Source organism: Mustela lutreola, chromosome 14 (genome assembly GCF_030435805.1).
Source record: "Mustela lutreola isolate mMusLut2 chromosome 14, mMusLut2.pri, whole genome shotgun sequence".
NCBI lineage: Eukaryota > Metazoa > Chordata > Mammalia > Carnivora > Mustelidae > Mustela > Mustela lutreola.
The window spans coordinates 38,237,023-38,379,037 of record NC_081303.1 but is presented as its reverse complement, the minus strand read 5'-3'; the positions used below and the strand labels follow the sequence as shown (position 1 = coordinate 38,379,037).

Sequence of the window (142,015 nt, the reverse complement as noted above, 5' to 3'; positions counted from 1 at the left end):
TCTCTCAGAGGCTGCGTGGGATTGTAAGGGGAACAGCCTCTCCGGAAACCAGTTTGGCAGTTTCTTCAGATACTAGACATGTCACCACCACGTGGCCTGGTGTTGGCACTCCTGGCATCTCTTCCAGAGAAATGAAGGCTTAGTTCATAGAGAAACCTATTCCTGGATGTTCCCAACAGCTGTGTTCACACTGGCCCTGAGCTGGGCTAACCCAGATGTCCTTTGATAGCTCAGCAGATAAACAAACCTCCCCCACCAGTCACCCCTCAGCAATGAAAAGGAACCAGCTATGGACACACACAACTCGGACGAACATCCAGAGAAGTGCTCTGAGGGATGGTTACATACATGGTGTGTGATTCCATCTAGAACGTGATGGAAAGGATGGAATTGCAGACAGGGTGGGCAGAGTAGGGTCCAGACGGAGCAGAGTACACGTGCCCATGAAAGGCAGCCCGAAAGGGCCTTCTGTGATGAAAACATACTGTCTTTTGACCAACTTGGTGTAGTGTTCTGGGGCAGAGATGGGGGACACGGGACAATATACCATAGTTTGTGAGATGTCGTCATCAGGAGACTCTGAGCAAAGAGACCCAGGATATCTCTGCATGCATTCTTAAAACTGAACATGAATCTACAATGATCTCAAAAGGTTTCTCAAAGCAAAGTAAAACTCACATTGTTTATCGCTGGAAAAAGTAGCATTTTTGTTAGTAACAATGGAACTTCAAAAATTGACCTCAGGATAACAAGATTTAGTAGAAATTAACACGAAGTGAGCTCAACAGTGCCTCAAACTGCAAATAGAAACAGCTATCAAGACAAAAATTAAATGATAGAACCAGATTTTCTTTACAATGCTTAGATCTGTAGGATTTGGCCTACAGAAATTGAACCTGGCAGAAATAATTCCCATAAGGGGAAGCCCACAGGAGCAGAGAGGCTGACATTGGTCACATCTGATACTGTCAAAAACATACCAAAAGATAAATGCAAATAGTCTGAATGCAAAGAATGTCTTAAAATTGAAAAAAAATACAAAAATGTGGAAACAAAGACGGTACAATTTAGAAAACTGACCACAGAATTGAATTGGCTTAAAGGAGTTTCAGTTGGAAATTTCTCTCAGTGAAAGCATACTAGCCTTGGTATTCTGATTTCCACAGTTTTTACAAACAGGTGGCTCTTGACTTATGGCAGTTCAACAGGAGTTGTCCGTTCTACAATAGTGTGAAGGTAAAATGCATTCAATAGAAAAAACTTCGAATCTTGAATTTTGATCTTTCCCTGCCTTCGCAGTGGGCACAGCCAATATGAGCCACGTGATCACGAGTCTCAGCAGTCCACTCACTGACAACCATTCTGTCTTCACTCTCAGTACACTATATTCAGTGAATTACATGACACATTTGAACATTAAATTCAACATTTATTATCAAACGGGCTTTTGTATTAGATGATTTTGCCCAACTGTGGGCCAAGCTAAGCATTCCAGGCTGTTTAAGGTAGGTGAGGCTAACCAAGGACCTATGATAGGTTAACTGTGTTACACGCATTTTTGACTTACGATATACTCAACGAGTGATGGGTTTGTCGGGACATAACGCCACTGTAACTCAAAGAAGATCTGTAGCTATCAGATCAAAACTGGGATCAAGACATCCTATCTTCTAGCAGCCAAACCTTGATCCAATGCCTACTTCAAGCCAGGCACCTGATGTACACTCGACTTTAAAATTTGATTACATTCTTAAATTGTATAACCACTGTGATATAAGTATTATGGTATCTCACAAATGAGAACCCGAGGTGCAGTGAGGCTGAGCACAATCTCTGAGTGCTGGTTCTGGATTTGAACCCAGTTCTCAGTTGGCCCCCTTGCCATGAATGCACCACATGGCCTCTCAGTGGTAGTGGGGAGGACACAGACTCTGAAACCAGACTGCCATGTGCAAACCCATGCCGTGTCACGTATCTGACGTGTGACCTTGGACAAGGTCATCACCCTTCCATGCGTCTGTGTCTTGATCCCTATAAAGGAAGTAGAGTGTATAATCCATAGAGTTGTGAAAATTAAATGGTTTAACATGTATAAGGAGTCGAGAACAGTGGCTAACATACAATACGAATGCTATGTTCGCTTTTATTATATAATATTTTCTTAAGTCTCATGCCGGACAGATTTTCATTAAAAGGAAAACCTGACTTACAAGTATGCTCAGAATTTTGGAGGAATTAATGCCAATGTAATCTAACTCCTGTCAATCTTAGCACACCTGTTGTCTTTTATCGCAGAACTTAAAGACTGACAATGATATTAGTTGCATTTGAACTGAAAGATATCAGGAATTTTGAAGAAATTGCCTTTGGCTCTAGGGAACCTAAGTATTCCTCCACTGACTGTGTAATTGAATTAATTCCACATCGGACCAGCTTTCATTAATGCCCTCCCTCCATCCTGATCATGTAGCGAATCTGTGTGTGGGGAAGTGGCAGAAAATGCTGACTCAGGTGAGTGTTCTCGTCATTAACCCCTCCTGTGCTTGGACAGACACTGAGATGTTCTGGAACAGTCTTCTTCTTTCTATATGCTGGATACTCAAGAGTCAATGATGGGTTTTTTTAAAGATTATTTTTTGAGACACCAAACATTTGTCATTGTTTTGCCTTCTTCAAAACCCAGAAAGCTCTGAGTATTTTCCAGTTCCACATCTAGTTACAGTGAGACCCAGTTCCCTTTCTCATAGCACTTGAAACCAGAATAGTTCTATTTCCAATTGAGTTATCTGTGCTTCAAAAGGGGCCATTGTTTCTCTTTGATGTTGCAGATGTTTTAACTCAAAGAAACTAGGTGGTCAGATTTACTAGCAAGCTTACATTTTTGAGGTTAAGCAGAGGTGAGCTAATCCTTGAAAACAAAGGAAGGACCCCTCCAGAAGGTTCTGAATCTTACTTTCTCCACTAACCTAGCTATCTGTTGTGCTGGGTGGACAAGGATGATGGCTCAAAGCCATGACCCTTGCGTGGGCTTCAAGATGGCAAGGGGCAGAAGGTCAATGTTGCAGTTATGCCACAGCTGGGGTATCCTCCCACAACAGGCTGAATTTATACACTGGCAGAAACTACCCATTGCTTTAGGATCAGTTTGTAAGTATCTTCCTTAGGCTCAGCTAAGAACCATGTGTTGACCAAGGCTATAGATTGACTCCTTCTCCACATGCCATGGGAGATGGCCATCGAAAGCCTCAGGCTTGTGTGTTTCCTATCTGCAATCTGAGAGGAGAGACGTCTCTGCCTCCAACATGGGAAGCACCACGTTCAAACATAAGGACTTATCTCTGTGTCCATGACAGCATTATAGCATAAAGCATTATACTTGGTCCAACTGTACACTGGGCCTTTCCGGGTGGTTATGGGATGGGGGTTACTGGAGTGGGTAAGCGTGTTCTTGAGCTGCTCGGTAGAAGAAGGACACTGAACTCTTGGTGCTCAGAAAACAAAATTCAACCCATGAGGTAGCCAGAGACCAACAACAAGATGAGATGTGGGCAGTACATGCTGTGAGCAACAACCAGCAATTAGTTAGGCTCACTTTAATGACGATGAAATATTCCCACCTTTCCCTGAATTCCCACACCCCCTCTCCCTTCTATTAAAAAAACGGGCTCCAACTTCCACTTCCCACAGCTTCAGAATAGCTATATCCTTCATAAAATATAATGTCTTTGCACTGCTGGGGTTACAGAAGTAGGGAAAACCTTCGTGGAGACTCAGACACACTCACAAGCACATACATAGTCAGAGACCTGAGCAGAGTTACTCTAAAAACATTCCAAAGCATGTCAGAAAGAGAAGCATGACAAAAAGAGAAGCCGACTCTTGAGATTCCCAGTTTAGACCAGGAACTGGAAAGCAATGACCTTGGTCCAGCTCAGCAGTATCCTTAGCTCCTGGCAAAAGCAAACACAACCCATGCCAGAGTGCTCGCACTTCAAACTCCCGAGGTTTCCGCAGATCAAGGCCAGCACAGCACGAGTTCACAGAGATCATCACACATGGATACAAATCCTCGTGAGTGATAATTAGCAGGAATAAGACAGATTAGGACCCATACATATGTGAAATACTGGAATTCTCAGGGCCAGAATAGAGAATAACCACACATGAAATGTTTAAAAGAAAGCACTGGAAACCTGAAATGAATAAGCAGGGAGCACTAGCAAATATGACTAGGAAGATCTGAAAAAGACACAGAAGTTTTAGAACTGAAAAATATAGTTTTTGCTATTAAAAACATAACTCGGAGGGTGAGATAAGTAGCATATTAGACACAAATGAAAAGAGTGTCAGTGAAATGGAAGATAGATCTGCAGAAATTTCCCAGAAAGCAACACCCAGAAAAAGATGTAAAGGGCAAAAAGGAGGTTAAAAGACAAGAAAGTAAGAGTAAAAAGTTGCAATATAATCACAGTCCAGAGAGGAGAGAGACAATGGGGGAATGGCCAGATTTAAAGGTATTTTTTCTAGAATTCATGAAGGACATGAATGTAAAAACAACAGTTACCAAACAAGATGAAGAAAAATTAAATCCAAACCTCCACACATTGAAAGTCACATGCCAAAGACAAGCCATAGATTTTAAAAGCATTAAAAAATAACACATCAGGGGCACCTGGGTGGCTCAGTGGGTTAAGCCACTGCCTTCCGCTCAGGTCATGATCTCAGGGTCCTGGGATCAAGTCCCGCAACAGGCTCTCTGCTTAGCAGGGAGCCTGGTTCCCTCTCTCTCTCTCTGCCTGCCTCTCTGCCTACTTGTGATCTCTCTCTGTCAAATAAATAAATAAAATCTTTAAAACACACACACACACACACACACACATCACCTTCAAAAGAGTAAGACTTATGGCAATTTTCTCAACAGCCAAAACAAAAGCCACGAGACAGCATAATTAATATCTCCTGAATGCCAAGAGAAAAATCACACCTACAAATGCCCTACAATTGTCTACCCAGCAAAAATATCTTTGCTCATGAGAGTGAGATAAAACATTTTCAGAGAAAATGAAACAGAGTTTTCTACCTAAGCCAATGGAACTTTTAAAAGACGCACTCCAGGAAGAAAATCATCCTGGAAGAAAGGTCTAAAATGCAAAAAAAAAAAAGTAAATAAGTGGGCAAACATTAACATTGCCTGTGACAGATAATATTAACATCTAAATCCCATGACTAACTTATGGAAATAAAAAGGCTTAAAAGGAGAAAATTAAAATCCTGCTGGCCAATCATGCAAAGGCTAAGAAAGGAAGTGGTTGTGTGGTTTATGGGAGGGTTGAGGCACTAATGGTAGAGTTCAGCAGTTTTGCATGGCAAAATTTCAAATGTCACCAAGGAAGAATAGAACTAAAATCTTAAATATATGTGTAAAGCAAAATTGATAGAACACATAGGGAAAGTAAACTCATCATCAGAGTGGGAAATGTTCAAGGTACCTCTTTTATTTGACAGGACAAAAAACTAGTGAAATTTTTAAAATGGGATTAGCAATTCAGTTTATCAGAAATATGCAGACTCAATATAACAAAAAGATATTTACAGAAGTTGACCAAAGAATACCGAATAAAGGGTCCATCATCATATAGACTAAGTTCTCAAACCACAGTGCAATTAAATTAGAACTCAAAACTGTATGCTTAGAATTTTTAGATCCCACTTTTATAAACTTTGTAGATTAAAAAAAAAAGAGAGAGAGAGAAACATTTTAAGATTTCTTTACTTGAAAGAGAGAGGGAGAGAGTGCTCATGTGGGGGGAGGGGCAGAGGGAGAAGGGAAGTAGACTCCCTGCTGAGCACCAAGCCAAACAAGGAGGGCACAGGTGACAACAGAATTCCCATCTCACAACCAGGAGATCATGACCTGAGCTGAAACCAAGAGTCAGACGCTTAAGGGACTAAGCCACCCAGCAGCCCACACTCCCAGAAATTTTTAAATGTTGGAACTAAACAATCATGAAAATACCATAGTCCAAGGCTTATGGCTTATGACATCATTAACTTTAAAAATAAAAACCCCAGTTATGTTACCAGCAAAAAATGCATTTCTTTTTGGGAATAGCCAAAAATTGCAAACTCCACTAAGTAAACTATGCAGAACCACAGGCAAGAGAGCAGAACAAGTTAAGAACAGACTCTCTCGCATTGAGGAAAGAAGGGGCTGTTGTAAACTAAAAGTCCAATGGAGGAAACTGGGAGCTGGAAGTGTAGTAGCTTCTCGTTGGCTGAGCAGTCACTGTCTCTCATCGGTGGGTTGCTGCTGATGCAGGAGGAGACCTTACTTCCTGGGTTCCAGGTAGTAAAGCGAGATCACCTGCAAGGTGGGTCTCCCAGGATTGGGTCTGTAATTCACAAGGAGGGTCCTGCTGCCTCCCAAATCAGTTCTGAGGACTTGGAAAATGTAAAGTTATACAAGCTTCTAGCAGAATTGTTCAAGAAAGAAAGAGAAGCACAAATAATCGGAAAAATAAAAAGGGTATAATGAGGCTCTAACAGGGATGAAAAAGAAAAAAGTGTACTGTAGAGAAACTATACCCAAAGAATGCATAAAAAGGCGCAAACTTAGGGACGCCTGGGTGGCTCAGTTGGTTAAGCAGCTGCCTTCGGCTCAGGTCATGATCCCAGCGTCCCGGGATCGAGTCCCGCATCGGGCTCCTTGCTCAGCGGGGAGCCTGCTTCTCCCTCTGCCTCTGCCTGCCATTCTGTCCGCCTGTGCTCGCTCTCTCCCTCTCTCTCTGACAAATAAATAAATAAAATCTTTAAAAAAAAAAAAAGGCGCAAACTTAGAAGAAATGAACACATTCCTTTAAAATCACCAACTCAAGGTTTGCCTGGGTGGCTCAGTTGATTAAGCATCTGCCTTCAGCTTAGGTCATGATCCTGGGGTCCTGGGATCCAGCCCTGCATCGGGCTCCCGCCCTTTGGGAATCCTGCTTCTCCCTCTGCCTGCTGCTCCCCCTGCTTGTGCTCTGTTGCTCTCTCTCTGACAAATACATAAATAAAATCTAAAAAAAAAAAAAAAAGGAAAAATAAAATAACAAACTCAAGAAGAAATAGAAAGTCCAAATAGCTCAAAATCCTTAAAATGTGTGAATCAATTGTTTGATTTTCCTACAAAGAATCACCAGGCACAGATGATTTTAGGTTAAGTTTTACCAAACATTCATGGAACTTGTCAGTCTAATCTTATGCAAATCATTTGGGTAAAAAAGAAAAATAACACTCAACAATTCATTCTGAGTCCACTATGCCTTTAATACTAAAATCCAAAAAATATAGTGAAGAAAAATCATAGCCTCATTCACGAACATAAAGGCAATTATCCTTCATAAATGGCAAAATGAATTCTGTGCCTCGTGAAAAAAGACAGCACATCATGACCAGTCTGGGTTTATTCCAGGAATAGAAGGCTTAACTTCAGGAAATCTGTAATTATCATTCACTAAATTAGCATATTAGAGAACAGAACAATATGGTTATTTCAATAGACAGAGAAAACACATTTGATGAAATTCAAAATACCTATTTATGATTTTGTTAAAAATTTACAAATAATTAAATAGAAAGGGATTTCCTTAATCTGATAAGGGGAGTTTACCAAAACCTACCGCAAACATGATTTTTAATGCGGAAGGCTTTTTAAACTGGGAGGGGTTGGGGAGGGAAGAGAAGAAAACGTAGAAGGTTTGGAAAGGGGGGTTCTCAGCTCTCATCATTCACAGAGGATGTGGTTGTGCACGTAGACCACTGTATCTCCAACTATAAATTTTAAGTATTCTGAGTAACGCTATCTGTAATAGGCAAGAACTGGAAACAGCTGAGTGGAGTCAGCCGCACTGGGTGTAAACTCGGGCTTCGCCCCCCACAGGCTCACGGACAATCCTGGGTCCCGGTGACCGTGAGCTCAGTTTCCTTCACTGGAAAATGGGCATGATGACAGTGCTCATCTTGCTGGGTGGCCTTGAGGCCAGAGGGACAAGGGGTGGCAAGCCTGTGGCTCAGGAGGTCCTGCAAGAGGTGGCTTGCTTGTCATAGGGCTTCGCAGCCTGCATTGCCAGAAGCCTTGCAGGCCTTGGGGCAAAAGACCAGAAACAGATCTTTTCCTCGGACCCTCACCCCCTAGATATGGCCTGTGGGGCGCAGACCGGGGTTGTCTTCTCATGGAAGCCCCTGCCAAGGTCACAGGCACCATTGTTGGATGCTAGGTTCCCTGAGGGGAGGCACGACTCACTGACTTAACCCCTGACTCCCAACGTGTCCACCAGGTCTCAGAACCTGGGAAGCAGTCCTCCTTCCTACCTCTGGGGTTAGAGCTGCTCCAGTCCAAGGGCATGGTGGTTTGGAGGCCCAGGGCTGGAAAGCCTGTCCCTGCATTCTCCCAGGGTGGGCCCAGCAGCGGCCACCTGTGCCCACCCCACAGCACACAGGCACTGATGAAGGCGAGAACACAGCCCCTGCTTCCTCCACCCTCACAGCAACTGCTCTTTGTACAACCTTCCGGAAGGGCTTTGAATCGTACAGTCTTCATACATGTTTGAATAATTATTTGTGTTTAGTGTTTGAAAAATAACCTTGGTCAAAGAGAAGGGATATAGCATGAATGTTTAATAGAAGCTCTGTTAATGGGACCTCCACCCACCCTAAGCCATGCCAAAGGAGGTGGTCGGGGCTACCAGGGAGTGCGGCGCTCCAGGAGGGAGCTGGGGACAGAACTGTCAGACCACCGCAAGATTTCCTCATGAGTGTCCCTGAGCCTCCTGTGCTAGACAGGGCACCTGGGGACACAGCAGGAGGACAGGAGGACAGGAGAACCAGCGGTCAGCCCAAGCATCATTACCCATGGGCCTTCTGCTGAACCCCAAGATGGGTCTGGGGCTTTTAAAAGAGTGATGAAGGCAGGAACCACCTGCCCAGTCCATGGTTTGCAGCATGAGGGGGCTGGGTGAGTGAGAGCGCCCAGTGTGCCTGTAGCCCCAGACACAGCCGCTGTTCTTGGGGTGCTGATTAGACGCAGAGGCATGCTGGGTGCTCTGTGTCCAGTCCCCCACTCATCTTCACGGGGACCATGGGGGGCGCTGCTACTCTCCATTTGCAATGAAGACACGGAAGCTGCTGGAAGGCTCTGAGAGGTCAAGCAGTACCCCCAGACCCCCGAGCCCCCAAGCGACAGGATTGGGGGCCAAATGCAATCCCGGTGAGTCCAGCCCCAGACTCTGTTCATGAGCTCCTTTCTCTTCAGTCGACACTGGTTGGGTTCTAACTAAGCTGTCCGTGTTTCGAAGGCGGGACTGCCTGCCTTTCCTGAGCTCTCCTCCCCATCTGTTCTAGTATTGACTGCCAAGAAATATTTACTGAAATTGAATTGTAACAGCTCTGCGGGAAGGTCCCTGTTGGCCAGGTCAAGACCCGGACAGTTGTTCAGTGAGCAGCACGTGAAGCTCTGACCCAGGCGGATGACATCTGTACCACTGGGGGCCAGGATATGGGGGGTGGGGGGCCATCGTGCACACAGCATCCCAGGGCAGCACACCAGCCCACGGCGTCTGTGGGACTGTGGAGAGGGGCTCAGGTCAGGCTCCCTCCAGGTGTCTCAGCAGGTTTCTGAGCCCCGGGGGCATAGTCCATCCCCAGTGCAGGAGCGGGGTTTGGTTTGTCTCAAAGCTTCCAGAAAATCACTTGAAACATTGGAGAGAGCGTGGCCGCCCTGCTTGTGAGTCTCGGCATGTTTTCAGAAGCCTGACGTGCACCGTCTTGTAGAAAACACTGTACACATGAAAACTGAAGCACACACGGTGGGAATGCCCCAGCATTTCAGAGCAAGGCTTCCTGACAGCTGCTTCCTTCCACAGACAACCCTGCAGGCTTCGATGTGACAGGGTGGCCCAGACACACTCAAGCGGCCATTCAGGAGCTCATATTATCCTTGACTCACCGATAAATTAATACCACCCTCGATTTTCCTGAGAATGCCGTCCTCACATGCCAGAGACAACGGCATCCTGGTCTTACTTGCTGGGTCACTCTGCCGATCTGAAGGAGGACCCCCAGCCGGGCTGACAGCATGGGGGGGTGCAGAAGGACCAGCTCCCTGTGGGGCACCTGTCCCAGCCCAAGAAGGCCCAGCTAGCGGGATTTTCCGGGGGCTGCTGTGTGGAAGGGACTGTGTGTCCCGTGGGGCTCCCAGCTCCAGCACAAGGTACCCTCCATTTCAATGGCTTTTGTCTAGACCTCCTCATGTAAGATCTTAGACACCTGCACGGTGGCTCCCAGACACACCAAGGGACCCCCTACAGCACTTGTGGCCGCACTCTACCTCTGTCCTGCTCCCGTACCCCTGAAGGCACTACCCAAAGGAGGGGGAACCCGGTATCCCGGCCCCCTCTGGATCACCAGGGGCTCTGAGATGCCACAGCTCAGGGTGCATGTGGAGGGTGTGTCCTGACTCATCACAGGGACACACCCTGGCTGCTGGTCATCTCAGACCCGTAGCCTTTCATAGGAGACAGTTCCTTCAGCCTTGTCTGCTGCCCTGTCCTGCTCAGAAGCCCCGCGAACCCCAGCCCTCACCGTCCTCGTGCAGTTCAGCTCCTACAGATGGACGGTCTCGCTGTTGGCGGGGCTCAAGGACAGACGCCCATGGGAATCCCTCAGGGCCTCAGTCAGTGGGATTTACGCGATGCTGACAGTTTGTTTGTAAAAACAGAATCGAAACCCACAGAGACAGACTAGAAAGTTCCTCCTCTTGGAAGAAAGCCAACCCATAAATGTAAAGGGAACGTGAAGTTTGCGATTTATTTATAATCTCACAGCATCTCTGCAGAAGACACTTGCTAATTACGAAGTAACTTTACAGAAGGGGAGAAATCCCGGCTGCACCCTCTAGCCCGGAGACGGAGCGCCTCCCGACAGGTGCACAGCCAGCCAGCCCAGCCCATAGCACACGGGGAAGCAAGGGGAGTGCAGGACACGGGTCAGGAGGTGCTCCACGGAATCAGACACATCTTATTGGGAACACAGAGAGATGCTCGGTACCTGAGATTCCAGGAGGGGAATGAGACCATGGGATCCAGAGTCGGGTTTCTTCTGCTGCAGAGGACATTCTCGGGAGAAGGTGTGTGGATGAGCAGCTGCGTCCGTCTTACTGTTCTGGGCCCCTGAGCAGACAGAGGAGGCCAAACACGATAAAAGACCAACATTTGTTTGAAAATTTTTAAATATCTATTTATTTTAGGGGGATTCAGGGAGAGGGAGAGGGAGAGAGAGAATCTCCAGCAGACTCCCCGTTGAGCATGAAGCCCAACACGGGGCTCGATCTCATGACCCTGAGATCGAGTCCTCAGCCGAGATCAGGAGTCGGACGCTCCACTGACTGAGCCACCCAGGTGCCCTCCTTACTTGAATTTGAGTGAAATTCTTGGTCTTGTAACTTCCCTGTGGGAATGGGAAACGACATCAAAATTAAATTAAACAAACAAATGAACAAACAAACCCAAGCCATCCTTTGAGGTGGGTGAAGACGTTTCTAGGGTGCCAAGCCAGGGTGGTGGGGACAGTGGTGGATTGGGGAGGTGACACCTCTGTGAGTAGAGACTCTTCCCTGGAACAGGTTCCAAACTGTTCCACAGCTGTGGAAATAGCTTAGGAAACACGGTGCACATGGAGGACGGGGTGGGGGGGAGCAGGACGGGAGGGGTGCGGGTCCTGTGTGCTCCGTGGGATCCTGCTCAGTGACTCCAGCTCAGGAGCTAGTGTCTCATGGTCCTAAAAATACTCCCAGCCATGCAGATGCTCACACACAGACAGCCTGAGGACACCTTTGCAGGCCAACGGAGCCTCAGACCTACCTAATTCAAGTCTTCACGTTCCCCGCGTGGGAGCACAGGAGTGTGGAGGGCAAGCAGCAGCGGTGGGGTCAATGTGGGCCCCTCCCAAGGGGCGGGATGGCCTTAGATCCCAGCCGAGGAACGAGGAAGGTGGGGAGACCACGGGATGCCGGGCTGCCCGAGGCTGGTTTCCAGTAAAGACGAGGGCCGGCCTCTCCCCTTGTGCGCCAGGCCTGCTGGTGGGGCAGCTCTGCTGGAGACGGAGAGCTGGTTGACTGCACTGGGGGGCTTCGAGCAGTATGTGGGCTGCAGCAACCAGAAAACCCTATATTCAGCTGAGTCTGTGACAATCCACCATCCCCTCCGATGTCAGAGTGACAGATAAACTCCAAGGAAGGGGCTCTTCTCCCAAGACTAGTCAGGACAGGGCCTCAGGTTAAACGCGTGGGAGGGATAAGAAGACTCACACATGTATACCCCCGTCACACACACACACCCATTGCACACACATGCACACGCATACCCCCATCACATCCACACATATGCACATGAACACCCCCGTCGCACACACACACACCCCTGTTGCGTGTACACACACCCTGTCCCATGCACACACATGCACAAACAGGCACACGTGCACACACCCCCATCGCACACACCCACACACCTGTCGTGCACACACACACCCATTGTGCACACACCGTACACACACACACATCTGATGCGTGCTTACACATCTGGCAGGTAGGAAACATCACTTCTTGGTTTAGGATGCAGACCATACTGGACAGTTAGTGACACCTGCTGGAGGGTCAGCACTGTGCTGGGCACTCAGCAGCCTGAGAGGTACATATCCTTATGGAGGAAGGGGACGAGCAGTGACATCTGGAATCAAACGGGGAAGCCAGACAGCCACATGGAAGAGGAAGCAGCTATGAGGAGAGGGCTCCAGCGAACGTTGTCACCGGACTCTGTGCCTGACCTCGACGTCCTCCAGGCCTCGGTGCCTCCACGCAGGCCCCCTGAACCTCTGCTCTAGGCCCAGCCTCTCTCCTGAGCGGCACAAACTCCCCGAGCTCTGGCTTCTGCCTGATGTTGTCGCCCCCACCGCCCACCAGCTCACACTCAGCCCGGCCAAAACCAGGCTCACCACCACCACCATCATCACCATCGCTCCCAACCTCATCCCAAGTCAGCTGCACCTCGGACGGCTCTATTCCTGCTCGGAGCCAACATTCTCCCGCGGATGGAGGTTTGAATCCTGGGTGTTCCCACCTCTGCTCTCACATGCTGCCCGAAGTACCCTTCTCCTCATTTTCTGTCCTCTCCATGCCCTCCTCCACATATCCTCCCCCAGGCCCTCTCCCCCACACCCCCTCCCCCACACCACCCCACACCCCCTCCCCCACACCACCTCCCCCACACCTCTCCAAGGAAATCTGAGCCCTCTTAGCAGAAAAACTCGTATAGTGCCTCCCTTATCCACCTTCCAGCACCCAAGAATAAATTTTTGGAGGTTTATCAATCAGCGTCAGTTTGCCTAGATTTGGTTTTAATGGTTTACATAAATACCTCCATTTCCTAATAAAATTGGACAAGGACACTCCGAGGAAAGAAAATAACACTTTCTGAGAATCTACCAAGCCTCATGCCAGCTGCTTTCACATATGTTATTGAACTTAATTCCTGGAACGCCTCTGCCTGATAGAGATTACAAACCACACTTCACAGACAAGTGTGCATCAAGCTCGGGAAAGCAGAACAGCACCCCCAAATCGCACATCTAGCCTCATCTGCCTTCTAAAACCTCTCCCAGGTGATCTCATCCAGACTCACAACATCGCCCCAAAGCTGATGATGCCTGGGTGCAGAGCGACACCTTGGTGCTCTGGGTCCCACAGAAGAGCCTGGGGACAGAGCTGGGGACAAACAGAACAGAATGAGGCTCACACACCGGTGGACAGAAGCACCCTGCCAGGAAGTGCACTGAAAGCATCCAGAACTTCAGGATCCTCGCTGTGGAGGGCACAGCAGCAATGAAGCCAGAGCTGGTCAGAACAAAAGCGCGGAAGGCAAACATGGTGCAGAGGGGAGGCACCCTGGGCAACACCCTGGCTGGTGGGCTGAGCCACCTGAGGCCCCGACAGCAGGGCACTCCAGGCAGACAGGCTCTCAGGTGCAAAGGCCCAGGGGTGGGAGCTAAGCACGTGCAGAGCAGCAGAGGAACGAAGATGGTGGAGTGGAGCCAGCAAGGGGCACGTGCAGGGGGTCGGCTGCATGATGGCTTCCTGTGGCTGTCACGCTGCATGCCACAGGAGGGAGGGATGCCACCCAGCTGTGGGGTCGCGCCTGAGACTCAGTTTCACTGAGTAACTGAGCCGTGTGTCCCATGCCATCCTGCATGTGTCTATGCTCCACAGGCTCAGGAGAACGCGGCCACATCTCAGTCTACTCTCTGAACACTGTGTCACTGGCACTGGTGGAGCTGGCCCCCTCCCACCTCCTGCTGACCTAGGAGGGGACACATGCTGTCCTGGACTTTCCTCCCAGACCACACACAAAGATGCGCTGTGAGGGGAGCCTCACTAAAGTCCTGCTGGGTCAGGATGGTGATGCGGGGCTCTGGCTGGCCAGAGCGTGAGGACATGCTGTTCTTAGGAAGAAGCTGCTCCCCCACACCTGTGTCTTGACACCTGTCGTGATACTTGCCATGACCTGTCCCAACGCACACTCTCACTGGTGGGAGTGAGACACCCCCAAAGTGACAGCAGGCATCATGCAGTCAAGACAGAAGTTTAAATTTTTGCCTCACAGAACAAAGCGGAGGTTGTGAGTCTCCTGTGACCCCAGGGCTCTGCACGTGTGGCCTCCGTTCCAACAGTCTCCAAAGCGTACAGCTGGAAAGATGGGTTGAGAGCCCACTCCTCCCTGGGGAGGAATTTCCCAATGGTGGTCGGATGTGGGGGATGCTCACAGCCAGGCACAAAAGGGCTGGGATTTGCAGACTGTCTTCTGGGATGTCATGTGCCCAGTGAACACTGAAGTTTTCTTCAAACTAGAACAGGGGAACTGGGTCCTGGCTGACCTCGCCTCCCAGGGTCCCCCCTTCCAGGCTTCCCATCCTTACCCAGAGGCTGGCTTCCCAGCCAGAGGTGCCCTCTGCGTTGAATTCCTAACACAACACTGTTTTCTCCCTGAGAAGGCGTCTGTCTACCTCAAAGGCAGGCTTTTCTTCCCAGCCCACAGAAGAACAGACATTGGATGGAAAACATGCCAGACCCGGTGACAAGGAAGGGAGGAAACTTAGCTCCCGTCTTTAAGGCCTCTTGGAAACAAGGTCCTAGGGAAGGTAGTAGGGGGTAAATAAGTGTAGGGGTGAGAAGAACATCCTATAGGAGAGGAATTGGGCACTCGCGGTTTGAAGGAAAAAGGGGAGGCAGGATGGGCACAAGGTAAAATGTGTTCCAAGCTGTGTTGGCTGTGTTGGCTGAGGTCAGATATAATCTCTGTGTCCTCGGTTGTCCCATCTGTAATCTGGGGGCAATGACAAGACCATGAAGTGCTGCAGAGCAGGTGGGAGGGTGTGGGGAGCAGCACCCCTGGAGCCAGCAGGCAGGTGGCCAGCCCACTCTGAGAAGGAGCCTTGCTGAAATGCAGTGCCCATGGCCAAGACCTCAGGGGACGAGGAGGCCGTGCTGGGGACAGTGAGGGCAAGAGCTGTGCCAAGCCCGTGTGGCCCCTGGGACACAGGGGCACAGTTGGCGGGAGCCGCGGGGAAGGGGGCTTTCCGCCCGCGTGGCGCCCCCGACCCGGACCCTTCATCAGAATTGTGGCAGCGCGGCCTGGCCAGGGACGCCCATCATTTCCCTCCCTTTCTGGTGATCTGTGTGGGATGAAGAAGAATCTGCCACATTATTTACAACCAAGTACCATGCATGCTCTCCCGCTGACATTCAAGTCTCAACTTAAACACCACAGAGTGCACATGGCCTCTTTAAAGGGTCGCTCCCTGCAAGCCTGTAACTCACCTGTGACCAGGTGTAATTTGCAGGACCAGGAGACACATCTGCCCATTTGACGTGGTGGCTGGGGTGCAGTGGCTGCGTACGGCCTGCTGGGTCTAGATGTTCCTCGGGAAAGCGTGGCCTGGAGACACTGGACCCATCTAGCACAAGGTCTGCAGCACATCTCATGGCTGCCAGGCAGAGGGAACTCTCACATGGATGCTGCTGGCTTGGAGTGCTCCAGATATCTGGTCTACCTACAAACGCTGAGCCAGTCTGATTCTGGCTAGAGCTCTGTCCCGCATACTGCTGGGGCTCCACAGGGCTTCCTACAGTGATACAAGGCATGCGAGGAATACTAGCAGTGCTGCGAACAACCTGCTGCCCCATGGAGAACACTCGGGCCTCCCGTGAAGGCCTGTGGGACGTCCTCCCCAGGCAGCAGCCAAGCTGGCGGTGGGCGTGCTCCCCTTCCTCTCCACATGGTTTTCCAGACATGGTGACTGCTGGTCAAGAAGCCTCCCCATGAGAGGAGCGGACAGCTCAGCACAAGGAAAGGGACTGGCAGGCCAGGGGGCACACAGGAGACCACGGGCTGGAGGCGCCCACGGCACAGTGGCCTTGGACCCAGGAACTTTATGTGTGCTCACTATCTGCATTCCTCACCACAGTCTGCGAGATGCATCATTTTTATTTGGGAAACCTGGCTCGGCTAAGAGCTGAGATCGGGCCCAGGTATGCCTCTCTCCAAACCCCCCATTCCATGCTCCGTATCCTCTGGAAAGATTGGAAGCAGCTTCTGAGTAACCCACGCTGTCATCTCTGGACATGAGAACCGAACTCTGTAACCTGCCGTCCAAGGCCTCCATGACCCAGCTGACCTTGCTCCCCTGTACCTTTCAAAGAAGACAAAGCTGAAGGCATCATGTTTCTTGATCTCAAAGTATATTACCAGCCATAGTCATGAAAACAGTGTGGTGCTGTCTTCAAAACACATAGACCAATGGAACAGAATGGAGAGCCCAGAATAAAGCCATGCATCCTTGGCAGGGGCTCCAAGAACACACACCAGGGAAAGAACCATCCCTTCAATAAAGGGTGCTGCAAAAACTGGGTATCTACATGTAAAAGAATGAAATTGGACCCCTGTCTTAAGCCACTTCCAAAAATTAACTTAAGATGGACTAATTACTTAAATGTAAAACCTTAGGGGTGCCTGGGGGGCTTGGCCAGCTAAGCCTCTGACTGTTGACTTCAGCTCAGGCCACGATCTCAGAATCATGAGATAGAGCCCCGCGTTGGGGCTCACGCTCAGCGGGCATCTGCTTCTCCCACCTTCCCTCCACCTCCCCTGCCTCCCCCAACATAAATAAATAAATCTTTAAAAAATAAAATAAAACCAGAAGCCATAAATCCTAGAAGAAAACAAAGGGGAAGAGCTCTCTGACATTGGCTTTGGTAATGATTTTTTGGGTATGATACCAAAACACAAACTAAAAACCTCGTGCCCAGCCAAGAAAACAATCAGAAAAAGGAAAGATATCTTGCAGAATGGGGTGTCTTTGCAAACCACATGTGTGATACAGGTCTAACATCTAAAGCATGTAGGGAACTCATGCAACACCATAGCCAAGCAAAACAAAACCCGAGCAATCCAATTTAAAAATGGGCAAAGAACCGAACAGACGTTTTTTCCAAAGAAGACACACAAATGGCCAACAGACACATGAGAAGATGCTCAGCATCACTGATTACCAGGGAAAACAAATCAAAACCACAAGGAGATCTCTCCTCCCACCCGTCAGAATGGCTAAAATCAGTAGCACAAGGAACAATGGGCGTTGGCGAGGATGCGGAGAAAGGGGAGTCCTCATGCACTGTTGGTGGGAATGCAAACTGGGAGCAGCCGCTGTGGGAAACAGGATGGAGGGCCCCAGAAAAATTAAAAATAGAGTTCCCCTATGATCCTGCAATCCTACTTCTGGGAAAATATCTGGGAAGTGAAATCAGTAACTTAAAGAAATATCTGTACTCCCATGTTCACTGCAGCATTACCTATAATGGCCGAGATATGGAAACAACCTCTAGGTCCACTGGTGAATGGATAGAGAGAATGAGTGTACATAATGGAATATTAGTCAGCCATTAAAAAAGAAAGAAATCCTGTCATTTTTGACAACATAGATGGAACAGGAGGGCATTGTATTATGTGAAATAAATCAGCCAGAGAACGTCAAATAGTGTTCGGTATCACTTAAATGCGGAACCCTAAAAAAAAAAAGTCAAAGTCCTAGAAAGACAGAGTAGAATGGAGGTCGCCAGGAGCAGGGGCACTCAGAGATATGGGGAGATGTCATTTAAAGGGTATAAACTTGGGCCACCTGGGTGGCCCAGCCATTAAGCATCTGCCTTCGGTTTAGGTCATAATCCCCGGGTCCTGGGATTGAGCCCCGCATCAGGCTCCCAGATCAGCAGGGAATCTGCTTCTCCTTCTCCCTCACCTATTTCCCCTCCTTATGTTCTCTCTCTCTCGCTGTGTCTCTCTCTGTCAAATAAATAATTAAAAACGTAAAACACAATTGTATAAGGTAACAGTTGTAAATTATCATACTGTGTTCTCATTTCACAGTGGATGTATATATGTTAACACATGGTTACTACAAGTTTATATGATTGTTTTTGTTCATTGTACCGCAATAGTAAATAATAAACAGGTAAAAAGAAAGCGGGTGATCGGTTATTGTTAAAGATACAAACCTGAAGACCCTCATTCAGGAATTTGGAAAATTTGTGCTTTTAACTGAAGGAATTACAGAGCTAGGAGCTTCACAGATGTTATTTAGTAAAACTTAGCTTGCTTTCATTACTTGTGTTTTTCTTCAGAACTTGAACTGTGACTTCCATATACTAAAGAATATGAAATGCACCTGTATTTCCTTGTGTCCTTAATCTTGCCAGTAAATAGCTCTTGGCGGACGGAAGGAAGGAAGGAAGGTGTGGTTAAGATGGTGAGATTTATGTTATGTGTGTTTTGTCACAGTTAAACATGAGAAAGGAAGAAAGGAAGGGAGGGAGAGAGGAAGAGAGAGAAGGAAGAAAGGGGGGGGCGGGGGAAGAAGGAAAAAAAGGAAGGAAGGAAAGGAAGGAAGGAATAAACCCCAGGAAACTATGAAAGCATGTTATAGCAGAACATCCACCTGAACCAGAGAAAAACAAACTAATGCTCTCCGTATCTCCAAGAATCAAATCAAAGATCAGCTATATCGTGATCAGATCAAACCAGAGGAGCAAGCGTGAAGTCAGGCCATTAGTACCTAAAAGCCCAGACGCTTCTCATGTTTGCAGAACGGCTCATTTGACCCGGCGGCTGGGACGCACACGCCCCATGTTTGGAACAGGGAACATTTTTTAATAACACGGTCGAGTTCAGTCACCAATCCCGTTAGAATCCCCGAAGATGGGGCTCGGAAGAACGTTCTCTGCTGTGCAAACAGGGACCGGAACAACCCCAGGCAAGGAAAGACTACAAGAGTCAGTGTGTGCGCTGCTGAGACAGGAAGGGGGAGATTGTGACTCACGCGCTTACCCTGAGGCGCAGGAGACGCCTTACCAGGTAAGGCCCCCTTACCAGGAGGCGCAAGGAACACCTGTTTCCTTCCCAGGGAAGCCCTCATTTGGGCAAGTTTACCTATAGATCGGAATTATTTGTGGAGTGAGACCATAAAAATCAAAAACAAAATCTAAGCTGCCTGGTCCCATCCGTTTATCAAAACAAATGGTGTCATGATACCCATTTCTGGGGCTCACAGTGAAGTCCATCAGATTGTATAGGAATTTATGAAAAAGGGAAGAACTAAAAATTAATTTATGAGGAGTGCCCAAGTGGTTCGGTCGGTTAAGCGTCCAACTCTTGATTCCGGCTCAGGTCATAATCTTGGGGTCCTGGGATCAAGCCCTGCAGAGCCTGCTTCTCCCTCTTTTTAAAACTTTTTAAATCCTTTTAAAAACCAATTTGTGAATCATTTACATGATGCAGTATATAGCAAAAAATAGTTAATGGCTTTTTAAATCATTTCACAGTTTTTGAGACTCCAATAGAAATTAGTTAAAAAGTACAAGAATTGTGTGAAGACATACAAATGTGTATGACCCAACTTTATGAACTCAGAGCAACAATTTAACTTTAGATAATTGGGGTTTGTGTGATGTGCCAGTGATATTAATCAGGACCTACAGTCGAATCCTAAAAACAACTGAAGACCGGTAGAGAAATACCTGTGCAGGCTGTTGGCTTTTGTTTAGACCCAACATGATCAAGTTGGACGGCATTCCAAATCCAGTCATATTATCATAATACCCTATCTGTTGATGGAGAAAAGGAAAAGCTGCTGGATTTGAATCCTTTTACCATGAAAGCATGATTTAAAGAGATCAAATTCTGTGAATCTTGGCTGGTATTGAGGGCGTTTCGGCCAGACGAGGAGTAAGAGACACGGTCATACCGTTCGCAGCCACGCAAGTGATCCCAGGCTAACCATGAAAATCTCAAATAAGATTTCTGCCCAGCCATTGTAATTAGAAAGCTGATGTTGGGAAGTAAGCCTGCAAACATAGGCTCAAGCTTCTCCTTAGAGATTGCTTTTGAAAAGGAAGAACTTATGTTTCATCTTCCCACCGCAAGAATACAACCTATCAAACGTCACCCCCCTGCTGCTGTCCCAGTGAGCTGTGGAAATAGTGTCATCTTCCCCACGTGTGCAGCGAGGTCAAACGTGGCAGGAGGCAGGTCAGTGCATCACATGCACAGCATGTGGACCCACGAGGGGACCACAGCATGCTGTGGTTCCAAAACCTCCACCCCAGAATGGCATGGGGTGACCAGAGTCCTGGGGGCACTGGTGTCTCAGGGACCCACCCAAACCTCTTGCTTCTGCGCCCGGGGAGGGAATGGCCCCCTGTCAGGAGCAAGCAGGTCTCCGTTTCCCAAACTCCTGCCCTTTTGAATGGAAGCTGAGCAGGACTTGATGACCCTCCCACTCCCACACCCCCAGCTTCATGCTGTTCTGTCTTGCTGTTGGTCTCCTGTCCATCCGTGTCAGCTCCGTGGGACCTGGGCTGCATTTATTCTGCGGTTTCCTGCCACACGTTCAGAATGGCGAACCTCATTTTCTATCATTAATTCCTAGAACTGCATATTGTAAGGGCCTATCCAGACAGAGTGGCCCCACCCCGGTTGAACTGCCATTTTGTTGTTTTGCAGTAAAACTTAAGTTGACCCTGCACCCACCCCCAGGGGAACCTAATTAAAAGCAAGCCCGGGAAACCAGTCCCAGGTAACAAACCTCAAATACAAGGGTGGGTCAGGCCAGGTGGAGACATTCAAACAGTGGGGGTGCATACTGTCTCCTACCTACCAAGGAGTATGGGACCTGTCCTTGGGGTGCCTTTGGGCACCCATTCTGACTAAGGTGATAGGCTAATTCAAATAGCTACTATGGGGTGAATTGTAGTTCAATTGGCCACCCATGTGTGACCTAGCATGACTGGGCAGCTTTCTCTGCATGTTGCAATCTCATTCGCCACCTGTGTGTGGCCAGGCCCAACCACATGGCCTTTGCGCTACAAAAGTCAGTCTGTGAGGCAGGGAGGGGTCGCGCTCTCTGTAAGAGGCGTGGCCCCGGCCGGTCGGTTTGATTCTCGATGCTTGGCCTGAAATCAAGCTTTGCTTGACCTTCGCTTTGTCTCAGTCTTGCTCCTTTAATCATGGACCCTTTATTGGGGGACCCAACATTGGGGACCCAACAATATTTCCTCATTTTTTCAAGCAATTGGCGAATGTGACTCATCAGAGAGTATTCTTCAAAGCTCATACTCCCCTAGTCATGGAGAAACTGGAAATGCAGATGGTCATCCCAGAGCTCCGGAGCCAGGAGCCCCACGACCTGACACATGTGGGAATGGGGGCAGGACCGGAACCTTCTAGACTCAAGCCTCCCACCCTCATCCTTAACTCCCTTCTTAGACTCCCCAGAAGGATTGAAAGAGAGCCCAATATTCCAGTCTCGGCCCCTGTCACATGCTGGGTGTTAAGAGTGGCCTTGGGGACAGAGAAGCTCCCTGAAGGGCTCAGTTGTGCTCATGGAGGGGGACGGCAGCTACAGCAAAGGCCCACCAGGAGTCTGGAGGCAAGTGACCCCCCCAGAGTCATCCCCAGTGGGGCCAGAGTCCCAGGCCCCGTCTCCCTCCTTGGTATCTCCAGGAGCCCTATGCTGTCTGACCTGTGTTTGGGAGATGGTCCCAGCCCTTTCCTGGGAGGACGCTGTATTCACCAGTCACCGCGGCGGCCCTTGCCGCATCCCAGAGCCCGATGCAGCAGGCCAGTGCAGCCGCGGTGCGCTGCCCCCGCTGCATGAACCCGGGGCGTCCTCCCGCCCTCCTTCGGTGTCTCAGATACTAGAGCAGCCTCCCCCCTCCCGAGTCCACAAAACGCTCAATGAAACAAGCTTCAGTGCATACCTGCAGCTCTCCTGGCACCGTCTTTGCACCCGGGATTGTGTGTTCGGCGAGCTGGCCGGGAGATGATGCCACACGGTGCTGCCTGGTCATTAGCAGCACGTGGCCCGGGGCTGACGCCTCCCTCTGCCACTCACCATGGCTCCTGCTCCAATTCCTGAAGCTCTCAGGGTCTCAGTTTTCGGGTCTGATCCATGGAGATTTGAAACTTTGTCCCTCGGAGGGTTGGTGGGAAAGTTTGTAACATTAATACAGGTTACCTGCTTCCAACAGCATGGGGCACTCCAAGCCAGGCTCACAGACTCTCCTCCCGCAGGATTTCCCTCCACAAAGTCCTCACTCAGTTGAGCGGGTCCCACCCCAGGGGCCGCCCCTCAGGGCTCCGACCCGTGGACTTCAAAAACTTGTCCACAGTGTGTTCCCCTGGGAAGAAAGCCAGGCGCCTCCTCCCTGCGGAGCCCGAGGTCCAGACCATCAGGGACCTGCCAGGACTCCCAGTCTGCGGTCTAGTCCCACTTGCCCCAACAGGTGCGAGCCCTTCCCTGGGCCCCGAGGTATGCGTACCCAGCTGCCGTCCTGTGCCACGTGGGGAAGAGGAAAATAAAAGAATTCATCTCCCGTGATGCAGATGCCATCCCTCCCCGGCGGAGCGGTAATCACTCCAGCCGCCACAAAACCACTTCAGCAAAAGAGCGTGCCAATTAATTTTCCCTTATCTGAGGCCAGAGTGGATTCCTCGGGGAAACACAAGCCCCGGGTTTGGGGGGGGCGGATTTCAGGACTCCATGGTCGTCCCTAGTCCGCCTCCTCCAATGAGCCTGGCTTTCTCATCGCTCCAACAGCATTTCCCGGGAGGCAGTCAGCCCCAGGGCCTCGGGCAGAATCACGGTGGTGTGACTACTCGGCTGCAACACCCCCCCATCCTCCCCCCACCGCCGCCTTGTGGTCAGGGCTCCTGGCCACCGCTGCGGGCAGACAGGCCCAGAATGCAAATGATATGATTGCTTTCACTAAATCATCTTTTTGTGACTGTATAATTTCAGCAGTTAAAACCTGTACTAATATATGCTGTGAAGCAGGCAGAATGTTACACTAATGTATGGCTCTTATTAATTTTTGAAAAACAGGGGTGAAATTTGGATGACCTGCTCTGGCACAGTTAAAAGCTCTGGGAAGAAGAAGAAAAAAAAGAAGCCTGGTAACAGTTTTGATGAATGTAAACTAATTAGCATTCATTGTTTCCTACTGCCTCTTCCCCGCCAGAAAAGTCACCGTGGAGGATGCTAGCCAAGCTTTGAGCCTGTCGAAAGTCCTCTCTTACTTCCGGCTTCTTGGGCTCATGACCAAGAGAGAAAGAGGGAGTTATCACAATTACAGTGAGAAATGTACCTGTCCATTACTCCCACCAAAAAGGTCATGGTGTTTTAGCTGCCCCGACGGCCTGAGGGCCCTGGGGGGCAGGGAAGCCTCCGGTCTGTTCCCCCCTCCCAGGACCTCGCCACCCCCCAGGGAACGCTGCTGTGCACAATCCTTTCTTGTGCCACAGGGCAAGGCTCTAAACCGGTAGCTCCTACTTGGTGCTGATACTGAAGGTTGGATACTAAATCTGATACTAAAATCTGGATAACAGGTGGTTTCACTTAGATCCCGAAGCGAGTTTCACGCCTGTGCTCATCATCAGAGAGGTCAGACGTCCGTGCCTTAGAGAGGGACAGCTTCCCCATGCACACTGGGATGGCCATGGCTGAATCCGGGTCTTAGTTTGAAAAACAGCTCCTCTGTGTGCGGTGCATGAACCCTGTCCCTCTGAACGGAACCACCTCGAACACGGAGCGCAGACCCTGTGACGGGGAACCCCAGAGGGACTGTCCCTTGTTTCTGTGAAAGAGTGAAGGAAGCAAGTCGTGAGCTGGGGTTTTTTGTACTCGTGTGTGCCCTCATGGATGGCCACCCCCCTCGTCTCAGCCTTTCTCAACCCTGTTCTTGAACTTCTAATAGGTGCCACTCTCCATTCTGAGCTCAGGATAAAAAGCCATCAGTGGCTCCCCGTCTGCTAAAAATAAAAGGGTCTATTCTTCTAGGTCTTCCCTGATATGGCTCCAGACCCAGCTATCCTGACACGGTCTCTGCCATCCTCCGGCATTCACCTTTGGGTCTGCACGACATTTTCGACCCACCGGATTCTGCTGTGCACAGCCCCGCCACCCTGCCCAAAGGCACAACACGCCTGCCATCTCCTCTTGAAGGCCTCCCCACAGGCAGGGGAACCGTGTTGTCCATGGGTCCACATCTGTGTCCCACCGGTTGCAGGGGGCAGTACATGCTGTCTCCTCAGGGAAGGTGACCAAGGACCTGAGGTTTGCTGTTACCTGCCCCCACCAGCCCTCTGTCTCTTATGGACGGGAGCTGCTGTGGACATCCTCCCCCTCACACACACTGTAAGGGCCTATTCAGCCAGAGCGGCCCCACCTCGGTTGAACTGCCATTTTTTTGTTTATGCAGTAAAACTTAAATTGACCCTGCACCCACCCCCCTGGGGAACTTACTTAAAAACAAGTCCCTGAAACCAGTCCCAGGTAACAAAGCCCAAAAACAAGGGTGGGTCAGGCCAGGTGGAGACATCTGATCAGTGTTGGGGGGAGCATACTATCTCCCTAGTTACCAAAAAGGATGGTCCCCGCCCTTTGGGCACCTTTTGGATGCCCGTTCTGACCAAGGCGATAGGCTGGTTCAAATGTCTATTAGGGTAAATTGTAATTCAATTGGTCACTTATGTGTGACCTAACAAGACTGTGCAGCTTTCTCTGTGTGTTACAATTTCACTGGCCACCTGTGCGTGGCCAGCCCAACCACATGGACTTTGCCCTTAAAAGCCAGTCTGTGAAACAGAGAGGGGTCGCCCCTAACGTTCGGTTTGATTCTCGATGCTTGGCGCGAAATAAAGCTTTGCTTGACTTTCGCTTTGTATCAATCTTGCTTCTTTAATCACGGACCCATTACTGGGGGACCCAACATTGGGGACCCAAGAACACATGTCCAGTGGGTCCCAGATTTAACATGAGAAGCCTGGGGGCAGGTGTGCCTCTCAAGGTCAACAAAGGTGACAGTCAGAACGTCGGGTCTCCTGGTGTCACTGACACAGAGCGTCAAGGAGGATGACAAGGCCCAAGGGGGTTAGAGCCCAGGACTGGACTCCTAACAATTAGGAGAGGGCTTCAGAAGAGTGATAATGCCCACAAGCATTGGGGGGGAAAGACTCCCGTGTTGATTAGTCCCTGAAAGTTCCAAGTGGAGAGAGGAAGCCTGCCTTATGGCATCGCACAGTTTTGTCTAACAATTATGCCCAAAACTCACTCTCCCCAGAGCTGTGTAGGAGGCAGAAACCCAGGTGCGCGAGGCTAAGAGCAACCTACAGTGAGATGGCTCCTTGCCCTATAGGCCACGTGACCTTTCTGCACCTCCATTCCTCATCAGGAAAATGGGGACCACAAGAGCATCCACCCCATGAGACTAGATCACATGACAGGCACAGAGGAGCCTCAGCTGCCACCCGGCATGTGTGGGCTGACGGGTGCTGACTGTTTTCAATGTCACTGTTTCTGGAACATGGAGGACAATTCCACCCACTTCAGACAGGTGGAGGTGTGCGGCCCTGCTCCTTGCCAGCAGGAGAGGAGACTGTATCTGGTTAGAGCTTTGGGATGCAGCTCAGTGGGCTTGATTCACTGTGTCTTTGTCTCCTTGGGAGCTGGGGGGGGCTACTGATCACGGCATCAGCCCTGCCCCATGGGGAGTGGGACAGGGGGTCCTGGGGGCATACAGCACCCCTGGGATGGGGTCACTTTACCTAATTTTGAAGGTTCAGTTCACAAGCCAGTTTGCCCTTCCTCCAAACTACACCTTTCAACCACCCAGTACTCATCGCCGTATTTTGGCCTCATTCTGCTTTATGTTTGTCTTATTTTCCAGTCACTTGAGAAGTTGATGGGAGGAGTAACTACTCTTAGTGGAGAAAGGCGCCCCGCTGGGATCCCTGGACAGAAATTCAGGTCAGGTTGCTAGATGACACACACACTCTAGGATCTGGAGACAAGGCGTCTGGCCGAGGACTGGGGGAGAGCCGGCAAAGCCCTACTGTGGCCAGGTCCAAGGGATCTGGCTCCACAACTTGGCAGATTATGAGCTATGCTTCTGTGTGCAGCCGGGGGTCACTCGGGGTGGGGGGAACGGGGGCTGAGGGGGATGGGGGGGATGATATTGAACATACAGGGGCAGCTCCCAAAATCCCTCCTCCAGCTGCCACTCGCAACTCAGATGTTTGTCACCTGTTGCTCCAAAGATCCCAGCTCCAAGCCACTCACTTTCTCTGACAGAGATTTGCTCCGTGCATTAAGAGGCTGGAGAAGCAGTTTGCTAGTCATTGATGTGCGGTTTCTGCTCCGTGGGACTTTGTTTCCCCTGAATGAGCTGAGCTCCTCCTCCTGGCTGACCCTGTGCACGGTCCCTCCCCAGCCCGCCACTACTCCTCACCAAAAGCTGGGAGCCTGATACTTCCAGCGCCCCCACCCTGTGTTGCCAGGGTACCTGCTCCTGGCCGCTGGCAGCCACAGCAAGCCCACTTCCCCCAGCTCCCCATCTCTGGCAGCATGATCTGTACTTTCGACACAGGCCCTCGACCCACTGACCCACCTGACATTTGAACTCTGTGACCGACCTGCCTGGCCCACTGTTGACCCCAGGGACCAGACTCCGGACACCTGAGCTTGCCCTGGTTTGTCTGTCCTCTCTGGCGCCACATTGCCCCAGGGGCCTGAGGAGCTCCTGCCCTGCCCCGGTGCCCCTTCCTGCCCTGTGTTACCCCCGTGTCCACCGCAGCTTTCTTCCCAAACCCCAGCAGTGCCACTCAGTGGATCGTCCAGTCCTTCCCATCATCACATCACCTCTGCGTCCTCTTCATCCATAGGCCTTTGAGAGGACACCCTGTGTCGCCCCCTCCTTGGGACAGAATTCGAGGGGCATGCGCTCTGATCCAGAACCTAGTCAGATGGTGACAAGGGCCTACACGGTTCATTCACACCAGAGGTGGCCGCTCGGGGTTCTCAGCTCATGGACCTCACTCCCAGAGCAGCACTGGCCTGGCCCCCAGGGACGTGGGAGGAAGGTCTCCAGCTACACTCGCCTCCACAGTGCAGTCCTTCACCTCCAGCCCCGGGAGCCCCTGACCCGGGGGTGCTGGGAGGCAGGCTCCGCACGGCCGTCTCTGGAACTGAATTTTCACAAACAGCCCCCGCCTGCACAGCCCAGCAAATGGTTGGGGAGCAAACCCCCTTCTGCCCACCCTCACGGGCAGCTCAGTCCTCCCACACGGGGTGTGACAAATGACGTGCAGAATGGCTTCACCTGCAGGAGAGTCGCCAAGGCGGTGGCCATAGAGGAGAGCAGCCGTGCCCCAAACTTCGCTTGTGAAGGAGACCTTCCCACACCCTCTGCCTCACCCCCTGCTCCTGCTTCCCGCCCGGCCCTGGGGTCATTCCTCCCTCTCAGAGACCGCCTTCCTGTGCTCTGTGCTCACCGTGGCTCCCTCCATAACCTCCTCCCAAGGGACTGTCCAGGCATGAGGCGCCCTCTTTGCTAGGGAGACCCCCCATCACTAGTCCTGCCCCTGGGATCTTGCCCCTGGCCAGAGCTGAGAGTCCCCTTAGTAGATGCTGACCCAAGTCATGCTGGCCAGTTTTTCCTGCAAATTTGAACTTTAGAAAAGAGAGGAACGGGGTGATTGGAGCGGAGTCTCACTGGGGCAGTGCAGTCCGGCCTCCCACTGCATCTCCTCATTCCCGTGCCGGCCAGAATCACCGTGGCTGCTAACTCTTGGCTTACATGAGCTGGGGTTCGTCTACCCCATGCACCAAGAGAAACCTAAGGCTGCCAGAGCCCTCGTCTGTATGCTTCCACTCTAGAGTCCAGAGAAGAGAACCTGGTGTGCCCTTGCCTCCCAAAGGGGTTTTTCTGGGCCTGGTCGGCTAGTCGGCTGTGGCCAGGGAGGGCCGGCCCTTCCTTGGATGTCCTGGGGGCACTTTTGCCGGTGGACTGTCCCACGACGAGCTCTGGCAGAGGAGGGGTCCTGGGTGGACGAGGGTGGAAGGGAATCTGGTCCGACTGAGGGAAAGGGCTTTGGGTGAAGGCAGCGGGAGATACAGGGTCTCTCTGAGGCAGGAGGGGCTGTGTCTCCCTCCTGTCGCCTCCGCAAACCTAACGGTGGGGGCTCGTAGTCTGCAGGACCCAGAGACAGACGTGTGATGCCAGGTGAAGCACAGTATGGCCGGCTGACAGGCTTCCAGAAGAGATCACTTATTGGCTGTTCAGGGATCGGTCGAAGCCACCACTCTAATCAGTGTGAACATCCTCACCATGGCAAACACTGACGTGAGCACACAGACACACACAGGGATGGCACATGCAGTTAATTAGCCTCGTGAAAACAGTGTTCCTTGCAGGGGAGGACGCCAGCAGCTTCCAGGTCTCCCACCAAAGCGCCTGTGTCTGGGCCCGCAGCCTCACGGATGGACGGACACAAGTCGGCCGCTCCTCTCATCTTCCCCAGACTCACCCGGTGCCGCTGGTGTAGTGGTGTCATGCAAGATTCCCCAGACTCACCCGTCCGAGCTGAACCGGGCTGCAGAGATGGCCTGCCAGGAAGGCCCCCTCATTTTATCCTCTCACTTTGTTGCTTCGTGGTAAAATACACGTAAACGTGGACTCTGCCATTTTCACCTTCGGCAAGTGTACAATTCAGTCGGCTGCTGAGCGGCCGTCCCCACCATTCCCCTCAAGGACGGCACCTGCCCAACAACAACCCCGTTCCCACCAAACAACTCATCCAGCCGTCCGTCCCCATGAGTTCGCTCACTGCAGGTCCTGCAGGCAGAACTGTCCTATGCGTCTGGTTCCTGTGGTTGAGCACACGTCTTTGAGCTCCATCCACGTGGCGGCAAGGCCTAGACCTTCCGTCTTCAGGCTGAACCGCATTCCGGGCTTTTTCGACACCAACCACACTGCTTTCCATGCATCTGCGGATGGACCTTCGAGTTGTTTCCAGATTTGCTACTGTGAACAGTGCTGCTGTGAACGTTGGTTTGCATTATACAGTTTCTTAATCTTAATGCTTTGTTACACAAGTAACCTGTGCCGTTGTAGAAAAATCAGAAAACACAGATAAACGAAACACAAATGCGCAGAAACCTTGACCTCCACCCCGAGAGTCGGCCTCTCAATCATTCGCCCTTCACCCTCCCAGACGCTCTCTGTGTCACGCCCGCGGGCACCTTCTCCTTCTGGACACCCACGTGACTGCACTTGCATCGGCAAACCAGATGGACGACACTGTACATCCAGTTTATATCCCCCAAAGCTGAGTCTATCCTGTGTCCATGACTCCCTCCCTGGACAGACCACAGACACACGCAGACACATGGTTGGACACTCAGATTATTTTCAATATTTTGCTATTTAGAAGCATTGCTGTGTAGCCTCCCAGTAGCCCAGTCTATGTGTACAGTCTTTATCCTCCACGAGAAATCCTTGGGCCGCATATCGGAGGACTTTCCCACTCAGAGAACTGGGGCCCTCAGAGGCCGAGCGTTTCCGTGCACTTGCATGGGCGTGTATGGTCCTTGGCCAGGTGGCTCTTAGCCACCCTGGAAAGGGTGCGATGTGTATTTTCAGAGCCCCTTTCTGGTCTCCTGGAAACCAAAAGCCTGCATTCCTTCCTGATCAGAGCCCCGCCTGCGTCGACTCTCCAGGGCTAAGCCTCCCCAGGGTCACCCATGCCCCCCCAACCCTGGCACCAGCCTCCACTGTGTGTCAAGGTTCATGGGATCGGCTGGTCTTCCCGGCTAATGGGGGCTGACACACTCTGCTGACAGAGCGTTGACTAATGACGCAGGTGGCAGACACATACAAACACGTACAAGCCCCGTGTCTGAAGCCTGAATTCCAAGGTGAGCTGCAGGCGCCGTGTAGCTTGTGCTCTGCAATTAATTATTAACAGCAAAAGAAGGACAGATGGAGGAAATCCAAGATTTTGCCCCCCCAGCCCTGTCCCCCCGCCCCAACCCTCCTCCCAAGTTTGGTGGAAGTGAGACTTCCTTTTTTTTTTTTTTTTTTTTATTAAAGATTTTTTTTTTATTTATTTGACAGACAGAGAGCACAAGCAGGCAGAGAGGCAGGGAGAGAGAGAGAGGAGCAAGCAGGCTCCCTGATGATCAGAGAGCCCGATGCGGGGCTCGATCCCAGGACCCTGAGATCACGACCTGAGCCGAAGGCAGAGGCTTTAACCCACTGAGCCACCCAGGCGCCCCGGAAGTGAGACTTCCTGAGGAAGAGAACCCCGAGGGAAGAGAAACAGGGAACCCGCTCGCTCGGTCTCTTCCAAGCACCATATTCACAAGCTATGAGCTGGGATGTGCGGGGCTTACTGGGCTCGGCTGCCATCATCTAGAGCAGCGTAATGAATTAGGGCACTGATGTATGGAAGGCACAGCTCTAACGCACTGTGATGCTCCAGCTTGGAAAATTTATGGAGATAAAATGGTGAATGTGGAAAGAAATAGGGGAATCAATCTGCATGCGGGAGAAGCCAGGGAGGGAGGACCAGCTCTCAGGACGGGCCCTACACCCACAAGCTCCCGCAGAGGTCTTTGCAGCCCGGATCCACGGCTGCCTGGCATCTCTGGGCTGGGAAGGCATGGTTCTACATGAGCTCCATCCCGTGGCAGGAGTCTGCCTCAGCCTGTATGGCTCCTGAAATCCACCTGCTGCTGAACTTGTCCTCAGGCCACGAGGCAGACCTTCCAGGACGAGGCGGTCCAGAGATACAGGAGCAAACAGGGAGCTACCCACCTGCTTCCAGCCAGATCCCGTCCATGCTCCTGTGAGGACAGGCCACCCTGCAGCTGTAGGAACGAGGGGCAGTGACCTGGGCTCCTGTGATCCTGTCCTGTTGGCCAGCCAGAGACCAGGACAGGGGCTGCAGCCCCCCAGCACTCATCTAGAGCCCCCACCCTGGCCAAGCACACCAGCCTTCCCCCAACCAGGAAAGTATGATGGGGAATGGAGGCAGGGTCCCGCTGGGAGAAGGGCCCCAGCCACCTGCCCCGGAAGCTCCTCCTTCTCTGTCTCCAAGCCCATGGGGGGCTCTGGGAACTCAGGTTTCACTCCCGACTCACACAGAACATCCGTGTGCATGGCATGTATATGGCATGTGCACACATGTGCATGTGTTGTGTGTGTGTGCAGTGTAGGGAGAGGCCAGGATACGTGCGGTGGTCCCACAGGGAGGCCACACCAGCTCTGTGACACACAGTTGTCTGTAAATATGGGCAGGCTGTCAGTCAGATGCTACAGGAAAAGGGAATCAATGGAGAAGCCAGCTTGTAGGACTTAGTCTTGTGGGTTTGCAGGTTATTCTGGCCCGCAGAGCTCTGGAACAGAGCGTCTGGGTGATCTTCGCCTTAATGGGCCTTGGAGATGCCCTCGGGGACCTCAGGAGCCTGACATGTCTTCTCGAAAGATATGTGTTGGAGCCATGGGTCCCTGCTGCCCAGCACCTCAGAACAAAATGCCAAGTCCTGGCTGGCCCAAGAGGACCCACCCACCTCCCTAGTAGGACATGTGCCCAGGCAACTCACCCCAGACTTCCACGTGGCTCATGCCCCCTGCCCCGAGCCCAGGGCCTCCCTGACTGCTGCGTTTCCCACAGCCCCCCTGCTTTCCTGGTCTTTGAGCCTCCTCCTCCCAGAGTCCCCGGGGCAAGCTAGCTCTTTACCCGCCTTCGGAGAGCAAGCCCCGGGAGGGCAGGAGCTCTCCTGCTTTATCTTTAACTCCAGGCTTGGATTTGGAACCTGACACAGAAGAACGTCTCCCCATGTACGTGCCATGAATACGCGAGCGAGGAAACGAGCTGAGGAGTGATGTAAAAACATGATTCAACAGATGAAGGGCTTGTCCAAGGGCACTTCTCTTGGCCCGAGAGGACGGCATTGGGCCTCCAGGGTTCGTGGATTGGGAGGGTCCCACCCTCCTGCCCGGGGGCCGCCAGCCCCACAGGGTGGCAGCGAGGGCCCAGGCTCTATGCAAGTGTCTGTAGACGGCGAGGATTGTGGAAGACATGGATGCTGCTTTTGCTGCCTTTCCCTCGGGCCATTCGCCAGCACAGCCTCCCCATACCCATCTCCCTTCGCTGACCACAAAGTGCACAGAAGCTTCTCTCAGCCCCACGGGCGCGGAGGCAAGGCCACATCCTAGGCAGAGTCCTCGGAGGGCCCATGTCCTCAGGAAGAGCAGGACACACACCATCTGGGCTCCAGGAGCCACAGCGCCGACGGCTGACATGGCACGGAGGCCCTCTGTCCTTCTCAGAGGCACATGGTCAGTCCAGGGCTGTGAGGCCCCGTCGGGTCTGCTGTCGGGCTTAGCTCGCCCTGTGTGGTCACTCGCAGCCCCCAGGTCCCCGTCCTGCAGAGGATCCCAGCTGTGGTAGTGGGCAGGCTGCCCTAACCACGTACAGACTCAGCAGAGATGCGTTCTCTGGCCAGAGACTGGACACCAAGCACAGGGGCTGCAGAGGGCTCCCTCTCAGGCCAGGGGCACCCTGTGTCATGCTCTCCCGGCTTCCAGCGGTTTACGGTGTCCCTGGTACTCCCTGGGGCACAGACACCGTGCCCTGACTGCTGGCTGCAGCTGCGCACGCCGTTCCCTATGGAGCATCAGCGTCCAGAGTCCTCCTCGCAGGGACACCAGCCCAGCCCCGCACCTGCCCAGCTCCGCCGCCATCCTTTTCCGGCATAACAGGTTCTGTCTGCAGCAGCCCTACTTCCAAGCAAGGTGGCATTCGGACCTGCTGGGGTGCCATGAACATCATGGGCACTCACTCAGGTCGTAACCAGCTCTCTGCACGACGGAGTCTGAGTCCTGCTACGGCCCCAAGGGTGTTTCCTCACCTGGTCCGACCCATGTCCCACAGTTGCTCCCCTATGTCTCCCCCATGTCAATCTGCATGGAGCTGGGGATTCTGAGATTGAGGAGACAGGAGTCTCACCTGTGTCATCCCAAGCCATGCCCCGGCACCCTTGTGCAGCGGGCATCCTGTCCATCCCACTGATGAGGGCATGGGGTCACACCTATGGTGCAAAGGGAACCCAGGGACTGCCTCCAGCGGGGATGGTCCAGAAAACAGGGGAGTGCCGAGAGGGAGTGAGCAGAGACTGAGAGCAGGACGAGGTGTGGGTGTTGGGCTGCGATGCCCATGTGGAGGGACATCTCATCAGAGGGGGAAGCCTGAGGGAGGGGGCATCCAGGCGGACTTTGGAGGCCAAGGACCCACAGAAGGACTGCGGAGGTGGGGGGGGGGGTACTGAGGGACCCCTGTCACAGGGCTGTACCCGTGGCAGGCTGGAGCTGCCTTCTGAAGGCACATGTGATTAACCCCCTCTGTGCAGGGACTGCTACTCCCAGGCGTGTCCTTGGCTCCATCCCCAGCAGCGTGGCCTTCGTGGGAGCAGGAACCTCATTCAGTAGGAACGGATGGCGAGTCCCAGAATCAGGTGCTGCTAGGGACCCAGGGAGCGGGGGGAGGGGGTGGGGGGTCCTGCAGGTGGGGTGGGGTGTCCTCCGTGGCCTCAGGGAGGGGGAGGCCATGAGCAGGGCTCTATCTCGCCATACCACTCAGCAGCTCTGCTCTCTGTGTCTACCACGGACTGCATGCAAGATTTTACCCCAGGAAAGGGTCCCGGTGCTAAAGGGAAGTATAAGGACCACTGAAACGGCCCTTTCCCTTTACAGGCTAGGAAATGGCCTCCTAGGACATGACAGCTTCCTCTCAGGGCCGCAGAGAAAGGAGAAGCAGACGAGCCTGCACCACGGGTCCAACTCCCTGCCCAGGGCTATGTTGTTACCCACCGTTTATGACAGCAAGGGGGACACGGCCACCCCACAAGCTCTGGGGGGAAGAAGCCAGGCTGACTCGGGATGGCGGTGGCTCAAGGGGAAGGGGACAGGAATGGCCAGGCTCCATCCCCAAGCACCACCTCCTTTCCCAGCCCACATCTGCGGGGACACTTGGCCAGCTCATTTTCCCTCTCATAACATCTTTAAAGACATCAATAACTTGATTCTGCCCTGGAGGGCCTGGCAGTCGGGCTCCGGAAGCCCATGCACTGGGCATTTTGCCCTTGAACATCTGGAAGGCTGTGCACTGGGCAGTTTGTCCCCGTGGCTCCTGGACCCATGCACTGGGCAGTTTGCTCCCATGAGGGCCTCCACCTCGGCCGCACACCAGACCCACTGGCATCTGTGAGAGCCCTGTGGGCCCAGCAGAGTCTGACACAGAAGGGCCAGAAGGACAGACACCATGTGATTGCCTGCAGACAAGGTACCCCGGGGTACCCGGGGTACTCTGTCTCACAGAGACAGAAAGTGGGGAGGTACACACCAGGCGCTAGGGAAAGCGGTCACAGACTGGGAGCTAGCGTGGCAGCGTTACCACCAGGGAGGCTGAGAAGGTTCTAGAGATGTTGGTGGCTTCCCTGCAAGCAGGGAGAACATGTGCAATGCCACCCAGCGTGCAGCTCACGATGGTTCTGCTGCAGTATTACCTCCAGCACACAAGGGGCCCTGCATCCCCCTGTAGGCTTTCCCTGCCAGCCTCACTGGGTGCCCTAGAGAACCCCATCCTCCGGGCAAGTCCAGCGTGCTGCCGGTCCCTTGGGTAACTGTCTTCACTCTGGGTTGGGGAGAACCTTCCGTTTCCATCAGCTAGTGGAGAGAGCGCCCACCCTCAAGGGCCTGGGAAGGAACTGACAGGTGCAATCCCGCCAACCCAAGCCGGGGCTCTGGAGGGCTTTCACAGGACTGCGGGCAGGGACTCCCTTCTCCATGACACCACAGGGCCCCTCGGAGTACCTGCCTGAATGTGGCTTCGGCCCCGGGGGTGGGCTCCAGGCCATGCGTGGGTCAGTGGGCTGAAGCCCCTCCCCTTCTGGCCCAGGTGTGGGGGGCCCACAGCTTCAAACAGGACGGCAGATTCGGCTGGGAGGCCTCTGGGTGGGTGGAGGCTGTTGGTGGGCACTCCTTCTGTCCTGCTGACCTTGCAACTTTCTGTCCCAAGGGCCCTATTGAGCAGCTGGGTTTGAAAGAGGCAGGGGACAGGGAGCACCCTCAGGGACAGGAAGGGGTCGGGAATGTCAAGCATCCAGGAGTACTGAGAATATTAGCAGTTTGAGTAAAGATTGGCGAAGGCCAGTCCAGCCCTCAGACTGTCTCCATATGACCAACAAGCCAACAGTGGTCTTTAAATAGTTGTAACACAAAGAATATGCAGCAGATGAACATGGCCCCATCACCTAAAGGGTTTACTTTGTGGCCCTAGGAGAGTCAGCATGCCAGGCCCAGCCGAGTGCTGTAGATCATGAAATACCCACAGTCACGTGAGAAGGAGGAAGACCCTTTGGGGCTGACATCGTCTCCAGGTGGGGACAGCTATACCTTAGCAGGTGCCTGGTTTCTCTCTCACCTGATGCCACCTGCCTGCTCTCCTGTGGTCCATGGGTGTGGTCCGTGGGCATGGTCCTTGGACATCTTCCAGGAAGATGGTGGAAGCCATGTCCCCTTGCCTGAAATGAACAGAGGTGATGTCCCATGGTGGGGTGATCGGGGGGTGATGGCCGGATTTACATCTGCTTGGCTGCGCCACGGTGCCAAGACCCCCCAGTCAAGCACATCAGAGTGACTCTGGGATGGTGTACTTTACATGAGATTAACATGGAAACCAGTAAACCTGCCCTCCATGCACTGGGTGTATCTAGTACATCATTCAAAGGCCCCAAGAAATAAAAGACTGACATCCTGAGGAAGAGGGGATAACAGGGGATAAGGCCATCATGTCCCCGGGTCCCCAACTTGCTGGTGCCTGTGGGTGTTAGAGCCAGCAGACTCTGCCATGGTCAGTCAGTGTCTTACAATAAATACCTTTAACCCCCCCCCCACACACACACACATACACACAAGTGTGTGCACGGTTTCTCTAGAGAACCCGACTCCAAGGGGCCTGGCCCATATACGGATCTTTGCTCTCTGGCTAGAAGCAAGGTCTAGTGTGGCCTGTTCCTGTGATGCTCGTGGGTCTGGGTCAACGAGGAGTCCCAGACATCTGCAAGTCTCTCCTCCCTCTGTTTCTCCAAGACTGGCCATGGAGCCGAGGGCACAGGACACAGGCGCCTGGAGAGTGCAGCAGCCTCTCTTGGGTCTCCTTGCACTTCTGAGTGCATCTACAAGGCTTTGGAAAACTGCTCAGGGCAGAGCTCTCACTTAAGGGTCCCAAGGCAGCAGGCAGGTCCCTAGCCTCTGTCACCATCCTTCCTCCCACTCAGGAGGCAGTACAGGGATGGAAAGACTGCAGGGCTGCAGCTGTCGTCACATGGGCTCCCAGAAGCAGGTGGAGGCAGAGTTCATCAGGCAGTAGGTTTATTGGGACTGACATCTTTGCCAGGCAAGCGAGGGGAGTGGGAGGGCGATCCCCAGGGAGGACTCAGCCAAGAGCCAGGTGGGCGAGGAGAAAGCAAGTCTGGAGTGGAGCGAGGCCTTTGAAGGGCGCACCCCACACTCAAGACAGTGACCTGCAGCCAGGAACTTCCCAGATGGGGCCGCCTCCCCCACTGCATCTGCACCTGCTCTGGGTTCCGTGGGCCCACACCGCCGGGCGAGGTCCCTTCCACGGACAAAGCCCGAGGTGCAGCCGCTCCTGCTCACAATGAACGTGACACCAACATGTGCCAGGTAGGACCTATCATGTCTGTAGTGTCGACGCCATGTGACACCTGGGTGTCCATGAGTGTCATGTTTGTGTTCTTCCAGTGTTTTCCGGGAGAATCTGTTTCCTGGGGAGCCCCAGGTAAGGGGCCAGGGGAGCAGGTCTCACAGTCAAGCTGCCACTGCTGTCTCCTGTCCCCCGAGGCTCTCACTCAGCTGCCGGGAGGTTTCAGCAACACCGCCTCACGCCCAGGGCCCAGGCCACTCTGTCCACCGGCCCCTCGCCCACCTGCACATGGCATCGTCTGCTTCTCCTGAGCAGCTCCTGCCTGCAGGCCATCAGCACATGGGTCGGGAGACAGCCTCTGTCTAGTTGGGCCTCAGCCACATCTGGAATGTGTACACCCTGCTGTCCCCAACACCCAGACCTGGCTGTCCCGCGGCTACCCTAACCCAGCTTTGGGCCCTCACTGGGACTTCTCACTGTGGTTCTGAGCCAGAGGCAGGCCTTGTGACGATCACCCCCATCAAGATCCTCAGACACCCTGGGGATGTGGGGCTGGGAGGGATGTGAAATGAAATGGAAAATCCCCCAAAATAGTGCGACCATGAACCCCCACCTCCCCAGGGAAGCCCCCAGGCTCTACTCCTCCAAGCACCCACTAAGAACCAAGGGCCCAGAGATCTCCAACGCCTGCAGGGGTCCAGAGTCCACACCAGCCAACATTCCCCCAGCTGTCCTGGGCCATGGATGTCACTAGGCTCCATACATCCCTCTTTCCGAGGCTCCATGACCTACCGTCCCTGTGCTCCTGTTCCCAGGCAGCTACCCTTGCCACCAAGAGATGTCACAGCTGGTTGGGCCTGTGCCACAGCAAATGGCTTCTGAAGGTCCCTTCCAGCTCCGGAATGAGATGAAATGTGTCCTTTCTAGAGTCACTGTACAAAGCAGCTTCCAGTGGGAGCTAGAGAACCCTTCTGCCCCCCAGGAGGCCATTCACCTTCTGCATCTGATGAGATGCTAGGTGAGCAGTTTGAGAGGAGGCCAGAGCCCAGGGGGATTGCTGTGGGCTGAGCACCTTGGCCTCACGGCCCCCACAGACCCCTGCCTGGGACTGGGAGGGACCCCCAGAGGTGGCCGGGCAGGCACTGCCTTCAGGCCAGGCGCTCAGGGAGCCCCACTTCTTGCAACCTCACAGCAGCCCAGGAAGAGGCATACTTCGCTCACCAAGTCACAGACGAGGGGTTCGAGGCCCAGAGAGGGTGGCTGAGGCCAAGCAAAAGCACATGTTAGGACAAACTGTCCAACTTTAGGCTTAGTGTGCCCAGGGCCGGCGGTGTGTGAACGAGCCGGGGAACACGGACAGCACCTTCCCTGGCAAGCAGCCCTGCACTCCAGCTAGACCTGCCAGGTGGGCAAGTCCTTGAGGCTATTCCTGGGGTCCCTGGCCTCCTTCTCCTCTGCTCCCCAACTTTCCCTTAGGCGTAGCCTGGCCTGCCACCCAGTTCGGGGCCCAGCAGAGCTGGTCCTCTCTGGTGTTGGCGTGCCATCATGTCTGCCTTTCTATGGATCCAAGAAGGAGGACCTCAGTTTACCTGAAAGCACCTGGGTACCAAGGCTCTTGGGAGCCACCTATAGGCCAGGATCTGGAGGCTTTAACCCACAGTTTGAAGAGTGAGAAAGGCGAGTCCGAGAAGACCTGCTCAGGACAAGCTGGAGCTTTCCAGATACTTTTCCTTTCCTCTTTTCCTTAAACACTTATGTTCTATAATAACCAGTATCCCTCCTGTTTGCTCTCATCATTATAAAGCCCTTATTCCTTAAATGTTTGCTTAACATTTTTTTGCAAAGCAAAGGAGAAAGCTCTACAGGCCTCTGCAAACAGCTGCTTCCCAGAGGCAAGGGAAGAATACACCTAAGGACTTGTTGTGTCCGCAGGCTCTGTGGTCCCGGAGCTCCTGGCTGAGCTCTAGAAGGTTCTCCAGGCAGCCACAGTGGCCCATTGCTACATCTGCCTTGAGAACCTCCTAATCATGGAGTGTCTGGGGACCAGGAAGGCCACAGAGGCCAACAGAGAGAAGGTCTTCCTTCCTCCCAGTTCATGGGAGGTGTTTGGAAGCAGGTTGAGGTCATGACGGGGGGCACACATGACAGCATTAGCACCCGTACAAGAAAAAATGCTGGAGACCTTGTGCTCTTTCATACCCAGGCTCGAACTAGTGCAAAGGAGGCCATGAGACCACATAGCAAGATGACCGCAGTTTACCGCCCCACCCGTGGGGCGAACCCGCCCCGGAAACAGAACTCAGCCGCCAGAGCTAAGTGTCTGTTGTTCAAGCCCCTGGCTGATGGTGGCCCAGCCAGCTAACGCATGTCCCAGAATGAGAAGCCAGAGCCTAGGTGGTTTTCCACCACATCACACACCTCTGCCTGGGGGAGCACTGGGACCGACAGCCTCGGCCTCTCTTGGTGACCAGTTTCAGTCTCCAGCCTCCAACCCTAGGCACCCTGACACCCCGACTCCTCTTGCCATGCTACCTGAAATCCCTCTGCGGCCCAGCCCTTCCGCTCTGGCCCCGCTGCTGGAGCCCAGAGCCCACTGCCCGTGCGGAGGATGCCGCGCCCTCCTCCCCTTCTCCAACAGGCTCAGAGCACGGATCCCACTGCCATTCTTCCTGACTCACCCCCCCCCCAGGGATCCCCACGCCCTCAGGGGATAGCCCAAGCCCCTGCGGGACCTCAGGGCTTTCCATGGGCTGCACCCCTGCCCTTACCCTACCCTCATATCCACCCCTGCAGGGGTGAAAACGGTGCATGAAGGCAGGACCGCCCAAGAAACAGTCCTGAAGGGGCGTCTCAGGAAACTGCTAGGAAAGGCGTTTAGCCTAAGAGAGAGGAGAGGGACAGAACAGCAGGTCAGCCCTCACCGGGGCCCAGAGAGTGCCACATTGGGCCACATCAGAGGCCATGACCCATGTACTCTATGGGGTTAAGGCTGGGAGCAGCCCGGGCATGGACTCCAGAGCCCCATCCTCCTCACACCTTGGAGGGGCCTGTGCTGGGTTCTGATCTATGGAAAGTGGTCTCGTGGTTCACAGTCCAGCCCCTTACAGCCTGCAGGGAATCCTGGGGACTTCGGGGGGCAGGGGCGGGGGCAGGGAGCAGGTCAGATTACAGCACCTCCGTCAGCTGGCCCGGAATGGGCCTCTGACTCCCCCGTTGAACCCCTGGTGGATCTTGATAGCTCCAAAACAGGGGACAGCAAGGCCTCACACACCTCACCCTCAGTCTCCCCTGGTGGCGGGCAAGCCCCCTCTGGCTCTTCACAGAGCTCAGGAGAGTGGAGGGACTGCCCCATGCCCTTCAGGAAGGGTCAGGTCCCAGGCGCGCCGCCAAAAGACCAGACGTGGGACTGCAGCAGACGACAGACCACCACTCGAGCCAGAGGCCATGAGGGCTTGAGTGTCCCGCCGTCGGGGTGGGACGTGGAGCCAGCCTGAGGGCCATGGGAGGGCCCCAGCACACAAGTGCACGACAGCTTGCAGGGGCGCCCGGGGCACCTGACCGCGGGAGGCTAGCAAACAGCACGACAGGTGGATGGGAGAGGGTCAGGAGGGCGGGAGAGGGGGCCCTATCTTGTAGGCTAGAGCCAGAACTGGAGAGCCTCGTGCCCCGGGAGACATGAGGTCAGTAAAATACACACAGCTTCGCATCCCGCTTCTGGCACCTGCTTCAAGAGCAGAGGTCTCACCTTCCCCCCAGACCAGATCCTCACCAGAAAGCCCCAGACAGCACTGCCTGTTTGCTTCCGGCTCAGAAAATCTGTAAATGAGTAACAACACTGTCTGAGCAGCTTCTGTAAAACACTGTTATTGTTCAAAAACAGCGTGTCTCCAGAAATCAGTAGTAGTAATGATAATAATGATAATCCGCCTCCAGTCACTTATCCATGGGGGTGGCTGCTGACAAGGTGATTAATGGGAACTGCTTTTCTCAGACCTTTTAATTTAGATGTTAATAAATTCAATAACTTCATCTATTTATTGGACCGGATAAGATCATTTGGGAGTAACTTCTCATTTACCAGAGTGACCGGGGCAAGAAGGCTCATTGATTGTATTATGAACGCCTCGGACAGGAAACAATGAAATCACACTCTGAACTCAGTGCCCACACGGGCCTCTGAGCAGCCAGAGCCACTGCCCAGTCTGTGCACTGCCGTAGCCCCGAATTAATATTCCGTACAAACCGAACACTCGCATAGTCTGACTTCCCGTCTCAACCCAACTGCATAGACTTCTTCGTTTAATTGACTAAGCCACAGTTTGGACGCAAAGGAGAGAAGAGGCAGAAGCAGAGGGAGTCCACTGCCCACACCGCCCAGCCCGAGAGGCAGACCCTCCCGTGTGGCCGGGAACATTTCCTCTGGGACAGAGGAGCCTGGAGAGGAGGCCCCAGCCCAAGGTTGGGGTGTCCTTCTGCCATCCAGGGGGCTGGCTCAGCCTCAGTGCCCACAGGGTCACAGAGAGCAGCCATGAGGATGTACGCAGGTCCAGGCCTGGGTGGGGATCTAAGCCCCAGGGCAGAGGATCCCACTCTGGGTCCTGTACCCCCTGACTCCACTGGGAGGAGAATGGAGACTCCCCTCTTGGTGCCTTCTGGGCTCTGCACCCGCACGTCCTCCCTTGGCTGGTTTTCACCTGAATCCTGTTCTGGTAATTAACCATAATTGTGAATATAAGAGCTTGAGTGAGTTCGGTGAGTCCTTCCGGTGAATCATCAAACCCAGAGGCCATGTTGGGAACCTCCGAGCTTGGAACCAGTGTTGGAAGTGGGGTCTCTGTGAGCTGTCTCCTCTAAATTCCCAGTTGTTTACCTTCCATAGGAATCAGGCCTTGGTCAAATGCTCAGAAGGGCTGGAGGACAGAGGGTCAGGAGGCCCACACTAACTCACCAGATCTCAGGTCTCTCCCCATGAAAATCAGGGTTTTGTCACACTGCCTGGAGTCTGAAAACTCCAGAAACAACAGCTGGCATTCCCAGCTGCCCAGCAGTCCCCGGGGTCAGGTGAGTGGCCTGCAGACAGAACACACTAGAAGAACTCATGCAGGCCAGAGCGAGTACACCTGCCCCCACACTGGAGAAGGATGTAGAATTAAACCACACCCAGCACTCTGCAAACAGATGGGTTTACAAACCAGCTTCTGGACCTCCTGATGAGGAGAGAGACAAAGTGGGGTGAACAGTGGCTCCCAGAGCTCCCTGCCCTGGAGATCTCTCTGGAAACACACTTCCTAATTGCCCATCACTAATCTGTGATGCCTTCCCTGGGGAGGAGGGGTTTGAGACTCTCAAGACTGCGTTTGGAGAGCCCTGCATCTCCCTCCTCCTGGGAAGGTTGTGTGCACTGTCCACAAGCCTCGGTCCATGAGCCTCAGTCCATTCAGCCACAGACACCACCCTGACATCCCATCATACCCGTAACAGCCTGGACACAACCAATATGTTCAGGGACAAAGGCTCATGGGTCACCTAGTCTGCTCATTGGGAGTAAGAGACACGACCATACAGCCTGACACACAGGTGGGGCCAGAGGTGGGTGCCTCATTAGGAACCCCATTTCCAAAATCTGAAATTAAGGGAGAAGAGTTAAAGGCTGAGTGCTCATCTGGTCACAACGCACTGTTTCCTTCACTCGACTTTTGAGCAAGATAGCAAAGGAGTAGGAGACCTAAATATTGTTGGGTCCAGATAGATAGTTCAGCTAGATAGTTATTAAACCGTTTGGAACAGCGACAAACTCAAGAGGAAAGAGAAGAAAAGAAGAGCTGCAATTCTAGGAACAGAAAAGCGACTACTCTCCAGGAGGTAGGACGTGCAGAGAAGTGAATCCGAGGTGATAAATAGGAAGAGACACCGTGGGGGAAGGGGCCAGCTCTCAGCAAGTGGTAGAGCAGCAGAGCACAAAATCGGAACTTTTAGAAGTCTGCTCCACTGGGGGACGTGGCTCCAGGGGCTAAGCAGGGGTGGAGCCCTCCTAGGCACAGTGTGGTCTCAGGACCCTCCAGGTGACAGGAAGACCTGGGGTTCCTGAGTGTGGCAGAACTGCCAGGTATCAGAGTAGGGAAGCCGGTGGCAGAGATGGAGCTGAGGAGGGGCTCTCAGCTCAGGGTTACCTTAAGCCATAATTCAAGGCACAGTCAGGGCAATGCTCTTCAAGCAGGGACCCCACAGTGGCAGATTCAGGGACCCCACAGTGGCAGATTCAGGGAGATCCCGTGCCACTCCTTCTGGAAATCCAGAAGGAGTGGCACGGGAGCGCACAGCAGAAATCTGCTGGGTTTGGAGACTCCAAACAGGACTGTGTGCCAGAGATAGAAATGCTTGGTCACAGGCCAGGTGAGCTTGGAGTGCAGCTGGAGACCAGGGAGACAGGAGGGACTAACTGCCTTTCTCTGAGGGCACACTGAGGAGGTGACCCCCAGCTCTCAGCTCCTCCAGGACCGGAGATTGGGAGGCTGCCATTTTCATTCCTGTCCTTCAAAGCTGCATGGAAAGCGTTCAGGGAACAAAAGCCCCCAAGAGCAAACCCGAGTAGATTACTTAGCCCAGCGCCTGGCAAGGGCAGTGCAATTCCTTTTGGGGCAAAGACATTTGAGAATCACTACAGCAGACCCCTCCCACAGAAAATCAGCAAGAACATCCAGCCAAAACAAAGTTCACTGATCAATGAACTGCAAACTCCAGAGCTAGGGGAAAGCAAAACATAGAACTCATGGCTTTTTTTCTCATGATTCTTTAGTCTTTCAAAGTTAAATTTTGTAAACTTTATTTTTTTCTTATTCAATTTTTTTATTTTTCCTCTTTCCTATTTTAACCTTTTAAAACTATTTTATCAGTACTTTTTAGAAAATCTTTTTAAATTTTCATTGTTATAGTCATATTCTATCCCTTCATTGCATTTAACCATATTTTTTGTATATATACAGGTTATCCTTTCTTTAAGATTTTGGAATACAATGTCTTCTAACAGATCAAAATATACTCTAAATCTAATGCATAGCTTTGTTCTAGTCTCCAGCCTGATCATGCTCTTTCCTCTTTTTTTTTTTCTTTTTCAACCAACTTCTTATTTTATCAATTCCTTTTTTAGAATCTTTTTTAAATTTTTCATCTTTATACTCATATTCCATCCCTTCATTGTGTTTACCCTTATAAATATATAAATATATAAATTTTTTTCTTTAAAAAATTTGGGGAATCAGTTCCTTCTAACAGACCAAGATACACCCAAAATCAAAACCAAGTGTGTGACTCTATTCTAGTCACCAGTGTGTGTGTGTGTGTGTGTGTGTTGGTACTACCTCTTGTGCTTTTTTTAAAAGGGGAGGTTTTGTTGTTGTTGATCTTGTTGTTTTATCCACATAAGAATAGATGAATGACAGAACAAAATACTAAAAGGGTAGCGATGACCCCAGAAAAACATACACTAAGCAAATCAGAAGAGACCAGAAATGGGGGGAGTTTTTCTTCTTCTGTCCAATGCCCACGGTCCCCATCCAGCCTCAGGGACATCACTGCCATGTGGAGAACAGGACGCCTGGCCACAGGGGGCTTGTCCGCAGGAGGGAAGCTATGGGCGCCGGGCGCCGGGCACGAGGGAGGCCTCCCTGCAGATGGTCCATGGGTCCCCCTGCAGGACTGGCCTGCCTCACTCCTTCACCCCAAGGTGGCAAACAACAAATAGGTTTGTCTTTCGGGGAGATAACATTAGCCTCAATGTTACCATTTTACTAAATAAATCATTTTAAATTAATGACGCTGTACTCTGGAAAGAACTGGCTCTGGTTGACTTTCCCTTTCCCACTGATTCTCTCACTGGCAGACATCATCAGTCCTGCAGATCAAGCATCGTGGGTACACTGGTTGCAGACACGCCAGTGTCCCTGGCCAAGGCAGGTACTGGGAGCCTGAGGGCATCAGAGACGGAGGACACCACGGCTGTGCAGCTCAGCCTCCATCCCTTTGATGTCTCACAGGATGTGGCTGAGAAGGGCCTCCTCCCTGGGGGCTTCATCCTCTGCCCTTTGGCTCCCTGGGAAATCCATTCATTAACACGTCAACTGCTTTCCTCACAACTCAAGAGTCTCAAAGAACCTCCAGAAACCCCCTCAGGGAAGGGGACAGGGGAGCAGACCTCTGGGGCCAGGACCGTGCATGGGGGACCAGACTAGCGAGAACCATCCCAGGAGTGTGGGGCATGGACCACGCACACGAGCAAACAGACACGGGTTCGCGTTCTGCCTTGGCCACTTGTGATGGCCTGAACGTCTGTGTCCAAATCCCTACGTGAAAGCCTGAGCCCAGTGCGATGGTCTCAGGAGGGGGCTTCAGTGGGAAGTGACCAGGCCCCACGTGAACGTGCACCTCCTGTGGTGGGATCAGTGCCCTTGCAAAGGGTCCCCAGAGCCCCCTCTCTTTTTTCTACACCAGGAGGGCACACGGGGAGGCTGTCTGCCTCCAGGAAGGGTCTTAGCCCAGGACCAGCCCCTCTGCACCGGACCTCGGACTTCCAGCCCCTAGATCTGGGAGAAATCAGTGTCTGTTGTTTACAAGCTCATCCACTCCGGCTGGTGCTCAGTGCAGCAGCCGGAGCTGAGACTGCCCTCCCGCCTCTGAACCTCACTGTCCTCAGCAGCGGCGCGTGCAGTGTGAACAGCCAGACGGCGACGGAGCCTTTGCTGCGCGCTATCTGAACACGTGGGTCAACTCATTTCATGCCGATCACAACCCTATGAGGTCAGTCCGATAATTATCCCCATTTTCAAGTGAGAACATTTAGGGACAGAAAGGTAAGTGATGACCAGGTGGCCCAAGGTCACAAGCACGCGTGGCAGAGCGGGAAGGATTGATGAAGTGACACATGACACATTTCACAGAAATCCTGGCATTTAGAAAAACTCAGCACAAGGAGCTGTTATTGCTGTTAATTTTGTGCCTTCGTGGGCTGGAGAGGGAAGGCCGAATGGGGTAAGGACTTGAAAACCTCCCCCTGCCCCCGGAAGGGACCCAAGCATGCGTGCTCTGAGACTGGCCTGCCCACGTGGCCCAGGGTGACCACCCACGTAATCTGGGAGCTGCTTCCAGGCACTTTCATTCCCCAAACACAGACCGCTGGGGTCGGAGAGCTGGAAAAAAAGCACCCCCTCACCTGCTCCCTCCAACAAGGAAGCTGAGGCCTGGGGAAGTCACTGACTGGGCAGAGGGGCCTTTCCACCTGAACAGAGCCCTCCCCGCCCCGGGTGGCTCCCACAGATTCTCCCCTCCCCTTGCTTTATTTCTCTTCGCCAACGCACCATCTCACTCACTCGTTTGCTTCCGCTTCTTGTCTGCTTCCCTCAACCAGACGGCAAGCCCACGAAGACTGATATCCATGGCGGTGTTGGCCTCTGGGCCTCCAAGGCGAGGAAGTGCCTGACACTTTGCTGTAGCTTGGAAGTCAGCGTTGACTGAGGGAGTCTCCAGCCTACAGGGTGAGCCCCTCATGAGTCCGTCCCCGGGTCCACACTGGGCTCTGTGGACAAAGCACTGGCAACAGCAGACCCCACCTGGCAGCTATTCCTGCACTTATGGACGTCCCCAGAGCCTGGCCACCTGCACCGGGATCTCAGCCGCCTGGCATCTGGGTCTGTGGGAATAATCCCCCCTCTGTGGCATCTGCCCCAGTAGGCAGAGCACCTCATCCCCCCCAACCCAAGGCTGCCTGGGAGAGCCAGGTCTGCCCCACCAGCCCATTAGGACACTGGCTTGGGGTCTACTTTCTCACCAGCCACAAGGATCCTCATGTCCCATGGGGAAGGAAACCAGCCTGAACAGCAGTTTCCCTATTTGTGGGGCAAGAATCCCCACAGCAAGGATCTGCCGTCCACTCAGCAGACGCTGACTTCTTGGGCCACAAGTGCTGAAGAGAGGCCCAGTCTTCCTTCCTCAAAAGGGCAGAAAGCAGCCCACCCACGTCCCTCCTTGGAGGGCTGGAGCTGCTCCGTCCCGGAGGACCCCAGAGGTCCCCCCCAAGGAGCTCTCTTGGAGCTCCTCCTCCAAGAGATCCCCCCCACCTTCGACCTCAGCAGCTCCAGCCCGTCTTTTCCCAAAACTTCTCTCCTAAAGCATGAGAAGCAGGGCCCTCCCCAATGTTGCACATCATCAGAGAAAAGCAAGAACCATTGGGACCAGACTTTATTTGACTTCAGTCCCTCCACTGGGCTCCAGGGTCAGCTTACACGTGACTGCGGGTGGGACAGGCCAGGACCTCCAGGGACACAGATAGGCGGGGAGGATGGGAACAACCAATGACTGACATCCGGGGCTCCTTGCTTGCGGAATTGTGCAGAAGGGGAAAAAGACAGGAGGGCTGGTGTGGACTGTCGCCGATGTCCACACACCCGGGTCAGACCAACACGCAACATAGCCCCTGCAAAAGGACCCCAGTGTGAGCTCCGTGCTCCTCTGGGAGCTGGCATGACTGTACCAGAGACACTCTCCCGCCTGGTGGTGTGACCTGTGATGACTCCATGCTCCCCTGAGCACCTTGGAGCCCTTAACTCAGTCCCAACTCCATGAGCCCTCTCAACAGGTGGCTTAGGAAAGGCTCAGACTCAAGAGGGGCTTCCCACCAACAGGTATGTGCGTGTGCATCAGTGTGCGAGCATGTGTGTGTATACACACAATGTCAGGGTCGACACCGAGGTCTGGGTACCTGCCAGTACACCTTCAGGAAGATTTCCCCCACATCATTGGAAAGAGGTCACCGACATTTCTGCTGGGTTTGGATCACCTTCTCTCCGTTCACCTAAGACATCCGTTCCTGGAAGTCAGGCGTTGAATTGCACCCACCACCCATATTTCCATTCCGATCAGCGAGGAATGGAATCCCAGCGTGATCTAAAATGAAAGTGTAGCTTTATCTTCAAGATAATAAGGGATGTATGTGTTGGGAAGACCATGGGACAATCCCATTTCTTCCCACAGTTGCCACCCGAGAAGGCACGCTAGAGCCACGTGGAAATAACACAGGTCACTGAGCGAGCCACACTCGGCACCTATGACAATCCAGAATCCAAGTCTCATCAGCAAGTCGTTCCCCAGATCCCCAGCCACCTATCTCAGCCAGGGAGAGCCAGACTGCACTGCTCTGGTCCTCATCCAGCAGCCTGAATAGTTCTAGAACTCCAGAGAAGGAAGGAAATTAGTCTTCAGGACTACAGAGAGCTGCCTCTGTCCAGCATCCCGCCGCAAGCCCCCTTCCCTGACCCCACAACCCCCACGTGGCTGCAGAGACTCTGGAAAGTTCCATGTGGCATCCCTCTGCCCCAGGGGACAAGCTCACCGTCTCCACCCTCCGAGGCTCCAGAACTTCATTCTTTCCATGGGGCCGGGGGAGGCAGGAGCGGTGGACAGATTGCTGTCACCACTTGGTGGGCAAGCTACTCCCTCCCCTTACTCTCTAGCGGCCCTGCCTTTTCCCGCTAGGACCACCCCCACCCCCAGTGAGGAGACTCCCTCCCTGAACAGGACGCCTTCACGTGCACCCACGGCCCGAGGTGGCAGAAGCCCAGACAGCCCTCCTGGGAGCTGACATGGGCTCTGCACGTGACCTCCAAACAGATACAAAGACATTCTCCCTCTGGCCCTTTGCTTTTGCTGTTCCTTCCACCTAGAATGTTCTAGCCTCCCCCAGCCCTTCCAAACACTCTCACACATCCTTCAGTGTAAATCAGAGTTGAACTGGGCCGGAGAAGACAAATGGGTTTATCACCTGTGGTAAGTCTAAACTGGTGGTGGTAGCTGTAGGGGGGACCGTGTTGCTGCAGGGGACAGACCAGAGGTGGAGGGGGAGGGCAGGGCTGGAAGAGGGGAGGGGCAGCCCCCTCACCTGTGAAATGGGGATAACCAGTTCCTTACTGCGAGGGCAGCACTTGCAGCCACCAGCTCCACTAGCGCAGGGGGCCCTCTCGTCCTCTCCCTCCCCTCTTGCGGGAAAAGTCCAGGAGTCATTAAATCAGGGAAAGGAAAAAGACTGCAACATGCAAAGGATACATCCATCAAGCTGATGGGATAATGTGACTTCTGAGCACAGCACTTGGTACCGGGTACGTTCCTAGAGGACCGCTAATTCTGTAGGGGTGAGCCCCCACACCTCGTCCTCAGAATGCTCTCACGTGGTCAGGACTACCAGCATCCCCATTTTGTACACGAGGACACGGAGGCCCAGACAGGCTGAATAATTTGCGAGCAGCAGGGGCAGAGCCGGGGTCTAAAGGCAGGCCGTCCGAGGACAGCGCTGACACACTCCTCGCTCACCCCAGTTGGAGCTGGCCTCCATCTCACCCGGCCCACACCTGGGAGCCAAAGACCCTGCAGCCATCCCCTCTTCTCTCACCCCTTCTCAGCAGAAGCCAGGGCTGGAGCAGAGAGCAGAGACCAGCGGGCCAGGGCCCACGCTGTGCTCAGCCCCAGCCTGACGACTCTCCAGGCCCCGAGCTGCCTCCTTCTCCACATCCTGCATCTCAACCCAGTCCCGGCCCTCCTTCCACCAGTGGGAAGCCTCCAGCAGCCCGTGCTCACCCATGTCCCCGTCCCCACCCTTACCCCAGTCCCTGTCCCCATCCCCATCCCCATCCTAGTCCCCACCCTCGTCCCCATCCCCATCCTGGGCCACACAAGAAGCCAGGCCCTGGGAGTCAGAGCTAGGGCTCCAATGTGCACTGTCCCACAGCATCAACCTGGTACTTTCGTGGGGCGATGCCACTGGTCGAGTGACCCTCTGCCCGGCTTTTCCTCCAAAGACTCCCCAACACCTTCCTGCAGCGTCAGCCCCACACTCCGCATCCCTGCTGGACACCTCCAGGGCCAGGGTTCACAGGCCCCTTCTCCTCCACATCTGCACCCACTGAGCTCCTGACTCCCTCACCCCCCTTGCCCCTACTTGGCATGACTCAGGCTCCCACGAACTTTCTGGAAAGCGCCAAGGAAGAACTTACCTTTGGAAAAGGCCTCATTCAGAGGCATCCTGAGCTCATGGACACCGATCTCAGAATCCTAGAAAGAGGAACCCAAACGCAAGTCATGCCAGGTCCTGGCAAATTTCCACGGTGTGAGGCTGATGTGGACCAGACAGCATGTGCAAGGGCCCTGGGGAATCTTTAGAAACTCTAGTTCTTAGCTTCCCTGGGCTTCCCCATGGCCCGGTGAGAATGTGGTGATGGGCGGGACCAGGAGCCACATGCCTGCTGCCGAGGGTCATCACATCCTCAGAATCACGTGGCCTCCTTCATGGAGCAAGGACCTGTAGTTTTGTAAACTTGTGAACACCATACACATGCACAGTGGAACATGTCTTCCCATGTGATGTGATTCCTGTGGGTTCACAGCCACCAAGCTAACGCGGTCTTGCCCAAAACACCCGCTCCTCCCCTCGGCATTTCACGTGGGAGCCCCCCAAACTGGGTGTGGAGGTGTTGGGGAAGATTTCTCAAGTGTGCCAGAAGGAAGGTTTGCCATTTAACCCTCAGATGGGGACACACCTCGGGCAAGACACACAAGGCGCAGAGAAGGGCACGGGGGCTGGTGTCTGGTTCCAAGTGACCGTGTGATGTCAACCGTGTCTCTTCCCCTGTGACCTGTGTTTTCATCCTTTGTACCAGTGGCCTCACCACCTGAGCCCTGGCAAGCCACCAGGAGCAACAAGGGGAGGGTTCTGCAGAGCCCCCCGGGCACCCACATGAAGACCTCAGGACCCTCTGCACAGCATCCGGACCAAGCAAGCTGCCCCCCTTGCCTGTGGGAAAGAGCCTGTGTTCAGACCTTGGCCTGACCTTCTGGAGGCCGCGTGTGGCCGTCTGCTAAACCACAGTGAGGACCCCGCAGGGCAGGGGAGGGGGGACAGGTGCCTGATGGCGGACGCGGAGACAGGCTCTTTGTTCATTGTACTTGATGTTCTCAATAAAACATGACCCTCGGCAGCCAAGGCAACAGGCTCGTTAGTAAAAACACTGGTTTGAGCATCAAATAAGACAGAAACTGACTCATTTTTGCAGGAGCTCCTTCAATAGGAAAGAACTGGGTGTGCAGTTTCATTTCCTGCAAAAGGATCCTGACATGCTTTCTTCGATTCCATTTTCTACCCCGAACTTCACCAGGGTGGACAGTATTGTTTTTCCTCTTCTGTTAAGGACCAAACGATTGTGCCCCCAAATCCCTGTGTGGGAGCCTAAGGCCAGTGCGATGGTCTCAGGAAGGGGGGTCAGCGGGAGGTGACCAAGCCCCAAGTGAGAGTGGAACTCCCATGGTGGGATCAGTACCCTTGCAAAGGGGCCTCAGAGCCCCCTTACCCGTCTCTGCATCAGGAGGGCACACGGGAAGGCTGTCTGCTGCCAGGAAGGGGCTCAGCCCAGAACCAGACCACTTGCACCAGAGCTGGGATGTCCAGGCCTGCTGTTTAGAGGTCCGTCCACAGTGCTCGGTGCAGCAGCCAGAGCTGAGACACAAGCCAAGGCCCTGGGGTACAACCCAGTACCCTCCAGAGAGCAGTGCACACGCTCTACTTACGTGTGACCCCCACAGACCTGGAATTGTGATAAACCCAAGTCCTCACACAGCATGGGGCTGACAGGGGCAGGGGTACCGTGTGCCCAAGCACTGCTGGCACCGGACCTGCCCTGAAGCCTGCAGCTGAGGGCAGGTGAGTGGCAGCTGGCATAAGGGAGCTGCCTTCTCCCACCTCAGAAGCATATTGATTTAGGGATGTCTGGCCACCCTGCTTCTGGATTTCCTGCTTTCCCGAGAGTCCGTCAATGCAGCAAGAGACGCGACCTTGGGACCATCGCTGTCCCCACAGGGCAGAGAGAGACCAGAGCTAAGACAGGAGGAGGCCCCTCGCCCTTCATGCCCAAGGGGATGCCAGGGGACAGAGGTTGAAGCGGCCTGAGGTCTTCGCCACCTCCTGCCTGTGGGGGAGGGTGTGGTGGCCCCATTCATCTTCCCCGCAAGCTTCCCCAGAAGGCTCCCAAGCTGGCCGTCCTCCTGGTGCACCTTGCTGGGGTGCAGCTGGCGGGAAGCACAGAGCAGAGTTAGCAGGGGATCACTGGGAAAATGAGGATCTCTCGTCCACCACTCCCTGTTCGTATCGCACACACCCACTCCTGCCGGCGTTGGCTCCCTGGGGCGGGGAGGGGGGGGTGGCCTTCCCTCTCTGGTGTGGGGAGGCAATCCCACCAGCCCTGAGTTTCCAGCTTCAACCTGGAATTGCTTCAGAGAAGGACAGAACTGACAGCAGAGAATCACTGTCCTGGCCTGGGGGCCACTTCAGAGACACCCCAGAGACCCTCCGGGAGTCTGTGAACCCTAGACTGTGAACCCTAGAAACCACATGAACATGCTGAGTAGTGCTGATGCATGTTTTCTTAGTGTTCTTCAGACTCTCAAATAGCCACAGGATTTGAAAGTAATTGGGTCACAGCCTAGCGGATGCAGCAGAAGTCAGAGCCAGAAGACGGAGGTTGGACACTGGAGGAACCACACAGCAGATGCTGCCCAGGCTCCGGGGACCCTCCCTCAGTCTGTGGTTAAATAAGGGGTCTGCTCCGTGGCGTCTCTTCCAGAAGCAAACGCCAGCTGATAGGGGTCAAAGTCCCAAAGGCCTGGTATACCACAGTGCCAGAACGTCTGTTCTGAGAGATCTCGTACCTGATGTGGTTTTCCAGGCACCACATCCCCCATCTCCCTGGAGCACAAAGAAAGGAGAAAAACAAATACGGTAAATAAACAGTACAGATGATCAAGTTCTTCCAGGAAGCATTTCACTTTTCCGAAGCACTGGCTTCCCACCCAAGACCCTCAGCCACTACTAGCACCAAACCACACAGACTGAATCCTGACCCTTATCCCTCCCTTCCCTCCCAACCCCCAGCCCCACCCCCCACCAGGGATTTGTCACCAGTCAAGAGCTGCCCCCTTCATGGAACCTGAAATGTTTGCCTTGGTGGCCCCACTCTGAGGGATTCTCTCTCACCACTGGAGGACCCAGTTCTGGGAATCCCTATAGACACGGCCTCTGGACAATGAGCCAGCAAGCTCCCAGGTCATGCGTGCAAACACGCACAGGGTGTGTGGTATGATGCACATGTATATGTAGGTGTGCGGTGGGGGAGTATACATGGGTGTGGCATGTGCACTCGTGTGTGCACAGGTTTATCATGTGTGCAGAAGAAGCGGCGCCCCTCTCTGGACCCCACTCACTAGGCCCAGGGGCCGTCCCTACTAGAGGGAGACCCTCTGCCCAGCATTGAACAGTTGGAAGCAAACAGCCTGGGATCCCACAGACCCGCGGGGGGCAGGAAGGGGACACTGAGCAGAAGACCCGTGGGAGCCGGGAGTTTACAGTTCCTGTCTGGGATGCGGCAGCTCTGACCCAGGCCGTGAACCTGCCAGGCCGTGCCGGCACCACGGAGGGACAGGACGCGCACAGGGCCGTGGCCTTCTGTGAGAACACCTTCAGGCAGAAGTCTCCGTCCTGTACTCCCCCGGGGGCAGCTGAAGCCGGCCAGACACCTCCCACGGGCTGGCATGGGTGCTGTAGCACACAGAGGGCTGGCAGCCCAGGAAGAAGTTCTGGCCCAGGGGTGCGTCATACGGTTCTGAAGCTGAGCAAAGCAGAGCAGGGTCAGTGTCCCTCGGAATCATGGACAGTGTCCCCATGGAATCATGGGGGTGGCTGATTTTTAATGCTGGGTGAAGCCCCAGGAGGCTCCGGGTTCTGCTGAGAACGTGCCTGTATCTGGCAGCAGGGGTATTTGGGCACTTCTGGTGTCAGGGCCCATGTGAGGCACCTACCTCCTGATGCCACAGTGGCCGCCCCTTTGCCCCCTCCCAGGTTAAGCAAAGGGAGCGCGGAGCAAGGTCTTGGGAGCTCACAGCGCTCCCCACCGGGAATCTGCCCTCACCAGCCCTCCACTATCAATCGCACAGACCCTTCTCTGCAGAGCAGCCCTGAGCCCCCAGCTCAGACCTGGGGCTGAAGTCCTGCTCCTCAGGCAAGAGCACAGAAGGGCCTGCTCGCCTCTGCCTCTGGGGAACCATTTTGCCCCCTGGCAGGCAGGGGCAGCCCCCAGCTCCGGGCTCTCAGAGGAGGAAGGACGCCCCCTGTGACCTTTGTGTTTGGTAGGGGGAGGGGCTGGTGTGTGACATGGGCTAATTAGTGACCACAGGGCTCCAGGGCTGTCATTACAGTGAGTAACCCTCCCGTGGCTTCCTCAAGTCACCTGTGTTGGAGGGCCTGTGCCAAGAAGCTGCAGGGCTGTGACTTCTCGGTGACCTGGAACACCCACCCCAGAGGGGACAGCGTCCAGCCACAGTCAACAGACCCACTTCAGATCACAGGTCTGCTAAGCAGGGGAGGAAAGTGGAGCCACGTGCCCCTAGCACCTTGGGTCAGGACTCCCCGGGGTTCTCCAGTCAGGTCCTGCTGACCCAGGTCCAAGGGCAGCCTCCACGCTTGGGATTCCACCCGCCCACACACACCTCGCAAACTTCCATATTCTGGGTGGGAGAATGCTAGAAGGGTGGCCAGCAGGGGCCCGGCCAAGGGCTAGGTGTTATGGAGCAATGAAACTATGGAGCCAAGAGCTACGTGTCATTCTCGCCATCCCTGACACAGCAAGGGGGGGGAAATAGGGGTCCCTAGGGGCAGGTACTCGGTGGAGCTGAAGTAGGGAAGTGCCCTCTCTCAGAGTGCGTCAGGAAAGGGGCTCTCCCAGTTACAGCAACGGCCGGGGTGGGGGTGGGGTGCAGGCAGATTAGAGAGCCCTGTTTGGGGGCCCCCGCGTGGAACTGGAGGATACGGAGACAAGAGGGATCCCTCCATCCTTCCTTCCAAAGACACCACAAGGGCAAGGGCCCAGCAACAGTGCGGGGTTGGGCAGGGTCAAAAGCAGGTGGCCCTCAGTGTGAGCCAAGGGCTGGCCTGAGCATCCTGGAGGACGTGTTAGAAGTGCCCACCCCGGTCCCACAGCACCAGGAACTCTGGGGCTGGGCCAGCAGCTTTCACAGCAGCTTTCACAAGCCTGTGACAGCTCACGGGACCCACAGTGATGCATGAAGGACCCCGGAAAGCCCACTGTGCCTGTGTGTGACCTTCCCCTCATACGCAAAGGGGACGTTTCTGATGGGAACCACCACCGCAGACTTGAGACTTGACACCGATTTGGTTTTTAATTTATGTTTCACTGATGAAGATTAGTGATGTTGAATAACTTTTTCTATGTCTGTTGACCACCTGTGTGCCATCATTGGAAATTATCTATTCACATATTCTCCCCATTTTTAAAATTCAAGCTCTATTTTGTTTTTTAGTGTTCCAATATTCATTGTTTATGAAACACACCCAGTTCTCCATGCAATATGTGCCCTCCTTAATACGCACCACCAGGCTCTTTCAAGCCCCCAACCCCCTCCCCTCCAAAACCCTCAGTTTGTTTCTCAGAGGCCACAGTCTCTCATGGTTCATCTCCCCCTCAGTTTTCCCCCAACTCCCTCTCCTCTCTTCCCAATGTACTCTATGTTATTCCTTATGCTCCACAAGTAAGTGAAACCATATGATAATTGACTTTCTCTGCTTGACCTGCTTCACCCAGCATAATCTCCTGCACTTGCGACCATGTTGATACAAAATTTGGGTATTCATTCTTTCTGATGGAGGCATAATATTCCATTGTATATATGAACCATATCTTCTTTATCCATTTGGCTATTGAAGGGCATCTTGCCTCTTTCCACAGTTTGGCGACTGTGGCCATTGTTGCTCTGAACATTGGGATAGAGATGGCCCTTCTTTTCACTACATCTGTATCTTTGGGGTAAATACCCAGTAATGCAATGGCAGGGTCATAGGGAAGTTCTATTTTTAATTTCTAAAAGAATCTCCACACTGTTTTCCAAAGTGTTTGCACCAATTTGCATTCCCATCAACAGTGTAAGAGGGTTTCCCTTTCTCCACATTCTCTCCAACACTTGTTGTTTAGTGTCTTGTTGATTTTGGCCTTTCTAACTGGTATAAGGTGGTATCTCAATGTGGTTTTGATTTGAATCTCCCTAATGGCTAATGATGATGAACATTTTTTTCTTGTGTCCGTTAGTCATTGTAGGTCTTACTTAGAGAATTGTCTATTTGTGTATTCTACCCATTTTTTTTTTACATGATTACCTGTTTTCTATGTGTTGAGTTTGAGGAGTTCTTTATAGATCTTGGATATCAGCCCATTGCCTGTAATGTCATTTGCAAATATCTTCTCCCATTCTGTGGGTTGTCTCTTTGGCTCATTGACTGTTCCCTTTGCTGTGCAGAAGCTTTTGATCTTGATGTAGTCCCAAAAGTTCATTTTCACTTATGTTTCCTTTGTCTTTGGAGACATATCTTGAAAGAAGTTGCTGTAGCCGATGTTGAAGAGGTTACTGCCTATTTTTTCCTCTAGGATTTTGATAGACTCCTGCCTCACATTGAGTTCTTTTATTCATTTTGAGTTTATCTTTGTATGTGGTGTAAGGGAATGGTCAAGCTTCATTCTTCTATACATAGCTGTCCAATTTTCCCAGCACCATTTATTGAAGAGACTGTCTTGTTTCCACTGGATATTTTTTCCTGCTTTGTCAAAGATTAGTTAACCTGGGGTGCCTGGGTGGCTCAGTGGGTTAAAGCCTTTGGTTCAGGTCATGGTCTCAGGTCCTGGGATCGAGCCTGTGTCAGGCTCTCTGCTCAGCAGGGAGCCTGCTTCCCTTCCTCTCTCTCTCTCTCTGCCGGCCTCTCTGCCTGCTTATCATCTCTGTCTGTCAAATAAATAAATAAAATCTTAAAAAAAAAAAAAGGGGGCGCCTGGGTGGCTCAGTGGGTTAAGCCGCTGCCTTCGGCTCAGGTTATGATCTCAGGGTCCTGGGATCGAGTCCCGCATCGGGCTCTCTGCTCGGCAGGGAGCCTGCTTCCCTCTCTCTCTCTCTCTCTCTGCCTGCCTATCCATCTACTTGTGATTTCTCTCTGTCAAATAAATAAATAAAATCTTTTAAAAAAAAAAAGATTAGTTGACTATAGAGTTGCGGGTCCATATCCGGGCTCTCTACTCTGTTCCACTGGTCTATGTGTCTGTTTTTGGGCCAGTGACATGCTGTCTTGGGATCACAGCTTTGTAGTAAAGCTTGAAATCAGGCAACACTATGCCCCCAGTTTTGTTTTTCTTTCAACATTTCCTTAGCAATTAGGGGTCTCTATTAGTTCCATAAAATTTTTAGGATAGTTTTTTACAGCACCTTGAAAAGTGCTGGTGGAATTTTGATTGGGATGGCATTGAAAGTATAGATTGCTCTAGGCAGTGTAGATATTTTAAACAATGTTTATTTTTCCAATCCATGAGCATAGAATGCTTTTCCATCTTTCTGTGTCTTCTTCAATTTCTTTCATAAGTGTTCTGTAGTTCCTCAAGTACAGATCTTTTACCTCTTTGGTTAGGTTTATTCCCTGGTATCTTATGGTTCTTGGCACTATAGTAAATGGGATTGATTCTCTAATTTCCTTTTTTATATTTTCATTGTTAGTGTATAAGAAAGCAACTGATTTCTGTACATTGATTTTTGTATCCTGCCACATCCTGAATTGCTGTATGAGTACTAGTAGTTTGGGGGTGGTGTCTTTTGGGTTTAACATATAGAGTATCATGTCATCTGCGAAGAGAGAGAGATTGACTTCTTCTTTGCTAATTTGAACACCTTTTGTTTCTTTTTGTTGTCTGATCACTGTTGCTAGGACTTCTAGTTCTAAGTTGAACAACAGTGGCAAGAGTGGGCATCCTTGTCGTGCTTCTGATCTCAAAGGGAAGGCTATCAGGTTTTCCTCATTGAGGATGATATTTGCCCTGGGTTTTTCACAGATAGATTTTATGAAGTTGAGGAATGCTCCCTCTATCCATATACTTTGAAGCATTTTAATCAGGAATGGATGCTGTATCTTGTCAAATGTTTTTTCTGCTTCATTTGAGAGGACCATGTGGTTCTTGTCTCTTCTCTTATTGATTTGTTCTGTCACATTAATTGATTGATTTGCGGATGTTGAACCAGCCTTGCAACCCCGGGATAAATCCCACTTGGTCATGGTGGATAACCTTTTTAATGTACTACTGGGCCCTATTAGCTAGAATCTTGTTGAGAATCTTAGCATCCATATTCATCAGGGATATTGGTCTGAAATTTTCTCTATGGTGGGGTGTTTGCCTGGTTTGGGGATCAGGGTAATGCTGGCTTCATAAAAAGAGTCTTGGAGTTTCCCTTCTGTTCCTATTTTTTGAAACAGCTTCAGGAGAATAGGTATTATTTCTTCTTGGAATGTTTGGTAGAATTCCCCAGGGAAAAGTCAGGTCCTGGGCTCTTGTTTTGGGAAGGTTTTTAATCACTGTTCAATCTCATTATTAGATATTGGTCTATTCTGGTTGTCAATTTCTTCCAGTCTTGTTAGTTTATAGGTTTCCAGGAATGCATCCATTTCTTCTGGGTTGCTTAATTTATTTGCATATAAATGTTGATAATAATTTCTGATTATTGTTTCTATTTCCTTGGTGTTAGTTGTGATTTCTCCCCTTTCATTCATAATTTTATTATTTTGGGTCTTCTCTCTTTTCTTTTGGATTTGTTTGGCCAATGGTTTATCGATCTTATTGTTTCTTTCAAAAAAAACCAGCTTCTAGTTTCATTGATGTATTCTACTGTAACTCTAGTTTCTATCCCATTGATCTCTGCTTGATTATTTCCCTTCTTGTGTGTGGAGTTGGCTTAATTTGTTGTTGATTCTCCAGTTCTTTAAGGTGTAAAGACAGCTATTGTATTCTGGATTTTTCAATTTTTTTGATGGAGGCTTAGATGGCTATGTATTTCCCCCTTAGGACCACCTTTGCCATATCCCATAGGTTTTGACTGAAGTGTCTTCATTCTCATTGGTTTCCATGAATTGTTTAAGTTCTTCTTTGATTTCCTGGTTGATCCAAGCATTCTTAGGCAAGGTGGTCTTTAGCTTCTGAGTGTTTGAATTCCTTCCAAATGTTTTCTTGTGGTTGAGCTCCAGTTTCAAAGGACTGTGGTCTGAGAATATGCAGGGAATAATCTCAATCTTTTGGTATCGGTTGAGCCCTGATTTGTGACCCAGTATGTGGTCTATTCTGGAGAAGGTTCCATGTGCACTCGAGAAGAATGAGTATTCTGTTGTTTTAGGGTGGAAGATTCTGTATTTATCTATGAGGTCCATCTGTTCCAGTGTGTCATTCAAAGCTCTTGTTTCTTCATTGATTTTCTGCTTGGATGATCTGTCTATTACTGAGAGTGGCATGTAAAGATCCCCTAGAATTAATGTATTCATTCAATATGGCCCTTTATCTTGATTAACAGTTGGCCTATGTAGTTGGCTGCCCCCATATTGGGGGCATAAACATTTACAGTTGTTTGATCTTCTTGGTGTATAGACCCTTTAAGAATTATATGGTGTCCTTCTTTATCTCTGACTACAGTCTTTAGTTTAAAATCTAATTTATCTGTTAAGAGAATTGCTACCACAACCCTCTTTTGAGGTCTGTTGGCATGAAAGATTCTTCTCCATCCCTTCACTTTCAGTCTGGATGTATCTTAAGGTTCCAAATATGTCTCTTGTAGACAGCATATGGAAGGGTACTTTGGTCAAACTTAGCAAGAAGAAGGAGGAGGAGGAGGAGGAGGAATGAAAGAACTCAAAATCTTAAGTGAAACAGTAAAGAACACAATGGACACCACAGAAATACAATCATAAGAGAACATTATATGTAATGAGATACCAACAAACTGGGCCATCTGGAAGAAATGGACAAATTCCTAGAACCATAGAAACTACCAAAACTGAATCAGGAAGAAATAGAAAAGCTGAACAGATCCAGAAACAGCAGAGAAATTGAATCAGTCATCAAAAATCTCTCAACAAACAATATATCAAGGCCAGATGGCTTCCAGAGGGAACTTCTACCAAATATTTAAAGAAAAAGTAATGCTCGGGGCGCCTGGGTGGCTCAGTGGGTTAAGCCGCTGCCTTCGGCTCAGGTCATGATCCCAGGGTCCTGGGATCGAGTCCCGCATCAGGCTCTCTGCTGAGCAGGGAGCCTGCTTCCCTCTCTCTCTCTGCCTGCTTCTCCGACTACTTGTGATTTCTCTCTATCAAATAAATAAATAAAAATCTTTAAAAAAAAAAAAAGAAAAGAAAAAAAAAAGAAAAAGTAATGCTTATTCTTCCAAAAGTGTTCCAAAAAATAGAAATGAATGGAAAACTTCTGAACTCATTCTATGAGGCCAGCATTACCTTGATCATCAAACCAGACAAATACCCCACCGAAAGGAAGAATTATAGGCCAATATCTTGATGAATGTGGTTGCAAAAATTTTCTCAAAGATACTAGCCAATAGGATCCAAGAGTACATTAAGAGGATTATTCACCTCTTAATTAACCAAGTGGGATTAATTACTGCACTTCAGGAATGGCTCAACATCTCCAAATCCATCAACGTAATACACCATATTAATATAGGAAAGGACAAGCACCATATAGTCCTCTCAATAGGTGCGGAAAATACATATGACAAAATACAGCATCTTTTTCTTGAAAAGATCCCTCCACCATGTAAGGATAGAAGGAGCATATCTCAATATCCTAAAAGTCACATATGAAAGGCCAGGAGTGAATATCATCCTCAAAGGGAAAAAAAATTAAAGCTTGTCCCATAAGGTAAGGAACATGACAAGGATGTCAACTCTCACCACTGTTATTTGACATTGTACTGGAAGTCCTTGCCTCAGTAGACACAAAAAGTAATAAAAGACATCCAAAATGCCAAAGAAGAAATTAAACTTTCCCTCTTCATAGATGACATGATACTGCATGTAGAAAACCCAAAAGACTCCACCAAAAATGGTTAGACCTGATACAGAAATCCAACAAAGTCACAGGATATAAAATCAATGTACAGAAGTCAGTTACAGTTCTATACACTAACAATGAAGCAGCAAGAGGAGATATCAAGTAATCGATCCCATTTATAATTGCTCCAAAAAGCACAAGTTACTGAGGCATAAATCTACCCAAGTAGTTCAAGGGATGTACACTGAGAACCATAGAAGATTTATGAAAGATATTGAGGAATACACAAAAAGATGGAAAACCATTCCATGCTCAAGATTTGGAAGAACAAATATTATTAAAATGTCTAGGGCGCCTGAGTGGCTCAGTGGGTTAAGCCTCTGCCTTTGACTCAGGTCGGGATCTTAGGGTTCTTAAGGCCTGCATCAGGCTCTCTGCTCAGTGGGGAGCCTGATTCCCCCCGCCCTTTGCCTGTCTCTATGCCTACTTGTGATTTTTCTCTGTCAAATAAATAAATAAAATCTTCTTTAAAAACTTAATGCAATCCCTAACAAAATTCCATCAGCAGTTTTCACAGAGCTGCTAGAAACAGTCCTAAAACTTGTATGGAACACAAAGACATTTTGTGTTTCTTTTTTTTTTTTTAAGATTTTTTTACTTATTTATTTGACAGAGAGAGGGGGGGATGACAAGTAGGCAGAGAGGCAGGGGGGAAAGCAGGCTCCCTGCTTTCGAGCAGAGAGTCTGATGCGAGACTTGATCCCAGGACCCTGAGATCATGACCTGATCTGAAGGCAGAGGCTTAACCCACTGAGCCACTCAGGCATCCAGACATTTTGTGTTTCTATGGAACACAAAATTTCTATGGACACAAAGAGGCGGGACCACAGCAGCAGCCCGTCCTCCCCACGCTGCTGGAAGTGCAGGGGTGTCCGCACCCGCTGGGGGCATCAGAGGGCCGGCCCGGAAGTGCCATAAGTATCCCAGGCCTGCTGGCCGCATGGGATGGGCGCAGCCGGAAGTGCGGGCCGCACGCCGGAAGTGCCGGAACTACGCCGGCATCGTCCACAGGCGTTCACAGGGAGCGTGGCAAGCTGCGGAGCAGGATGTCCCTGAGGCGCCCGGCCGGCCTGCGCCCAGCCGCCTGCTCCCCCAGGCCGGCTGCCAAGGCGCTGAGAGAGCTCGGCTAAGAACCCCCCACGCCTTACAGCTCAGCCCGTTGAATCACCCCGTGACTCTTTTTCGAGCCCCGCGTTGGTGGGTGCCACGGGCGGCTGCGCACTTCGCCTTCATTGGCGTGGCTTAGGCGGCAGAGCTGGGCTTAGGTCCTGCGGCCTGCGGGACGGACTTGCTCCAGAGTCTGCAGAGCCCACGCCCCCGAGGCCGCGAGAGAGGGAAGTGCGTGCGCCCGGTGTGCTGACGGCTCTGCGCGGTGCTCCCTGATTCCGAGGAACTGCCGTCCAAGGTGGGTGTGCGGCGGACCTTCCACTGCTCTCACCGGTGTCCAGCTGCATCTCCAGCCCCCATTCAGCCAGGTATCCCGTGGGGTGCGACAGCTGCGTGGGCCACAGGGGCCAAGGACGCCCCCTGTCCACCACTGGGGGAGCTGAGGGAGGGCAGCCCCCGGGGGCTGGGGCTCGGGGTGGGCTGCGTCCAAGCTGGTCCTCTCGCTCTGGGACGCTTCGGGGATTCTCGGGGACTCTGGTGGCAGCACCCTGGCATGGGTGGGTGGTCCTTCCTTCCCAGGTGCCCGTCAGCCCTGGGTTCTTGCTGCGCACTCTGCAGACTCTGATGGGATCCACCGCCACCCATCCCAGAGCTGGCCTCTGTCCAGCAGACGTTCCTGCTTACCCTTTGGTGGTCCCGGGAGGCTTGTGTGCTGTCAGTGGGGTGCACGTGCTGCAGCCGACGTGGTCCAGGCCCGCTCAGTCCATGTCAGTCTGGAAGGCTGCCTTGGGCTTATGACCAGGGAGGTTTCCTCTCTTTCCCTGGGGGGAGGAGAGGGAAGGCACCACAGAGCTCCGGACAGCCCCATGGGACCTCGTCTCACCATCCCAAGTCTCCCTGGGCAGACCTCCGGAGTGTGTGACTTTGGGGTCAACCCTGTGTAGACCCTCCTGAGATGAGCCAAGGCATCTCTGTAGTGTGTGGATACCGAGCACCCTGTTCTCAGCCGGTGATGGGGTGCAGCATCCCAGCATGGATCCCAGGGAGTCCCCCTCCACAAAGGCACACGCTGTTCCTCCTGCCCGACCGAGGACAGATCTCATCCCCTCCTGGAGCACTTGACTGCCCTGCGGTCTTTTTGGATGTGAAGAATGTGCCAGAAGTGACACTGTGTTGTTCAGCGCTGACCCCTGAGGGTCCATCCCATGCTACCACTTCCCTGCAATCCTGCACCCATGCTGCTGGGGGGAGGGGCCACCTGCAAAGAGAGGCCCTCGGGGAGGACAGACAGCAGGCCCTGCCTGCTGGATGTCTGCCCAGCGTGTAGGAGAGCTCCCGATCCCCGCCGGCCAGTAGAGGGCCGCTGTGCATGTGTCCCCGCCCTGTCAACCCACACTCACGGGAGATGACCTGAGCCTGTGCTTCCTAGCCCCCAGATGCTGGAGCCACATTGGGCGACTGGAACTGGGAGCCACAGCAGGTTTTACAGGGAAGGTGTGCTGCCATTGACATGGGTTTGTGATAAGTCTCTGTACGTGATCTGGCAGGTTAGGTTGACTGTGTGTCCTGAGGTGAGAGGCAGGGGAAGGGGTGCTGTGAGGGGAGACTGAAGGAGTCGTTGGGGAGCCCCCCTCTGCTGGGGACACGGGCATCACCTAGATCCCGGTCTTCCACTCCCAGGCTGCAGTCTACTGGAGGGTGAGCGGTATTTCCCAGCCTCGCCGCAGGCCTGCTGTCCCGCCTCTGCACACATTTCTGCGCCCATTGCTGGTGTAGGGTTCAGGCAATGCCCTGCACCCCATTCTCCCGTGTTGGAAGTCCAGGTCACCCAGACGGTGGAGACAGAGCCCTGTGGGCACAGGTGGAGGCCAGCACGCTGCCTGGGGACCCTGCAGCCACAGCCTAGGGATCCCAGGAAACCCGGGCGGACATTTGCTGGCTGCAGCGGGCCAGCAGTCCCACTCACCTTCAGCGGGACTGTTAACCCCCTCTTGTGGAGGGAGGGGCATCAGACACTTGGGGACCAGCTATGGAACCATCCCGGAGGCACTGAGTTTTTCCACCCCTGGAAAACGCTGTGTCCCAGACGGGACTTCCCCTCCCTGAATGCTGGGCCCTGTGGTGGGAGAGTGGTCCTGCTGTGGTTGCCTCGGGTGACAGTGATGGTACCACAGGCTCTGGAATGGGGCTTGCTTGTTAGTGCAGCAGAGGCGGGTGGGGCCCCTGGCCGGAGGGCCAGGACGCAGGGCAGGATGCAGGCCCGGCCGAGACGGAGGGAGCTAGCTGTAAGGCAGAAGGAGGGTGGAAGGTGGAATGAGGAGGGCGTGGTGGCCAAAAGCCTGCGGGGCTGGGAGGGAGCCGTCCGGGGAACCCCGGGAGCCCCTGCATTGGGTTGGGTCCCACCTCGTGGCCAGCCGGCCATCAGGGAGGGCTGAGTAAAGGAGTCCCAGAGAAGCCAGAGGAGTCTGCGTAGAGGGCAGCTGGTTGGGGGGATCCTCGAGGTGGCCTGGCTTGGGTGATCCCCCAGCAGAGTGCGCTGGAGTCCCGAGGGCCCAGCTCTGAGCTGGTTCAGCGCCCTGTGCTTAGGAACTCACTCATTCATGGTTCCTTCAGCCAGCTACCATGTTGTGAGGACCTGCTCTCTGCTGGGCCCGTTTCTCTGCATGGGGCACAGAGGCATGGACAAGACAGATTGTAGCCAGCCCTCAGGAGTTGGAAGTCCAGTAAACAGGTGACCCTGGCCTCCTGCCCACACCCTGCGTCCACAGGGGAGGTGGTCTCTCCAATCCTCTCTGCCAGGACGTCTGCCGGCACCTTCCTGGCACCACTCGCCGGCTTACCTGGTGGCTGCGTGCCACGTTTGGCCGGCAGCTTGAACCTCTGTCCCCATTCCCACATGCTCCTCTGTGTGTCAGCCTTTCTCATCCGTCCTGTGTGGACATGGACCCTCATGTGAGGATGGAGGTGTTCTTAGAGGAAATCCTCCATGTGAGGGATGGTGAGGTCCTGGCCCTTGGTCGCTGCTGCTTCTGACACTGGGGCCCCTGGTGTCCTAGCACAGGTGTGACCTTCACAGCCCCAGCAGGGACGGTTCTATCTGCTGCCCCAAATCCAGTTCCAAAAATAACCTCTGTTAGACTCTCACGGACTCCGTCTCTAACTTCTGTCCCCACAGCTCCTTCACGCTCACATTGAGAGGATCTCCGTTCCCCAGGGTGGTTGGAAAAATGAATCGGAGTCCACCACGTCTCCTTCTCAGGGCTGGTAAGTGCTGCAAAGCAGACATCCTGTTTTCCTTTTTGTTGTTGAAGAATGTGTGCCAAATTTCCACAACAGGGGATTCTTGTTATTAGTGAGGAGCTTTTATTAGGAGGTCTTTTTCCTCACTAGCAGAGTGGGAACCAGTAAGAGTGTTTCTGGGGTTGGGCGAAGGCTGGTCAGATGGAGGTCAGGAGGTCTAGTGGACACTTGTCGTTGGAGGTTGTTGCTGGCCGAGCAGCACGAGGGGTTTGCCTTCAACCCGTCTCAGAGCCATGCTGAGGGGCACAGGCATTTGGAGCCAAGAACACTGAGCCTCGGACCCGTGGCCGGCTTGGTCACCCTCCCTACACCCCGTCCTCTGCTTCGGGACGTCCAGGTGGGAGGGTGACATCTTCTGGCCTGTCGTAGATCCTTCCTCACACGCTTCCCGCCAGCCCTTCCCAGCCTCCGGCTAACAGCCCCAGCCAGGTGGCCCTTTCCTGAACCCCCCGAGGGCATCTTTCTTCCGGGAGGCCCCTTAGAGCAGCACTGGTGGATGTTTTTATGGGTCATGTTCTGAACGTCACACCCGAGTTAAATCTGTGTTGATTCAATTAGAACACGCAAGCTGAGGGACTTCTTAACGTTCCATGACTGGGTCCTAGGTGTGTGGCTTCTCTCTCTGGACACAGGTGTCCTCACTGCCGGGCTGCGAGCGAATGGCCGGGCCCTCCCTGCTCAGCCTGTGTGCCGAGCAGTCTTGCGGCAGGATGGCAGAACTGGAAGCCCATGGCCCTGCACACACGGGAAAATGAGGGCCGGGCGGCAGGGGTGGCACACTGCTCAGAGCCACACAGATAGGCTTCTGTCTGGGGTGGGGGGGTGGTCAGGCCAAGGCCCGAGGGGCTTTAGAAGCTGCATCTGAGGAGCTGGCCGGGGCTTGGGCCAGATGGGGTCCCGGCCTCCAGAAGATGCCACGTCCTGCTGCCCCCAAGCTGGGAATGTGTGACGTCCCCTTGCAGGAGGGGCTTCGCCGATGTGACTGGTTCAAGGTTCTCACTGGGGGTGGGGTGATCCTGGATTGTTGGGCCACACACCAGCTTCGTGTGAGGAGCCTGCTACGTGGGGGCAGGTGGGTCCGCATCAGATGAGGTGAGACAAGGGAAGCAGAGGCATGTGTGTGCACACGTGTATATGTTGCTGTGTGTGGTCTTCTGTGTGGAAGAGACAGACCGGGGGAGAGGGAAGCAGGTGGAGGATCGCAGGCGCTGCTGGAGGTGGAGGAGGGCCCCGGGGGCAAGGGCACAGTTGTGTCTGGACTCCTCGGACACAAGAGAACACACTTGCCTGGGGAGCACGGCCCCGAATTTAGACCTCGTGACTGCAGAGCTACAAGAGAGCGTGTGGTGACTTTTCCCGGTGGCCGCGGGAAACCCGTTAGAGGCATGACAGCCTGCCACTAGTTCAAGAGGGAGACGGGCTGTGAGCAGTGCGTCTCGGTGCTGACCGTGACCTCAGGGTGACGGGGATGGCAGTGGCCTGGAAGCCACCATCCACCCTGAGTGTTCAGAAATACCTTTCCACCGTGCAGTCCCAGTTTCAGTCTCCTGGAATGAAGAACAGACAACAGACTTAAACTGATGCCTGCCTTCCTTTGCTGGCGGACCATCACGGCCTGGCCTCACGGGGTTCTCCACCGTGTAGACAGTTTCCATGAGCCCGGGGGAATGGTACTTGGGGGTTGCCCACTCCTGGACCCCCTCAGAGCCCTTCTGTGCTGGTCACCCACTGGCCTCCAGCGCTGGAGGCTCGCCCGAGCCCGTACATGTCCTACACTCCAGGGTGCCTGGTGGAGGTGGGGGTGCATCAGCTGTGCTCAGGGAGGGGTTGCCCATGGTTTGACCAGGGGATGTGACTGGCCGCCAAGGACCTACTTCCCTGAGAAAGGAGGGTCCTCCATTGGGGCAAAGACTGTCAGTGATCTTCTCTGCTCATCCAGGTGCTAAGGTCCTGCATCTCAGAGAGCAGCATGGAAGGATCTAGGACAGGTGGCGCACCCACCGCGTGAGCTCCTGCAGGGGCCTAATGGCATGTGTTTCTGCAGTTCAGGACTTGGGACGGTGTACCTGCTACAGGCCATGCCTGGGGCTTGACAAAGCCACCGGCCTCAGGGAACTCCTTGTTTTGAGAAAAAAGCTGATCTTTGCACGGTTGGGGCTGCGGGCCAAGCTCAGACGGGTGTGGAGGATCACAGGCAAGGGAGCGTCGCCATGGATGTGGGAAGGGAGCATCGCCGTGGACGCGGGGGTCTCTCAGAGGTGCTGTGTCTCCCACTCGTGCAGGAGAACCAGGGAGGGGCTGGACACTGTGACATTCCAGTGGCTTTGGGGCCATGAGCTGGGGCGCTCCTTTGGGCCTTTCTTGCTGTGTGGACTGAGAATCCTTGGGGACGAGAACTCTGTCTTTTGCTCTTTCTTGCCCCTTGGTCTTGAGGGGATGACCACCAGGCCGGCAGGACCAGCATCAAGAACGTAGTCTTCCTCTCCGTCCTGCTTCCCCAGGACTGGGCCCAGGTCCTCGTGTCCAGGGAAGGAGCTTGCCCTGGCCTGGGGTCCCTGGTCGGTCCTGGGGATGGCGTGCATGGTGCTGGGGGAGAGGCCTGGCAGCATCTGATTCCTTCCTCCCTCCCTCCGTGCTCGAGGGCTGCATCCCGACCACAAACCTGGGAAGCTGTTCAGATGGTTTGGATATGGAGACCGTGGCTTCTTGGAAGGAAGGGCCGCATGCTCGAACCAGTGAGACCATGTTCTCTCTGACCTCTGCGCCATCTCGCCCGGACCTGAGCATGCTCCCAGGATCCAGGAGGTGTCCATGGCCCCATCACTCTGTCTGTTCCTTGATGAGCTCCTGCTTTGAGGGCTGCAGAAGGATCCGGCCAAGAAGAGGACATCCCCGTCAGAAGGACCGCTGCCCCCGGTCTCCCGCCTCCTGGGCCTTCCTGGTTGTCTGTCCTTTCTGCTGCCGGAGGAGCTCAGAGCCAGCAAGGCATCAGCTGCTGGGGCGCTGGCTCAGGTCCCAAGAAGGTGGTGTCTCTATGAAGCACAGGACTGTCCTGGCCCCTGTCGCATGCAGGGCAAATTCTAGGTCCCTTGTCGTGGCAGTGAAGATGCCTTTCTTCCAGGACGAGGCTCTTCTGGATATCCCTCATCCCTGTGTCCTGGGTGCCGCCGGAGGGCTGGCTCAGGCGCTCTAGTGCTGTGCAGTTTGGAACCAACCTCGTGTGCGCTGCTTGGAACAGCCTACCTGTTCTCGGCCAGAGCCAACCCCATCAACTCCAGCTAGGGCCAGCCCGTCTCAGCACCGTGTCACACAGCGCTTTGCTCGACCCAAGTGTGAACATGTCGCATTCCAGTGGTTTGCCTTGTGGCCCATTCCTCACTGGTCAGACCCTTCTGTGAGGATGGGGAGCGTGTCACGTCAGATTCTCACATGCTCCGTCCTGGCACAGGAACGCTCACGGTATCCCTGGGAAGAATGGTTAGCACTCGGCGCCTGCTGGAGGGTTTGAGAGCACGTCTGTGAGGAGCTGCCCTGTCCCAGATAAGCTCAGGACCAGAAGGGGGGGCCAGAGGTGCGGGGGATGGGGAGCCTCGGACATTGCTGGCGGTGGCCTGTTGAGGAGCTCCCGACTTAGCAGAGTCACAAGGACTTGTGAGTCCCTGGCTCTGGTCTACACCAGGCCTTGAGAAAGCTTTTCTCAGTTGGTCAAGTCCCTGCTGACAGAGTCCACAGCGTGGAGAGGATCAAAGTCTGGTGGAGAAGGTGAGCACCAAGAGTGGTACACGTCATGACAGAGGGGAGTGCAGGCCCCTGTGGGCACAGGCAACGGAGCCGAGGACTGTCACTTGACATAGAGAGGGTGAGAATCTTCAGGGCGACTCCTGAGTAATCAGGGAGGGCTTCCTGGTGGAGGTGACCCTAGCACAGTCTCAAGGACTTCATCATCAGTGGCAGTCGTGCAAAGGGAAGAGTGGGTCGTGCACAGTACTGACAGAGGCCGCTGGCATGAAGTCCCCGTCCCGTGTGGTGCAGCATGGTGTGTGGAGAACTTGCACATTGTGCTGCAGCTGGAGCCCGACATGCTTGCTGGAGAGCAGAACCGAGGGGTTGCTGAAGCACCAGAGAAGCATGTTGGGCAGGAGTCAGGGAACATTTAGGGAAACATCCACCTACAGGAATCTCGGGGCCTGGTGAGAGCTGATGCCCCTCCCGTGCTCCTCACTGAGCAAGCAGGTGGGACCCACCTGGACCCTGAAGGACAGGCCTCATGTGAGGCTCCCTTCTGTCTTCGGGCCATCCTGAGATCCTGGGGTGCAGAAGGGCAGGTTGGAAAAGGCAGGAAACAGATCAGGCCAGGGAGGCTAGCCCTGTGACGCCTGGGTCCAGCCAGCAAGATTGCCTTGAGTTGTCTACCCTCCAGACTGCTAGAGAGCAGCGTTTGTGGTCCTGGTCCTTGGGCAGGGTCCTGCTTGGTGCCCCACGTCCACCTGCTGTTCCCTTGGGGTCCCAGTCTCATGGACACCAGCGTGCACCTGCTCCATCCCCCAGCCAGGCAGCCAGAGCCGACTCAGGATCTGCTCCACAGCAGGTGTCAGGCCAAGAGGGAGCATGAGCTCCTGTGCTCCTGCATGGGGATCCGGGCATGGGCGTCTGGGTGGGTCATGAAGGAAATTGTTCTCGGACATGCCCAGTGGGGCGCTGGGAGCCCTGTGCCCACTTCATACTGTCTTGGACGTCAGCATTCATGGGCAGTGTAACTGTCGCCCTAGGTGGAGCTCCTTTGTGCAGTACACAACCAGAACAACCACACAGGGTGGCCCTGATGAGGTGCTTGGCCTTGGCAAACTGTCTGACCTCTCGAAGCCTCTCTCTCTTTTGTAAGATGGGAGTAGTGAGAACACGCCCTCAGAGTGCTATCGTGACTCCTGTGGGCTCTGGAATAAGCCACTAGTAAGCAGGCGTGGTATCATCGTGGCCGTCCTTGTCCTGTTCAGAAAGTTGGTCCAGGCTCGCCTGGCCTGAAGTCACACAGCAGCAAAGGGCAGAGTCGCATGGGCTCAGACCTCCAGAGTCTGAGGGACTTTGTGCTTCTTCCCCTCAATTTCTAGGCAGAAGACAGGTGAGGGGGAAAGGGCCACCCTGGAGCTCCGCAGGGAGTGGCTGGCACTGCCGTGGATTGGACCACAGTCACAGGAAAGGAAAATGAAGTGACAGTCCCCAAGCGTGGTCTCTCTTTTTCCGATTCAGCTTTGTCTGTCAGCAGCCATCATCGTCATCACAGGCCGGGGGGCCCAGGTCTTTAGGAACCTCTATCACCACGACAGAAATCTCAGCCCTGGCAGAGACACTGCTCCAAATCACACTGCACACTCCCACCCCCATCTTGGGCGTGTGCCTATTATTTGAAGAGTTGATTGGGAGGCTTTGCAGCCCCGTGCAGAGGTGTTTTGTCCCGCATCCCATTAAGGGTTCACTCAGCTGGCTGGAACAGCAGGAACAGCCACGGGGCAGCCAACCCTGTGACAGGCAGATGGTTCCCGTCACATCGCAGCTTCACGAAGCACCTGCAGTCACCGTGCAGCTGATGCCACTGTCCAGGGCGATCCCGGTCCCTGTCTGCGTACCGCCTGCATGGCCTGCCCACCCCTGGGCCTTTGCTAACCATCTGCCGGCTCCAGTGCTCCACCCTGCACCCCTGCCTGCATCCCAAGCCCACTGCAATCAGGAGCACCAGGTTCTGAAGTCCTGGCCCCTCCACCTAGTAGGCTGTTCTCCACCAGGGCAGCGGTGTCTCCCAAACTGGGCCAGAGTGAGCCAGGGTCATTCTGCATGACAGGGAGCCAAGCCGGGGTGAATGCAGTGGAAGGACACCACTCAAATCCTACAGAGCCCAGGACAGCCTCTCAGCAGGGAGTGTCAGCAGTGTGGTGGCTGGGAAACACGTGCTGTGTGGCGGGGTGGACACAGAGTGCATGAGGGGCAGACCCCGCAGACCAGAGTGAGTGAGCTGGGGAGACCCCCCAGACTAGAGCACGAGAGCTGGGGAGACCCCACAGATGAGAGCACGTTAGCAGGAGACCCCCACAGACCAGGGTTCGTGAGCAGGGGACCCCACAGTCCAGAGCGCCCAAGCCAGTGAGGTGCCGCAGACCAGGGTGCATGAGGGGGAGACCCCACAGACCAGAGCGCATGAGCCAGGGAAACTCCGCAGACCAGAGTGCAGAGTCAGGGAGACCTCGCGGACCAGAGCTTACGAGCTGGAGACCCCACAGACTAGAGCACGTGAGTGGTGGACCCCCCTAGACCAGGGCACATGCATGAGCAGAGGACTCTGCAGATAATACGGGTGAGCCAGGGACCCTACAGCCCAGAGACAGGGAGCCCAGGATACCCCGCACACCAGAGTGCATGAGCGGGAGACCTCACAGACAAGAGCACGAGAGCGGGTGACCCTGCAGACCACAGTGCTTGAGAAGGGGAATCTCTCAGACCAGAGCGTGTGAGCCCGGAGACCCCGGAGACCAGAGCGCTTGAGCTGGGGACCCCGCAGACGGGCTGTTACAGCAGGTGCCTTCCACACACACACTGTGTCCCACATGGGCCCTCCCTGCTGTCCATGGGTCCATTCTTCTACACCCTTAAGTCCACAGCAACCCAGGGGGCAAAGGGTTGTTTTTACCAACTACCCCCCCCCATTTCACGGGGAGGCTGGGACCCCGCCCCTCAGTACCCACGAGACTCTAACAAGCTGCCCGCTGCCCCTTAAGTGTCCCTGGGGCATCCGGAATCAGTGTCCCGGGGGGGCCGTATGTCCATGCTCGAGGCGAGGCCACAGCAGCCACTCAGGCCATGCTCTGAGGCAGGGTCTGTCTGGCCCTGCACAGCCGCTGTGGCCCCAGTGTCCGTGGTTATGGCTGCGTCCCTCCATCTGTCTCTGAGTCCGTGTGTCCTGTCCTGTGTGTGTGTATCTGGAAAGGACGCTTGTGTCTGGGTTGGGGGATGATCCAGGACCGTCTCACGTTGAGATCCTTCGTTTATTTACATTAGGCAAGACCCTTTAAAGGTATCCGCCACAGGTTGCAGAGTCGCGAACGCAGACGTGCCTCTCTAGCGGCCACTGTTCAGCCCCTTCCAGACCGCGATGTCTGACGCAGTGAGCGCGGTCCTAAGAGTAAAAGCGCCACCACTCACGGGGATGAGAAATCTTAGAGGAGGCACTTGTGCACGTGAGAGGGGCTGGATGACCCACAGAAAACACTGCGGGCTTGGCTGGCCACGGCCCGTGGGAGTACCCTGCACTCCAGGCACGGGGGGCTATAGGCTGTCCGTGGCTGGGGGCTAAGTGTGCAAGGTTACAGGCCTGGCACGAGGTGTGCTGACCTTCCCACCCCTTCGGCAGGGCGCAGCCTTGGGACTGGCTCAGCGGGCGGGTAGAGTGCACCTGACGTTCAGTTAGGGCTGGGGTGAGTCTGGCAAGAGCACGTTCACATACACTGCTGGTCACCACAGCACATGGCAGAGAGAGAGGAGGAGGAGGACCCGGCTGCCCGAGGCAGGGTCCTGAAGGCACATGCCCCGCAGAAGGGGCCTACAGGCTGAGGGACATGGAGGCTATGGGGAGCCATAGGTTCAGGGGGAGGGACCGCCTGGGAGGAGGCAGGGTGGGGGCAGGGAAGGGCTCAGAAAGGGGAGGAGGAGGAGCAGGTAGGAGGAAGTGGTACCTGGGGCGCTGGGAGCAGAAAGCATGGCAGGAGTGAGCTGAGCGCATGGCCGGTGCTGGGTACGCAGGTGGGGGCGCGAGGTCTGGTCAGCGGGCAGGTTGGTGGGTTTGCGGATAGTCTCCGGCTGTGCTCGCCATCGGGCGTGGCCCAGGGGAGAGACCTTCATGGATGGAACGTGATTTAGGGGGTGTCTGCTCCCTTGGGGAGTGGCAGGGTCCAGGAGACCCTGGGCTCTCCACTCTGCAGCAGGTGCAGGCATGAACACAGAGCAGAGGGAACTGGGCGGCCAGAGGGATGGTGTGCGCAGCGCCCCAAGGGAACAGAAAAGAGGAGCCTGACTCGCAGGGGGCAGAGCTGGGCGTCGAACCCAGGGAGACCTGAACCCAAAGCACCTGTCTGCACCCCACACTGCGCCGCCTCCTGGTCATGGAAGGCTGCAGGTGGGAGAGTGGGTCGGCGGGGCGGGATACCTGTGCGGATGCGCAGTTCCGCTGGAGGTGGGGTGTCGGTGCCCTGACGGGCCTGCCCCCTTCAGACCCACAGAAGCATAAATGAGCTCGGCTCGCTTTGACGCTGGTCTCGGCTCCCAAAGACCCGTCAGCTCAGGGGAAACTGAGGCAGAGTGACCCTTTGTCCTGCCTTCACAAGGCAGGCTTCCCCGGAACATGCTCAGGCTGGCGGGGCAGGTAGCGGTCCCCACCTCCTTGGTAGAGCGCCAGAGACCCAGAGAGGCCAAGGCAAGCCTGACTTAGAGTCTACAGATGCTCTGAGGGCCCCAGGCAGGGCATGCCCTCCCCGCCCCCCAGCCTGTTACTTTCCCCCAGGGGGTGTTTCCCGGCCCATTATCACATGAGTGCTTGGCTGGATCTCCCTTTGTCAGGGCAAACATCAGGCATGTGCTAATGGTCCCCTTAACCATGGCCAGTTGGGTCTTAATGTCTGTTCAATGACACCTGCTATGAAGGCTCCCATAACTGAGCTTTTAATGGCAGACAAGGGGGACGCTTAGCCCACAGCCACGAACAGCTCCCGGAGGGCAGCCTGCCCCTCCAGAGGGCCGAGTGGAGGGGCTGGGGTTAGACCTCGGACACTTAGCCCACAGCCATGGACAGATCCCGGAGGGCAGCCTGCCCCTCCAGAGCACCAAGGGGAGGGGCTCGGGGGAGACGCCTAGAGCCCCCCTTGTTCTGCTGGGCCCCTGAGAGTGGGGGACACAGAAGTGGCTCTGGGGGGATGTGGCCAACACCAGAGCCCATCCCGGTTTCCTGTACAGACCACTGACCCGCGCTCAGAATGAACACCAAGCACTCAGTTTCCCGTGTGGGGTTGGGGGTAAGAAATACCAGGGACGGGGAGCCGGAGACGGGTCCCTCCATGCCGGGTCCCTCACAGCAGCAAGCAGGTCCCTCCCTGCCCTCCTGCCCCAGCCTCAACCTCCACACTTGGGTGCAGGGCAGAGACGGCTTGCGAGGGTGCATGGGGACGTCACCGGCCGGCACATCCGTTCTCAGATGCTCTCTTTGTCCTCACGCCTCCCCGCTTGTGGTACCGAGGCGCGTCCAGGCAGCTGGTGCCTGCTTGCTCCTGGGGCACCTGTCCCCCTCGGGAGGAGGGGTCTCTAGGTGTGGGGATCGTTGGTCACACACAAGTAACTGGAAGCCTTCCACGATGAACAGAATGTCCCCTGTGCTTGACAGATGTGTGGTGGGACCAGAGGCCGAAGCGGTTAGCACAGCCGGCCTGCTGGGCACTCTCAGACGGGAGCACACCCGGGAGTTTGCCAGTGGCCAGGGAGGTAAGATGCTCCATGAGGACGGGACGGTGTGTGGAACAAGGGGTCACAGGAGGGCACCCACATCCCATGGATGACAGGACAGGGAGCTCCCGAACGCCCTCAGAGGGGGCGCTCAGAACTGCGGCTGAACACCCAGCATCTTCCTCGAATACAATTAATTCTTCCCATCAGCAGGGAAGTTAAAACATTTTTATATTGAAGTTAATAAAAATATATCACAGTAAAAAAGCAAACATTGCATGATTCTTTTTTTTTTTAAGGATTGAATTTTTGAAAGTGAGGTGTGTTTTGTGTCTCCCCAGGCCTTGCTGAAATGTCCTTGGCAGTGTCGGCACTCGGGCCCGAAGGACAGGAGCGTCAAGGGGCTACTGATGGTGAGGGGTCACTCCGGGAGGTTCTCATCTGGGAGTGAGCTGGGAGCAGACCCCCATTGGAAATAAGCGAGGCGGACGGTTCGCACAGGACGGAAGCCAGGGCTCCGGCTTGGATCCTCCTGGAACGGCCAATGTAGAGGCCCACGTGGCCGCAGGGAGCCTGGGAAGGTGAGCCGTCATCAGGAAGCATGGCCGCCCCAACAAGCTCAGGGTCCTCTCAGGGAACAAGGGGGTATGGTGGACATGTGTTGGCTGACGTGGCTGTCCCCACCGTCCTGGGATGTGATGACCATTTTCATTTTCATAATTTGACGGAGGAGGAGATTAAGGGACAGGCAAGCCAGGTCATTTCTTTCCTGAAGACTACCTAATAGACGGGGAACCGTATCTCTGTGAGACCATAGGCAACCTGAGAGCAGGACTGTGTGTTTGTCCTTTGCCCTGTGTAGCTGTGACCCCATCACCAGACAGAATGTCACTTGGATCGATGCCTGATCGAATGCCACGTTGATGGCCCAGTAAAGTCCCGTGCATGTCTCAGGCTTCCCCGTCCTCCCTCTCAGAGGAAAGAGTTCCAGAAGCCTCCCCATGCCGGCATGCAGTTCCTCTGGGCCCAGGCAGCGTGGGTGTGCCGGGAGGACCAGTTTCGGCCGACTGCCATCCCAGCCACGTTCAGCTGAGCTCACCAGGACCGAACAAGGCCCGAAGTGTCTCAAAGAGTGTTTTTAACAAGTTGTAAATAATATCTCACCAAGTCCCATCGCTGCCTAGAATTGATGCAGCTGGTGAGAAGTAGTCATGATCCCGTGAATCATTTGTCCATTTACAAGAACATTTCATTCACCTCCTTCCAGAAGGATGCACAGAACACGCTTTAAAAGAAGGCGTAACTGGAACTGACATATGGGAAGGCTGTGTTGCATTCCAGTTCCTCACTGGCTCATGCGGTGTGTGCAGAAGAAGGGATACTCGTAATTACTGGGGATTTTTAAAAAAATAGAGATAATTTGTCTTAAGAAGAAACATGGGCATCTGCAGAATGATGACTTTGTCTCCCCGTGGTCTGCTCTTGGGTCAGAAACGTGGCCAGTACCCTGCCATGTGATTGCTGGCTTCTGGCCCTACTCTCTCACTCTCGAAGAAAGGGCGTATGTCTCAGCCTCCTGCAGAACCACCCCGTTCTTGCCTCTTGTCGCCCCTGCTAAGGCTGAGCATGGATCTCCGTATGTTGGCACGTGAACTAAGGATTAAGCCTCTGGAAGAAAGTCAGAATATCTCTAATGGGGAAGTCTTTCCTGCTACAGCGACCATCCCTATGACAGTTGGGCTTAAGGAGGAAGGGGGGGAGCTTGGATGACCAGGGTTGCATCAGCCCGCAAACCGAGCAGCCACGCCACGTAACAAAGCATCCGACCCTCAGTGACTTGAGACAAAGGCTATTTCTTCTCATGACCAGGGTTCTGCGGGTTCACCTCGCTACAGCTGATCTGGGCTACCCTCATTCTGGGGCGGGCGAGCGGGGCATGGCTTTAGGCTCCTGAATAGACTTGGGTCTTTTCCTCAGCTTTCTGCAGAGGCCATATCTGAAGTGGCGCCTCTGCCTGGTGCATAACCTTCTCGGGGGATCCCAGGAATGAAAGCTTGCCCAACTCCAGGGCACAAGGACATGGCAAGCCTCTGGAGGCATTGCATCAAGAATATCTCATTAGCCCAGACAGGTCACATGGTCCACCCATGTGGACCACCATGGTGCACCTCCCTCCCAAGGGCAGGGAGGGAGCAGGCCCTGGCCTTGGGGCTCTGGGGATGGGGGAGGGGCTGTGGTGCCTGGGAAAGGGCTGTGGGGTGGGGTGGAGGGGCTGTGGTGCCTGGGCAAGGGCTGGGGGAGGGACTATGGGGTGGGGGGAGGGGCTGAGGGCCTGGGAAGGGCATGGGGCCAGGGGTAGGGCTCTGGTGCCTGGGCAAGGGCTCTGGGGATGGGGGAGGGGCTGTAGGGCCTGGGAGGGGCATGGGGCCAGGGGTGGGGCTGTGGTGCCTGGGGAAGGGCTATGGGGCCTTGGGAGGGGCATGGGGCTGGGGGAAGGCTGAGAAGTAAGATCTAGAATGAGGCAGTGAATCCTCCAAACTGGAGATTCAGTCTGTCCCAGAGGAAACCATGGGGTAGTTGGGTGGGGTAGGGGGAGCAGAGAAACTCAGGAGAAGCAGAGGGGACACACGGAGTGGGCAACAGGTGGAATGTGCATGGGGAGGGAAAGGGCAAATGTCTCCCAGATCCCCCAAGTCCAGGTTTCTGCCCCAGAAAGGTGAGAGCCACAGGTGTAGGTGGGGCGTTCCTGAGGGACACATTCCACATGTTGCCAAGATCCTCCGGGACAGAAAGGTCCCAGCAGCACCTGCCTTCCCCTGCAGAGAAGCTGTGACCCCTAGTTTCCCCACAGTCAGTCGGTCTGTTAGCAAATACCCCGTGGAGGTGTGGATGGCCGGCGGGCGAGCAGACCTGCACCAGCGTGGGTCTCCTTCCCACCACCCTTGGCTGCCACCCGGCCTCTGTTCCCCGGGCCCCGCTTTTCTGACAGTCTCTTGCCCAGTCACCAAATCGACTTCCCTGTTAGCGAGGTACCCCGGTTGCCACTCCTTCAGGAGACCTCCCCTTCCCTGGGATTCTGCTTTGTGGCTCTCATTAGCATTTCCCTCCTGTGCCCCTGAACATTTCTCTTCAGTGTCTCTTCCTGGCGCATTTGAACATTCAAGGAGGGGAATGTCGGCAGCAGAGGTGGAGAGAAGCACTGAACAGTAAATGCTCCAAAATCTTTTGCCTTGGAAGTGCCGGGAGCCTCCTGCTGTGGGGTTGACTGTGGGGCCTGTGCCCCATGTGAGCAGTGACCCCAGTGACAGCCCCCCCCACTCCCCCCCCCCCCCCCCCCCCCGCCGCCTCCTCTGATTAGCAGCATTGGCTGAGTCCTTTGCACTCCCTTCTGGGCTCCTGGGGGCAGGCCTGCAGCCAAGGGAGCTGGACCACCCAGGGCCTGGCAGGGGGCAGGTTGCTGTCCTACCACACTGCAGGAGGGGAAGGGGGCTCAGGTTTCACCTACAAATTTCAACACCTGCTTCTTCCACAATCAGGGACCTTCCACCTGCCTTTCCGCACGCTCCCGCACTACCCCCTGCACTCCGCTAAAACTGCCCCCGTGCTAGTCTGAGCTCCTGCCCACCCTCTTCCTGCCTCTCCATCACGTGTAAATGCCACCTCCTCCATAAAGCCCTCCCTGATTCCCTGGCAGGAGTCACCCACACTGCCTCTCTTCTGGGGCGTTCATAACAGTGTAACTTATCTCCTTCCCCACCTGACTGTGCTTCCTGGCCATGGGGAATTTGCCTCAAACTTTGCTTTCCTCCAGTACCTAACTAATGATTCCAGTGGAGTAGGTCCTCAATAAATAGGCGAGAATTCATCAAATTGGGGTGGGAGTGGCAATCGGAGAAGCGACCTGATATGTACTTAAGAGCTCCTGTCCCCAGCTTGTTGCTTTGGAAAAGAGAGTGAAATCGGTTTTTTATTGAATCTGCTCTTTGCAGTGATTTTGTGCTCTTTGTTGGGCCAATTACAGTTTTGAAGATGAATTATGACAGGCGGGCACCTGCGTGCCTGCATTACCGTGTGCTGGCTGTGTCATTTAGTGGCCGGCATCTAGGAGGGGATTTTGTTGATGTTCCCATCAGAAAAAAAAAAAAAAAAGAAAGAAACATTAGGATCCATAAAAAACGAGCAATGATATTTTCCTTTTTATTGGTCATTTTAAAACATTCGCTGATATTTTCCCCCATGCTTAATAGGCACATGCTTGTGTCTTTAGGTAAATCCAAAATTTGCAGAAACGCATTCTTATGATTGTTCAGCTTCCTCCCATCGTGAAGCCCAAATGAACAACTTCCCAAGGCAGCAGGCGTGGGGTTCCTGGAGTGCATTGACCTGGCAATACGGGTCACCCTGGGCAGAAGGACTCACCTGAGAGTGAGCACTGACTGTCCAGCTGTCCTACAGCCAAGGGAGTTTAAACCTAAGAGCATTTATCCTGTTTTGCATTTGAATTAACACAGGATGAGCCCATCTAACAGGTTCCAGTCCTTTCTGCAGTTAATTAAGAGCAGGATTGAGGTCCTGGCTCTGGGGACTGAAAGCAGCACAGATGGGAACAAAGTCTGGGCTCTGGAGGGAGGGGCCTCCGCAGCCTTCAGGATGCCCACAAGACCCACCCTCCTGTCTGTATTGTGAAGGTGGACAGACCTCTGAGTAGGTGCCGGTGTGTGTGACTTTGATCATGTGTGTGTGAGCGTGAACATGCACATACCCGTGTGTTTGTGTCTGTGTGTTAGTGCATGGGGACATGTGTGTACATGTGCACGTGTATCTCCAAGTGAGCATGTGGGTCGTGTGTGTACGTATGTGATCATGTGTGTCTGCCTCTGAGTGTGATTGTCTCTGCATGTGAATGAGTGTATACTTGTCCATAGCTCATGCAACCATCCCCAAAACCACTGTAGCCAGAGAGATGGAAGGAGCCACTGGACTGCGCCCAGCTGGGGCCCCACCCCAAAGATGATAATGACCTTAAATAGCCCCACCCCGGGCACCAGGGCTGCTGGGGAGGGAAACGGGCGGGAACAGGGGGCATGGCCCTGCCTGGCTCAAGCTCTGCCTTCCACTCCATTTCGACCTCATTCAGGCCTACTGGTCCTGGTGGGAACGGTGAGCACTAGGGGCCCAGACCCATCAGTTTCCCACTAGACCCCCACAAACCACACTACAACAGCCCTGGTGAGCTTCCAGGTGCAGGAGACACACCTCTACCCCAAGCATTCTTGTAGCCATGTAGACCGCCCTCAGCACTCCCATCTCCCCGCTGAGGGCCCCCAGGAACCAGGGAGCTCCTCTCATGTTTTAAGGGGAAAGTGAATTCTGGCATGCAAACACCAACACACATTCATGCACTCGGGATCTAATTTTAGCTGCAAGAGGCTTCGTTACAAGATGCTCACATAATTAAGCAGCTTTGTTCCCGGGGTCTGGAAGCCTGTCTATCCTTCTGTTTCATTTAGGGGCGCAGGAGCCACTTGATGGAGAAGCTGAGAGCTCCAGGAGGCCTGACTTGCACAACGGACAGCCAGAGCCCTTTCCGTGCCTCCAGGCTCTTCCACAAGAAGAACCAGCCACAGGGCCTTTGCATGTCATTGCTCATCAGACACCCGGGAGCACCAGCCCCCTGTAGGGCACCCAACCATGTGAACTGACTCAGCGTGACCTGGGTGTACACTGAACCCATCTTTCTACTCGTCTGCAGGTCTGGTTGAGGTCCCCTGTAAGCCACAAGGCTATCACAGCAGCTGGCTCTTCCCCGGGGAAGGAAGGGAGGTCTCTGCGGACCTGCTGCAGGAAATGGACCATCTACCAGGGGGTCCGGCTGATGCTGTCCTGATTCCAGGTTGGGCAGGAGGGTGGGAGGCCCAAGGGTCAGTGGGCCTGGCCCTCCAGCCATTCCGGTGCCCTTCCCAGCCTCCCCAGCGTCTGGGTCTTCTCCTTAAAGTCACACGGGGGGTGGGGGCCGGGAAGAGAGAGGGCCAGAGTTGGGAGCTAGGCACAGGAGGCAGTCAGGATCTGACTGTCCATCCCATCGAGACTCTAGGCTTGCTTCGGGGGGTGCGGGGACCCTTGGGTGCACGGCAGGTACGGCCTCCTGGCAGGCCTCACGTCTTCCTACAACTCCAGAGAAATAGTTTCATCAGGGGCCTTTCCAGACTGATTCTCGGAGCCAGGGCCGTGGCAATAAGCGTTGCCAGCGTTAAGCAGATAGCGGCTGTGGGATGGCCCAGGACAGGCTCCGCACCATGGTGAGTTTGGCAGGGACAGGTGTGGAGGCCTCCCTCCGAGGAAGGGCAGCCCGCCGGGCCCTCCACCCCACCTGCTTTCACCACAGTGGCTCTGGGCTTCCCCGGGGCCAGGGGGAGTGCAGGGTCAGGACGTTCCAATGCTGGTTTCCCCAAATCTCTCACCCCGTTTTCTTCCCCTGGCACAGTTTGGCTCAGCCTGCAGGAGGGAGACCAAGGGGCCCTGCCGCCATCACTCCAAACCTGGAGAAGCTGTCGAGGGGCCCACACACCATCATCCACCTGGCCGGGGTCCAAACCCCCAACACACTGGAGACCTGGTAGCGCGGCCTCATTCTGAACCCGAGGTACCCCTGAAGGGAGCTCTGTCCCTCCAGGCTGAGCAGCAGGTGGCTGAGGATGGTCCCTCTCTGTGTCCCCACCTCTGTCCTCACCCACCCACTCCGCCCCCAGCTGCAGAAACTCAGACACACACGCCCCACAGCCCATCCCCCTGTTCTCCAAGCCCCTGAGCCTTTGCACACAGTTTTCTCTGCCTCAAGGTTCTTCTCTCATCTCTGCTGGGGTAATTCCTGAGAACCTTAATGTGTCTTAAAATCCACTATTAAGAAATATCCATCCTTTGGTCAAACCTCCAAAGCCCCATTTCCAGATTTTTCCTATGAAGGATCTGCACGAAACACTTGGCAGACCCCAGGACACTCCCTGGAGTGTCACTTACTGGAAGCTACATGAAGTCCCCACAGCCAAAGACAGTCAGGTGCAGCAGGAAGACAAATGAGCTTTGATGATGATTTCAGTGAAGGGTAATTTCTCGTTTCCACGGATACTCCACAAACACAGCTGTCAGAAGCACATTGTGTAAATCAGATGCTAATTAAATTAAATCCCCACCAGAATTAAGGCAGCAGAGTATCTTGTTTTCCTACATGCTGGGCTCTCGATGGTGACAGCTGGAATACCGTCATCTCAGGTACATGGGGCAACAGCTGCAGGGACTCCAGGCAACTGCTTCCACAGTTAAATGGTTGTCAGCAACAGAAAAGTAGATGGCATTTTTGGCAACATTGGTAATATTAAAAATGTGAATAATCTAGCAGAAACAGAGCTAGACTGGGAGAGAAGAGAACCGAGTTTTGAGGTAAGTTTCGGCAAGAATCACTTTTTACTCTTGCTTTGGTGCCCTGCCTTCCCTCCAACGTCCCCACCGCCGACCTCACTCCTCTTCTTCCTCCTACTCATCTCCTGAGTAGGTACCATGTACCAGCTACTGCCAGCCAATGTCCTGGGGCCTGGACACTCAAAACTACTCTCGATCCTGCTGGTCTCCTTGGAGGACCAGGAGTTGGGACTGTCCAATCTCAGCACCTTCCAGAACTTCACCTTCTGATGTCCCAATGTGAACTGTTGTCCAGATCTGTCCATCTGTCTGTCAGTCCTCTGTCTGTACCTTCCCTCAGTTTTAAGTCTGGTTAAAAACAAAAGCACTTGGGGTTCTTGGGTGGCTCAGTCAGTTAAGCATCTGCCTTGGGCTCAGGTAATGATCTCAGGGTCATGGGATCAAGTCCCGCATCTGGCTTCCTGTTCAGTGGGCAATCTGCTTCTCCATCTCCTCTGTGCTCCTCTCCTGCTCTCTCTCTCTCAAATTAATAAAATCTTTTTTAAAAAAGGAGGGGGAAGAAAGGAATCCAGACTGGAGATAAGGCTGGAACATGGTTCCAGACCTAAGCAAGGGGAACTCAGGGTGTGAGAAACCTACGGATGATGTATTGAGTGTCCTTCATCTGTCACGCGTATGTCATGTATTGGTGTCTTTCACTCAGCAGGTGGAATGGGCATTGCTGTTAGAACCCAGTCAGGATGCTGTGGAGTACTCAAGTCCAATCCCAACCCAAGCTGGATATCCTGTAACTAAACATTAGGTTCTAAAGTTTATCTTCCAAAAATTAATATGCAACAAAATTATCCACAACTGAATAGAAAGAATTTTTGAGGAACTAAAAATAATGAAAACACCACAAGGGGAACAAGCGACCACCCCTATGGCATGGAGCACAGAGGGGAAAGTTTGGAGTTATTCACACCTAGGAATTCCTCAGAACATTAACACTAGAATAACTATATGATACAGCAATTCAACTTCTGAGTACACACCAAGAATTGAAAGCAGCATCTCAAAAATACTTGTATATCTGTGTTCTCAACAGCACTACACACAGGCAAAAGATAGAAGCACCCCAGGGGTTCATGGATGGTGAGCAGATAAACAAAATGTGGCCCATACACACAATGGGATAATTTTCAGCCTTAAAAGGAAAGGGAACTCCGACACCTGTTTCATCATGCATGAATCTTCAGGATATCGTGCTAAAGGAAATAAGTTAGTAACAAAAGGACAATTACTGTACAATGCCACTTACGTAAATACCTACAGTGGTCAAAATCATGGATACACAGTAAAATGGTGACAGCCCAGGCCTGGGAGGACAGAGAAATAGGGAGTTGCTGTTCAATGGGAATAAAGCTTCCATTCTGTAAGATGAGATGAGTTCTGGAATTTGGTTGCACCCACCACGCGAATGCTCTTAACAATTTTGAACTGTACGCTTAAAGTGATTACAGTGGTAAACTCCATATGGTGTGTATTTTACTGTTAATGAAAAAAAAAACTGAAGTTTGGACCAGGCACCCTGCAGAGTTGAAACTCGGAGCCTGGGTGCTGGCATCCTGAGCCCCAGGGTGGCCCTGGGGGCTGGGAGATGGGCTCCCAGTTCCGCTGGAGCTGTCATCTCTGAAGGGGCAGGAACAAGGCTAGGTCTATGTGCACCAGGAACACTGCAGACTGGAACCCAGGGCTGGAACTGGGGCTGAAGGCACCCAGTCTAGGCTTCTAGATTAGGCAATGTGGACAAGACACAGAGGGGAGGGGGAGATCCCGTCTTCCTTCTGGGCCTCTAATCTCCTGTTGGTGAGGCCTCTCAGCAGAGTTCAGCTCCCAGCCACCTAGTGAACAGAGAAGCAGTTTGCAGAGTCCAGGGTGGGGTGACTTTGAGAGTGAGACATGCTGGCTCAGGGTCACTGATAAGGATCTAAAGTTGCCTCTGGGGGGTGCCTGGGTGTCTCAGTCTGTTCAGTGTCCAGCTCTTGATTTTGGCTCAGGTCATGATCTCGGGGTCGTTGGATTGAGCTCTGCATTGGGCTCCACATTCAGCATGGAGTCTGCTTGAGATTCCTTCTCTCCCTCTGCCCCCTCTGCATGCACTTTTTTTTTTTTTTTTAGAAAATTTACTTTATTTAAAAGGTATATATAATATGTCCCATAATATAAAATTCTAGAGAGTAGATTTTAAAAAGCATACTGGAAAATATAAATATCCATTTTCCTATGTATATCTTTTGTGCACTTAGAGTCTTTTCCTAGGTTTACATTTTTCTTTATTTTACAATCTGATTCTTACTTGTAGTAAAAACAAATATCATAGACAGGTATACAGCAAAAAGTAATTCCCTTCTATCCATCTCTTTCTCAGATATTGGTAAAATCCTTCCAAACTTTCAAGCACACAAATATATTTTTGTTTTTTACATTCATGGTTTCACATTTATACATGTTGTTCTGTCACTTAATTTTTTCACTGAATACTGTAATGGAAATCTTTCATGATAGTACAGATAGAGCTACTTTAAAAAATAGTTGTATTGCAGTCCTTTATATATCAATAACTATTTAGCTAGTTCCCTCATGAAAACTATTTAAGGTGCTTCCAATGTTTTACTAATAAAAGCAATACAGCAATGAACATGCTGGCAGCTTATTTAGAGAAAAGCACTTATTGTATTTACCTGCATATCTTTACACCCCTCTCTTCCTTTTAAAAGTCAGATTTTTTTAAAGGACAAGTGAAGTATTAAAAGCAACTAATGGAATATGTAGATACTGTGTGAGTTCAAAGGGGAAAAAAATCAGGGTTTTAGCAAAACAATTTTATTAAATTACTTGTGTCAACAAACCAGAAAGCCATGTAAAACTAATTTTTTTTAAAGATTATGTCTGAGCTGGGCAGATGGAAAGTTATCTAGATTGACTGCTGCACGGTGCAGCTCTTTTACGTCCTCTTAGGTGTGGGGCACGGGATGACGGGATCTTGGTGGCAAGGCTGGTTGGGCCGGGCTGACCACAAAAGCGGTGGTGCTAGGAGGAGAGGCCAGGATGCCCCCGTCCCCGTGGGCAGCCTTGCTGGAAGTGCCGCCAGCCGATCTGGACCTCTCCTTGGTCTGGTGCCTGGGGATGTGATGAGAGGGAGGAGCACTCGGGGCTCCCGACACAGGCTGGTTCGTTGTGCTGGCTCCCGTGGTCCCTGACAGGGTGCTCTGGCATGGGCGGCCCCCTGTGTTCGGGCCTAGGCTTGCCCTGGAGCACTGCGGGCCACCTGGGGCCCTGCTCGTTGATGCTGAGATGCAGAGTGCCCCAAATCTGGAGCACAGATCGCCAATATCTCCTCCTCTCCCCAAAACTGGGGGTGCTGCCGAAAGCCCCATGCTGATGGGGGCCGGATATGTGGTGTCAGTTGAGAGGCCGGGGTGCTGGCTGTTGGGCCCAGCATGGGACACAGCGCCGGGCATTTGGGGGGCCGCTGTCAAGGCAGGGGCAGCGGCAGTGAGCTGGGATGTACAGGAAGATGTCTTCTTGCCCGGCGAAGCTCTTTGGCATCTAGTCAATCTCTGGGCAGGGGATGAGGGGGTCTTTGTGGCAAGGCTAGTGTTGGCCGTGCTGACCACAAAGGCGGTGGTGCTAGGAGGAGAGGCCAGGACGCCCCCGTCCCCGTGGGCAGACTTGCTGGAAGTGCCACCGTCCGATCTGGACCTCCCCTTGGTCTGGTGCCTGGGGATGTGACGAGAGGGAGGAGCACTCGGGGCTCCCGACACAGGCTGGTTCGTTGTGCGGGCTCCCGTGGTCCCCGACAGGGTGCTCTGGCGTGGGCGGCCCCCTGTGTTCGGGCCCAGGCTTGCCCTGGAGCCCTGCGGGCCACCTGGGGCCCTGCTCGTTGATGCTGAGATGCAGAGTGCCCCAAATCTGGAGCACAGATCGGCAACAGCATCTCCTCTCCCCAAAACTGGGGATGCTGCCGAAAGCCCCATGCTGATGGGGGCCGGCATTGTGGTGCCAGTTGGGGGTCCAGGGTGCTGGCTGTTGGGCCCAGCATGGGACACAGCGCCGGGCATTTGGGGGGCCGCTGTCAAGGCAGGGGCAGCGGCAGTGAGCTGGGATGTACAGGAAGATGTCTTCTTGCCCCGCGAAGCTCTTTGGCATCTAGTCAATCTCTGGGCAGGGGATGAGGGGGTCTTTGTGGCAAGGCTGGTGTTGGCCGTGCTGACCACAAAGGCGGTGGTGCTAGGAGGAGAGGCCAGGACGCCCCCGTCCCCGTGGGCAGCCTTGCTGGAAGTGCCACCGTCCGATCTGGACCTCCCCTTGGTCTGGTGCCTGGGGATGTGACGAGAGGGAGGAGCACTCGGGGCTCCCGACACAGGCTGGTTCGTTGTGCTGGCTCCCGTGGTCCCCGACAGGGTGCTGTGGCGTGGGCGGCCCCCTGTGTTCGGGCCCAGGCTTGCCCTGGAGCCCTGCGGGCCACTTGGGGCCCTGCTCATTTTTGCTGTGATACAGAGTGCCCCAAATCTGGAGCACAGATCGGCAACATCATCCCCTCTCCCCAAAACTGGGGGTGCTGCCGAAAGCCCCATGCTGATGGGGGCCGGCATTGTGGTCCCAATTGGGGGGCCGGGGTGCTGGCTGTTGGGCCCAGCATGGGACACGGTGCCAAGTACCTGGGCGGCAACTGCCAAGCCAGGGGCAGCTGCAGTGGGCTGTGATGTGGCCGAAGATGGATTATTACGGGTTGCAGCTCTTTTGCACTTAATCAGTCGCAGGGCAGGGGATGAGGGGGTCTTGGTGGCAAGGCTGCTCTGGGCCTTGCTGACCAGGGACGTGGGGCCACTAGGAGGAAAGGCCAGGATGCTCCCGTCCCTGCAGGCGGCCTTGCTGGAAGTGCTGTAGCCGTCTGATCTGGACCTCTTCCGGCTCAGGTTCCTGGGGATGTGACTGAAGGGAGGGAAACTCGGGGCTCCCGACACAGGCTGGTTCGTCGTGCTGGCTCCAGCGGTCCCCGACAAGGTGCTCTGGCGTGGGCGGCCCCCTGTGTTTGGGCCCAGGCTTGCCCTGGAGCCCTGCGGGCCATTTGGGGCCCTGCTTGTTGCTGCTGTGATGCAGAGAGCCCCTAATCTGGAGCACAGGCCTGCAACTTTATCTCCTCTCCCCAAAACTGTGGGTGCTGCCGAAAGCCCCATGCTGATGGGGGCCGGCATTGTGGTGCCCGTTGGGGGGCCGGGGTGTTGGTTGTTGGGCCCAGCATGGGACACAGCGCTGGGCAACTGGGGGGCCGCTGTCAAGCCAGGGGCAGCAGCTATGCCAGGGGCGAGGCCAGCAGAGGAGGTAACCGAGCCTGGCTGGGCACTGGCACGGGTCCCCCGGGAGGCAGATGCGGGTAAGGGAACCATATAACCTACCTGGGTGCCACTGCCCAAGGACAGCTGGACTACTGCCGTGCTCAGGGCCTGGAGTGGGTCTGGAGCCTGAGCTGCCGGCTGTCCATGCGTGGGAGAGATTTGAAGGGTGCTGGCTCCGGGCCACTGCCCACCAACAGCCCCGAGTGGGGCCTGGGCAGTGGATCCCGGGTTGCCCCTACCTCCAGGCAGTGCAGGCAGCCCTGGGGGGACTGTGAGTGAGGCTGTGATGTCCCCGGACGGCATCGAGGGGGCCTGGGTAGATGCAATGTTGCTCCCACTGCAGCCAGGGTTAGACCCCAAGGGGAGAGGCTGGGAAGAACTGGAGCAGTCCCTGGAGGTGACCTGGGAGTCAGAGGCTGGCAGCGGAGCAGCCACTGCAGCAGGCAGGGCCAAGGCACTGGATGGGCTAGCTGGGCCACAGCTGCAGGTGGCCTCTGTGTCCCCTCGAAGAGCATCTTGGATGCGCTGGAGAGCAGCTTTCTTTTCCCGGTCCAGGTCCTCAACAGTCACTCGAAACCCCGGCTCAGGGGGTGATGGCAGCCTCAGAGGCTCCCCTCGCCTGTGTGGCAGCAGAGGAAACTTGCGTTTTCGGGGCCTGGAACAGTCAGCTGGGGATGAATAGTTCCTCTGCGCTGCCTTCTGCCCCGTGGTGGTATCGGCAGCCTTTTCCGGCTGGTTCTTTAGGCACAGTGCAGGCACTCTGGCAGGACAGAGGCTCTCTTGGCTGACTTTTTTGGGGGACCTCGGGGGCTGCGAGGCCTGACTTGTGGCCAGACGCCTCTTTTTCTGGACCGGGTGGCAGCCCCTGGTGGAACTGTAAGAACTGGTGATGGCATTTCGAGTGGGGCAGGAGCTCCTGTGGGAGCTGGGGGACTTCTTACTGTATGGGTCTTCTGAGCTCTCTTTCCGGGGGATGGCTCTCGGCAGAGGCCCAGGCCTGGGCACAAAGGAAGAGAGGCCTCCGTGGACCCCCAGGCGCCTAAATGCCCCCTGTGGGGCCTCAGTGCCTTTAGGGTCCTTTCTGTGAGTCTCTATCTGGGCTGTCCCTTTGCCGCTCTGTCTGGGATTTCTGCACACCTGCTCCGCTGTGGAGTCACCAGGGTCATTTCTGGGTGTTGAGGGCCGCAGCCCAGTGATGACCCACTTCTGCAGCAGACAGGGGGTGACCGTGTCCTCGATGGACTCGGAGCGGCAGCGGCAGGACATCTGTGATCTGGCATCTGACAGCACTGATTTCAGCCGGCAGCCCCACCTACAGGAGGAGGTAAGAAGCCCCAGAAGAAAGCGCGGGGTCGCCAGGGTCCCGGAGTACCTTCTCCAAGCTGCTAGGACGGAGCGTGGATGCCAACTTGCGGGATACTTGGAAGACCGCCTGTGAGTGGACCCCGGGGCGTGGACCGCCGGGCGAGCCCTGGCCTCCAAGAGTTGTCTGTGGCCACAGTGAGCCCGGTGGGGGCGGACCAGCCCTCCTGGCAGGTGCGGACACCGCAGAGCCCGGGGATGGGGGGAGGGGCATGGCCTGCTCAAGGAGGTGCCCATAGAGCAGTCCGGTAAGGTCAGACGCTGAGGATAGCGAACTAGGCTCGCAGCGCTCTCCTTCAGCTGCCAAGTCACGGCTGAAGGCCTAGAGCACAATGCGGGGCCTGTTGCCAGGACACAGCTTTAGAACCTGGAACCTGAGGAGTGAGCGCGCGTGCAGGAACCCCTGTGCACGCGCACAGCTTCTGTTGGGTCACCGCCCAGTGCAAGAATCAGGCCTGCAGAGGCGCCATGGGGGGGTCAACTCCCTCGTTCCCAACCCTTGGGGGATTCACAGATCTCTTGGGCTTGAAGGCTGAACTGAGGAAGGGGAACGGGAGTGCAGTGGGTGCCAGCATTCTCCCCTGGCTGGGCCTGAAGCACTAAGGGACAAGAGTTGGTCCCATAGCCGCGCCCCTGCAGACCCATCAGCCGGGCATGGCAGGGCTACATGCATTTTCTCTTCCCTGGGCAAGTGCCTGCATTGCCTCCTTCTCTGGGTGTCAGGCCCTTTGGTTCTGGGTGACATCTTGGACGGTGGGCTCACATGTGGTGCGACTCTGGCCTCTAGGAGACGCTCTGAAGACCTTTAGGGTTCTTTACCCATTTTGATTAATCCAGCAACAGGGTGAAGGTCCAAGTGGGCATTCCTGGTGCTCTCTGGGCTTTTCTCTCTCGCTTCTGCCGCCACTCGGAACCAAATTCTCACCACTGACTGCGGCAGCTGCCGTGCCAAGTTCTTCATGTCTGTCCATCCCTATCCAGTCCTCAGAGGTACTTTAAGAAGGAGGGAGTCTTCTCCCCGCTGTTCCGTAGTTGGGGACGCTGAGACACGCAGATGATTCACCGCCTGTCCCAGGTCACCCAGCTGGCAGGCTGATGCCACCCTGAGTCCATGCTTTGAGCTGGGTCCTAGAGGCTTGCAGGCCTGGCTAGAGCTCAGGCCCTGACCTTCCCTCATCCATATAGGTCTTAGAGCTTGTTGGACACAGGTGGGAAGGGGGAGAAGGTGCTGAGCAGTCCCCACACTGGGACTGGGGCTTGAGTGGGGCCTGTTCCCTGTAGCCTGGCCCTGACCCCAACAGCTACATTTGCAGCGTGGCCATAGGCGGGGTGGAGCCCTGTCCCCCACAGGGCCCTTTGCCACTCTCCCAGGAAGTACATCTTGGGCTTTAAGGGTGCTGGCCTGAGCATGCAAGAAAGGTGGCCTGGGGGCTGAGAGATGACGCTGACTGCCGTGGACACGGTGGCAGGTAGTTGGGAAAGATGGGGCAGCAAGCAGACAGAGAAGCAGAGAAGGGACAGCACTGCAGAAGGAGGTGGTAGGGGAGAGGAACAGAGGGGACTGACAACACACACACACACACACACACAAGCACATGCACACGCACACACAGAGGAACAGGGCAGATAGGAAAGAGGGGAGGAGCAGCGACCGAGGGATACAGTGAGGCCATCTAGATCCTGCTCTTCCTCCTGGCTGCTCGTCAGGTCCCCAGTGGGCAGGTCACCCCCACTGTGTCTTAGTCAGTCTCTTCCTCATCTGCATAGCAGTTTGGTGGGACCCTGTACCTGCTTGCACGAGTGCGTGGCATCTACCGTTCCCTGTGTCCAGGGCTGGCCTAGTACCAGAGCTTTCATCTGCTCATGGCCCAACCTACACCAGGGGCACACAGAGACTTCAAGCAATGAGAGCTCCTGAGGCCACAGACATGTTTCCGGGGGCTCAGGAGGCTGAAAACTTGGCCTGGGAAGAGACTTTCTTTCCCTGGCGGTTAGCAGCTGAAAATGGTTCCCCCCAGGCCAGGAACCAGCTGTGTTCTTGGATAGTCTGTGACCATGGAGTTGAACATGCTTTCCAATTGTTCAGTAACGGGAGTCCCAACATAACCTGGCTCACATATTTTTATATGTGGATATAGATTTTTATCTATCCGTAGAAAAAATGACAAAATTCTTTGTTTTTAGAGGTTATTTCTCATAGCTGAATTCATCTCTACACCGTGGGGGGGTGGGCAGACTCAAACTCACAACCCTGAGACCAAGCATCACACACTCCACCGAATGAGCCACCCGGGCAGCTCGTCTTTTTAGAGGTTATTTCTAAAATTCTGCCTTAAAATTTTTTAAAGATTTTATTTACATATTTGTCAGAGAGAGATGGAGAGCACAGGGGGAGGGGTTGCAGCAGAGGGGGAAGCAGACTCCCCTTTGAGCAGGGAAACCAATGCGGGCCTCCATTCCAGGACCCCGGCATCATGACCTGAGGAAAGGCAGATGCTTCACACACATAGACAGTCAGGGGTCCCGAAAATTCTGCCTTGAATTATCAATTTATTTATTTCTTATTAATTGCATTAATTATGAATTATTAATTATTATTTTATTTTTTCCTTTATTAATTTTATTTTAAAATTAATTTATTTTATTATTTTATTTATTATTATCATTATTATTTAGTATTTATTTCATTTTATTATTTATTATTTAAGGACAAGCTTAGGGAGCCTGTGACACTCACCCAGGCTCCCTGTGAGCCTGCTGTCTGGGACTATAAATAGGAACATTTGCTGATAGAACTGTAGGCCAAGGCAAAAATGGCCCTCTGGACATGTATCTAGGGACCTAAAGAATCAGAAATAAAGATTGGCCACTGACTAAACCTACATTCCCAGAGCTAAAAGCAGATCCCTCTGAAAATAGAGAATTCCAACAATAAAGTGAAAACGAACAGCAAGAAAGTCAAATGACTCAAACATCAATATCAAAAAGCAAAGGCATGTCATGACTGAAACAAAGCAGAAGGCCCTTGAAAGTAGTCACTCTAAGATGGAAAAACTGATGTGACCAAAATAATTCAGAGAGGAAATAGGGTTTAAATACTGAATAAAAATAGGTCTCAATGATTCTAAAGACTCACGTCCATTTTAAAAACTGCAGGGCCCCCCTTACCAGCTGTCCACCCAGAACCTGGGAAGCACACACAGGTACTGCAGTGATGGGGGAGGCCCCCTCGCTTGGGTGTCTGGGACCCAGGAAGCCCCACAGATTCTAGAAGGGGCCCTAGGCCCTGACATCCCCAGGGCACAGCCACAGGGCACCAGGGCCCTTGCTGGTCTGAGCTCACTGTGTTTTCTGTAGCTGAGAGTGTCTACAAATGTCCCCCAGGAGAGACTTCACCTAGGCATTTGGTAGGGCAGACTTCAAGGGACTGGTCCCCCAGACAGTGATGTGATGTGCAGGAAAGGGGAGACTCTAGGCTTCGGGATGAACAGGCTCAGTCCCACCCCTGAGCCCCGTGAGCAGCAGTGGCCCTGATGACACAGGGTGGGAACGGTCACCCTTTCCCTGCCTCCCTCCCCCGCCACACACGAAGACTCATCATGAGACCAACAGCCAAAATGCACAGTTCATGGAGCTCCCCCTTCCTTATGGGAATCCTCTCCTTTCTAATACCTGAGCCAAATCTGAAGGTGCTTAAAATAAAAGGGAGTATGCTATGGTAATGAAAACGTGTCATTTCTCTCTCTTTTTTTTTTTTTTTTTTAAGATTTTATTTATTTATTTGACAGACAGAGATCACAAGTAGGCAGAGAGGCAGGCAGAGATAGAGAGAGAGAGAGAGGGAAGCAGGCTTCCTGCGGAGCAGGGAGCCCGATGCGGGGCTCGATCCCAGGACCCTGAGATCATGACCCGAGCCAAAGGCAGCAGCCCAAACCACTGAGCCACCCAGGCGCCCCGTGTCATTTCTCTCTAGTGTATTCCAACATGAAAGCTTGCCAAAACACGAGCTTTTATTTTTTTTTTGAAGGATTTATTTATTTATCTATTTATCTATTTATTTATTTGTAGAGAGAGCCTCTGTGTAAGAGAGGAAGGGTGGGGAAGAGGGAGAGATACAGACTTCCTGGTGAGCAGAGAGCCTAAACTGGGCTCCATCCCAGGACCCTGAGATCATGACAGGAGGTCAAGGCAGATGCTAGTGTGCCTTGCACGGGAAGAATCGCCACCGTCCATGTTGACAGGAGCCGGGAGGCCTGGCCCCGGTGGGCACCCCACATGCTTCTCCCCCCTCGCTCCCCGGCAGAAGTTCCCCTGGCCATCCTGTGGGGCTGGGAGTGCTACTGTGCTTATCCCACGCCTCAGTTCAGCCTCTGGGATGCCGTGGATAGTACGCTATGTGGCCAGGAACCCAAGGCACAGAGGCTGGCTGGATACTGAGAGGTCTACCTGTGCAGGGTGAGTTCGGCCGCTGGGCATGAGGTGTGAGGGGCCTTCCCTGCCATGTCTGCCGTGTGTGCTCTCTGGGCATTTGGAGAGACCAGTGCGGCTGCATGCATCCTGGGGTAGAGAGGGGAGGCCACCACTGTCCCTGGAAGCTGGACACGGGACACACCTGGGTCTTGGTATGGAGGTACTTTGAGGAACAGCAGGAGAGCCATGAAGCAGTGCCCCACCACCCTCCAGCAGAATCTGGAATGTTCTGTGCTGTGCGGGGAGCCAGGGCTCCCTGCCAGGGCTGTGGGAGGCCTCATCATCCCCGGAGCTCTCTCTGGACACAAGTCTGGGTGGCCGCCCCTCCCCCCTGGAACTACCTCGGTTTCCCCATCTATGAAGCAGGAGACAGGGGGTGGTGGGTCCGGGTGGGGCGGTCGGTGGTCAGCCTCTGGCCTTTCAGACACTCGCTGTACAGACCGGCGGTTTCTGCCCACCAAGGCCAAGGTGTTTGTGGCTCTGCTGAGCTTCCCGGGAGCCAGGAACATGTGGGCGCGGCACCTCATTGAGCACGTCACCTGCTTCTACACGGGGAGTTACAGCTTCGATGGGACCCTGTACAACAAGGGTGAGTGAGGGCCACAGGGCCTGGAGTCCTGGGGGCTGGGGAACCAGCACTGCAAACACATTCCCAGCCCTGCGGCTGGCCTGGGACTCGGGACATCCATCCTGGCAGCTTATGCTCCCAGGCTATGACCACTTTCCGAATTTCCCTTTGTTGGCAGAACCCGCAGTAATTCTGTGAGACGTCTCCGGCTTGTTTTTCTGATTTTCTGGAAGGCCAGAAGGAGCTCCTCAAAGCGCTGTTTTTTTTGAAGATGGGTGCAAAGGACCCTGGAGTTGTGTGGCCCCTAGTCTCTCTCTGCGGAAGTGAGAGGCCTCCCTGTGCTGAGTAGGACCGAGAACCCCAGCCAAGTGAAGGGCTGTCAGTCCACCGTCATGTGTCACCCCCGTTGCATCCAGATTCCTGACCGGACTATGGTTTAGGAAGAGAAGCCCAGGTCCATAGCATCCTGACCTTGGCGGGGGGCTCTGGTCTGGTGGGAGAAGACAAGAAAGCTGGTCGCTCATCCTTATGCTCTGAGTGTTACCGGCACCCCCAGGGGGGGCGGCCAGATGACCTGTTCCAGAGTCCTGCCTGCTGTGGCCTGGCGCCCGTGGAGTCCCATGGCACGGGCTGCTGGCCACCGGCTCGTCTAGAGGACTGTAGCCATCTGCACAGCTGGTGGTCTTGCTCTGCAAGTGGCTGGCGTGGCCACGTGTGATGGCCCTGGGGGTTCCCCCTGTGAGGCTTATGGGACTGGTGCGGGGTGGCCGCTGGCCTCTGCACCGACCCCCCAGTGACATGCATGGGCACCCGGTCTGTCCTGGGTGATTGTGGCCCATGGACACACGGAGCAGCTGCTGTGGGGACAGGCTGCCGCACACAGAAGACACTGCAGGTCTTGGGGTGCTGGGGACCTGATCCCGATCCTGATCCCGTGTTTACAGCCCGTGGCCTGGCTCCTCTTTCCCTCGTCCCCGGTGCTGGGCAGTAGGAGCCCCGGCGAAGGCTGACAGTTGTTAGGCCAGGGGCAGAGATCTGTTTGAACTAGGTTGGGTTCCAGGAGGCAAACCAGACTCAGAGGCCTTGTTTCCTAGCATCAAAGAACCTGGCCCTGCCTGCTGCACCTTTGCATGCCCCCCTCCCCCACTCACGAAGCAGATGGTGTTGGGGCTCATCGCTGTCCCCAAGAGCCCAGGAGACATGCATGTTTGTTTATGGAGCATGGGTCTCCGGCTGGCGGACCCTGGGTCTGTCAGGATATAGCTGCAGTCTAGGTTCTAGTGCACCCCTCTGGGGGTCCTTCTGTGACATCTGGCTGCACCCCCTGATCAGCCCCCTACTCCTAGTTCCTGGGAGGTGCCCCTCCATCCCCAGCATAAAGGCCACTGCTGAACGAGCCCACAGCGTCTTGCTGACCCATGTGTGACTCTGTTATGGGTGGGGAGGGCTGGGACCCCACCACAGGACCCCAGGGCCCACTGCTTGGGCGGGGGCTGGAAGCCCGGCCTCACAGGGACAGCTGCTCCAGGGGCCCAGAACCCCGTGCTGCCCTGCGATCCTGGCAGGTGTCCTGCCCACTCTGGCCACGCCTGAGGCCATGACTTCCTCTTGGGTTGTTGGCGATGCTTGCAGGAAATCGCCTTGCAGACGCCCAGAGGCATGCGCCTGCAGGGTCTGGACTTGTGGGGTCTCCTGGAGGTACGCTCAGCTCTGCCTGCTGCCACGGCAGGGTCCATCACCATCCTCAGCGGCCCCATGTCTCCCCCGCAGGGTTAAAAGGCAAGAAGGACCACTGGCAGCCGGCGCACCATCTGCGAGAAGACCCACGAGAGCGGCCACAGGGAGATTGAGATGTTCGACTCGGCCATCCTGCTGATCCAGTACCCATAGAGCTCCCTGGTGGCCAAGTTCAACCACAAGTGTACCAGGCACCTGGGCTACGCGGCCGACCGAAACTGGAAGAGCAAAGGTGGGCAGAGGGAGGTCGGGGAGGCCGGGCAGTTCTTCTCCTGTGCAAAGACACCCGTTCCCGGCCCTGCCCGGGCTCGGCCGCTGCCCCCCTGCAGTGTGGCTGAGACACGGGTCCAGGTGGCGAGTGTTGGGACACTGAGCAGTCAGAAGGCAGCAGGTGTGGGGCCGTCAGGTGGGCAGGACCGTCGCCACAGACCCTGTCCGGGCAGATGCTCCTATCACCTCCAGCCCACCTTGCCCCTTGCTGGCACCCCAGGCGCAGGAGGCTGAGCTCTGGTCCCTCCTCGGCTCCCAGGGGCCTCAGTTTACCCCGTCGAGACACCAAGGCAGTCCCTGTCTGAGCGTGGTCGTGAAGAACAGGGAAAGCGAAGGGTCCCCACACCATCCGAGGTGGCAGGATGGTCACAGACGTATTTGTGGATATTGACACCATCCCAGCAAGACAAAAGCCCCAGCATGTCTGTATTTGCTGGGATCATCCCGTGCCCAGAGATTGATTAAGTGTAAAAGAGCTTCACCATGCAACAAGCCATCTTCCTGCACATCCCAGCCCACTGCCGCTGCCCCTGGCTTGACAGCGGCCCCCCAGCTGCCTGGCGCTGTGTCTCATGCTGGGCCCAACAGCCAGCACCCCGCCCCCCAACTGGCACCACAATGCCGGCCCCCATAAGCATGGGGCTTTCGGCAGCACCCCCAGTTTTGGGGAGAGAAGATGATGTTGCAGATCTATGCTCCGATTTGGGGCACTCTGCATCGCAGCAGCAACGAGCAGGGCCCCAAGTGGCCCACAGGGCCCAGGCTTGCCCTAGAGCCCTGTTGGGGACCACGGGAGCCAGCACAACGAACCAGCCTGTGTCGGGAGCCCCGAGTGCTCCTCCCTTCAGTCACATCCCCAGGCACCAGACCAAGCAGAGTTCCAGATCAGATGGCTGCACTTCCAGCAAGGCTGCCCGCGGGGACCGGGGCATCCTGGCCTCTCCTCCTAATGGCCCTGCCTTTGTGGTCAGCACGGCCCACACCAGCCTTGCCACCAAGAACCCGTCATCCCATGCCCAGCACCTAAGAGGACGCAAAAGAGCTGCACCGTGCAACAAACCATCTTCTCCCCCATCACAGCCCACTTCCTAAGGGCCCAAGAGGCAGAGTCTCGGCTGAGCCAATAGCTGCCTGGAGACGTATCTAGTGGTGTACTTCCATGTGACACCCATGCAAGACTAGTGTGGAACGGGAGACACAAATCAAGCCTGGTACTGGAGCAAGACCAGACTCCCAGCCTGCCAGCCAACATTGGGAAAACTTCCCAAACCCTGACCTACCATTTTTAAGGAAGGTGGGGGCCTGAGGCCTCGTCTGTGATCCCAGGGGCCATGGGCCTTGGGACAGTACACGGAGATCGGGTCCCTTTGGCCTCCAGTCCCACAGCTCCTGGGACTCCTGCCGCTGCCCACAGATTTCCCCTCCCCTCTCCCCACGTTCCTCTCAGAACCTTTAGGTAGTGTTCATTTCATTAATTAAAGCCTGTTCTAGTTTCTCTGCATAGCTCTCTTGAGTCTCCTCTGTGGGTCATGTGGACAAAAGTTGGGGGCCGAATGGATGCTGGCATGGGAAGCCAGACGCCACCGTTTCCAGGTTCCCGTGGCCCAGCGGAGCGGGTAGGGCTGGAAGGACAGACCCTTGAAGAGTGAGAGTAGGTTTTCCATTTCGGGGATGGGCCTGGGAGAACCCTGGCCTGGGGAGGGCAAACTGGGGAGACTCACCCTTGCCTATTGGAAGCGCTGCTCCTCTCCCACTGGGGACCCCACGGAATCTTCTTGCTTCACAGCCCGAGGGCGATGTAAAGACACTCCTGGCCTAGAGTATGGGTCTGGCATCCAAGACTGTGGCTCAGGGCAAAGGAGGACAGCTTCGCCTTGAGGGTATGACAGCTCCCTGAGTGCTGAGTGACATCCCACTTCATACAAGCACCAGGCCTCCCTCCGTGCATCTCTTCCCTCTGCCAGGCATTTGGGGGCCCCTTCCTGATGGCACTCGGGAGAAGAATGAGGAAGAAACAAGTCCCCTGGGAGAGGGAGGGAGCAAGGGCGACGCTGAAAGGACTGTCACCCCCAGAACTCCTCAGTCCCACATTGATGAGATACAAGATCACAGCCAACGAACGAGGAGGTTATACATTAGTCTTGGGTCTTGTAGGTCAACCAGAAGGAGTGGGAGTCCTACATCGACCACAGTCTTGCCGGTAAACAGAGTAGGCTGTGCCTGGCCCAGCAGCATGGAATTTTTGGCTGAGCAAGCGCACAGAAAGGGATGATTTTAACAGCAGGCTTTCCGGAGGCAGGGAGACCGCGGTAAAGGGAAACAGGCGATGTTCCCGCCTGAGCGGCTGGGCTTCAAGGACCCGTATCCTCCTCTCCCCCGGAGGCCTGCTGCTAGTTCGGGGTTTCTCAAGGGCATCGTCAAGCAGGCTTGCATGACCAGTACAATTTCTCATTAGTGATATTTCAAGCAGCCTATCATTCTGAGGGACGGGTACATTTCCCCCTTTTTGTTAATGCAGAAGCAGCAAATCCGTTTTGCCAGTTCTTGAACCATTAGTTGTCAGAAAGAACTTGGGAATTTATGAAGAAAACAGAATGAACCCTGCAGGGTGCCTGTATTCTTTGCACTCAGACAACTCCGAGGAGCAAAGGAACTCATCATCCATGAGGCGTGTCAGGATCCTTGAGGGCTTTGCTTCATGAGAAGAGGTTGTGTGTTCATCCTTATCTGAACCAGAGCCATATTGTCTGGTTGTAGAGACCCAGAACTTTACATGCCCATGTCATTATTATACTTGTTATTTTAAGAAAGCAATCTAGATATTGACTTTGAGATACAAATATCAAAAGGAAAAACACAAGGTCAAATATATATATGAGGACTGAACTTGTGGCATCTCTCATTAGTATGTGTAATGTAGGGCTACCCTTATGAGAAAGAACAAGGAATTCTATTTGGATCAAAGTGTGCTGTGCACATATGTGGTTTTATGCTATCATTTTCCTTATTTCTCTGAAGGGAAAATAGAGTGGTGATTGGAGCTTGGTTTATGATTTTAAGGAATGGGAGACCAGAGATATGAAAGGGCAGTGTTCATGCTGATGTGGTGCTCAGTGCCCAAGGAGTGAAGGTTTGAAGCTTGGACTTGGACGCTCTGGTGTTCAGGGAGGACGTTGTCTGAGTTTCCCACACACAGAGTCACTTGGCTGGTCTGTCTAAATGGGCCAGCTCCTGCCATTTTGAAGGCAGCTTGAACGTGGTTTGAAACCCTAGGGCACTTGAGGAATGATCTGGTTATGACAACTGTTTGGGTCAGTGTAGACACAACCCAGGAAATTTCAGAGCTAATGATGAGCACATTTCTGAGGCTGGAGTTTGCTTCTCTTTGAGAAGTCTTGAGCTGGAGTGAGAAACAGTCTCTGGGTCTAATGAGTCATTGTGTGAGCAAGTCTGCGCCTGGCAGGGTTGTCAGATCAGAGAGCTGGGAGAGTGTAAGGCCATGGGGGTGGACCATCACTCTTGATGTGCAGGCCAGCTTGCTCCAGGGACAGGGCTTTGCTTCCTGGCCAGCCCTTCTGCTGCAGATGTGATTCAAAAGTTGCTTCCTATTTGGTTCTCAAGCCCTCATCTCAGCAGGGGGCTTGGTGGGAAGCAGCTCAGAGGCAGCATTATTGATTCTTGCCCAGTGTGCCCCTTGCTTCCTCAGATGAGGTGCAGCAGGTGTCCTCTGCCTGGTGTCTGTGAATTAAGCCAACAGAACCACTTCTTCCAGAGCCACACCCCTGAGAAATCCTCTCTCCACGTTCCTGTGCAGTGGGGAAGAGGCCAGTTTTCATTTGAAATCTGAAATCTCAGCTCCTGTCATTACGCTCTGAGGCCATAAAGCCATTACACTCAGTCTCCATAAAGCTCCAGTTCCATGCGGGGCCTGATGTGCGGGACTGAGGCTGAGCCTGGGTGGCCTGCTGCTGTGGCTGGTGCAGGTTCCTTCCTGAAAACTGCTCAAAAGCCTAGTTTGTGATGATGTCCCAGGAAAGAGGGACTGGTGCACCATTCTGCCCCACCTTAGGAGGATGCTGGACTTCAATCACAGGTGGCTGGTGCAGAGAGGAGAGATTCTGTTTCCCAGGACTTTGGCCAGAGGGAGATTTGGACCCTGGGATGCTTCTCTGCTCAGCTTCCTCAGATGAGCACCTGAGGCAAGGAGAGGAAGTGTATGTGCTCACCTGTAATGAAGGAAGGTGTCTGGTTTCAGTTTTCATGTACAAGTGGATTCCTCTTATCGCTTATTTTCCTGACGGTGTTCAGGATGCAGTCGGTGGACCTTTTTGGCAGGACATCCTGGCTGTGCAAGAGCTCTGGTCACCTTTTCCCCCCCAGAGCTCTGGACTAGGAAATCAGAAGGAGTCAGTGGTGAAATCATCCATGTAGGCCTCTATTTCTCCCTTGCCCAGATGGACTAGTGAGTGTGATAACTGCTCTGGAACTATAAAATATATAACTGCTCTGGAGACAGGGCTGGGGTGCTGACGGGAGAGTGGGGGTATTGCTTGCTACCAACATAGGGGCCAGGTGGGACTTCACCAGGAAGGTGATACTCGAGTCAAGATCTAAAGAAGGTGAGTGATGTCACATCAAGAGCCTTCTAAATGGAAGGAAAAGCATATGTAAAGGCCTAGGGGCAGGAGCATGCGAGGTATGTCCAGGAACAGCAACAAGGCCCTGTGGCCACAGTAGACAGCTTAGGACATGACCTCAGGGAGGTGACGGTAGGGTGACAGCCATTGCAGGGCCATAACCACATGGGACCCTGTTTCACTGGGCCATCCTGGCTACAATGCTGCGAGCAGAAGTCCCAGGGTTGAGGATGAGCAAGGGAGGTCAACAATGAAGTTTTCCTGAAACTCAGGCAAGAGATGGGCTCCAGCGTGGACCAGACTGTTGGTCTTGGAAGGAGTGGTTAGCCCTGTTCTGGGAACCTGTTGAAGATGGAACTCACAGGATTTGCCAATGGGTTAGATGTTGGGAATGGGAGAAAGGAGAAATTGAGGTAACTCCCAGCTCCTTCCCCGAGCAAGGGGAAGGAGAAGGCAGGAGGTAGTCTTTGTTACTCCTGCTGAGGCAGGTGCCTTTCACAGTGGATGTTTGTGTCCAGGAGAACTTATAACATCCCCTTAGCAACTTTCAAGTAAAAGTCTCCCTAACTTTTCTCAAAGTTCATGGTAAGACACTTGGCTTTTTGAAAAGATCTATGTTATTACTCAGCTTCAGTAGTAGAAAAAAACCTGAAGAAGATTTCCCTCTTATGAAAAGAGTTGAAAAGTGAGCATCGCATTCAGTATCTGTTCTGTGGGGAACCACCACCGAGGAGGCATGCACCCCCATTCAGCTCCTTTCTGGGCACTACTCTCTGCATCCAGCTGCCAGCACTTTGAATTGTGTCTGTGAGCATCTGCTGTCTTATTTCCATTTTCTTTGGGCATCTGTTAGGATGTTGTGTCCTGAGGCCTAAGAAAGGTCAAAGAGAAGGAATTTTTGGAGTTTGAGCATGCTCACTAGTTTTTCTTTTCTTCTTTTCTTTTCTTGTTCTTTTCTTCTTCTTCTCCTTCTCCTTCTCCTTCTCCTTCTCCTTCTCCTTCTCCTTCTCCTTCTTCTTCTTCTTCTTCTTCTTCTTCTTTTTTAAATATGTACTGTCAGAGCAGAGAGAGTCAATTATCATATGGTTTCACTTACTTGTGGAGCATAACAAATAGCATGGAGGACAAGGAGAGATGGAGAGGAGAAGGGAGTTGAGGGAAATTGGAAGGGGAGGTGAACCATGAGAGACTATGGACTCTGAAAAACAATCTGAGGGTTTTGAAGGGGCAGGGGGTGGGAGGTTGGGGGAGCAAGGTGGTAGGTATTATAGAGGGCACGGGTTGCATGGAGCACTGGGTGTGGTGCAAAAACAATGAATACTGTTACACTGAAAAAAATTAATTAATTTTAAAAAATGTCTAAGGAATCCCCCCCAAAATATATGTACTGTCAGTATTTATTTATTTTTTTAATTTTTAATTATTTTATTTTATTTTTTCAGTGTTGCAAGATTCATTATTTATGCAGCCACTTTGGAAAACAGTGTGAAGATTCCAGAAATTAAAAATAGAGCTACCCTATGGCCCTGAAATTGCACTACTGGCTATTTACCCCAAAGATACAGATGTAGTGAAAAGAAGGGCCATATGTACCCCAATGTTCATAGCAGTAATGGCCACAGTCGCCAAACTGTGGAAAGAGCCAAGATGCCCTTCAACAGATGAATGGATAAAGAAGATACGGTCCATAAATACAATGGAATATTATGCAGCCATCAGACAGGATGAATACCCAACTTTTGTATCAACTAGTTTTCTGTATAATTTAATGGTAACTCCTTCTTTACACCAATTCTGCTGTGAACAGTTTCTTAGGAAAAATGTACTTTCAAATAGCGGGGAACATGTACCCCATCCTGCAGGGCTAGGTTTAGTCTCTATGCTGCACAGAATATTCCATGACTTAGATGATCCCAAGGTCTATGTTTCCATGTTTGGCTATTGTGAATAGTACTGCAGTGAATATGGGAGTGCATTTCTCTTTTTGAGGTAGTGTTTTGTGTTCTCCAAATAAATACTCTGTAGAGCAATTAGGGAGTCATGTGGTAGTTGTGTTTATTTTTTTCATGAGCCTCCATGTTTGTCACCGTGGCTAGACCAATTTCCATTCCCACCAACAGTGCACAGGGTCCCCTTGTGTCTACACCCTTGACCACACCTGGTCTGTCTCTGGGACACTGGGTTCCAACAGTTGTGAAATGACAAATGATTTTGATTTTCTAACCCATACTACCTCCGCGTGAGCTCATAACATGCAACGTGAGTCCCGGACCAGCAGGCAGGTGGCCCGTGGCACCGACAGGGTCCTGAGGATGTGGGCCCCCTTGTCACATGCCACAGAGCTGGTGGAGCATGAGGACCAGCGAAGTGGGGGGTACGATGCCACGGGAAAGGCACAGCCCCCACGTCATTAGCACAGTCAACCCCAGAGGGGGCCCACCATGGAACCGTGGTTCCCAATCTCGGCTGCAGGCCGGAATCACCCCCAAGATTCTGCAGTGAAACATCTGGGATGCAGCCTCCATACCCAGAGGGGTCCAGGGTGCAGCCATGGAGGGGCTCCCGGGGAGACTGGCTCCCACGGGCCAGGCCTCCTCCCCTGCCCAGAGGCGCTGCCTGTGGGGGCTCTCCCTTCTACCAGCCAGGGATAGGGGAGCCAGGGGAGCATCAGCAGGAAACCCTGGATATTAAGTGTGACATGATGCTGTGTCACTGAGGAAACATGGAAGGGCCCAAAGCCAATCAGATAAAGTTGGTGCTTCCTTTTCTTATCAGAGATCAGGACATTTGTTCCTGTGGCTAGAGGACCCCGGGGCATGCCCTCTACCAGGCACACGGGGGCAAACGTCACCACTATCCCCCCCCGGGGGGGCGGGGAGGTCCCACTGGGGTGGGACCCAGCGTCATCTCTGCCACCTGCCAGGGTCACTGGCTCACCAGAGTGTGTAGGAGAACCCACTTCCCTCTGAGGCCGCCAAGCCACATCTTCCCAAAGGAAGGCACCCCAGTCAGTGCTCACATACCTCTTTGGGGACCTGCGGAGCAGAAGGAAAGAGCAGTCATCCACGACAGCGAGGCTCGCCCTCCATGCCCTGCGACCCTCCCCACATCCTGCAGACAGACTGTCCTGGGTGAACTCGAGGCCGACTGAGATCACTTCACACTGGAAGTCTGAAGGGGGAGGGGCTGGATTTTTTATTTTCCAGGCGTGTGATTGGTCAGGACCCCACATGTTCAGGAGGGATGAGCTGGATCTTGATGAGAGCTAATAGCTCTCAGACCTGCACACCAGCACCTAGACCCAGAATGGCGAGGTCTGTGGAAAGAAATGCAGGATCCCAAGCCCCAGTGAAAATCCTGCCTGGCCTGAGCCTGTGGTCATAGCAGGAAAATGACAGGGGACAGGGACCAGGCAGACAGGCGGGGCTCTTCAGCCTTGGGGCATCGGGGTTGCTCCCCAACTGGTGACCTACACAGGTATCCAGATTGCGGACACGGAGCCTTAGTAGTAAGTTATAGGGGTCACAGAACGGTGCCCCTGCAACCCCAGGTGCCCCTTATAGCCCCAGGTGCCCCCCTATGACTAGGTGCTTCCTACAACCCCAGGTGCCCCCTATGGCCCCAAAAGCTCCCTGTGACCCCACATGTCCGTCCCCTATGACCCCAGGACCCCTATGATCCCAGGTTTTCCCTATGACCCCACATGCCCCCTACAACCCCAGGTGCTTCCTACAACCCATGTGCCCCCTATGACCCCGGATGCCCCCTATGGCCCCAGATGTCCCCTATGACTCCAGGTGCCCCCTTATGACCATGTGTTTCCTGCAACCCCAGGTGACTCCTACAACCCCAGGTGCTCCCTATGACCCCAGGTGTCCTCTACAACACCAGCTGCTCCTATGGCCCCAGGTGACCTCCCCTATGACCAGGAGCTTCCTACAACCTAGGTGGTCCCTACAACCCCAATTGCCCCCTATGACCCCAGGTTCTCCCTACAACCCCAGGTACTCCGTATGACCCCAGGTGTCCCCTATGACCCCAGGTGCCCCCTTACGAACAGGTGTTTCCTAAAACCCCAGGTGCTCCCTATGACCCCAGGTGCCCCCTACAGCCCCAGGTGCCCCCCATGATTCCAGGTGGACACTCTTGAATGCACGCAGGGCGCCTTCCGGGGGTTCGTCCCCATGAGCAGGATCTGGTCTGGGGACATCAGGCTCTAGGTGGGGTGGAAGGGCCAAGCTGGGAGAGAAGTGGGTGTATTTATTTGAAATTCTTTCTCCCGCCATCAAGCCAGGATTAGGTTTCAACCTTTTTCCACCATGAGAGATGCACATACCACATCCTGAACTCTAAAACTGTAAGTTCCAAGGTGGAGGGAAGAAAGGGGCCGCAGGGGCTATGAGCTTGGCAACTGGCTTCTTATCACAACACTTCTTCATCATGCATTAATGTACACTGGGCCTCCAGCTGGTTCTTGCTCTTCCTGATTAAAATTGTATCTTTCTCAAGAAATTCATTCTTCACAAAATTACCTAACGACAGCCACCATGAATCCCTCTGGAACTTGTTACAAGGAGTCTTTGGCAGTATAAAAAGTAGATTGTGATTTGTTCCTGGCTGGGCTTATCGAGCGCCAAAGGCCTTGCTTCAACACATCTGTGAGGTGCACTGCAGCCTGGACAGGGCTGTGGTCCCCAAGCCAGAGGCACCCAGACCAAAGGTGGCTGTGTGGCTCCCTCGCCCCAGCCATGCCTGCCTGTCTCAAGGTCGCCCAGCTCGGGAGGAAAGGAGAATCTACAGCCTCCCATACCCAGCCTCCCTTCCACTTTCAAATGCCTTGTGCCCCCCTTTCTTGGCTCCTGTCCCCTGAGAAGCCTAGACTTGGGAAGTCTAAAGCAGTAACCTGAGCCCTTGATGACAGGCAGAGTTCAAGGAATTTCGCATCTGAATATTAACAGCAGAAATGTGAGCCATAGGAATGAATCTCTAATAGTGGAATTCAGGCCTCCGGAAGGCCAATGGGAGAGGCATTCAGGGGGGCAAGAAGAGTGCTTGATGAGGACCATTCAAGTGGCAGGAAAGATGCACCCCGATTCCCAGCCAACAGCGTCCAACCAAAGACATCCAATGTGCGGTAAAAAGTGACCCAGCTCCAAGTACCTTGTAGACAGCCTAGCAGATGCTGAGCGTACCCTGTCCTATCCTCTTCCGGCACCGACAATTCTTCTGCATCAGACCCAGCAGCACCGTGCAGTGGGGTTCGCCGACGCCCCCCTCCTGGCTGTCATCCACTTAGGCCAGATGGATTCCGAACTGGGGATTGGTCCAGTAAGTGGCTGGAGGTCTCCAGGAGGTCGCCGGGCATGGTTTCCCCCTTGGGGGGTGAGGAGGCGGGAAAGAACACAAGGGAAGAGCCTTGGTCGCCCCAGAGAGGGTGCGGCTGGCAGTCAGTGGGCCTGGGCAAGTTTTGCTCCCAGCGTGGCGAGCACGCCCTCCTTCCCTGCCCCCCTCCCCTCCTACACACTGGCAGACGCATCCCGTGGCATCCGGAAACTTTGCACAGCGCCGTCTGACTGGGAATACTCGAGGTCTGATGGGCCAGGGCTGCCCTGGAATGCTCACGAGTGACCCCCAAGTCTTCCAGTTCTAAGCTCCTGGCCTGTGAAGATGAGCCCCTCTCAGGGAGGAATATCTCGGGGTGTGAGGGGAGTCACGTCTCAGGAGGCCTCTGCTCACAGGCTCTGGAGACAACGGGTCTGGTGGGCGTCTGTCCCCTCCAGCCATGGGGGCTGACCCTCTGCCCCTCAGCCAGATGGCTGGAGCATTGAGATACCATCTCTCCCTGGTAAGTCACTGAATATGCATGAGAGATAATTAAAAAGAACACAAGCCACACCACCTATGGGTACTCTAAAAGATGGCTTCCCTTCAAAGAGAACTTTTTAAAACTCTTTCAAAACAGCGACTACACATTCCGAGGCACAGAGAGGTCCAGCGGATCAAGGGAGTGCACACAGTTGGGCAGCAGTGTGTAAATGAAGAAGACGGGCCTCAGCAGTTTTGAAATACTGATGTGGCCCAGGGGAGGACCGCCTGTGGGGGTGGTCCTCACATGCCCTAAATGAGGGTCCAACTCGATGAGATAACAAGGCATGCACAGGAGACCAAGAGCCACGGACTTAACCAGAACGTTTCCTACTCAATCCCTCCTCTCCATCAGAACCTTCACGTCCAGACTGTCTGGGGCACAAGCGCAGACTGCAAGGTCAAGTCTCTGCAGCTTCCCATGTGGACGTACAGAACATCATTACAAAAGGGCCAGGCACAGTCGGTCCCTTCCAGACAGCTAGGTGACTAGGTGACTGTGCCGATGGGGTGGAGACGGTGATTGGGGGCGGATACCTCAGGGCGCCCCCAACGGTTCCGCGCTGCCAAAGCAATCCAGGCCCATCTCCTACCCGTTTTCTAAGCGCTCGCTAATGGTGGACGTATTTTAATTTCTTCCAAATGCAACGTCATGGCAATCCCTACATTTCTTTGTTTACTCCTTAACAGAACTGGAGGAAGAGAATGAGCTACAAACATAATGCCCTACACTTACAGAACACCATGGGTTTACATTGCGCCTTGCCTGGTGGGCGTTAACCCTGCATTGTGCGGACCAAGCAACACGGCGGCGCCGCAGAGGAAAACGAGCCTCCCAGGGCCCTGCAGCTGGTGAGCCAAGCTGCCGCCAGGCGCGGAGCTCTGGGCTGGACGGTGGGCGGTGGGTGGGGAGTGAAGAAGAGACACACGGTGGTCGGAACCCAGCCTGCACGGACATGGGATTTTATTAGAACTCGGAGCGCAGCCCTGCAATGATCAGCGTCAGAGCCGGGAGCGGGAGGCTGGGTGGGCTGGGGGGCTGGGCGGGCAGAGGAGCTTGGGGGGCAGACAGGCTGGGGGGACAGAGGGGCTGGGGGGCTGGGGGGACAGAGGGAGCAGGCTTTGCTTTCCTTTATTTCTCCTTTGGGAGGTGGGTCGTTTTTTCTGCATCTTCTTCCTGCTGCCTCGGCTGTCTCGGCCCGAGAGGAGCCTATGTCGGATGCGTCAGTGATGTCCAGGGAACCGGGGAGGGCTCCCCACCCACAATGAGACGAGAGCCCCCCAGTTAGGGCAGAGGCAGGGGTTGCCCAGATATCCTCCCGGGGTGGAGCTCCAGTGGCTCCCACAGGAGGAAGGAGTGGCCATCACGGGCCCCCAGGCTCAGGCCGCTCTACCCCACCCTCCGGGTTCAGCTAGGGCACACAGACTTAGCATGGCGTGATCTACTGGAGCAACACAGGGTCCACGCATCTCAGGACGCATCTCAGGGGGATGCGTGTCCAGCAGGGACCAGGAGAAGAGTGAGAAAGGAGCACAGTGAGCACGAGGCATCCTTGGGGGGCAGGGGCAGGTGGGGGAAGCGTGGAGGCTACAGAACCCTGTTGGCTGAGCTCCAGCCTCAGCCGGGGGCTGCAGAACCATTGTCCACCCTGCCGCCCTGGCCTCCAAGCCCAGGGAGAAGCTGGGCCCCTGCGGGGCACCAGGAGCCAGTGAACAGGCTGAGGCATTGTGCAGCCCAGGGGGGACAGGCCAAAAGGACTTGGGGCCCCGCAGCCCTCTGTCCAGCTCACCTGGGAAGTTGGTGTGGCCCCCAGAGGTGGAGCCCCGCATCAGCGGCCATTGAACAGGACCAGGTCCCATTTGTGTAGCTCCTCGCTACTCAGGGAGGCTGGGGAGAAGTTGCAGATCTCCAGCCGGGAGAACTGCTCCAGGAAATCCAAAAATGACATCCTGGGGGCAGAAGGATCAGAGGGCTCTGGGTTCACAGGGCAGGTTCCAGGACAGAGCAAGGGACCAGCTCTGACCCTGTCATGTCTACGGGGCCACTGTCCAAGTCCCTGGCTACCGTTGGCATCTCTGTTTCATTAGAGAGCGCCCCTCGCACGTCTAACAACCAGGCAGAGGGACAGAACAGTAAATGGGCCCCTGCCACCGGGGCCAGGCACCTCAGAATCTGCAGAGACTTAAGTCCTCCAATTTAAGTCTGCCCAGCAGAGATGTCCCTAAACCATGTCATGTTCAAGGGATGTCCCTGTCATCTGTCCTAGCCCACCCACAAAGGAAGTCACCCTGTCACGTGGCTAAGCCCAACTTGCTGAGATGGGATTGGTGCTCTGCCTCATGAGGGGGCGGGGCAGCAGAGACAGGGACACATGCAGTCCCTGAGGTCGGACAGCCTAAGGGTGAAGGGGGAGAAGAAGGACACCCCCAGCAGGAGCCACATGGGCTTCCTGAAACCCTGGTTGCCGGGGGAGTGAAGCCGCTGGGAAGGACAACTTCCTGCAGATGGTGCTCACCAGAACTCGCCATCCTCCGCTTTCTTATCCAGCTCCGCCTTCTGCCTGGGGTCTATGTCATTCCACTCTGGGGCACTGGAGGAAATCGTAAAAATTTAAAATCTTTAAAAAGAGAAGCCAAGGTAGGTCATTTGTGAAAGGTTCGCTGCAGCACACAGGTTCCTGAAGCTAGACGGCCCCCGGAGGGCGGAGACGGTCATGAGCCAGACCCTAGCAGGCCGGCAGTGGTTGGGGAGGGGGACACGCATCCCGGGAGGGATGCGGACCGACGACATGGACCGCAGTCATGCAGCTGGGACATTGCCTTAATTTCACTGCCAGGGAACCTTCATTTCTAGCTGAAACTGCCACACGCCGTGACAGGGCTGCAGGTCCATGAGAAGATGGATGAGGCTGCCTGTCAGGCGTGCACCCCTGGTCCATGGGCTGGTTGTCATTCTGGCTCATCCCTCAGGTGAGGACCCTGGGGGAGTCAGACACTCTCTGGGCATAGGTGCATCATCCGTTTCCCGAGCCGCCAGTGACAGCCATCAGGCCCAGTCGGGCAGCAATTTTCCTGAAGTCGTGTCACCCGTGAGGCCTCCTGTTATGGCCTTTCCGTGGCAATGGCCATATATGTCATAGACGTATATTCAAATGACGTCTCCAGCCTCCTGCCTGACCTTTACCAAGCTCGGTCTCCTGAAATAAGTGTGCAGCTTCTAGGAACCGAATGGTATAAAAATGTCCCTTCCCTGGATGCCTTCAGCAAACCACGAACTCTACCCTCCCCCAGGAAAGTCCAGCCATACAGGACCACAGGGGTCATGCAGGAGGGAACCCAGGACGCCTTCAGCTCAGGGAAACTTTCACCCATCAGACCCAAATCTCAGAATGTTCTTGCTGTAAACAAAGATTAGACAAGTTAGAGAATTCTGGATCTGAATCAAATCTCCCAATTGGGTTTTGAGCCTAAGACAAATTTAGATTGTTTAAGTTAACTGGACATTGGGCTGACTTAGAGCTGTGGCTCAGAGACCCAGTGTCCTCCTGCCCCACCGGCTGCTACAAAAATGGTCCCAGCTGTGTCTCCAGCTGCTGGAGTTCAGCCCTCACCCGCCGACACCACCCCCCTTCGCACCTGCCGCAGCCTCTCAGAGACTGGGCCGGGAGGGGGGGATTGTCAGGGAAGGAGATGGGGTCACAGAAGCCCTCTGGGCAGCTTGCTAAAGAGCTGTCCGCTGAAATGGCCAAAAGTCAGAGCGTTGATTTCGTTCTGCGGGGGCGCCCTTCCTGGGCAGATGGTGGAAAGGAGGTTTCGGGTTTCGCTCCAATGCCGGTAGCGGAATCAGCGTCTGTTGCCCTCGGGACCTACCTCTCTCTGTGGCACACACCTGAAGGGAAATGTGCGGTGACTGGCCACGTCCTGCCATTTTGGCGGGCAAGGGCGGGCACAACAGGGCGTTACCCGAGTGCTTAGGGACACCCCATTTCCCAGGTGCTTCCTCAGTGGCAGGAGGCCTGGGTGAGGGAAGCCTGTCTGCCCCCCCCCCATGACCTTGTCAGGAAAGAGCAAGCAGCCCTCCCAGATGCCCGCTGCTATCTGCCACCAGCTGGCCCCTAGGGCCGGATCCTGCTTCCTCCACTGGGCACTGGGGGCTTGGCCTTTGTCTGAGAGACGGTCTGCAGTGGGAGGCGCGGGATCTCACGGGTCTGGCCTCCCCTGGCAATCACCACTGTGTGGCAGGTGGGAAACAGGAAAACATTCTGGAGACAGAGCTGCCAAGCCTGCAAAGGCCAAGCAGAGACCCAGAGGCCAGACTCCAGCTGCCTGAGGCGTGCTTTGCTCAGCAGGAGCCCAGCAGTTCTCCTTCCTGACCGGCTGCTGGGCTCCGAAAACACAGCCGTGCTCACGGGGCCCCAGGTTTCATGAGCGCTGTGTTTTGTGAGCCGCCTTTCCACAGCACGGGGTGAGGATGGGGACCAAGAACCTACTCGTCACTCCAAGCCCCTGTCCACTCCACTTCGCCCCACGGGTTCCGGAGTCTGATCAGCTTCTCGGGACGACCCCGGAAATTTACCTGCAAGGTCCACATGCGGAAGCACCTGAGCCTCTGGGCTCCCCTGCCCGGCGCCCCCGCGTCCGCAACCCCCCACCACACCCTCGTGACCGCCTCCCTCCCTGACCCCTCGCATCTGCCCCACACCCCGTGCCTGCCCCCCACTGCATCCCCACGTCCACCCCCTACTCCCCGCGTCCACCCCCTGCCCCAGGCCCCCACACCTTCCCCACAACCCCGAATCTGTCCCATGCCCACCGCCCCCGCGCCCCACGTCCACCCCCAGCCCCAGGCCCCAGCACCTCCCTCACGCCCCCACGTCTGCCCCCATCCTTGCGTCCTCCCCACAGCCTGCGACCCCATGTCCACCACCACCCCCCGTCTGCTCCCTGAGGACTTGCACTTTCCAAATGTCCCCAAAGAGCCACACCCTTGTTTTAACACGTTTTCCAGATATGGCCAACTGCTCTGTTTTCCACAATTTGGTTTGTTTTCCACAAACCATGTGTCTGGCTCACAAACAAGTTCGTGTCGGCTTTCACATGCACTCAAATTTTGTAATTGACTAAGACTCACTGAGCTCTTAACCCACCAGATGAAATGACAATAAGCCACAGAGCACGGTGGCCAGCGTTCGGGGAGTACCCTCTGGAGGAAGCACACATGGCACCAAACACTGCAAACACACCATCACTGCCCTGAAGCCCTGTGGCTGTCCCAGGAGCTGGGTGCCGTGGCTACCTCTCTGGGACAGCTCAGGAATCCTAGATGCAGAGGGCGCAGGTCACTGAGGTCAGGACATGGTGGAAGGGGCATGGGCACCCAGACAGCATGTCGGCAAACACACCTGGAAGCTCACACTTACTGCCTTCCCCACTAGAGCCCCCCGTGTTCACATTCCGCACACACACACTCACACAAAGGATGTCAGGTGTTGGGTGTCCCACTCCCCTCCGTGTCCTCCGTCATGCCCTCGCCCACACTTACACATGTGTGTTCAGTCTCTGCTTGGGAAATGACTTTACAGAAGAGCGTGTTGGTGAATTACAACACTCATGGGTTTTCATATACAACAAAAACTGAGATCCCGTCTCATTTCCCTTTTTGCTTGGCCGTCGGGAAGCCCAGAGCAAAGCTCATTTTTCGAGGGCAGCCCTGTCTCTCGCCTGCATTGTCTGGTGGATTTCAGTTTCGTGTTTTGATTGTGTCTGCACACGTCACTGTAAGTCACTGCAAACACTTTTTCCAACTGGGCAGAATATAGTAAATAAACGTCGTGAAAACTACAGCGCATGCTTTCTGCTTGGGTTGGAGAGGAAGGAGCAGCACGGCTCCTTCTCCATTGGGCCTCATCCTGGGGGAGCCGACATCACTGCCTTTATCCCCTTTGGGGTCCTACGGGTTTCCACCTGTGCACACGCACCTCTTAACCCACATAGAAAATCTAACGGACAATCTTACAACCTCCTCCAAAACCACCCTCCCACCCCAAGCCCGTCTCATCTGCATGTTGCTGGAGCCCAGGGAGTTGAGGCACAGACAGACAGCGGGATCCATCTCCAAGGGGGAAGAGTCCAAAGGGCCCATGAGCAAGAGGGACCCATGCACGGGTGGCGTCCTGGGCAGCCAGGGAGGGACCTCAGCAGACGGGAGGCTCTCTGTGGTGACCTGGATGCATGCAGTATCACAACCTGCTACCCTCCCCTCTCCTCCAGCTTTTACCTCTTGGACCCCAGTGATGGAGTAGGCGTGACTCTTCACCAGTTTCTGGCAGGTGGTGGCCTCCGCTCCTGCTTCAGCTGCACTGGAGACCTGGTTGGGGATGAAGTCCACAGAGGATGGCCCTGACCCTGACCCTGACTCTGACCCCGTCGGGGCTGGCCGCTGGGGGACACTGGGGTGCAGGTGCAATGGTGACCTCGGTGACCTCTGAACAGGCCTGCAGCTCCAGGCAGGCGCCATGTGGCTCGGGGGCTGGAGCATGACTTACAGGATTTAAATGCCACCAGACACCAGGGCGTCACCTCAGGTCCCCGAATGACTCCCTGCCGCTTGAAGAAGGCCAGTTATCTGGGAAGGTCGCACTGGGCCAGACTGCTTCTCCCATGTCTCCCCCTTCCTCATCCGCAGGCCCCCCTCTAGGCCCCCCATCATCTCCCCACCAGGCAAACCCTCGAACTGAGATTTGGCAGAGACGTACTGTTTGCGTGCCCAAGGCCACCAGGTCAGGGAGAGACAGGGGCAGGAACAACACGCCAGCTCCAGTGTCCATGCCACCCCTGGGCCCAGACCACCAGCCCCCCCACCCAGGCAGCACATGCACCCTGGCTCCAGATCCGCTCCCCTTCTTCTCAGGGATCTCCAACTCCATCGGGTACCCCCCCACACCCACCATGTATCTGTTTCCTAAAGCTTCACGATCACTGAGCAGGGAAGGGGCAGCAAAGGTGGGATGCTGGATCCAGGGGTCAGGTCTCCGTTCTTGGGCCATTCCCTGGCACTGCAGACTGCGACTCCCACGATGTACCCACTTGCTACCCACTAATAAGGTCTGGGACCCCTCCGTCCCCAGACTTGCCCACAGTTCAGCCCCAGATGCTGCTCTGGCCCCTTCCCTGCCATGCAGTGGGGAGCAGGGAGACTCACGTCAATGGAGCAGGCCAGCAGGGACCCCGCGCGGAGGGCCTTCCGGATGATCTGAAACAGGCGGGCTGGGGGCTTCTTCAGGTCATAAAACTCAGAAATGCCTCCAGTGAGATCCTCAAACCCCTCCACCGTGGACCCTCCAGTGAGAGCCTCATACGAACCATTGAGCCTGCAGGGAAAGAAAAAATGTGTATCATCTGCAGAGGAGGGGCCATGTGGGCTGGTGCTAGGATGCAGAGTGGGCTGGAAGATAAGAGAGGGCCCTTTGCCAGTTTTGCTTTGGGCTGACAGGGAGCTCTGGCTACCTCCCACCAAGCCACACACCCCCACCTCCAAGTCCTGTAGGAAGCCAAGTGCAGACTTCCCAGCACGGACCCTGGCTTCCTGGGTTCCTGGGGGTTGGAACCCTGGGCAGCCGTGGGTAGAGAGAGTGCCCCGGGGGCTCACTCTGGGAAGAAGGCTGGAAAGGTATGGGGTTGCAGGACAGGGTAGGCGACACGCATCAGGAGAACCCACAAAGAAGGCTTCCTGCATGGAACTCCAGCAGAAAGGGGGCGGTGAGAGCTGGACGGGGCCTCAGCACCGAAGTGCATCTGTTCCTTCCTCGTCATGGTTGTTTGAAAAACTCACCTTAACCTAGGAATTGACTTTGAGATTTGAAGGAGGAGAATGGGGAGGCCCCAAGAACCTGTAGGGCTGACCCCCCCCCCACCTTGATCCACACCTCACGGGGGCAGGGCTGAGCCGAGAGCTACTGGCCCCGGTGTCCAGGTGCTGGGGGGACTCGGCCAGGCACCCCGGGTTCAGGGTGGGGCAGGTGCCATCCTCGGGGACTCAGGGGTCTCCCGGCCCTGTACCACTTACTCACTTGGCGTAGGCCTTCTCCAGCAGAGCTCCCCAGAACTCGCTGCCCGTCTCTGAGTGGAGGAAGAGCAGCTCCCCATCCTTGGTGGGCAGCCTGTCGTCCACGACCACTTCCACCCACTCGCCATACTGCCAGAACTGGGGGGCAAGGGACATGGGGCGGAGGCCCCTCAGACATCACCCCATGTGGAGGGCCGAGCTCCAAGCCCCCCCAAGAGCAGGATCTGCGTCTTCCATCCACACCCACCGGAGAGGCCAGAGAACACAGGACACGGGGCATCCAGCGTGTGAGTGATAAGCAAAGGCGCCCGCGTTGGGGGTCTCTGGTTTGGGGATGTGGGAGGGACCCAAGCCCATGGGAAGGATTCCCAAATGACACGGTCAGAGCAGCGCGGGGGGCTGACACATGGAGTACCTTCCTCTTCCTTACAGTCTTCTTAACAACGTTTTCTTTTCTCTGACTTGCTCTCTGCTAAGAACACAGTGTATAACCCGCTTGAGCTATGAAACGTGCTTGACTCCACTGTTTATACCCTCGGGAAGACTTCAGGTCAGCAGCTGGCCATCAGGGGTGAAGAATTGAAGAGACGCCAGATTTCTGGCTGTATCCCGACCCCCGCGTAGCTGCAGGGTCACCATGGGCCCCAAGCACCGTACCTGAAAATGGAAGATCCCCGCGTAGTTCTGCTGGAAATCCTGGCCCCCGGGGACCACGCGGCGAAGCAGCCCTTCATTCAGGGTTAGGGAGGCAAGGGCGGCCAGCAGCCAGCAGTCACCTGCACCCAGTCACAGGGACACACCGGTCAGGCCTGCCGCATGTCCCTGCCCAGTCTGACATTTAGCGCCCTGCTCCGTCCAGCCCACGTCACCTCGCCCCCTTCCAGGTCAGATGCCCCATCATCCTCCCATGTCTGAAGGTCACGGGTGGCTCCTGCTGCGTCACTCAAAGTCCCGTCCTCAGGACGGGATGTTCTCTGCCCGCCCCTACATCACAGGACCCTGACCACTCCACCCCTAAGCACCAATGGTTGGGGTGGAGAGCGCAAAGAAAGAAGACAGGGCGGATCCCACTCATGTCTCCAGCTTTCATTCCTTTGCTCCCACCAAGAACCTGCCCTCCAGGCAAACTCTGATGCCCTGGCCTTTCCCCTTGGGCAGTGGCTGCTTTGTTCCCTCCCCCAGCAAGACCTCACGGCTCGGCCACCTGCTCCTTCTCTCCAGCCACGAGTCACTCTGTCTCTTTGTGTTTCCTTAAGACCGGACAGTACCTAAGCTCTGTGCACCGGGTCACAGCACCCACCCGAGCAGCCGCTACTGAGTAGCGCTTTGGCGGCCTCCCGGGGTGACCTCCCGGGGCCCTCCAGCCAGCAGGGATGTGGACTCCTGGTCTGGCACCCCCAGCAGGAGGCTGACACATAGGGGGGCCCGGCTTGATGAATAGCAAGTGTCCGAATGACTCGATGGATTTGTCTGGAACAAATGCCCAGTGGCCCCTGTGTGTTTGCTCCTGAGTCTCCCAGTCTGTGGGAATGGGGAGCCCAAGAGGACATGCACTAGGCATGACAGCTCCCATGTCTGCCAACATCTGCAGCAGGAGAGATGGCGAGTGACGGTTCCCAGCACAGGCCCCGGGGGGGATCTGACAGAGTGACCACTCTGCAGCCCCTCCGACATCCACCCCGCAGGACACACGCATCCTCGCAGCCCCTCTGATGTTCTCGAGCCCGGCTGAGCGGTCTCCATCCACCCACCCAGAAACTCCTCACGCATTACAATTCAAGGCACGGAAACTCCACGTCCCTCAGTTGCTGACATCAAACAGGGCTGCCCAGCTGGAGGAGCTTAATTTTCTTTTCATCTGCCTCACTCAGGACACTGCACAGGTCCTCCTGGCACTCGGGCAAGCGCGGGGCTCCAAGGGGTGGGTGTTTGGATTCCTGCCAGGGACTGTCAGGCGTGAGTGGACTGTTGGTTCAGGAACACATCCAAATCAGCACATGCCCCTTCAAAGTCCTCTTGGGGGGATGGACTTCTATTCTGCTGCTCAGAACATTTCAGGAACTTGTTTGGGGACCTGCCTTGAAGCCTGTGGCACAATCGTTGGGTTCTTCTCCATAGGGACATGGCTTTGACCTTGGACCATAGTTTTAATTGCCAGAAGCAGCCAAGAGGTGTTTGGATACAAGAGGCTTTTGGTGGCGAGTAAGGTGGGCAGAAAACCTGGGAAATACCTTGATGGACGAGTCCCTCCTCGCCAGCCACCTTCCAGTCAGATCTGGCTGTGGGTTAGAGTTTGGATTAACTGTAGAGCTAGAATGGGGGGGTCCTGGGTCACTGGCCTCTGGGAAAGTCAGGGAACTACCTAAGCTTTGTTCTTCCTATGTTTTATTTGGGTAATACAAGTAATGGGTTTAATAGTTATTAAAACAATAAAGAGATTTTTTTAAATTACACTTAAATAATGACCCCCTAGAACCTTCCCCCCTCCACCCTAAGGCCTCAGGACTTCCAGTAAATAGCAAACAAACCCGAGCCCTAACAATGAGGGGCTCTGGTTTTAAGTCCACCAAGAGACAGTCATCCTGAGTTAGGCTTTCTTACAACAGAAAGTGCTAAATCAGAAATTCCCTTTAGGTCTGAATACCTAGTGTTATTATAAATCATAGGTAGCAAGAACTCAGGGTCCAGTTTATTGGGCAGTTCCTAATTGCCAAGGGGAGAAGTAGAGCTGCCCCTGGGCCACTTGCTGAAGGACAGGTGAGGGAAGCAGGGACAGAGATGAGGTCAAGTGCTGGGATCTCTGCAGTAGCCCCTTTATGAGGCTGATCAGTGACAGGAGCAGGAATAACAGTTAAGCCACTACTAGGTTGAAGACGAAGCCTAAGCGGAGGGCATTCATGGGGGCTGTGAGGGTGGCACAGAGCCTGGAGGCAGAAAGGAGGGGAGACGGCAGCCTCAGTGACTTCTGCATCCACTGATGGCAAGGAGATCCAGGCAGGTTGGTCCCTCCCCAGAGTGGTGGTGGCTGCAGGGTTGGGCCTGGGAGCTCCCTAGGGAGAACAGGCCTGACGCTGCACAGTTGTACCCCCCTAGGGCCACCCAGGACCCCAAGGACAACTCTGGCATAAGTACCAGCCAGCCCTGGAGGCTGTGATTTATAAAAAGAAACGCAGGCTGGGTCTTAGATCTGCTTCTGGGCCCAGAGCTCCAGAGAAGCTAGGTACTCCTCTTCTGCACAGTTCTTTTGTTATGTTAACGAGGTGGCTTAGGAAAGCCCCTAGGTGACCCAAATGGTTGCCAGGAGAACCAACCCCAGTGAATGAGTTGGACATTTAAGAGCCATCTCATCCCCTGACCCTGGGACCCATCAGCAGTGGTGATTCCTGATTCCATCGGGCCTCTGTCATGAACCTTCAGAAATACCCAGAGGCCGGGGCTCACAGTGCTCCTTGGCGCACACGTGCAGCTTTGGGCAATCAGCGCCCCTTCCCCAGACCTCATCCCATGCCTCTGCTCCATCTGGCTGTGCCTGAGCTGGATCTCTGGGAGGAACCCGTGCTCTGGGGAGTGAGATGTTTCCCAGCGACGGGTCGTGAGGCCCTCCATCTGCAGCTGATGGGTCAGAAGCACAGGGGGCTGCGGGGGAGGACAATGGGAACAGGAGCCTGCGGTCTGAGATATGGGGGGACAGTCTCGTGGGACTGAGCCCTTAGCCTGTGGGTCTCACACTCTCTCCGGGCAGACGGCACCTCATAACTGAGTGGGATCACAAGACAACCCCGGGAATCACCCAGGGGATCTCTGGCCTTCCTCATGTCTGAGCGCCATCTTGGGGAGGCTGGAGACGGGCCGGCCTTTAAGAAGTAAGAAACCACCCAAAAAGGTGAACCAATGAGAAACACTGATCCAAAAGAAAGGGGAACCTTTCGGAGACAGGTTGCGGTCAGCAAGAGACAGGCTGCAGGCAGGGAACTGTCCAGGGGAGCAAGCAACACTGTGCCACCACACGTCCAGCCCTGACATGGATGCTGATCTGCTCATATGGGCTTGTTTGTCAAAATCCAGCTTCGGTGTGCCCTGGGGTTCACAGGCCAGCGTGATTCGGCTCTGACGCCTGCACCAAGCCATCTCAGGGTGACCACCAGGCCTCCTCCAGGCCCTCCGAGCCCCATAGCTATACCACTCTTCCTTCCCTCTAAACCGTGCCACCGCCGGGCCTCATCCCTGCCTGCACCCCTGCAGAGGCAAAGCTGGACACTTCTGACCTGGGAGACAGCAGCTGGATTGGGTTCTCAGGGCCCCAGGCTACAGTCCTGGCCTCCTCTGTGGCCAGCCTCCATCCCACGGATGCCCCTCAGCCCTCTGCCCAGGTTCTTCCCAGGGAACAATGCACCTAGCCCTACCCCATCGCAGAGACCTGAGCTTTCCTCGCATCTATGGAGGCCGTGCTGATGGGGTGAGCTGTGGGTCCCCCAAGGAGACGGAGCAAGAAGAGGCTGGGACCAGCACGGTGCCCCTCCTCAGCCCCAGCCCTGCGGACCCAGGGGGCTTCTGTTTGGCCCATGTTTCCCAAAACACATCCACTTAGCTCCTGGTATGGAGCCAAAGCTACGCTCTCCTCTGGCAGAGGCCGAGCCCCACAATAAGAGGGCATAGGCCCCATTCTCCACGCAGCTGTTGGGAGCAATCGAATCTTCAGCATCACAGATTTCCCAGGCTTCATGCACCTAAAATCACGTCTCCAAAGAAAGCCAGGCCCTGGGCACTGGCCAAACACTACCTCTGATGGTTGCTAAGGGGCTCCCGCCTCTGGGAGGATGGCCTGGCTGAGCAGGAGGGAGCCAGACGCCCACCAGGACCACTGCTGCCACGCAATGGCCAGCACCCCCACGCAACAGGACAGCATTTGCCACGACCCTTGTTGTTGACAGCGGAAAAGACAGAGCTCTGTGGCCGCCTCAGCTGACGGGACAAGGAGCAGTTCAGACACACGGGGCAGCGGACATCCAAGGATGGGAAGCAGGAAGCGGACTTGTCCCAGCACAGCTTCCCAGTGTCTAAGGTCATGAATTCAAAACAGTAGTAAAATAACAGCAAGCAAGAGTAATGAACATGTTCTAACCCCGGAGGAGACCCCACTGTGTGGTGTCAGACGCAAGCACTCTGAACGCACGTTGTTGGCGGCGCATCCTGTCTCCCCGAGGGGCACCCGGCACTGCTCTCTGATGGGGAACCCTCACCCACCACACAAGGCAGCCTGGCTGACTCACGGCACTGTGACTCGGCACCTCCAGCACCCCCGGCACCCCCACACCCAGGAACAGCCACATTTCCACTGCCAGAGCCTCGCTCCCGGCCACAGGCCCTCAGCCCCCCTTCTGCTCCATTCATGCAAAAAGCCAGCACACAGCAGGGCTGACCCCGGGGCTCCTGCTGGTGGCCCCACTTCCTTCCCACAGGTTGAATTCTAGAGCAGTTGAGTCCCTCTGTGCCCGGCCAGCCGCCCGCACTCACCATGGCAACACCCAGGCTCCTCGGGAGCCCTCTTTTGTCCTTGCTCAAAACCATTCAAACCTCTATGCAAGCCGGCAATTAAAAGGCACTTATTCAATAGCTTTTCCGAAGTTAAAACATCTGTAGCAAGAAGCTGTTAAAAGCGTACGTTCGGGGCTGTGTTTCCCTGAGACACATGCTAATTAGGTTAAACACTGAGCTCAAAGTAAAAAGGCAGAACAAGGAGGGCCAGAATGCTGTGCCCTGCCCCCACCCCACCCCACCCCAGCCCCCCCACACTGTGAGCCCCACACAAAGGGCTCGAACAGCACAAGGGCTTGGGACACAGAGGCCGTGGCTCTGGGCAGCAGGAGCATGACCGTGTGGGGTGCCCGGAACATTCCCACAGTTCTGCACTCACGCTCTGCGAGCTCGGCCAAGGGGGTATCTGCGAGCAATGCTCGTTAAGGCCAGAACGTGGGAAGCATTTGAAATAAAATGCCTGTGAATTTCAGATTCATCAAGACTTCCAGCAGGCGGAAGAGAACGCATTTTCTCGGCTGGAATGAGGAGGAAAAGGGAGGGCACCTTGTGAGAGGACAGAGTTTTCAGGCCCACGCGGACACAGGACTTCTGTTTGCTTTGTTGGTCTTCACGGGTAGGATTGTTCTCCGGCCCTGCGTCTCTGGGCCCGGTCCTGCCACCATCCCGGGCTCCCTAAAGGGAGCTCAGCTGGGAAGACGGGATTCTCGTTTTCTCACTCATTTTAAAGCATCGGCTGGGCCGGCCCACAGTTGTGCAGATGTGGCTGCTCCATCCGGTGAATGGTGTCCACGTACAGGCCACAACTGTCAAGCACCGCCCGGCGCGGCTGTCCACTGCGCACCTACAATCCTGGCCCATTGCTCCCGCGTGGAAGGGGGTTCCCGTGGCCTGGAGAGATCGCCCTGGGGAGCCACGGTTCTAGCATCGCAGACCCATGCAAGGAGCACCGTCTCAGAAACACAGACACACACACAATATCGCAGACAGGACGTGAGGTCCCATTACTCATGTCACACACAGCCAGCCTTGCCCCAGATGGAGAGTCCCCAGTAACTCACCCAGACTCCCCTGACAGATGTCTGTTCGCGTGGCTCCGTCCACAATGAACTGGGGGCTGGGACACAATTCCTGAAAGCAAGGGGGACAAAACACAGGTCACAAGACACCCCGCACTGGTCGCAGCTGGGGTGGGGGAGCTCCACCGTCAGAGCAGAGCCTCGAGGAGGCCAAGTCACCTACTGTGAGTCCCTCACGCTACTGCTGACGACTCTGCAGGCCAGCGAAGGGAGGAGGCCGTAGGGGGGTGCGGGGCCGGGGTGCAAGGTGGGGGTGCAGGGCAGAGGTGCAGGGTGGGGGTGCAGGCAGGGGTCCAGGGCAGCAGCCGCAGCAGCCACAGCCTGCCTCCCCACCGTCCACCTGCATCGGTGTGACTGTGCACGCCGTGCCAAGCGCTGGTGTGAGCGGCGGCCAGAGAAGGGCAGAGGCTGGCACTGATGTGCTCGAACATGACCTCCCTCTCAGACAACACCCCATTTGCACAGAGAGCATTAGATCAACATTCCCCACGCTGACTACACGCTATGTGCACTCATTAACTCCCCAATGATGTGCCCATGGCCCCAGGCGCTGACGCTGATGCTGAGGTGTCGGGGCAGGGAGGGCGGTTCATGCAGCTGACCCGCGCTCCCTGCGCTCAGGACCATCAGGGTGGAACCGGCCTGGGGCACCGCTGGGGCCCCGCCAAGCTCTTTCTTCCCTGTTTACCCAGCATGACTGCGGGGCGCCCACCCTGCACACATAGCCTCACGGGGCAGGCACGAGGGTGACGGGAGCAGGGAAGAAGAGCACAGGCCTCACACTCGAAGTGCGTCCATCCTGTGTGGAAAACCTGGACTGACCTCCACGGAGAAGTCAGAGACGAGCCCAGTGCATAACAACGGGTGCGGGCTTGTGCAGAAAGGGGGAACGTGAAATGCCTGGGAGGGGCGCGTCTGGGAGGCTCTCCGGGCGGGAGAGGATGCCTGCCCGTTGGTTAGACAGTCTAGGAGCAGGACAGGGGTGTCCGGCTAACCCCAGGCAGACGGTCACGGGCAGTCGTGGGTCTTCAAGGAGCAAAGAGGCCCCTGTGACTGACTGCAAGTGCATCCGAACGCCGGGGAAGCAGGTGGTGGGGCCAGCACCAGGAACTGGGATCCCCCCCCTGCGCAGCAGACTGTGGATCCTGCAGTGACAGCCCCACACCCTGCGCAGCGCCACCAGCTCGCGTCTAGGTGAACGGGAACAATGCCTTCCTGCTGGCTTTCTTTTCTTCCAAGTAGTAAGAAAAATTTATTCACTTGTGTTTTGTTGAAAAAGTAATATATGCACCTAAGTTGAAAAAAAAAGTCTAAGTAAATAATGCCCATAAAACCAAAATCGCGGGACGCCTGGGTGGCTCAGTTGGTTAAGCAGCTGCCTTCGGCTCAGGTCATGATCCCAGCGTCCTGGGATCGAGTCCCACATCGGGCTCCGCAGGGAGCCTGCTTCTCCCTCTGCCTCTGCCTTCCACTCTGTCTGTCTGTGCTCGCTCTCACTCTCTCTCTCTCTGACAAATAAATAAATAAAATATTTAAAAAAAAAAAAAAAAAAAACCAAAATCGCTTGTATGCAGAGTGCTCGCCGCTCACATTTCCTTTGTATTCTTTCAGAAACTGTCTGTTCTCATAAAAGCATTGACATGTACATCCGTTTTTATCACAAATGTATTGTACCTCCTTTCCCAGCCCAGAGCGAGCCTTAGAATTTCATCCTAATTTCTGCAAGCTCTTCAGCCAGCCCTCCGCGGGCGGACCCTCCGTTCTATTCCTTTGTTTCCTGCTTCTGTGGTCTCCAGGGCAATTTAGACCAAGACCCAGCGTCAGCCAAGCTAGGTGTTCTCAAAGCTGCAAATTCAGAAGGTGGAGAGATTTGGGAAATTAATAATTTAAAAGGGAGGGGTAGAGCACCTGAGTGGCTCCATCCGTGAAGCGTCTGCCTTCGGCTCAGGTCATGATCCCAGTGTTGTGGGATCAAGCCCCACATAGGGCCCCCTGCTCAGTGGGGAGCCTACTTCTCCCTCTGCCTGCTGCTCCCCCAACTCGTGCACACCCTCTTTCTCTCTCTGTCAAATAAATAAATAACATCCTTTTTTAAAAAGAGAGGGACAAAAAAACCATATTAGATTTCATTTGGCACAGGACCGTGCGGCTTCGTCGGGAAGGAAGGGAAGAGAACACACTGAACGGGGTCTCGCAGACTCTCGCTCCTTAAAAACCCTCTTAAAATAGTGTTCTCTCCTATCACCCATTCATCCTTCAGTCTCCCGAAATCTGGTTTCTACCTTCGACCAGAACCACAGAGGGAGAACGGTTGCCCCGGGTGCTGACTGCTCCCTCCCTCCTCGCCCCTGCTGGAGTTCTCCTCCCTTGGCTTCTGCATCCCTGCTTGCCCTTGTCAGTACCCTCACCTCTCTAAATACTCCTCCTCCGTCATCCTCTCCTTCCTCTGCTCTGCTCGCCCTTCAGAGTCAGGGAGCCCTCCACCAGGGTCCTCAGTGCTCTGAATGATTCCACGTCCTACGGCAATGCCACATGCCAGGCACTCCCTCCTGGGACATCACCCAAACCCCAGCCACAGAGTATGACGATCCCCCTGATGGCTCCCCTGAGCCGCACAGATCAGCCACCCACGTCACTGACATAGGTCACATGCTGCCAACCTCAGCGACTCAAAGCTAACGGGTCCATGAGCTCGGCTACAATCTTGCATCTAGTGCGGGAGACAGACTGGTTCATGAGGCTGGCAGGAATTTCACAGGTTATAGGCAGAATGGCATAGAGTGATTTATAGACAGAGGGGATGTTCCTGTCCTCACATCATTTGTTAGCACAATTCAAAACACCTCCACCCAGAAATACCAACCAACAAGCACAGTGACTCACAAGTCCTGTGCGTCCTCTAGAGCCCACAGAAAGCCCTCCCAGTCACCACGTCCTGCCTGCGGGACCCACACTTGGGTGGGGGACACAGGGGAAAGTGGCAAGCAGAGCGTTTTGGGAGAGGGGGGCCTCCCATGCCCCATCCTTCCTCCTTCATAAGCAGCTCGTGTCTTCTCCGTAATCATGTTTACTGACATGTGGGTAAGGAACTCAGACACAGACACAAATTACTCAGGCTTGTGCCAGCCCCTGACGCAGGGCATGGGGGAGCCCCAGGCACCGTGTTGAGTCCGAGGCAGGAAGTGACAGGGACGGCACATTCTCAGTGACCACGCTCCCCCAGGGCCATTCCGGGAGCTCTGGTCCAGGACTGCAGTACACCCCATGCTGCTGCTACACTGGTCACCATCGCCACAGTTACGGCCACATCACAGCCCGGCACCCCTGCCCCTTCAGGTCCTGGACCCTTCGGAGCTTCCCGCCTCACCTCCATCTCCCCCCGTACTCCCTCTCTCATTACCACCTTTCCCAGGCCGTGTTCACCCTGAACAAAGGCGCAGAGCCTGCTTGGGCCTTCCTGCTCCCGCTGCTTCCCAGCCCTGCTCCAATGTCTGGACCTCCACATCACTGCCCGGCCCCCGTTCCACGGTCAGGTGTAACTGCTTCCTCCGCGAGCTCCCATGCATGTCGTCGTATGTGTGCTTCCCCCTCTGACATGAATAACAGAGACACTCCTAGTACTGAGCTCTGTTACATGCCAGGCGCCATGCGAAACCCCACAAGGTAGATAATGCTATTTCTCCCCTTTTACAGGTGAGGGAACAGAGTCCTAGGGAGCTCGGGAAATCACATGGCGTCACAGACCCAGTGAACAGCACAGAAGGGACCAGAACCCGATCCAGCTGACGCCCGAGTCCGCACTCTCAGCCAACTGTCCTACTGTCTCCCTCCGACCAGAGAGCACCTCCGAGGCTCTGCGCCCACATGCACACACGACCTGCGCATAAATAAGGCTGAACTGAAAGTCCCCAGCTCATCAGTCCAGAGCAGCGGCTGGAAGGAGGGCGGCCGCCCCCGACAAAGGCTGGTCCCCTTATCCGAACTCTTATCTCCCGACGGTCATACCCGCCACGTCTCCCTTAACCTAGGCTGGCTGCTTCCTGGGTCCGTTTGGTGTGCTTGACCCACCTTGCTCCCCTCTCTGCATTTCTCCTTAAGATCAACGCACTCATCAAATGACAGAAATGCACAGAGAAAAGTCTCGTCCACTGGGCTGTGCTTGGGCCCATGCACACCGGGCAGCCCTCAAACCACAGGCCCGGGCTGGCCGTGTGCATGGCAAGATGGGGAAGCCAAGAATGGAGAGGGCTCTGCGGAGAGTTCCGCTGGTCTCACACACCGCCGTGGAGTCTGCGACAGTGCCCTGTTCTTGCCCAGTGCCACTGGGAACATCACCGTAGAGTCATGAGATCCCAAGCTTGACCCTGAGGTCTTCAATCTGGGCCAACCTGTCTTCCACCGTTAGAAGAAGAGCCCAAGCAGACCTTCCATTTAGCAGCTTAAAAAATAGGAGAAAAAAAAAAATGGGTGCACCTGAGTGGCTCAGTTGATGAAGTGTCTGCCTTGGGCTCAGGTCGTGATCCCAGAGTCCTGGGATCAAGTCCCACTCAGGCTCCCTGCTCAACGGGGAACCTGCTTCTCTTTCTGTCTGCTGCTCTCCCACTTATGCTTCCTCTCTCCCTCTTCCTTTCTCAAATAATTTTTTTAATCTTTTAGAAAAGTAGAGCAAAAGTAGGCAAAAAATACCTGGAAGGGGCAGGATGCCAAAATTTATGATTTCAGAAAACATCTAAGTAGCAAGCTTCATTCTATCATCAAGAGGGCAAAAGCATCCACACATACATATTCAGCAGACAGATCATACTCAGGACAGGTCAAAGTTAACACCTTTGTGAGAAGCAGGGCCATCAGAGCACTGGTGTGAAGTCCCCTGAGACCAACAAAGTCAGGTGTCACTCTCAAACGCAGCCAGGGAGACAAAAAAGCCAATGACCCCATTTAAACATGAGCAAATGATTCGAACAGACAATACTCCAAAGAAGACATCCAAATCGCCAACAGACCCACGAAAAGATGCTCAACATTGCTAATCAGCAGGGATACACAGATCAATGGGGCTCCTGGGTGGTTCAGTCGTTAAACGTCTGACTTCGGCTCAGGTCCTGGGATTGAGTCCCACATCAGGCTCTCTGCCCAGCAGGGAGTGTCTGCTTCTCCTTCTCTCCTTGCTTGTGTTCCTTCTCTCACTGTGTCAAATAAATAAATAAATAAATATCTTTTTTAAAAGATTTTTTTAAACTTTCTTTAAAAAGAAACCAAGAAAATGCATTTTGTTTCTTTTTTTTAAGATTTTATTTATTTGACAGACAGAGATCACAAGTAGGCACAGAGGAAAAGAGAGAGGGAGAAGCAGGCTCCCTGCTGAGCAGAGAGCCTGATGCAGGGCTCAATCCCAGGACCCTGAGACCATGACCTAAGCCAAAGGCAGACGCTTAATCGACTGAGGCACCCAGGTGTCCCTGCATTTTGTTTCTTTAAAAAAAAACATCAAAAATAGAATCACCAAATGATCCAGTGACTCCACTTCTGCGTAGACACCCGGAAAAATCGAAAGCAGGGTCTCAAAGAGATAATTGAATAGCGTCTTCGTAAAACCGTGATCCGTAAGAGCCAACGGGTGGAAGCAACCCACAGGCCCCTGGATGCATGAATGGGTGTAAACGCTCTGGAGGTGATGATGGACAGCTGCAGCAGCGGAAATGCTCTTGGCACACACTTAACATGGTTAGATGGTCTTTCGTTAAGTGCGTTCTACCGCAATTAGAATAAGGAACGGAAGGAAGGAGAGGAGAGACAGAGCGGGGAGGGAAAGCGCAATGGAGCGAGTGATCTCCTCAGGCCAAGCGGAGTGTCCTCATCTCTGTCTCTCCCGCCCCGGGCCCCTTGGGGTGCTCCAGGTCCTCCAGGTCGCAGCCTCCTGACACCCCAGGATCCCATGGCTCGTGGTTGTCTCCGTGGAGCACTTCCATCTTTCTTCCCAGGGTGTCCACGCCTCACCCGTGTGCCTGTCTCCCCACCATCTCCATCAGAGTCAGGACCAGAGCTCACTCCTGGCATCTCCCTGACCAGCGCCTCTACCCCACCGGCGCAGGCAGCCCCCCCTGCACAAAACACACCTGCCCGTTGAACCACCTCTTGAAGCGAGAATCCGAAACTGATTCTCAGTCCGGATTTTGCCCACACCTCAGATTAACCACACAGGTTTCAGGGGGACGGGAAGGTGGGCCATGGTGGCTGCAGGGCGCAGGGTGGAGGGGTCCTTCCAGCCGTGGGAACTGTGCGCAGACCGGGTGGGGAACACAGCAAAGGGGCAGAGGTAGCTGGAGCTGGCCCGTGGTCCTGACCACATCTGAAGAGCCCTTCTGTCCTCATGCTCCCTCTTCCACCACTGCCAAGAAGACAGGTCCCACAGCTCAGTTTTCCCATCATGGTTGAGGAGACAAAAGGGGCCTGGCCAGGAGCCACAAAGCCTAGTCCCTTGTGGCTCCTTTTGTGGACCAGACACAGGACAGAGCCCTTGATTCACTTGGGCTCACACCCACCCTGCAGAGGGGCTCTGATCCCGCAGCTCAGACCATGTGACAAGGGTCATGGAGCAGGAGGCCACGGGCCGAGGTTTGGGAAGGACAGTTCTCCATCCCCTGCCCTTGGGCACCATTTCACAGAGGAGAAACGAGAGCCTCATAGAGGTCACCTGTGCAAGGAAGGCCAGCTGGGGTTCAAATCTAACTTGTCGGCTTCCAAAGTCCAGGAATGCTCTTCCCTCCGTCCCTTGCTCCGCCAAAAAGACTTTAAAGGAGGGCGAGGGTAGGGGGCGGGGGAGCTATTCTAAAATACGGACCTGGAAGAATGATTTCTCCCTCAAAGAATGACTTCTCCCTCAGCTATTTGCCTGAAGAAGCGACAGCCCTCTGTCCCATCTGACACCCAGGAGCAGGCCTGGCTACTCACCGTGGGCCGTTTCCAGACAACACCTTGGGTTTGCGGGGAGTGTGGCCCCAGATCCTTGTAGCCCAAGGCAGACGGGCACGCAGGGAACTCTGGATCCTTAAAGAGGACTCCTGAGTCCAAGCACTGTCGCCTCAGGCTCTCAAAGTCCTGGCCCAAGTACTTCATGGCTTTCTGGTGGGAGCCAAGACCATCGGCGGCCGCCCGCCGCTGGGCTACTCTGGCCACTGGGGCTGACATGGCCATGGGCTCCGTGGAGGACACAGAGCCACACAGGGTTGTCCGACACCTGCCGCTGGGAGGCCAGGCGGCCGTCACCCTTTATGCAAGGGCCCGCTCCCGAGGGACGTGAGTCACAGTGCAAGCAAATGTGTACCCACATGATAATGAATCTCACCCACCTTCCCCTTCAGCAAACAATTAGGAGGCTGGGAGCCTCAAAGAGCCCTTCCCTAAGAAATCTGTTGGGATGGCAGCCATCCCTGCCTCAGGCAAGGCCAGCTGCCCTGCCCTTGGCCCCGGTGGCCGAGATGGGAAGACAGGTCCAGCAGCTTAGGCAGGTGTCTACCCCAGCCGGGGCAGTGGCTCTGAGCAGGACGAGGGTGAGGGGCTGGGGCTCTGCCTCCCTTCCAGGAAAGTTTGATTCCTAATCTGCTAGGGAGTCAGAGATACCGGAGATCTGCAGGAAGGATCTGGGTGAGCCCCCAAGAAGGCGGCTCCGAGTGTGAACGAAGCTTTTGGGTCTCTGGCCCAGCTCCACCAGTAATTAGCTCTGTCATTTTGAGCAGCCTCCCTTCCCCTTAATGTTCTCCTCCCTAAAATGGAAGATAATAGTAGGACCCGCCTCTCAGGGCAGGGCGAGTGACCAGCTGGAGCGTGAATATGGCTCAGCAGGGCTCCGTGGTCTGCAGCAATTGAGGCTGTTCCTGGGGAACGGGGCTGGAAGGGAAGGCCCAGGGCTCAGAGTCATGGGCTCTCCTCCCAGAGAGGAAATGTAACCTGGGACTTTCTCGTGGCTCCAGTTTCCGGGGCCTGGTCTACTGGAAGGATGTGGACCCCATCTGTGATTTTTCTGCTAATGTTGACTATTGGAGTGTAGTTGACCTGTAACGGTCCATCAGTCTCAGGTGTAGACCAAGTGATTCAACAACTCTAGACATTGTGCTCCCCACTGAGAGCGTGGTGGCCCCCTGCCACGGCACAACGAGATCAGCACAATATTGTCACCTGTGTTCCCCTCTCTGTGCTTCCCGGCCCCATGACTCACTCATCCCTGGACATCTGTGTCTCCCATTCCCCAGACCTGTCCTGCCCACCCCCCCCCCCGCTCCCCACCGCACCTGGTCCTCCGGCAACCACTAGTGAGCACATGAGGGATTTCTGAACTTTAGTGCATGTGACAGCCTGGAAAATGGTCCCCCAAAGACTCAGGACCTAATCTCTGGAACCTATAAAGAACAGGTTGAAAAAGGACCTTTGCAGAGATGACCACGTCAGTGCTCCTGAAAAGGGGAGATCATCGTGGCCCTAACAGCAGCCGCGAGTGCCCTCCCACGATGCGGGCGAGGGGATGTGACAACAACAAGGAAGAGCTAATGTGTCCACAGGGACAGAGACTGAAGCCACACAGCCACGGGCCACAGATGCCAGCAGCCATGGGAACCTGGAGGACGCCCAGGGTCTCTGCAGGGAGACTGGCCTTGCCAGTCAGTGGGTCTGACGTGGGTCCTGGAGTTAGGGACAGTCTGCACAAAACACTGAGGGGGCTGGGCAGGTCCGGACAAGCAGCCAGCTGTCCACAGAACAATACGGTTTCTCTGGGTTCACCAGAAGCTCCAGGCTCAAGCTGGCATCAGAGAGATGCACTGCAGGCCTAGCCCCGCCGGGGCCCCAACTTCACTCACTTGGGCCCTTTCCCTGGATTCACCATCAGCCCAGCGTCCACTGTCCCACTTCACCAGCCCCCGGACGTGCGCCTGGTCTCACCTGGTGGCCCCGTCCTCCTTTAAAACCAGAACCATAGCACCACAGCTCCGTTCCTTCTACACAGCATTCTCCTGAGCACCGTGGTCTCCAGGAGAAATCCAGCTGCTCTGTGTGGGAATGGGAAGGAAATACTTATTCCCAGTGTTGAATCTGTGGCCCAAGATCTGAAGCCCACTGGAGCAGTCTGACTCCACCCAGAGCGCTCATTTCAAACACAAATCTGGCCCTGCTGCTCCCCTGCTAGGGGCTTCCCAGTGCTCCAAGGAGAACGCGGAGGGAAGGGGCGATGTGGCCCGTAAGACCCTAAGCATCGGGTCCTTTCCTCCCTCCAGTCCCTGCTCCTGTCTTTGCTCCAGGTCCAGGAATGTGGGCTTCCACGTGGGGCACCCTCTGCTCACCCACCCCAAGGGACCCTGAAAAGGCTCTCCGGACCCCGCCCCCCACAACCCACCCACTCTGACACACTCTCTAGTGAGCTTCAATGCCCTGGCCGCGCCTGCACCCACCGGACTCTGACCCCCACAAAGACACCTGTCTGTGTTCTGTGTTCTGTGTTCTGCTCCTTGCCCCTGTCTCTCTTGAGCCCCGAGAGTCCCCCGGAGTGTAGTGGGGACAGAACACATATTTGGCGAATGCAGGGGTTGGAGACGGCACACCTTTAGGTAGGGATGTCTGTGGACAAAGGGGGGGACCTCGCAGAATTTCTATCCCCAGGTCCCCTTCCCCCCGCACCTCCAGACATACCCCCGGCAGCTGATGGAGTGAGCAAGTCCTTCCTCCATAGCGGTGAGCACAGCTGGTGATTTTCTGTCTCCACGAGGGATTTTTCCACCTGCCCGCCTGAAACCCCCCTCGTCACATCCAGGTGCTGTGAAATCAAGCCCTTCTCCTGGCAGAACCTCCCCACCTTGGAATTCTAAGGCAGGCAAGGGGTGAATCCGAGGTCAGGCGCTGCTGAGGTTCACGTTTTGAGAAATACCCAGAATAGGCAAATCTGTAGAGATAGAGAGGAGGTATTGGTTGTCAAGGGCTAGCCAGGCAGGGGAACTGGGATTGACTACAAACAGGTATGAGGTTTCTCTTTGGGGTGCTGGAAATGTTTCCGAGCTGGATGTCAGTGATGGCCCCACAACACAGCGAGGGTGCCAAGAATCACAGAACTGCGTACTTTCAACTGGTGAGTTTTAGAGTGTGTGAATTTCTTCTCAAAAGAAAATAGTAGGATGGAGAAGACCCGCTGTGATCCACGTGCTCGTTGGCAGTCTCTAAGGAATCCCCAGACCCCACCTGCCCAGGACAGCGAGTATCTCCTCATGCCCAAGAGTGCCCGAGCTGGAAGACCACACCCTGTGCACCAGTGTGAGCAAGCGGGAGGGGCGTCCGGAGTGTGGGCTCACCCCTCTCCTGGTCTGGGGGTTCACAACACCCCAGGAGGGGCCCAGCCAAGCTCAGCAACCAACCCAGATCCCACTGACCCGTTTTGACAGAGTGAAGCTGTGAACGCCTTGGGCTGGATAGAATGTCAGGTCCACGGCTGATCAGAGACCCACAGAAGGTCTGCATGTAGACCGGATTGTCAGGCTAGCCCACAGTCACTCAAGTGGCAGAGCTAACCCCAGGTTTTCTGATGTTCATGTCCACATTCTTGCCATGAAACAGGACCTGCACGGCCTGCAGCAGAGAGCCCTGACCCGAGATAGGAAGAAGTCCACTGACTCGAGTGGCCTCTGCCCCACATAGCTGCTGGGCAGAGTAGACACTGGGCAGAAGGATAAAAGAACAAACAAGCACTGTTCCTGCCCATGAGGAACACCAGTGTGGGAAAGACAGAGCAACACTCGGAGAAAGGAGTGACAATTCTGAGGGGATAGGAGATGAGGAAGGCTTCCTGGAGGAGGTGGCATTCCAGCTGGATCCTGAAGAACAAGAGACTTGAAATGGCTGGGGGGCTTGATGGAAGCTGTGAGGAGGGTACCTGGGACCAGGCAGAGCAAACAACACCTGGAAGGAGTGTTGGCATTCCAGGGCAGCTACCACGGGTAACGTCGAGGGACTGGTGGAAGGCGTGCAGGGCTCCACGTGTGGAACTCTTCTCTGGAGCTAGGAGGCCGCTGCTGACAACCAGGCAGGAGCTGGTGATGGCCATGTAGGGCAGTGGCCAGGGACCACGGCAGATGGGAGTTGTGCCCACTGAACCTCATCTTGTGATCCTTCAGAGAGCAGCCTGTCGCCTAGCGGCCTCCTGTGTGTTCTTATTCCTGTTGTCAGGGTGTCACTGTGTCACGTACTGCCTGCCCTCAGGCCCCGCTGCCCTGGCCATGGCTCCCGTGGCCATGGCTGCCGTGCATCGTCCATCTCCCCACTGGACCTCCTCCTTCGGCACACAAAAGGTGTCAGGGTTTCCGGCCCCCACAGCCCCGCCCCCTCCTTCCCTTTCTCAGTACAACACCGTTCTATCAGAGGTGCGGGACCCTCATGGAGCCAACTTCTCCCCACCCGGCCTCACTTCTCGTCACTTGGTCAGACGCTCAGGGGAGACCACTGGCCGATGGCCCTCATGACCATGAGGTTTGATGTCACCAAAACCAGTGCTCACTTCTCGTCTGCCTCTTACCCGACTGCCTGTAGCATTTGGACACAGGTCAACGCTCTTTCCTTCTGGAAAAGGAGAGAAGGAAACAATTGCATGAGGGATGTCCTTGAGTGGGTAAAAGGCCCACTAGACTCAACCTAGAGGCTGAGGGGAAGGCTGTTTAGAGCTGAGAGCACAGACAATCCGTCCCCATTAGGGCCGACTGCAGGCATGCACGTGAGATGTGACAGGGGACTGTGAAATGTTCTCTTCTCATGGCTGCAACATTTACACTCAGGAGTATGAATTGAGGACATTAGCTGAGAGCAAGAATGGGGTGCAGGTGTTGGAGATCTGGAGGGCAGAGGTAAGAAATGGTGTCTATGAGCCCAGATCAGCATAAGGACAGGAGATGTGTGGTATGGCCATCAGGTAGCTAAAGAACCCGGCTGACCTAGTGAGCATCCACAGAATGTGACACAAATCAGCAGCCTATTGCTGCTAAGGAGTTACCCCAAGCCTAGTGACCTAGAACAATGAATATTTATAATCTTACAATTTTTGTGCATAAGGAAGTCGGGCGTAGCTTAGCTGGGTAGTTCTGGCCTTAGAGTTTTTCTTGGGGCCGATGTCAGCCAGGGGCTGTCCTCAACCGAAGACCTGACCAGGGCAGGAGAGTCACATCCAAGATGGCGCACTCACGTGGCTGTCGTCAGGAGGCCTTTGTCCCTCACTCTGCAGCCTCTCCAGCTCCAGCTCTGTCTCCGGGCTTGTCAAGGGCAGCTCGCACTGCTAACTAGCCAATAATCCTTCCTGTTACTCAGCCCAGGCTCCCAGGAGAGAATCTGACTGACCTGGCTCACTGTTTGGAGGGAGACGCCCAGGCCCTTTGTGGCCGACCAGGCTATGGGATTGGCTGTGTGGGGCATGATGTCTGTGCCCTGCCCCTGGTGTGGAGCCCCTTGCCATTGCCACAGATGCGGATGCTGGGGCATGGCCGCACCCCCGTGTTTCACTGTGGGAGGCTGTGCTGCTCCCTGGCGGTGGAGCCCATGCCCTAACTGGGGACTTGTGCCCTCCAGGGTGCTCCGTGACACAATGACCCATAAACACAACATGCTTTCTTGAACCGTCATCATCACTCAGGGATCCTTCGGTAAGAAGCATGGTCTACAGGTTTCCTATGAAATACACTCAGGAAGCCGCAGGCCCAGCTCCAAGGGGTGCATATCGGCTCTCACCTGCGTTTCCGAAAGCTTCTTCCTATCTTTGTGGGGCAACTTGGAATGTGGAGGGAAACGCATGCGTCCGAATATACAGATCAAGACTCAGTAGGAGCGCCTGGCTGGCTCAGTCCATGGAGCGTGCAACACTTGACCTCGGAGTGGTGGGCTCAAGCCCCACATCGGGCTCCCTGCTTGGTGGGAAGCCTGCTTCTCCCTCTCCCACTCTCCCTGCTTGTATTCCCTCTCTCGCTGTGTTTTCTCTGTCAAATAAATACATAAAATCTTAATAAATAAATAAATAAAATGTTTAAAAATAAACACACAAACAAACACACCAGAAAGGAAAGATAAGCACAAAGCTCAGAGCAGAGGGCCTTTCCATCTTCAAGAGGGGGAGCTGGGACAAGGGGGAAAGTGGACAGAGATTGAAGTTTTCATAATGCTCTTGGACGGGGGAAGGGACACAGAGGAGTTCATTATACTATTAATAATTAACTAATTAAAGAGAGCCATGCACAGACTAATGATGAGAGCATGTCATGAATCAGAATTATCTTTAGGGGCGCCGGGGTGGCTCCGTCTTTAAGTGTCTACCTTCAGCTCAGATCATGCTCCCAGGGTCGTGGGATCAAGTCCCATGTCAGGCTCCCCACTAGCGGGAACCCTGCTTCTCCCTCTCCCACTCCTCCTGCTGTATTCTCTCTCTTGCTGTGTGTCTATCAAATAAATAAATAAAATCTTAAAAAAAAAAAAAAAGAATTACCTTGAATCCAGCTTTGAACAGTGACAGTCAAACACAAAATCCCCCAGCAGGCAGAGGGGGTAGCATACACTGGGAATCCCGCCCCCAGAGCCTTGGATCTTTGAGGGCTGTAGGCTCCTGGGGGCGGCGCCAGGACCCTCACTCCTGGGCTCCAGCATGCCCCCATCACGTGCTCCTCAGGCAGAACTAACAGGGAGAAAGCTTCTCTGAGTCCCCTCTAACCAGAACCAGAGCACCTGCTCCCTCCCTGCTCCGCTGTGGCCCTCCATCCACCCTTCGTGCATGGAAACCACACTGTTCCTCCTTGAGTCTCTGCCCCGTTTCTCAAACCCCTTCATCGTGGCCCAGCGCTGGACACATAACACATGCTCAGGGCATGTGTGTTGAATGAATAACTCACCAAACACAGGAGTTAGACTCGAGCTTTGTGTCTTGCACCCTTTGATTAGGAGGAGACAGAATACAATCATGCCCCACATAGGTAAAATGAGAGGAATTTAAGTGCACCTGTATCCAGGGCTCCTATGTCTAGTGTGAGTGTCTGAAAAGGTTTGCATGTATGACGGAAACCAAGACAAACTAGAAAGGGCTGGGAGAAGCCTGGAAGTATCTAGAAATAGTAGCTTTGATGTCCACCTAAGAGCCTCAGACCCAGAGTAGACCCGGATTTCAGCCCAATCCTCTCAGTCACCTGGAGAAGTCACTTACTTTCCCACAGGTCTTTGCTCGTCTGACACAGGGGGTGGGGGGTGGCAGCACAGAGCTGCACTCTGTGCTCAACCCAACTACACTCATCTGGAGGAGACAGGCTCCTGCTGAACTGAACACAGCATTAGTCCTGGAGGTGGACCAAGCCCCCCAGGAGCAAATGAGGGGTACCCCCTCATGGTTACGCACACACACACACACACCCTCACACCACAGGCCGAGCCTCCTGCTGAGCCCTTTGCTTGCACCCTTTCCTGTTCTCCCAACAACGACCCTGTGTAACACCAGCCGTCACCAACCAGGTGTCCCAGAGGAGGAAAGGCAGCTGCCTCGCTTGGCTCCTAAGTAGCAGAAGAGGATTTGAACCTAGGTCCATCCTCCCTAAAAGCCCATGTGTTCTTCTAAGATGGTATACTGACACTTTTTTCAAGTCAGTCCATTTGATATATGGTGTTAGTTTCAGGGATGGAATTTAGTGATTCATCGGTTGCATAGAACACCCAGAGCTCATTACACCCATACCCTCCTTAATGTCCATCACCTGATTACCCTATCCCCACCACACCCTTCCCCTCCAGCAATACTCAGTTTGTGTGCTAGAGTTACAAGGTCTCTTGTGGTTTTATCTCCCTCTCTGATTTTGTCTTATTTTATTTTTCCTTCCTCTCCCCTATGTTCATCTGTTTAGTTTCTTAAATTCCACACATGAGTGAAATCACATAATAATTGTCTTTCTCTGGTTTACTTACCAGTTCCATCCACGTCATTGCAAATGGCAAGATTTCATTCTTTTTGATGGCTGAGTACTATTCCATTGTACATACACCACATCTTCTTTATCCATTCATCTGTCCAGAGACATCTGGGATTATTCCATAGTTTGGCTATTGTGGACATTGTTGCTATAATCATTGGGGTGCAAGTGCCCCTTCAGATCACTACATTCGTATCTTTGGGGCAAATACCCAGTAGTGCGATTGCTGGGTTTAAAGAGGTGAAGGATCACTTGCGAATGTGGGGAATGCACCTGGAGGGTTGAACTGGGAGAGGCTGCTTTCTCGACAGAGTCCCCACACGGCTGCTGGACTCCCGCTGCTAGTCTGGCAGTGAGACGCTTTTCTTTCAGCCCCAGAGAACAAGGGCCAGAGACACCAGGAAAGCCCCTGCTCCTCCCTGCATCTGTGAATGGCATGTGGCCTCTTACACCAGCTGAGGTTCCAGCTGGCTGAACTGCCAGCTGCAAGCAACAATGTTCTGGAGTGAGGGATCCATCCTGGAAGGTACCAGAGCCACGGTGGGGGGGGGGGGGGGCTGGCCGAGGCAGCTGGTGGTCTCTGCTGCCCCCTAGAGCCCTGTTCTGTGTATCACGGGATGTTTAAATGCATCTCAAGCCCCGCCCTCCCTTACTTAATGCCAAGAGCATTGTGTAGTCATGGCAACTGAAAATGCCCCGACATTCCCAGATGTTCCCTGGGAGGCAAAACCTCCCCCAGTCAAGCCACTGGGCTAGAGACACAAGTTCAATGACACCGTGAGCTGGCTTCCAAATGTGGAAATTCTACAGTACAAATGATAGACGAATCAATGTCGTGGGGGGAAAGGGGGTGAGGACAATGCTGTTAGAGATCTAAACATAGTTAAGAAACCTAGTAATCAAGTACTATGCTGGGGCTCCTGGCTGGCTCAGTTGGTGAGCGTGCAACTCTTGATCTCAGGGTTGTGAGTTCGAGCCCCACGTTGGGTATAAAGATTGCCTAAAAATAAAATCTTTTTAAAAAATCAAATACAGGGGTACCTGGGTGACTCAGTCATTAAGCGTCTGTCTTCGGCTCAGGTCATGATCCCAGGGTCCTGGGATTGAGCTCCGCATCCGGCTCCCTGCTCAGCGGGTAGCCTGCTTCTCCCTCTCCCACTCCCCCTGCTTATGTTCCCTCTCTCACCTATCTCTGTGTCAAATAAATAAATAAAATCTTTGGATGTTTGGATCTTCTTTGGATCCAATTTGAACAAACTGGGACATTTTGGAGACAACTTGGAGAAAATGAACATAAGATGGGTATTACATGCCATTTGCAGCAACATGGGTGGAGCTATGAGAGTATGATGCTGGGTGAAATAAATCAGAGAAAGACGAATACCATATGGTTTCCCTCATATGTGGAATTGAAGAAATAAAACACAAACAAGCATGGGCTGGGGAAGGAGAGGCAAACCAAGAAACACACTCTTAATTACAGAGAACTGACAGTCACCAGAGGGAAGGTGGCGGGGGATGGGTGGAACAGGAGATGGGGATTAAGGAGTGCACCTGTCCTGAGGAGCACAGGATGATGTGTGGAAGTGATGAATTACTACATTGTACACCTGAAACTAATATTATACTGTATATTAACTATACTGGAATTTAAATTTTAAAAATTGGGTGGGTCGCCTGGGTGGCTCAGTCAGTGAAGCATCTGCCTTCAGCTCAGGTCATATCCCAGGGCCCTGGGATTGAGCCCCACATCGGGCTCCCAGCTCTTTGGAGAGTCTGCTTCCCCTCTCCCTGTGCCCCTCCCCCCGCTTGTGTGCGCTCTCTCTCTCTCTCTCTCAAATAAATACAATCTTTTCTTAAAAATGGGTATTATATGATATTAAGAAATTATTAATTTTGTTGAGTATAAGAGATTGTAGTTTTCATATAACTATATTTGTCACGTCTTTATGCATTAAATGCACTAAAGTATTTCCAATGAAAATGATATTTTTCTGCCCTTTGATTGAAAATATTCAAGCCAAAAAAAATGCATGGATATCTCCTCTCCTTTGAATGTTCTCATGATTTGAACCTTCCTCATTACAAGATGACCCCCTTTTCTCTGTAATGATGCTTTTTGCCCTAAAGTTTATTTTGTCCATTATTAATATGGTTTTGCCAGCTTCCTTCTCATGAATGTTTGCATGATCTTTTCCCACGGTCTGATTTTCAATCTTCTTGTGCTGTGTCCGTATGCACCATTCTGTTCACGCAGCTCAGCTGACCACTGATTGAGTCCCTGACTCTCCGATGTTAAACCAACCTTCTACTCTTTTTTTTTTTTTTTTTAATTAATAATCTCTACACGCAATGGGGGCCTCAAACTCACGATCCCGAGATCAAGAGTCAGATTCCCCACCAGGTGAGCCCTCCAGACGCACAACCCCCCAACCCTTCTATGCTTGGCTGTGAGTCTTACCACGTGAATGCAGCTGGATCCTGTTTGCTAGTATTCCCTTCAGAAGACAAAGAGGGATGTGGGTCAACCTGGGAAGGGTGTGTCCTTGGGTGAGGTGAGATGAGAACTCCCTGTGCCCGAGAGCAGCCTGCACCCAGGGCCTGACAGAGAAAAAGCTAGAAAGGTGCCCAGCCCCCACCCTGCAGCTCTTAGGGGCCGTGGAGGGTCCGGGACCTCCCAGGGGACTGAAGGTATACATTTCCATGGCTCAGTAAGTAAATTCTGAGCAAAGTGAGCCAGACAAATCTTATGACCAATCAAAATATTCAAATAAAGTACTCTCATTCCTCATATCACATAAAATTATGATGCCAAAAATGGCATATTTTTGCAGTCTGTCGGTTTATGGTATTCGTCCCTCTAACCCTTTACTACCTTTTGTAAGTAAGAAACATCGTGAAAAGAAAAGCTTGATACATACATGGCACTTCTTTCCTGGGTTTGGAAAAATGTGGCCATGTTTGGGTTTGTGCTGAGTTTCCTGTCTGCGGGTGTCGACCAGAGAAGAGTGGTGCTCTCAGCTGTTGTCCGTTGTTTACACCTTAATGTGAATGAATCTCAGATGCTTTTATGAAATATTTTCAAATGTGTGAGAATAAATTGTAGGGGCGCTGCGGAGCCAGCAAACAGGGGGATGCCCTTGAGAGAGAGGGGAGAGGTCCTCTCTCCTCTGAAGGGAAACTGCAGAGTTTGACTTTGTTAGGATCTGGTCTCTGATGCTGACATGAGCGTAGTACACGGCCCAGCTATTAAATAGTAAAAATGAAGATGTCGTTTATAGAAGCCCTTAAAAAAAACTCCCCTGCTGCTAAAAGGACGTGGACACCACATATAAAATTGGACACTCAGGAACATCATTGTTTAAAACTGATTCTGAATGGCCCAGCCCTGGAAACTGGGAATGCTTCTCTCATAATCGGGGGGCCCTCTGAAGGGCTATCAATTGCTCAGTGCTCCAAATAGAGAAGACTATCTGGAGTTAATTAAAATGGGCCAATACCACCATTTTCCATGTGACCTGGAAAGAACTAATATGTAGTTAGGATACCAGCCAAAGCCTAGTAAAAATATGTCACTGGTGAACTGAATGCGCAGCTCCTGGGAGGAAATCAAAGTGGATTTTTTGTACACTCTGCTACAGGATATTTGATGTTCCTATTTACATGACCCACTTGAGCGGAGAGTGGCTCTGTTTTCCTGCGAGAGGTGCCCACAGTTCTAGACACTGGCTGAGTCTGAAGCTGAAAGCACCTGACAATGGGGCAGGAGCCGATCCCAGAAACGACTCTGTCCGTGGCACTTTGACCTTTGGTCCTTGGTAACAAATACTGAACGCTGGCCAGTAGTTTTGATTTTCACAGTAATATGGGTCAGCAACTTGAAACTACTTCCTGTGCAACCTTAAAGCAAGAAAATGAGGAAACTCAGTAGGAATGTTGGTGGGTATTACAAATACGGAGAGGGGGAGACTTTGAACCAAGTCATAGGGTCTTCATTTGGAAGTGAAGGTCAATGTGAACTCACGTGACAAAGTATAAAGTGTTTTTTTAAGTTTTTTTTTTTTTTTTTCATTTGAGAGAGAGAGAGCAGAAGCAGGAGGAGGGGCAGAAGCAGAAGGAGAAGCAGACTGCACTGAGCAAGGAGCCCAACGTAGAATTCGATCCCAGGACCCGAAGATCATGACCTGAGCCAAAGGTAGACACTTAACCAACTAAGCCACCCAATAGCTTTTAGAAGTCAAAAAAAATTTTTTTAAGATATATTTATTTGACACAGAGAGAGATCACAAGTAGGCAGAGAGGCAAGAGAGAGAGGGGGATGAAGGCCCCCGCTAAGCAGAGAGCCCGATGCGGGGCTCGATCCCAGGACCTTGAGACTATGACCTAAGCTGAAGGCAGAGGCTTAACACACTGAGCCACCCAGGCACCCCTAGAAGTCAAATTTTTATGTCATTTATTCACTTTCATAAATATAAATTGAGCTTGTACCTAATTTTTTTTTTTTATAATTTATTTACTTCATTAAGAGAGAACCAGCAGGATGGTAAAGTCGCTTAAAGTAAATATTAAATGTTAGATTAAGTTTCTGGGCACTAAATAAAAAATGTTAAAATAAGTATTCTGGGTTATATACAAAACTGGTTAATGTCATTCAAGACAAGGAAACTGTAACCTTTGGGATTCAGGGGGTTTTGTCTCTGATTTGCTTGGTTGGAGGCTTTGTTCTTTTATTTTTCTTTTACCTGAAAGAAATTATTTGCACCAGTAGCAGACAAAAATCTACATGTTGACATATAACCTTAAAGAGTCCAGACTCGGGGCCCTTGGGTGGTTCAGGGGGTTAAAGCCTCTGCTTTCAGCTCAGGTCATGATCTCGGGGTCCTGGGATCAAGCCCCACATTGGGCTCTCTGCTCAGCAGGGAACCTACTTCCCCCTCTCCCTCTCTGCCTGCCTCTCGGCCTACTTGTGATCTCTGTCTGCCAAATAAATAAAATCTTAAAAAAAAAAAAAAAAAAAAGAGTCCAGACTCTACTTAACGGCGAATAACAAATCAAGCAAAAGTACATTTCCCCAAAAAATGAGAAAATGTGGGACACCTGGTGGCTCAGTCAGTAGAGCACATGACTGTTGATCTTCGGGTTGTAAGTTCAAGGCCCGTATGGGGTACAGAGATTACTTATGAATGAATGAATAAATGAATGAATGAATGAATCAGTCATTTAAAAACAAAAGAAAAGAAAATCCTTGGGTGGACATATTAGCTGGAGAGGACAGAGATTCCTCCAACACAGGGCCGGCAGGCACCCAGCCTCCTTACTGTCCTCCTGCCCCAACAACCCATTTGCCGCACTCAAGTTAAAAGTATTGGTAGAAGGCTTGTTCTCACAGTCCAGCCTTGTCCAGATAGCTCACCAAGCAGCCCGTCCTGGCTCCCACTCTCCTCGCTGGCCTCCTCCCCGCCTCCTGCCAGCCCACCCACCCTCCCACAAGCTGAACTAGCTCTGGGCACCCCCTTGGTTATGACTTCCTCACTGAAGCCTTCCAAGACTCCCCAAATCTGGGTGAGGGTCCT

The 142,015-nt window shown here is 54.1% G+C and overlaps 2 protein-coding genes and 1 long non-coding RNA gene across 4 annotated transcripts; 2 read left to right on the top strand and 1 right to left on the bottom strand.

Moving 5' to 3' along the window:
• Positions 1 to 48,267: 48,267 nt before the first annotated feature.
• Positions 48,268 to 128,693, bottom strand: LOC131814452 (calpain-8-like). The gene is given in 18 exon segments (XM_059145392.1): positions 48,268 to 48,413; positions 50,234 to 50,291; positions 52,221 to 52,298; positions 52,938 to 52,974; positions 53,717 to 53,765; positions 53,768 to 53,893; positions 103,961 to 103,976; positions 106,102 to 106,277; positions 108,597 to 108,638; positions 108,641 to 108,756; positions 109,323 to 109,397; positions 111,297 to 111,382; positions 113,084 to 113,173; positions 114,008 to 114,176; positions 114,876 to 115,009; positions 115,529 to 115,647; positions 121,468 to 121,537; positions 128,437 to 128,693. Coding segments are annotated over 18 exon segments (1,830 nt in total). The 5' UTR covers positions 128,680 to 128,693.
• LOC131814817 (uncharacterized) lies at positions 62,164 to 77,324 on the top strand. Its single transcript, XR_009347466.1, has 4 exons — positions 62,164 to 62,621; positions 65,499 to 65,587; positions 75,042 to 75,139; positions 75,442 to 77,324. It is a non-coding gene; the product is annotated as an uncharacterized LOC131814817 (long non-coding RNA).
• Positions 93,634 to 96,187, top strand: LOC131814816 (sialate:O-sulfotransferase 1-like). Of its 2 annotated transcripts, XM_059146144.1 has the most exons (3): positions 93,634 to 93,714; positions 94,154 to 94,318; positions 96,068 to 96,187. In XM_059146144.1, exons 1-3 carry the CDS (start codon positions 93,654 to 93,656, stop codon positions 96,145 to 96,147), a joined length of 306 nt encoding a protein of 101 aa, XP_059002127.1. In that variant the 5' UTR covers positions 93,634 to 93,653; the 3' UTR covers positions 96,148 to 96,187. The 2 variants fall into 2 exon arrangements, with proteins under 2 accessions (XP_059002127.1, XP_059002126.1); XM_059146143.1 differs by having other exon boundaries at positions 93,652 to 94,318.
• Positions 128,694 to 142,015: the final 13,322 nt, after the last annotated feature.

Coding starts and splice junctions, on each gene's coding strand:
- LOC131814816 (XM_059146143.1), top strand. CDS start 93,916: ATGAAGCAGTGCCCCACCACCCTCCAGCAGAATCTGGAATGTTCTGTG. Junction 94,319..96,067: donor TGGGACCCTGTACAACAAGG/GTGAGTGAGGGC, acceptor TCTCCCCCGCAG/GGTTAAAAGGCAAGAAGGAC.